The following is a 132,468-nucleotide window of genomic DNA, read 5'->3' as shown; positions in this document are numbered from 1 at the left end:
TTAGAATACAAGCAACAAGTTACAGTCATACAGTCTTAAGTGGGAGGAAAAGGATGACAGGAATGATGAGAAAAACTAGTGGAATAGAAGTGCAGATTTAGTAAAAAGCCTGACAGTGTTGAAGGAATTATTTGTTTAGTAGAGTGATGGCGTTCGGGAAAAAACTTCTTGTGTCTAGTTGTCTTGGTGTGCAGTGTTCTGTAGCGATGTTTTGAGGGTAGGAGTTGAAACAGTTTATGTCCAGGATGCGAGGGGTCAGTAAATATTTTCCCCACCCTCTTTTTGACTCATGCAGTATACAGGTCCTCAATGGAAGGCAGGTTGGCAGCAATTGTTTTTTCTATTCCCTAGTATTTTTTATTTTATTTTATTTTATTTTAATTATTATTATTATTATTATTATTATTATTTAGATTTGTATGCCGCCCCTCTCCGCAGACTCGGGGCGGCTCACAGCAATAATAAAACAATGTAAGACAAATCTAATAATTAAAAAGTCAGTTAAAAAAAACCCCTTATTAAAAAGCAAAAACATACATACAAACATACCAGACATAAACTCTGTATTTGCATTTTTAATGTGAGAACAACTCAAATAGTGCAGGATCTGAAGATGTGGAGAGACATGGTCAATAGAATTCCCAAGAGTCAGAAAGGTTTGGATGAATCATTTCCTCCTCTATATTGTCTAAGTCAGGGGTCAGCAACCCACGGCTCTGGAGCCGCATGTGGCTTTTTCATCCCTATGCCCTGTCGCCGCCACAATTTTGAGAGGAGCTTCCGGTTGGGAAAAGCGCAGGGGGAGACACTGGAAAAAGATGGGTTTTCTGGTCTGCTCCACAACTGATAAGGTTAGGACAGATAGATACTCCTGCTGGAGTATCCATCATTTGTGTGCAACCCTATGAAAACATGCATTAGTTTGACTTTTGTCCTTCTGCCATACGTGTAATTTCTCTCCTCACCCCCTCCTGTCCCCCACCCCCCGGGAAGTCTGATCAGTCGAAAGAGATGGACTGGTGCAGAGAGACTCATGGCTGAGGAAGGACTGCAGTGTGGGTCTACCAATTTCAAACTCGGCACTTTTAAACTCCTGCTCTAAATTATGCCAGGTGATGGAACGGAAACGGAAGTGTGGCCCCTTCAGGATAGGCACCCCTATTCCCACAACACTGATCCTGTAGATTCCGTCTGCACAATTGATTGATTGATTGATTGATTGATTGATTGGATTTGTATGCCGCCCCTCTCCGCAGACTCTGGGTGGCTAACAACAGTAATAAAAAACAGCATGTTACAATCCAATACTAAACAACTAAAAAAACCCCTTATTATAAAACCAAACATACATACAAACATACCATGCGTAAATTGTAAGGCCTAGGGGGAAAGAATATCTCAGTTCCCCCATGCCTGACGGCAGAGGTGGGTTTTAAGAAGCTTACGAAAGGCAAGGAGGGTGGGGGCAATTCTAATCTCTGGGGGGAGTTGGTTCCAAAGGGCGGGGGCCGCCACAGAGAGTATATCGGAGTCAGAAAAGCGAGGATCACTGGGGGGTGGGAGACAAACGTGGAGGAAGTAATGCAATCACTGGAACACACACACACACACACACACACACACACACACACACACACACACGTATTTAGAACCGGAAACGTCAGGCTGTGTCCTTGGAGGGTGGGGGTGGTTCTTCCATTGATGTTGCATTGCTATGGCAGTGCGTTGGCTGGACAATTCAGAAACGGGAAATGGCTGTCATCTTTGGCAGCTGTGAAAAGATAACATGCTGTGCTCCCTTTTATCAACCTTGATTGTTCCTTAATTGCAGGACATGCTGTTTGATCACCATTTGATAAAGTCCCTCGGGGTGGTTTTAAATCAGGCTTCCCTCTGCCTGTGTTTCTCTGACTTCACTAATCTATATTCCCCATCTGAACCCCCAGTGACACTCTAACAATGATGGTAAACCTTTTTTGGCTTGAGTGCCGAAAGAGTGCGTGCACACATGATAGCATACATGATAGAGCCGGGGTGGCGCAGCAGGTAGAGTGCTATACTGCGGACCATTGAAGCTGACTGTGGATCTGTAGGTCAGCGGTTCAAATCTCATCACTGGCTCAAGGTTGACTCAGCCTTCCACCCTTCCGAAGTGGGTAAAATGAGGACCCGGATTGTGGGGGCAATAGGCTGGCTCTGTTTAAAAAGTGCTATTGCTAACGTGTTGTAAGCCGCCCTAAGTCTAAGGAGAAGGACGGCATAAAAATCAAATAAATAAATAAATAAATAAATACGCTTGGCCACACCCATAATGCAATGTCCTCCCCTGCGCATGTGCACCACCCCTGCACTCCTCCCCGCTCATGTGGCCAGGCCTCACTGAAGCCTCCGGACTTCCAGTAGGCCTGTTGTTCACTCTCAGTATTTAGGAAAGCCTCTTGAAGTCTCAGGATGGTGGAAAATGGGCCAACCAGAAGTTTCTGGATTTCTGGTAAACCTGTTGGGCTGTTTTTCGCTCTCCCCAGGCTTCAGGAGAGTGAAAAACGGCTGAAAAGAAAGCTGAAAATCAGTTGGCCAGTGCATATATGGGCATTGGAGCTGACATAGGGCAATGCCTCGTGTGCCCTCAGATAGGTCAGCGGTTCAAATCTCATCACCGGCTCAAGGTTGACTCAGCCTTCCATCCTTCCGAGGTGGGTAAAGTGAGGTCCCGGATTGTGGGGGCAATATGCTGGCTCTGTTAAAAGGGCTATTGCTAACATGTTGTTAGCCGCCCTGAGTCTAAGGAGAAGGCGGCATAAAAATTTAATAAGTAAGTTAAGTAAGTAAGTTAAGTAAGTAAGTAAGTTAAGTAAGTAAGTTAAGTAAGTAAGTAAGTAAGTAAGTAAGTAAGTAAGTAAGTAAGTAAGTAAGTAAATAAGTAAATAAATAAATAAATAAATATGGCTCCACTGCCACTTGTGACACTTGTGCCATAGGCTCGCCAATCACAGAGGTCATCTTTGTGATTCAGGCTGTCCTCAAGTTACGATTGCAATTGAGTCCAAAATTTGTGTTGCGAAATGAGAAATTTTAAGTGGGTTTTGCCCCGTTTTATGACTTTTCTTGCCCCATTTGTTAAGTGAATCGCCGCGGTTGCTAGTAACCTGGTTGTTAAGCGAATCCGGCTTCCCCATTGACTTTGTCAGAAGGTTGCATGAGGAGATCAATAGGGCCCCTGCCACCATAATAAATATTGAGTCAGTTGTCAAGCATCCGAATCACAGGATCACAGGGATGTGATGAGGCAATGGTCATAAGTGTGAAAAATTGTCATAAGTCACGATCAATTCAAAAGGCCACTAAATGAACTGTTGTAAGTCAAGGACTGCTTGTCCTTTCAGACTCTCCTGCCTTTGTCCACAATCTTTGTGATGAGTGTTCTCGATCATATTACCTCACTCGTCCTATTTACAAAATAAGCTTTTGGTGGGACGGGTGGTCTATTGGTAGCCCGCCAAAGAGTGCTATATTCATGTTACATTCAGATCAGGTGTGGGTTCCACTTATCTTCGCCATCGTTTTGCATTGCGATGTTTCGGGCACACCCCCTCGTGCGATTTCACTTCCGCACATGCTCAGAAGGTGGATTCAGCCTAAAAGAAAGCTGAGGGGCTACTCAGCTGTGCTTCGGGCAAAGAAATAAAGGTCAATATTAACCCAGGGGTGGATAGGAGGGCTTTTTTTCCGAAACAGGACGAGGAGAAGCCATCATAAAAATTAGCTGAAAATTTTTTTGGGGGGGAAAGATGGCGCCCAGAGACCAGCACCACCCGAACCGCATTGTCACGTCACCAGCTGGTCGCTAAGAGTTCGGGTGATCTGATCCAAACCGAGAAGAACCCATCCCTGATTGAGATGATTCGAAACTATTGTGTTTGCTGCTACAGTTCCCTTCTGGGTTTTGTGTGTGAAGGAAGCCCTTAGTTCCACAAGGGGGCAGTGTTGAACTAAATTTAAGCTTTTCAGTAATCTTGGAGTAGCAGAAGAAACTGAATAGTCCTATGCCTATAAGGTACATTTTATTTTTGTATTATACTGTACATTTAGCATTTTTTTAAAAAAAGGCTAGTTCTCCAAGCATATTTGTTGGATATTGTTTCTGATTCCTTCTGCCTCTCTTGCCCATTCTTGTTCACCTCTCTTCCTGAAAATTCAACTTACAGTGAACAATTCATACTACTCAGAACTTGTGACTCTTTGCATATGTATTCTTCCTTGCATAAATATAGCTTTGTTCTGATGCTTTATGGATTTTCAGAGCCTCTCCAAATTTGAACGCTACCTAACCCTGACGCTGATGGCTAAATGGAAGATAGCCACATCCTATTTACTGGAATGATAAATGGCAGAGAATGAGTGAAGCAATCTTTGTATTACAGGAACTGATTTTTCTGTACTGATTTAACAGTATTTGCAAAAATGATGTTCCTGCCCTTCCATAAATGGCTGAAATTAATGTAAGTAGTGTCCGTTTTTTGATGGTGGGATGACAGCCAAAGAGGTGTAAAAGCAATTCCAGGCTTTTCATTGTTCTATTTTAGAATAGATTATTGTACGGTCAGCAAATGAAATGCACTTTTGTAGAAAGAGCGGAAAAATGCAAGTCAACCCTTTCTGAAAGAATGTAGATCTGAATGTAGAACTTTCCGTGAAGTTATGACAAGGAATATAAAATGTGAGCATTTAATCCTCTTTCTTTTAAAGCTGCAATCCCATCTCCCAGAGATGTTGGGAGACAACATCTCTGACTTAGGAGGATATATGCTGCTCAAAAAAAATAAAGGGAACACTCAAAGAACACATCCTAGATCTGAACGAATGAAATATTCTCATTGAATACTTCGTTCTATACAAAGTTGAATGTGTACAACAGTATGTGAAATTGCCAATCAGTGTTGCTTCCTAAGTGGACAGTTTGATTTCACAGAAGTTTGATTTACTTGGAGTTATATTGTGTTGTTTAAGTGTTCCCTTTATTTTTTTGAGCAGTGTATATATATATTAAATTAAATATTACATTCACTAAGGGCATTGCTCTGATCCATATTAGCATAACATTTACATGTGAATAACACCGAAAGAGTAAAGCATTCTGCACTATAAGATAATGCACATAGATCCCAGCATTATTTAGCCCCAAAGTGGTAACTAACATTAGATAAAGCAGTTCGTTCCAAAGTTGGCACCTGTCACTCACCGATAATGTAGCTGTCTGACAAATGCATAGTTCTGGAATGGGCTGACATGCCCCCTAAAGCATATCTAAATCACCCCATGCTGAAAGGGCTGAATAAATGGAATGTAGCTTTTGTTTCCCAACAAATCCTCTCCCGTGTAATCCCATTTATGCAATCGCACAATTGCCGCAAACTGGACAGGCCTTTCATTCTGCCAAGAGTCATTAGGGAGATGGGTTGCCCTCTAGATCACTTCTGATTTGCTGGCTAGTCCTGAAACAGCAGAAACTGACAAAGCAAGGATCGCTTTCTTCAAAAGAAAGGGGCTTTCGGTTGTCCTTTGTCCTCTGCAAAAACCAGGGAGGAAACCCAACAAAAGTGAGGCAAGCTGGCCGGGCTATCAACATCCAACCAGGTGGCCCACACGGCTTCTCCAAGCACCGTCCCTGAAATGTACTTTGAAGATGTGCTCAGATGCAAGTGGACATTAAGCAGCTAGTTTTAGTCCAACTGTGAATTTTACTTGGGACATTATCTCTGGTGGACTTCCACTGATCTTTTTCGTATTAAAAAGAATATTCTAATAGTCTTTTAAATATTAGATTTGTTTATTGTACACTGTTTATTATTGTGAGCTGCCCTGAGTCTGCAGAGAGGGGCGGCATACAAATCTAATAAATTATTATTATTATTATTATTATTATTATTATTATTATTATTATTATTATAAACATAGAAACATAGAAGACTGACGGCAGAAAAAGACCTCATGGTCCATTTAGTCTGCCCTTATGCTATTTCCTGTATTTTATCTTACAATGGCTATATGTTCATCCCAGGCATGTTTAAATTCAGTTACTGTGGATTTACCAACCACGTCTGCTGGAAGTTTGTTCCAAGGATCTACTACTCTTTCAGTAAAATTATATTTTTTCATGTTGCTTTTGATTTATCTACCACGTCTGCTGGAAGTTTGTTCCAAGGATTTACTACTCTTTCAGTAAAATAATATTTTCTCATGTTGCTTTTGATCTTTTCCCCCAAATAACTTCAGATTGTGTCCCCTTGTTCTTGTGTTCACTTTCCTATTAAAAACACTTCCCTCCTGAACCTTATTTAACCCTTTAACATATTTAAATGTTTCGATCATGTCCCCCCTTTTCCTTCTGTCCTCCAGACCAGAGGTCCCCAACCTTTTTTGCACCAGGGACCGGCTTTAAGCTAGACCAGTTTTCCATGGCCCGGTGGGGGGGGGGAGCTAGCTGTCAGCGGCGCCGTAAAAGGGGCGATCAAGAGAGGAATGGGTGAATGAATGGACGGAGGGTGGGAAGGAAGGAAGGAAGGAAGGAGGGAAGGGACAGGAACAGAAGAAGGGTGCAAAGGAAGCAAGGAAAGGTGTGAAAGGGGAGAGTAAGAGAGGAAGGAGTGAAAGAAGGGAATGAGGGAGGAAAGAAGGGAGGAAGGAAAAGGAAAGCAAGAAATGGAGGGAAGGAAGGAAAGAAAGAAAGAAGGGGGGAAGGGACAGGAACAGAGGAAGGAAGCAAGGAAACTTATGAAAGGGGAGAGTAAGGGAAGAAGGTAGGAAGGAGAAAGAAAAGAAGAAATAGAGGAAGGGAAGGTAAAAGAGAGAAAGAAAAAGAGCAAGAAAGAAAGCAAGAAAGAGAAAGAAAGAAAGAAAGAAAGAAAGAAAGAAAGGCAACTTCAAAGAAAGGCTCACTGAGCATCTCTCACTCTCTCTCTCTTTATATCCCTCTTTCTTTCTTTCTCTTCCTTTCTCTCTCTCTCTCCCTCTCTCTTTCTCTCCCCCCTCTCTCCCCTTTCCCTCTCTCTTTCTCTCTCTCCCTCTCTTGCTATCTCTCCCCCCTTTCCCTCTCTCTTTCTCTCTCCCTCTCTTGCTATCTCTCCCCCCTCTCCCTCTCTCTTTCTCCCTCTCCCTCTCTTTCTCTCTCTCTCCCCCTCTTTCTCTCTCTTCTTCTCACTTTCTCTCTCTTGTTTTCTTTCTGTCTCTTTTGCTTTCTCTCTCTCTCACTCTTTCTTGTTTTCTTTCTCACGCTCTTTCTCTTGTTCTCTCTCTTGCTATCTCTTTCTCCCCCTTTCTCTCACTCTCTCTTTCTCACTTTCTCTCTATCTTGCTGTCTGTTGCTATCACTCACTCTCGTTCTCCGTTCTTCTCAGCGGTGACGCGCGCACGCCCTGCCCGCCTCACCTTTGCGAGAGCACTTTCGCCCCGGGCTCTCAGCAAGGGGGTTTGCAGGAGAGGTGGGGCCGGCGAAGGTGATATTCAATGTCAGGGGCGCACAGGCGGTTGCACGCGCTCCCTATCTCCCTGCTAGCCCACTCGGAATATTCAAAATAAGAAAAGCCTTCGCCGGCAAAGGTTTTTCTTATTTTGAATACTCCGAGTGGGCTAGCAGGGAGATAGGGAGCGCGTGCAACCGCCCGTGCGCCCCCGACATTGAAGACCTCCGCTGAGAAAAGCCTTTGCCGGCATTTCCTCTCGGCGTCAAGGAGGCGCAGCGGCGGGCGGAGAGAGGGAAGGGGGGGGCAGCGGCGTCCCTCCTGGCCTTGGCGGGCCGCCCGACCCTCCCCACCTCCTGCAAACGCGGCGGGCGGCGGGGGGGAGAGCGAGGAGCCGGTTCTGGCGGGCGCGGGGCTTGGCTGGCTGGCGGGGTGAGCGCCGCTGGTGGTGCGGAAAGGCCGAGGGGGCCCTGGCGCCGCGGACCGGCTGAAAACCCCCAACGGCCCGGTGCCGGTCCACGGACCGGCGGTTGGGGACCTCTGCTCCAGACTATACAGATTGAGTTCATTAAGTCTTTCCTGATACGTTTTATGCTTAGGACCTTCCACCATTCTTGTAGCCTGTCTTTGGACCCATTCAATTTTGTCAATATCTTTTTGTAGGTGAGGTCTCCAGAACTGAACACAATATTCCAAATGTGGTCTCACCAGCGCTCTATATAAGGGGATCACAATCTCCCTCTTCCTGCTTACTATACTTCTAGCTATGCAGCCAAGCATCCTACTTGCTTTTCCTACTGCCCGACCATGCTGTTCACCCATTTTGAAACTGTCAGAAATCACTACCCCTAAATCCTTCTCTTCTGAAGTTTTTGCTAACAGAACTGCCAATACAATACTCAGATTGAGGATTCCTTTTCCCCAAGTGCATTATTTTACATTTGGAAACATTAAACTGCAGTTTCCATTGCTTTGATCATTTATCTAGTAAAGCTAAATCATTTACCATATTATTGTTGTTGTTGTTGTTGTTATTATTATTATTATTATTATTATTATTATTATTATTATTATTATTATTATAATAATATAGCTCAGTGATGGCGAATCTTTTTTTCCTCGGGTGCCAAAAGAGTGCATGGTGAGTGCCCACACCCATAATTCAATGCCTTGGAATGGTAAAAACAGTTTCCCCCACCCTCCCGTAGGCCCTCTGGAGGCCGAAAATGGCCTATTTCCCAACTCCTGATGAGCCCAGTAGGCAAATGCTTTCCTGGAGCTGGGGAGGGTAAAAATGTCCTCCTCATCCCCCTGGAGGCTCTCTGGAAGCCAAAAACGCCCTCCCAGAGCCTCTGTGTGAGCCAAAAATCAGCTGGCCAACACACACATGCACGTTGGAGCTGAGCTAGGGCAATGGCTTGCATGTCAGCAGATATGACTCCACGTGCCACCTGTGGCACCCGTGCCATAGGTTCGCCATCACTGTTATAGCTAATGATTTGATGTCATTCTTGCTTTAATAAGGGAGTTTCTTATTAAACATTTCCCCATGTTCAAGATTACCGTATTTTTCAGAGTATAAGACACTGTATAAGACAGAGTATAAGATGCACCTTAGTTTGGGGGAAAGAAAATGGAGAGTGGGGAATCTACCTGCCAGGTCTTTAATCCGGTCAGTTTCAGCACATCATTTTATCCCCTGGTTAGGGCTGAAAAAAATCTTTGTCGAAGGGAGTAGCAATGAAAATAAGCTTGCAAAGAATTAGGGCTGGGGAAAAAAAACCTTTGGAGTAGCAATGAAAACAAGCCTGCAAGCAGGGAAGATCGTTAGCACCTCATTAGGGCTAGGGGAAAAAAGCTTTGAAAAAGCTACATTTGGAGAATAAGATGCACCCAAATTTTCAGCCTCTTTTAGAGAGTGAAGATGCGTCTTATACTCCAAAATATACGGTACTTGGTGTTCTGTCGAGCTCTCTGGCAGAATCGTCCTGAAAAGTCAGATACAAATTTCAGACACACACAAGTTTGAAAATTCAAAACAATGTTCTTTATAACGAAAATTCACTTAAACTGGTAATTGGTGCAAGTCCGTTATCAGTTCTGAGATACTTAGCTTGCAGCTGTGAGGCAATTCACAGTCCTTCTTCTTTCACAAAGTGAAACACCCTTTGCTCTGCTTTAGTTTCAAGGGGGGAAAAGCAACACACCAAGGTCGAAGTCAGCAAAGCAGGCACGAAACACAATGATCAGATAATCCTCCACAATGGCCAAACCCACACACTGCTCTTTATAGCAGCCTCACTAATTACCACAGCCCCACCCAACCACAGGTAGCCTCATTTTCTTTGATAATAATCTCTCAGTTGTTGCTGCCTATGCATCGCTCTCCGCATGCGTGGCTGTATCATTAACTCTTGTTCTGAATCCAAGGAGGAGCTAGATAATTGATCTTCTGAGCTGTCTTCCACACTCTCCTCCTCCCTGTCACTCATGTCTTCTTGGTCAGAGGAGCCTTCATCAGCACATCCACAGTCCTTGGGGCAGGAGCTGGGCCAGAGCTAACCACAACACTTGGTTTCCTGTCTGACACTTGGAAAGGAAACTTGGTTTTCTGCCAGAGCAGGGGGGGATTGGACTAGAAGACCTCCAGGATCCCTTCCCAACTTTGTTGTTTTGTTACTCTGTTTTGCTACTCTGTTACACAGCTAGTTTTTGTTCCCCAGGTGCAGTAGCAGACTTCTTTAGTCACAAATAACATGATTACATCCACAGGCACTGCAGAACAGCTGTTACAACACATCTGGTGAGCGGGTCAGGTGTTATCGGTCTAGAATGCGTATATGCCAACGTGAAAAGCACAAGCTAGGAAATAAATAAGAAGTGGATGATTCACCGACTCATGATGGTTTGACCCAATTGTCTCAGCCACATGAAAGGAACTTGGTGTTAAGTGAACATTCGTTCTGGGCTTTTAGGTTTTGCAGATGTTGGACTTTGCAACATAGCCTTGAGGTACATTATATATCATAAGAACATAAGAGGAGCCATGCTGAATCAGGCTAAAGCCCAATGAATCCAGCATTCTGTGTCACACAGTGGCCCACCAATTGTCCTTATCTTGAGCAGAAAGAGAAGGCAAGACTCTCCCTTTCCCCTGACCCCCAACAAATGGTACTCAAGGGAACTCATATCAATTTATTTATTTTATTTATTTATTTATTAGATTTGTATGCCGCCCCTCTCCGTAGACTCTGGGTGGCTCACAACAACAATAAAACAATTCAAGACAAATCTAATAATTTAAAAACATTAAAAAAGCTGTTATTAAAGCAGACATACACACAAACATATCATACATGAATTGTATAGGCCCGGGGGAGATGTCTCAATTCCCCCATGCCTGACGGCAGAGGTGGGTTTTAAGGAGTTTACGAAAGGCAAGGAGGGTGGGGGCAATTCTAATATCAGGGGGGAGCTGGTTCCAGAGGGTCGGGGCCGCCACAGAGAAGGCTCTTCCCCTGGGTCCCGCCAAATGGCATTGTTTTGTCGACGGGATGTGGAGAAGGCCAACTCTGTGGGACCTAATCGGTTGCTGGGATTCATGCAGCAGCAGGCGGTCCCAGAGATATTCTGGTCCAATGCCATGTAGGGCTTTATAGGTCATAACCAGCACTTTGTGACCGGAAACTGATCGGCAACCAATGCAGACTGCGGAGTGTTGGTGTAACATGGGCATGATTGCTCTCGCAGCTGCATTCTGCACAGCTGCATTCTTATACTTGAATGTAGCTTTTTCAATGCTTTTTTCCCCAGCCCTAATGAGGTGCCAACGAGCTTCCCGGCTTGCAGGACTTTTTCATTACTACTCAGAAGTTTTTTCCCCAGCCCTAAATTTTTGCAGGCTTGTTTTTATTGCTACTCCCTCCAAAGATTTTTTCCAGCCCTAACCAGGGGATAAAATAATGTGCTGAAACTGACCAGACTAAAGACACTAGCCAGATGAATACCTGGTAGGTAGGTCCCCCCCCCCTATTTTCTAAGGTGCATCTTATACTCCAGTGTGTCTTATACTCTGAAAAATACAGTAGCTATTGTCTATTTGGGGTTTGCAATAGAAAAAGTTAAGCAGATTTTTCGCTAGTGATTTAAACTGATGCTGCTTTGAGCAATAGGAATATTTAAATTTTTGTCCTTGGACTACTGTGGCATATGCTGCTTGTTACAAATTTCTTTAAAAAAAGAAAAACAAACATAAAAATAACTGCTAAGAAAGCTAAAAGACGTCAGAGTTTGCAAGACAAGCTCACACTTCCAAATTAAATTTCACAACTGCAAATATTATTAGCTTCTGCAAATATATATATATATATACATGTTTTTTTTGCTGAATTTGAAAATTAAGGGAGACTAGGATAGATCTATTTCGGCCTTATTTTGGCCTCATCAGCTAGCCATACCCTCACTGGGACTTGAGCCTGCAACCTTTGCCTTGTAAGCCAGAGAATTAACCTCTAGGCTACAGTATCCAATCCCTTCAGCTATATATATATATATATACACACACACACATACACACATACATAAAATGTATGCTCCAAATAATTTGGAGCCTCTGGGATACAGATAATCCTCGAATTACAACCCTTTGTTCAGTGAAACTTTTACAGTTGCAATAGTACCCAGGGTCACCTGATCACTTTTTGCAACCTTCCAACCAGCAAAGTCAACACGGGGCAGATTTGCTTTACAACCATGTTACCAGTAATGGGCAGCCAAAATTTTTACTGCCACACTGTGGGTGTGGCTTATTTTGTGGGTGTGGCTTAATGGTCATGTGACTGGGTAGGGGTAGCTTGCTGGCCGTGTGAGCAGGTGGGAGTGGCTTGAACGATCATCATTCAAGTGAACTGTTAAGTCTTGACTTACAACCTTACCAGTGTTGCTCGCTGGGGTGACAATTTGCTTCGTGTTTCCCGCACTCTCCTTCCTGGGTCCCCCCTGACTCAGGCAGGGTAGCTAGGCAAATGGATGCTGCCAGAAGTATAAATGCTGCCAGCGATGCTTCTATCCACCCCTTCTGCTTGCACCTCAGGTGGGAGGTGGCCGCATGAGGCTGGAGGGGAGCCAGGTAGGAGAGAGGGAAGCTCATCGAAGGCCAGGAAGGAGGAAAGAGGAAAAAAGCAAGGAGCGCAGAAGCAGCAGGAGCAGCAGGGGGAAAAAAGGAGAGCTGAGCCCAGACAAGTAATCCAGGAAGTGACAGCCGCTGATCATCTGGAGCTGCACATGCATCTTCATTTCCGCCTGTGGAAATGTGTTCCACCCTGTCCTGTCTGCTGCCCACCCCTGCATGTTACTAACACAACAGTGCTGTACAGTGAATCAAGTGTGATAAGAAAGTTCATAAAATCACTTAACAAGTGTGAAAAATCCCTTAACACAGTGGTTCTGAACCTGGGAACCCTTTGGGGTCGAACAATTGTTTCACAGGAATTGCCTAATGTTGCGGTTTGTATGATGATTAAAGTCTGTTAGGACCTTAACCCCGCGGAGATGGATGGATAAAAGCCTTAGTCATTTGTTCAAACAGGATATATTTATTTTTAAAAACTGAAATAAACAAATAAAAGATTGTTTAGAGGGACAACATAAAATATACGTCTTACATCATGGAGGATTAGAAGAGAAGAGAAGTGGGGAGAGATGAAGAAGGAAGTGAGTTGGCAGGATATTACATCATAATAGGAGGATCTAATAAGGCACACATAGTTAACTCTTTCATTTCTAAATGTCTCTGAGGGGCTGTCAATATACAGCGTGACACCTAAGACCCTGGGAAAAGACAAATTTTCCATGGTGTTAGGAACTAAAGCTTCTATTCTGGCGTCTTGGAACATATTTTTACAATCCGACCAATCAGGCGTTTACAGTGGGTGTGTCCCTCTGACCTTTCTGCCAATCAGCTTAAAGCTCTATTGGGAGAATTGGCGGTAGACTTATGGTTGGGGGTCACCACAACATGAGGAATTGTATTAAGGGCATTAGAAAGGTTGAGAACCACTGGTCTTAACAAGTGTGATAAGGTTGTAAAAATCCTCATTTAACAACTGTCTCACTTAGCAATAGAAATTTTGGGCTCAATTGTGGTTATAGGTTGAGGACTATCCGTATTATCTAGTATAGGGAAGCATGTTGTAGGCCTTGGGAGAGATTTAAGGAAGTCCAAAACTGCAAAAGCAGGACTTTATTGAACTGTACAACTTTCAGCAAGCTGCAGAAAATGGCATTCTAACTCCTCCCTGTACTCACTTGGTCCTTCAAGAATCACGTCCCTGTCTACACCTGTTTGTAGAGCACAAAAGTTCCTGGCTACCTGCTTCGGTTCAGTAACAGGTTTGAGCTGAGGAGATTCTGTGGCCACCCTCCACCCCTTTGGAAGGCTTGGGGTAGGGTGCCTGTCACGAAATAAGCCTAATGGCAGCCGATGTTAAGGCCATCTTATGCTAATTATGCTATTTTTGTTTGTGGTCTTATGCTAATGAGTTATTTTTGTAGGGGCAGCAAGGACAATGACTGACTCACCAGAAGGGGGCGTAAAGTCCAACCCAACCAGTTGTTTACCTGGAACTACAGACCTTTGAAAATGAATAATATACCCCGTAAATCTAAATCTCTTACCTCTCTATCTCTCCTCCCTCCCTCCCCTCCCTCCCTCCCCTCCCTCCCTCCCCTCTCCCTCCCTCTGTCTTTCCTCCCGACACGCGCCGGCACGTCCCTCCTCTCTCTCTCCCCCCTCCCCTCCTCTCCTCTCCTCTCCCCTCCCTCTTCCCTCTTCTCTCTCTTCCTCCCTCCCTCACTGTCTCTCCTCCCTCCCTCCCCTCTCTCCCCCTCTCCCCCTCCCTCTTTCCCTCTTCTCTCTCCTCCCTCCCTCTCTGTCTCTCCTCCCTCTCTCCCCTCCCTCCCTGTTCTCTGTCTCTCCTCCCTCCCTCCCCTCTCCCCCTCCCCCTCTCTCCCCTCCCTCTTTCCCACTTCTCTCTCTCCTCCCTCCCTCCCCTCCCTCTCTGTTTCTCCTCCCTCTCCCCCTCCCTCCCTGTTCTCTGTCTCTCCTCCCTCCCTCTCCTCCCTCCCCCTCCCCTTCTCTCCCCCTTCCTCTTTCCTTCTTCTCTCTCTCCTCCCTCCCTCTCTGTCTCTCCTCCCTCCCTCCCCCCTCTCCCCCTCTCCCCCTCCCTCTTTCCCTCTTCTCTCCTCCCTCCCTCTCTGTCTCTCCTCCCTCTCTCCCCTCCCTCCGTTCTCTGTCTCTCCTCCCTCCCCTCTCTCCCCCTCCCCCTCTCTCCCCTCCCTCTTTCCCACTTCTCTCTCTCCTCCCTCCCTCCCCCTCCCTCCCTGTTCTCTGTCTCTCCTCCCTCCCTCCCCTCTCCCCCTCCCTGTTATGTCTCCCCTCCCTCCTCTCCCCCTCCCCTTTCCCCTCTTTTCTCTCTTCCTCCCTCCCCTCCTTCACTCTGTTTCTCCTCCCTCTCTCCCCCTCCCTCCCTGTTCTGTCTTCCTTCCCTCCCCTCTCTCCCCTCCCCCTCTCCCCTTCCCTTTTCCCCTCTTCTCTCTCTCCTTCCTACCTCCCTCCCCTCCCTCACTCTCTGTTTCTCCTCCCTCCCTCCCCTCTCCCCCCCTCTCTCCTTCTCTCTCTCTCTCTTGAGCATGAACTCATGGGATATTTCTGCACTGTCTTGATTTAGAGAGCACAATTCCGTTCTTTCTGCTAAGCGGCTTGTATCTAAAAATATCAAGGGCCAACTTGGCTACTGGTAATTGGTCCTCTGCAGATTTCAATCTTCTCTACGTTCTCTCCATCGTGAGCTGAAAGTGGAGGGCAGAATTGCACGCTACAAAAATTGCAGATGTCTCCGGCAAGAGCCAGCCACCTCACATCTCCCTCCCATTACCATTCTGTTTGAACTGAGACAAGGTAAAGAAAGAAAACAGCACCACCAAAGCCTTGTTTAAATCATTCTCTTTTGTTTTTTAAAAAAGTATTCATTTATTTATCGTACTTAAAAGGTTTTGACTTACACGGTGTGCCCGATGAGCAAAGGTTGCCAGGAATAGAGAGCAGGGGTGTGGAAAAACTACACGCAAACCACAATGATTATAATCTAGCATTTATAGCTGTACATTCAAGAAGATGATAATATATTTATATATCAAGCTTTTCCTTTACACTATACAACCCTGCTTCATTGTAAAAAATAGTAATTCTATCATAGTATTTTCACGCAATATCTAACAATAAACATACATAATAAAATCATTATCAGGGCATTTTGTTATTTTAAGATATTAACCGACAATGCATAGCTTCAAATAAATATTTTCCCTTCAATTAAATTCCCTTGGGCTTTAAGATTGTCATTTGCAATGTTTCATCACACCCCGTGAAGTGGTCTTTCCAGTGAAATCTACAGGGTATTTGTTTGGGAGAAATCTAATTTTAGGAGCAGAGATGCAATGCCTTAAACTATTTTCACAGTGATTAAAGATGACCCTTGCTGGTTCTAAAGTCAGCTTCAAAAAAAACCCTCCACATTTATTTGAAGCACTAGTCTGAATTCAAAAGTAAAATAGTTTAAATTCTCTATACTCAACACGAGAATTGATTGTACATACAGAGATCCAATAGCAATGATATTTTTCTCTGAGAACACAAATCATTATTCCAGCCCAAATTCTGGAATATATAATTATGTATGTGTGCATATGTGTGTGTGTGGATGAACGTAGGATTTCAACTGGGATGTAAGCAGTTTTATTCAAACTAAAAAAAATCAGTGATATTTGGAGATTGCCCATGGAAGCTTTTCATAAAATTTCTTTAAAAACTATATTATTAAAAAATTTAATTCAACAAGGCAGTTAAAACAACAACTGTCTATAGACTGTCTTGGCATCAAAATGTAACCAAACAACTTCTTAGTCTGATTTCTTAAATTAGTTAATATTAATCCTAGACTTTGGATGTTCGACATTGCAATTGATGCAAAGTAAACTCTTCTTTGCTTATTACATTATTGTAATGTAGCGATGCATGGGATTATGACCTAACACTGAGTTAATCATCAATAATAATCCATATATTCTGGAACATTAGAGCAGTGGGAACTGTTCAAACTCATTGTAGCATTTTCAAAAGGCCTCATTAACAATACCGCTGGTGGTCTTCATCCCCCGGCGCGTTTTGCGGGAGGGCCGGGGGACACGGCCATCGGCGTAGCCGCCATCTTGAAGAGGGGCCGAGATCTCGCGAGACTTCGCGAGATCTCGGCCAAATTCGGGTGGCTTGGGCCTACCCGATGACGAGTCCGGGGAGGAGCCTGCCAGCCCTATAAAAGGGCTGGCAGGCTCGAAATCCTCCTTTCGCTCCGGACTCGTCAGAAAGCGAACACCCACCCGCCCTCCCTATCTTGCAGTGTGCCACTGAGGGTCGCCCTAGGGGGCCGAATAGGAATTTTTGGCGGTCCTGGCATTTGTCACGATCGTTTTTTCGCCTATTCCACACTGTGGAGACGGATAAGCAGTTAGGGGGTGCTTCGTCCCTGTTTAGGCTAATTGGCTTACCTTTGGTCATTTGGGTAGGCAGGTTAGGGGCGGAAAACTGGGTGGTGGTTTAGCAACTGCATGTTCTCCGTTGGGCATCTTTGGGGATGATTGACAGGTTCTCTCCAAAGGCTTGTGGTGTGAGCGACCTGAGCAATTGGGGGGAACCTGTCTTTGGGTCCTGCCCATTTAATTCCCCTTGTAGGGGTTAGCCGGCGGGACCTCCCACATGCAAGTGCATGGCAATGTCTCAGGTGAGGGAGTGGTCCCTCACCTGGATCAGCATGGAGCTAGGCCCATAAGTTGCCCCGGAAGTTTTTCTGACGTCATTTTCCGCCCCGGAAGCAATTGTTTGACCCTGCGGGTCCTTGTTAGGGTTATAGTTAATTATGCTAATTATGCTAATTTATTTAAAATAAATCATGCAAATTTAATTAATAAAAATGAGCCAGTTTTAAATCCAGCTCTTGTGTCCGTGTCGTTACTCCGCCTCTCCTGCAAATGCTACACATACTTTCTAGGTGCAGAATATCTCATGTTCAGTTTCCATCATGCTATTTAAAGGATATCAGATCGTGTTTGCCCTCCCAGGTAAACTTGACAGGAAACACAGTTAGATGAAATAATTCTACTTTATTGTAAGCCTACATTAACAGAATCTTGCAAACCAGAGAATACAAGCATCTTGCTGCCACATTTAATGGCTCAATTTGTTAGGGTGGATCTTTCCTAAGTTTTCTTTCTCTGACCTTTAAGACACTGGGGGATTCTGCTGTAGTGAAATCCATTTTTTTTACTACCGGTTCTGTGGGCGTGGCTTGGTGGGTGTGATGTGGCTTGGGAGGCGTGGCTTGGTGGGCATGGCAGGGGAAGGATACTGCAAAATCCCCATTCCTTCTGTTCTGCTGGCGTGTTTCAACCGCCCATAATTACAGGGTAACTAGTCCAGGAAGACACAAATCACACGATAAAAGGAAAACCCAAAAGTTTTTATAAACAGAAAAACAGAAACAGCTCCCTTTTTAAACGTCAAAGGGATTTTCTGGTACACACAAGGCACAGGTTAAATGCAATCCAATTGCTCACCCAATAACTGGGAAATTGAGTCCAATTCTAAAGTCCAGAGAGTCCACACACAATTTTGAACAGCACAAAAACCACGATCCAACCACAGGTGGCCTCATTTTCTCTTGTAATAATCCTTCAGTTGTTGTCTCCTATGCATCACTCTACGCATGCGTGGATGTGTCATTAATTCTTGTTCAGAATCCAAGGATGATACAGATGATTGATCTCCTCCTGGGCTGTCTGCCAAACTCCCCTCTTCCCTGTCACTCACACTTCCTTGGTCAGAGGAGGCTTCGTCGGCAGATTCCATCGGGAGCAAAACAGCCCTGCGGCATGTGGATGTTTCCCCCACATCCACCTGTACATTCCTTGGGGCAGGAGCTGGGCCAGAGCTAACCACAACACCTCCCCACTCCAGGGGAAGGATACTGCAAAATCTCCATTCCCAGCCACTCTGGGGCCAGCTGGAGCTGGTATTTGCTGATATTCCGAACTACTCAAAATTTCCCCTACCAATTCTCCAAAACTTATCAGAACCTGTTGGCTTTCAGCCCTGGATTCCTGCCTTTCTTCTCTAATAGTTTCCTAGGCAGCTTTTCTTTCCCTTACCTTCCAAGGTCACCCATATAGGACATATCACAAATATCCTTCCTTAGGAATACGAGGTATGACTCAGTATCTCTCATGTAAATTATTGGTGGGAATATTAAATTACAGTTCTTCTTTCTTCTTAAAGTTTTTTAATGGCTTGAGGAAGAGTAAAGGATTCTAGGCATGTGGGAAAATTTATATGCTTTGAAGAATTTAACTGAATAACTCAAGCTAATTTCTAAGAGGGGGGAGCAACTGGTTGGAATTGCTAAAGGCACGTTGCATTCACCGTGTTTCTTTATTACCATTGGACACTGAGAGCTTTTGATCTGTTTTTGACAAATGCATGTTGGCTTTTGGTTATTACTTTATTTGCCTCTAGGTGTTTGCTGATTTGTTGCTTGATTATCTTTTCCATAATCTTCCCTGGTATTGAGGTCAGGCTGATAAGTCTGTAGTTTCCTAGATCTATTTTCCCCCTTTTTTGATGATGGGAACTATATCAACTCTTTTCCAGTCCTCTGGCAGTTTCCCAGTGCTCCAAGCTCTTTGAAAAATATAGTTAAGTGGTTCTGAGATCTCATCTGCCAGTTCCTCCAGAACCTTGGGGTGTAATCCATCCGCTCCTGGAGACTTGAATTCATCTAGGGTAGACAGGTGTTCGCTTACCATTTTCTTCCCTATTTTAACTTGTGTTCTTAATATGTTTTTTGTGGTGCTATTTTTGATACTTAGGACTGTTTATCCCCTTTGCGTAAAGACATATGCAAAAATATGAGTTAAGTAATTCTGCATTCATTCTGTTGTTTGTCACGCTTTTGATACTTTATCCCAGCAATGGACCAATTGTTTCCTTGACTTTTTTTCTTGTTTTTAACATGTTAGAAGAAGGGGTTTTTTTGGGTTATTTTTTACTTTTATCGCAGGTCTTTGTTCATTGTGAGCCTTAGCTTTCCTCACTTCATCTTTACAGGCTCGGTCTATTTGCTGATATTCTGCCTTAGTTATTTGCCCCTCTTTCCACTTGTCATTTTTTTTGTCTTTCAATTTGTCAGAGAATTCTTTATGCAGCCATGTTGGTTTCTTTTGAGAGCTGTTATTTTTCTTCTTCTTTGGTATTGTACTATACTGGGCTTTTATAATCTCACTTTTCAAAATTTCCCAAGCTTCCTGAGTTGTTTCCCCCTTGAAGATTCTCATCCATGGAATCCTTCCCAAGGTCTAATTTTATTGAAATTAGCTCTCTTAAAGTCCAAGATTCCAATTTTACTTTGTTCTATTACTTGTGTTTGCATAATATTTGTTGTGGTTCCGTCTGAGGCCCCTCCGGGAACGGCTGACCTTCTGTCGGTTTCCAGCTCAGAGGGAGAGGCTGAGGAACAGGAGGTGCAGACAGACGAGGAGGAGGAATCCCAGGCTGAAGAAGAGGGAGGACAGCCAGAGTCCCACCAGGGGGAGCTCTCCCCAGCAAGCAGCCTGGATTCCTTAGAGGAAAGTGCACAAGCCATAATTGATCTGCGACAACGAAGAGCTACTCAGAGACGGAATCAATTGGCTAAATACTTTCAGCATTAAAGTGGCAACAGCTGGGTTTGGGTGTGGTGCTCTTGGGAAAGGCTAAAAGGCAGACCCACCCTTCCTGGCTTGTGGAGTTTTATCTTTGAGAGTCGTGGGACCTGACTGTGAACTTTGGCGTCTTGGAATCCTGGTTTGTGCCTTTGACTATTGAAACCTTGGGGGGGGGGGGGTGCCAGCAAGAAGCTTGCTGTATTGTCTGGACATCAGGACCCTGCTGTACCATATTATATCCTGTCTGTTGGGAAGAACAGGTTTTCCTCTGTGCTTATTTTTTCCAGTTATAAAATACTTTTGGCTTTTACCAGAGTGTCTGGCTGTTTTTTCCAGTTGGTGTTGAGGTCTGGGGGAACCCAGACAGAACAATATTGAATTTCAATATTGCCTGATAACATGGCCCCAAGGTTCCTGTAACTTCAACACCTATCATTCTATCTCTGCAAGTGAGAATTAAGTCCAATATAGCGGATCCCCTTGTTCCCTTCTCTACTTTTTAGTAAACAAAGTTGTCTGCTAGGTTTGTTAGAAACCTGTTGGATCTTCCACTTGGTGCAGAGTTTTTCTCCCACTTGATGTCAGGGTAGTTAAAATCCCCCATTACTATTGTGATGTGCTTCCTACATACCTTAGTTAGCTGACGAGCAAAAAGTTCATCTATCTCCTCTGGTTGGGTGGCCTGTAGTATAGACCAGTGATGGCAAACCTATGGGTGCCACAGGTGTCACATAGAGCCATATCTGCTGGCATGCAAGCCATTGCCCCAGGTCAGCTCCAAGGTGCATGTGTGTGCTGACCAGCTGATTTTTGGCTCACACAGAGGCTCTGGGAGGGCGTTTTTGACTTCCAGAGAGGCTCCAGAGAGATGGGGGAGAGCATTTTTACCCTCCCCTGGCTTCAGGGAAGCCTTTGGGACCTGGGGAGGGCAAAACACGAACCTACTGGGCCCACCATAAGTTGGGAAACAGAGGGCCTGTGGGGGCTGTGGGAAGCTATTTTCATCCTCCCCAAGCATTGAATTATGGGTATGAGCACTCACGCATGCATGATAGCAATGTCATTCCCCCCTTTAATATAGACCCAAATGCATTCAAGATAATTTTCATCATTGTTGTAGAGATGGTTATTTCTTATATAGTATATAGTGCAACTCCACCTCCTCTTTTATTTGGTCTATTTCTCTTAAATAATTTAAATCCCTCTAGCTCAGTGTTTCCCAACCTTGGCAACTTGAAGATATTTGGACTTCAATTCCCAGAATTCCCCAGCCAGCGAATGCTGGCTGGGGAATTCTGGGAGTTGAAGTCCAGATATCTCCAAGTTGCCAAGGTTGGGAAACACTGCTCTAGCTGCATGTTCCATTTGTGGGTTTATTCCCCTATGGCAACAATATCATATCTGCCCTCATTTATTTGAATTTCTAATTCGCCTTGTTTATTCCTCATACTCTGTGCATTGGTGTATAGACATTTGAGTCCATTTTGATTGACCCTGTGCTTACTGTCTACTGTCTGTGCATTGGTGTATAGACATTTGAGTCCATTTTGATTGACCCTGTGCTTACTGTCTACTGTCTGTGCATTGGTGTATAGACATTTGAGTCCATTTTGATTGACCCTGTGCTTACTGTCTACTGTCTGTGCATTGGTGTATAGACATTTGAGTCCATTTTGATTGACCCTGTGCTTACTGTCTACATAACTTGTGTTGTGTCTGGCTGCCTGAGAGTTTGCATGCCTCTATTATCTCCGTAACCACTGTGTATCTGGGCAACAGACGTGCCAGTTTTAAGTCCTCACTCAACTGTTGGATTTCAGGACATTTAGTTCTTCAGGAAAGTGTCCCTGAAACAGCTAGGAATAGCAAAGCCATGGAAACTAAGCAATGGAAGGAAGAGCAGTTAATGAAGGACAGCTCTTCTACATGGAGACTCTAGCAATGTGTTGGAGCTGTTTGTTCCCGTAAAGGTTTTCTGCCTCTTCCAAATGCCAGTGTTCCTTTCGGTAGAACCACCCACCCCACAGCTTCCTGCACAGTTGTCTCCACAAATGGTGTTTTTGCAAAGCTCACTGATTTGCCAATGTTCCCTATTTCTCCAGCCTTCCTTTCTCTGACATACAGCCCACATTCTTAGTCATCACCATCTTCTTGCTTCTGAAGTTTCTCCTGGTTGTCTGTGGATTTTCACCCATAAGAAATTAAAGCCTTTGGCTTCTAGCCATGGACGTTACTACTACTACTACTACTACTACTACTACTACTACTACTACTACTACTACTTATTCTTCTTCTTCTTATTATTATTATTATTAATTAGATTTGTATGCCGCCCCTCTCCGTAGACTCTGGGCAGTTCACAACAGCAATAAAACAATTCATGACAAATCTAATAATTTAAAAACATTTTTAAAAAACCTGTTATTAAGCAGACATACACACAGACATACCATACATAAATTGTATAATTGTATAAAATTATATTTTGCACATCATGGTAGGCATAAATGTGCAACAAAATTCACCACAGCTATGGAATTTAAAAAAACAATACATGTGTATAGGTATGCCTACAGAAACAGTAATGTTATATTCAAAGTGTTGGTAATGAAATATAAAGCCCTTCATGGAGTCCGACCAGAATACCTTCGGAACTGTCTTCTGCCACACGAATCCCAGCGACTGATTAGGTCCCACAGAGTTGGCCTTCTCTGGGTCCTGTCGACAAATCAATGCCATCTGGTGGGCCCCAGGGGAAGAGCCTTCTCTGTGGTGGCCCCGACCCTCTGGAACCAACTCCCCCCAGAGATTAGAACTGCCCCCACCCTCCTTGCCTTTCGTAAGCTATTAAAGACCCACCTATGTCGTCAGGCATGGGCTGAGCCCCTGGGTTATATTATTTATGTATGGTAGGAGTGTGTTGTATGGTTTTTAAATAATGGGTTTTAGATTTCTTTTTAATGCATTAGATTTGTTACATTGTTGTTATTGTTGTGAGCCACCCCAAGTCTTCGGAGAGGGGCGGCATAGAAATCTAATAAATTATTATTAATTATTATATTCATTACTAAATGTAGTTCTTTCATCAGCAAAGGAGGCTCCTGAAAAGCTATTTTACTCCATTAGCCCTGTCTAGTTAAAAATTGGATTTAAAAAAAAAACTAGAGAGTAAATCAGAAGTCACTACTCACAAATCACTACTCACAGTCACTCATGCCCTCATCACCTCGAGGCTCTACTACTGTAACGCTCTCTACATGGGGCTACCTTTGAAAAGTGTTCGGAAACTTCAGATCGTGCAGAATGCAGCTGCAAGATCAATCATGGGCTTTCCCAAATATGCCCATGTTACTCCAACACTCTGCAGTCTGCATTGGTTGCTGATCAATTTCCGGTCACAATTCAAAGTGTTGGTTATGACCTATAAAGCCCTTCATGGCACCGGACCAGATTACCTCAGGGACCACCTTCTACTGCATGAATCCCAGCGACCAGTTAGATCCCACCGAGTGGTTCTTCTCCGGGTCCCGTCAACCAAACAATGTCGCTTGGCGGGACCCAGAGGAAGAGCCTTCTCTGTGGCGGCCCCGACCCTCTGGAACCAACTTCCCCCAGAGATTAGAATTGCCCCCACCCTCCTTGCCTTTCGTAAGCTGCTTAAAACCCATCTCTGCCGCCAGGCATGGGGGAACTGAGATACTCTTTCCCCCTAGGCCTTTACAATTTTATGCATGGTATGTTTGTATGTATGATTGGTTTTTATATAATGGGTTTTTAACTGTTTTTAGTATTGGATTTTGTTATATACTGTTTTACTGCTGTTGTTAGCCGCCCCGAGTCTGCGGAGAGGGGCGGCATACAAATCCAATAAACAAAGTGAGTTTTCTATGTTTGATGGGTCAGTATGATTAGACTGCTGCCAGCAATGCCTCTCGGAGAAAAATCTGTGAGTGTATTTCTAAGGTTTTCATACTGATGCATTGCCTTAAATCCCACATGAGAAAGTTATTTGAAAGTCTTGAGGATCTAAACGGGGCTGATCAAGTCATTTCAGGATTCAAGAAGTTGTTTAAAGATGTCCAAAACAGTTTTCATGGATAGCATGAGAAGCCTAACTGCGTGCTAGTTCCATTAGTTCTTTAAATCCTAGCCTAAATATTTATATACAGCATAATGATACTTCCTTTGTGCATTAAGACAGATGTTGAGAGAGAAAACGATCTAGGTAAATATTAAATATCCATGTGTGTGTGTGTAAATTAGCATGCCTATAAAGGTGCATTAAAATGCAATGCCAGTAAGAAGAAGGCACACAATTTCAGGTCACAGTTCTGGGGCTTATGATGAACAAATAGAGAATCCTTGTCTTTTATTAACCATGGCTGCCTTAGGCATCACATTAAGCAAATCAACATTTGCTTGAACATGGCTTAGGCTAGATTTGCACAAACACAAAAAGCTATAAACCACGCCTGATTTCACACATCACGGTAAGCCAAAAGCCAGATAAAATTCCTCATAACTCATCTCTGCCAGGCATTACAAGAATATTTGAGATGTACAGTTTCCCAATAGCTCTATTGAATATCTATGAGGTTGCTAGGGGGCTTATCCATTGGTTTGTCATCAGGCGTCTACAGAGCACTAGTGATTCAGTTGTACATCTCAAATCTCCAGATAACTATAGGTGCTGATCAGTGGTGGGTTGATCCTGGTTTGGACCGGTTCTGCAAAGCGGTAGCAATGGTGGTGGGAGGCTCCAGCTGTCTGCTTGGGACGCTTCTGCGCACGCAAACTGGTAAATGGGGTTTTGAACCCATTACTGGTGCTGATTATCACCTATTCCTTTATGGCAAAAGGATTGATTATTTGAGAGGGCCTTCTTCTTCTGTAGTGTATACCCGTCTTATACAATCAGACATCAATTAGATAGCATCATCTGAAAAGACACATAGTGTCTACCCCGTGGAACATGGTTCCCCCTAGAAATTTGTATGGCTCTTCTCTGACAGAAGAATTTAAACCTTGGTCTGTGCCCCAAGCTTTGAACTGGAGTGGTTGTGGAACCCTTTGAGGGACATTCATTCGGATGGTGCTAAAGTTCTAATTCTGGACATTTAATTGTTTCATGTAATAAGATACCCAAGGTTGGGATGTAGTTATCATATTCCATCCGTCCGTCCGTCCGTCCGTCCGTCCGTCAGTCAGTCAGTCAGTCAGTCAGTCAGTCAGTCAGCCAGCCAGCCAGCCAGCCAGCCAGCCAGCCAGCCAGCCAGCCAGCCAGCCAGCCAGCCAGCCAGCCAGCCAGCCAGCCAGCCAGCCAGCCAGCCAGCCAGCCAGCCAGCCAACCAACCAACCAACCAACCAACCAACCAACCAACCAACCAACCAACCAACCAACCAACCAACCAACCAATCAACAAATCAGTCAATCAGTTCAACCATTACACCCATCAAAGGAAGAGACAGCAGATTGTCACAATAATTATTGTGGTAACTTCCTTAATTATTTCAACATCCACAATTGTTTGGTTTTCTTAAAAAAAAATAGACATACTTGTTTCACGTACACTTGATTTTTCTAAGAAATACCTAGATGTCGCTATTCATATATTTATACAGATAATGAAAGGTTTTTAAAAAGTGCTGTAGAGACCGAAAGTGCAAGTACAAGACAAACAAAATAGCAAAAACATTGAAGCAATTTTCCAAAGATGTGAGTTGCCAAATTTCTATTATGCTTGGGTGGACCTAATACATGATGAGCACTGTTGATGGGTGGGTGACTCATAGGAATTGAACTACATTTTAACAAGATCAAGAATATAGCACAGACAACCGTTGCACATTTTTTGCAGGCAGTTGCTGTTTCAGCCATTCTAGTTAATGCAAGGTCATAGAAACACCAAACCTTAGTTGGCCTTTTATGATGCTGGAAGTGCTCCTCTTCCTGATGTTTCTAGAGGTGCAGAACAGAATTTTATTGGTTGAGCTAACAATCAGACCTTCATTCAACACTTTCCAGCAGTCTTGGAAAATTCTAATTTAAAGCTCAGCAGTTCCACTTTCCCACACATTTCCAAAGCTTTAGAGACAATAAAAATGGAACCGCAAAGCTTTTGCAAAGCAACAAAAGAAAACAAACCCACAGAATACATTCAGTTTCGCCTCTTCCACCCGTTTACCCAGCAGTTTTAAAATCCTATTTTCGAAGCTACATAGCTTCTTAGGGATGGCAAAGCAAACAGCATTTTAAATGATTTAGTACTATTTACAGTATTGCTGCACTTAATCGCTGTAGAAGAGCCATCGAAATCCTTAAATGAAAGTTTTCTCAGTCAGCTTCTCAGATGTCCTTCTAATACAATCAGGGAGAACAACAGTGGCCTTTCCAGCAAGCCCTAACCAGTCAGCAAATCTCTGTAGGGCTAAAGCTTACAGATGAAGGCAGGCAGGATCATCACTTGATTTTCTGATATCTCATGATATGCAACTTATTTTACAAACTGCTGAAAAGGATTGGACAGTTCCTTTTTCTTTTTCGTCCATACATACAGTTCCTTTTTCTCCTATACATACAGTCATATGTTACAGCAACACAATGTCGTCTGAAAATAGGTGAACGTATTTGAATTTTAATCCACTGGGGATGCTTTAATTGTAAATATGTCTCTTATCTTTGCGAACTGTTGAGGATTAGGTGATAGATAGATAGATAGATAGATAGATAGATAGATAGATAGATAGATAGATAGGTAGATATGTAGGTATACAGTATATGATAATAGTTGATAATAAATAAATTTCATCCTTGCAGTTTGTGAATAATGTTACCGGAGCCATCACAATAACCTTCTTGGTTACCATTTCTCAGATGCTGGAAAGCCAACTCAACTTGAACTCAGTTCTAAAATTCTTCGTGAGTCTCAAATGTATGATGTACAAACGGCATCTTTCCACAACTTTTTTTTGTTTGTCATATTGCTTCTGCTGCCGGTGCTGAATAAATCTTCTATCATCTTAAAATGAATATGTACAATCCTAAATAGGAATCGCTGTTTCCAAAGATAGATAATATTATTTCTATTTATAGATGCTGTTTCCAAAGATAGATAATATTCTTTCTATTTAAAAATGCAGCTCTCTCTTTTGATATACATATATCTGTTATATCTAAGAGCCCATGCAAGAAGCTAAGTGTACTCATAAACAACAGATGTACCATACCTCCAACAAATAAGCAGTGAAAGCTTCTTGGAGCATATTCAAAGCTGTGAGTTTTCACTCTGTGCATCATTTTTGTTCGGTGGCAGCTACTGCATCAGTTGCATTTGTCCATGTGTAATTTCAGTTCCTCTTTTTTTTATTGTTTTAAGTTGGACAGTTCTAAAGATACAGCTTGTTTTTATTCCCCCCCCCTCCCTTCCGTTGTTGTCTGTTTGACTGTTGTTCCCAGAGGTGTATTTCCTTCCTACTAGATGGACACAGGGCACACGATAATCCTGTCTTCCAGAAGGACGCTGACAATCAGGAATATAAAATAGAGCCCGAACATGGTGAAACCTAGGAATTTGTTCATGTTCCATTTGCAGAATGCAATAGAGAGGATCACAAAGAGAAGCATGATGAAGAGAAGAACAATAGCACAGAATAACCCATTGCTGCTCACTTCCACCGGGGAGAAGTTGTTAATTAGGGTATAGATAAACCACGGCAGAGGAAGGCTGTTGAAGGAGAGAGAAAAAAGCAGGATAAACTAGAAGGATAATTGCAATATGTTTGCATCAGATGGGTTAAAATGGTATTTCTACAGTACCTCTAGAAAAGCATTGAAATGATCAACTTTTTTATTCTTAAGGATTATCCTCGAAGCTAAATAGCTGTTGAGTACTGGGATGTAGAAGCATATTTCAAAGCAATTTCCATTATGGTGATTAAGCAATACAATAAGGTCATCCTTGTCTGAAGGATTGGTAGAAAAAAATGCAGCCTTTCAGATAAAGCAAATTATAATTTCCAGCAGGTTCATGGTTTATGTGAGTCCCCCAATTATTTATTTATTAAATTTCTGGGCTGCTTGTAAATATGGTAATGTTCTTAGTTTAAAATAATGTTAAAAAGTGCACCCTCATTTTGGTGGAAGGGTCTGAATGAACGATGTTGGGTAGTGAGAAAATTCATCACTGTGCACGCATCCCATCTTTTATGTAGTGTGTATCTGTTATTATTAAAAATTAATAAAATTTATTTTAAAAAAATAAAATTCTGGGCTGCCCATCCTGCCAAGCTGATTCCAGTTGGAGTCACCCTAATGGAAAGGAACAAAATGTATAAAGAAGGGGGGGGTCTGTGTAATTCATTAATAACCCCCCCTCTCCTTCTCCCTTCCTCCCCCTTCATAACAAGAAGAAAGACTAAAAATATGGGACAGCTCTTTCAGAATTTGAGAACACTATTCGTTTGACGTAGATGAGGCATTAATGTTTTACTATGACTTGATTAATATTTAAATACATTTCTAAGAGACAAATGGAATAGCCCTAGTCTGTTATAGCTCTTTCTTTAACAGCAGTGATGGTCAGGTACACAGTACCGGTAGCAAAATTTGGAGCTCCGCCCAAGGGCACTCAATTTGCACTGAAAGATGTAAGCCACACTCACAGTGTGGTAGTAAAAATTTTGGAAGCCCATCACTGTTTAACAACTACTTTGGGGGCCTATAGCTGGTCCTGAATGAAGTCCTGGGGAGATGTCACTCATCTAAAACATCTATTGTGCTGGTTATCATCTGTCCTTGGATATTGGGTGGGATTGCTTGTCTCCAGTTAATTCTTCTATTTAGTAAGAACCAGTAGGGTTGGCATGCTTTGGATCCCATCTATTAAACAGTGTCAATTTGCAAATGGGCCTTCTCTGTTGCTGAACTTGAATGACACTCTCACAGGGTCTGCGAAGACCTGATCCTGACTATGTTCAAAAAAGTCTTTACCCGACTATTGAAAAAAGAGACTGTCTTCCCACAATTGAAATTAGATTGTTTTGTGTGTAACTTGTCGGTTGGCGGGCCCCAGGGAAGAGCCTTCTCTGTGGCGGCCCCGACTCTCTGGAACCAGCTCCTCCCAGAGATTAGAACTGCCCCTACCCTCCTTGCCTTTCGTAAACTCCTCAAAACCCACCTTTGTCGTCAGGCATGGGGGAACTGAGATATACAATTTATGTATGGTATGTTTGTATGTATGTCTGCTTAATAATGAGGTTTTTTAAATATTTTAAATAGTAAATTATTAGATTTGTTATGAACTGTTTTATTGTGTTGTGAGCCGCCCTGATTCTACGGAGAGGGGTGGCATACAAATCTAATTAATAATAATAATAATAATAATAATAATAATAATAATAATAATAATAAATTGTGTTGCTTTCTTCTAATGATAGCCATTTGCTGCGAAAAGCAAATAGAATGCAATGACTAAAATTCAACCACAGAGAAGAATACTTATAGGAGCAAGCAGTCTGAAGAGAGATGGAAATCATCTTTGAAATCCAATAAGAATTGGAGGATAGCAACCAGAGGTAAGAAAAGGTACCTGCTGTACAACAAGCCATGCTTGATTTGGCAACCTAACCTTCAATGAAAGAACAGTTGAATTAACGCAAGATGGAATACAACTAACAGCGAATAAAAGGCAAGGCTACTGTCAGATCTCGAGTTGGCATGCTTCCATCAACATCTGCTGAGCACTCATTTCTTCCCCAACTTTGTGCATTAACACTTTTGTAGCTGAGCAAGAGTGAGTTTATATTTCTCAGTGTGTAAAACTCAAGCAGCTGTAACTACTAAAGTTCATGTAGGTTAGCAGAGATTCTCAATATGCTGTGCATTGTGTATTTCCTTATTTCTATGACTGTAACTTGTTGCTTGTATCCTTACGATTTATATTGTTTCCTGATTGCTTATTTGTACCCTATGACAATTATTAAGTGTTGCACCTCATGATTCTTGACAAATGTTTCTTTTCTTTTATGTACACTGACTTCCTATGCACCAAAGATAAATTATTTGTGTGTCCAGTCACACTTGGCTAATAAATAATTCTATTCTATTCTATTCTATTCTACTCTACTCTGTTGACCAATGCAATGTGCCACAAAGCACACTGATCTTAGGTACCTGAGAGTAAAAGTAAAGAAACAAAATATATAAGATGATATTGCAATAATACTTACCCCACAGTGATGTCAAAGATGTTGCTTCCTACAGAACTGGAGACTGCCATGTCCCCTAGTCCTTTTCGTGCCACAATGACACTGGTGATTAGGTCAGGGATGGAAGTACCAGCAGCCAAGATTGTTAAGCCCATGATTTCTTCACTGATCCCAATGGTCTCTCCAACCTAAACAGAGAAAGAACCACTGAAATCATTTGCAAAACAGAGGTAGTCCTCGACTTAGACCTCAACCATGTCCAAGATTTCTGTTGCTAAGTGATATGTTTGTTAGCTGAATTTTTGCCCCACGTTATGACCTTTCTTGCCACATTTCTTAAGTGAATCACAGCAGTTGTTAAGTTAGTAGCATGATTGTTAGTGAATCTGGCTCCCCCGTTGACTTTGCTTGTGAGAAGGTTGCAAAAGGTGATCACATGACCCTGGGGGCACTGCAGTCATCATAAATATGAGCCAGGTGCCAAATGTCTGAGTTTTGATCATGTGACCATGGGGAGGCTGCAACGCATATGAAAAATGATCATAAGTCACTTTTTTCAGTGCTGTTGTAACTTTGAACAGTCATTAAATGAACCGTTGTAAGTCAAGAAATATCTGTATAGAAAGAAAGAGACTGACTAGGGATCCACTGTGTAAAAGTACATAATATTGCTATATTTGCTGTTTCAAAATCTACTCACTTTAGTCAGTCTCTAATAGTGGCTAACAATTGCTTTACTGAGCCTGCCACTCTTTGTTGCTGATATTTCTTTTGTGCTTTTAAAATGTATATGATTTTTTTTTTTAAAAAAAATAGCGTTGCTTTAATGTTATTTTGTTAAAATAAACCTATTTTAATCTAGGCTACTTCTAACTTCTTCGGTGCAGAAAATCAACATAAATGTTAATATAAAAATAGAATGTGACTTGCACGTATTTTGAAAATAAAGATAATAGTGATATATTAACTCAGATTGCATCACGATATACCCAGTGATTGCATAAAGGGACAAAACATTATGAAGAGCATTACAGTCTTGATCCAGAAAAAAAATCCTTCATAAATTGAAACATTTCCCTGAGAGAACCAACTGAATGCCTTGTTCATGTAATAAGCGAGCCAAACCTACCACATTGGGCAATTCTGTTTGGATACTACAAAAAGCTTCTGTAAAGAAAAAAAGGTTTCTAATACTGCATCATTCCATTCTGAAGTGCTTTTCTACATTAATTTCATTTATTTTGAAAAGCTAATGGTCCTGAGTATGTCAGGACTTGGTTGTTGGAAGGGCTGCTTTCTCTCCAAAGGGGCTGTTTCAAGTTCATTTTAAAAGCCCTTTTCTGACTGTCCCAACTTTAGAGAAAAGTCCCAACTCTTTTTTTAAAAAAAATACTTTATTAGGTTATATAAAAAAGAAAAAAGAAAACGGGAAAGGTGGATGGGAATACAAAAAAGAGAAGTGGGAGGGGGTTGGGGTAAACAGTATTTTTATACAGCGACTTATATATATTATTGTATATGCATTCCAAATATTTGTCTATATGTAAATATTTTGTATTCAATTTTCTTATTTGGATAATCTTATAGCTGTAGTATTTAATAGTCCAAGAATAACGTGGAAAGAAGGGATGGTTGGAGGTGGGATAGAAAAGGAAAGAGGATGGAAAGAAAAGAAGAAAGAAAGAAGAAGGAAAAAAAAGAGGAGGGGTGGTACCTGCAAACTAGCAGGCATTTGAATTGTGACGACTTAGTTTGATTATATTTGTTATTTTTGTTAGTGAGAAGTGATTGTAGGTTGCGATATTAGTAAATTTCAAAAGTCCCAACTCTTTAAGATAATAAGGAAAAAATACTTCTGATACTCGTGTTCTGTCTTTGACAGCACATTTGGTCTTAACCTGGATTCTTCTTCTTATCCTGACTTGTGACTCTGCGGCTGCTCTGACTCTTTGGAGCCAGCTACCTGCTGAGATCTGGATTACCCTCACCCTACTGGCCTTCCGGAAAGCTGTAAAGCTGTAATTGTTGCATCATATGTTTATTCTTTGGTTGTGAGCCATCCAGGCCCGACTAAATCCGACTAAAATATAATTTATGAAATTTGGAGCCCTACCCAACTCCAAGCGACTCCGGGCAACTTACATTAAAAAATATTGTTCAATTAATTATTATTATTTTTATTATTATTGATTGGATTTGTATGCCGCCCCTCTCCGCATTGATTATTGAATCAATCAATGCAATTAGTTAAATATAAGCATCAAATAGCTTACCTGATGTGCCCACCAGACCATTAGATAAGAAAATACAGCTATCCAACTGATGGCTCCAAAAAATGTGAAAGGGAAAAACTTTTTGGATGGCTGAAAGAGAATAATAATAATTTAAAAAATGGTAAGTATACTCATTCTGTAATATAAGCCTTTCCACTTGAACATAGCAGATATAATACAATGTGGTTAGGTTTATCAGTTCAAAAGCAAAGTTCATTGAATTAACATGGTTCCAACCATAAAAAGTACTATATTACTTGGGAGTAATATTAGATAAAATTCAGATAGATACTTAGTAGCTACTTACAATTGGTATGCTATAATTACATTCAGTAACTATAGGCATTAGCAAGATCCTTTCATTCAGTTTTGAAATATTTTGTCAGAAAATGAGAAATCATATAATAGTGTAGGAGTTACACTATTATTTATATTTATATTTCTTATTTAGCTTTTTTGTTTTAAAACACTGGTTTCTCATTAAAAAAACAGTTCTGGCAACTGGAACTCTTCCACTGTTGATAAAATGTAGGCAATTTAAATCCTTTTCGTAATGATTCACAATATGGAATTCACATTTTTCCCTGCTGCTGTCAAGAATAATTTGCTGTGATCATGTACCTCTTGTTTCTTCTATTACCAAATCACTTACAAATAGGGAGATTTGCCAAGTTTTGTGACTACTTGTGCCAAACTTGATTTCTTTATTTCTTTTTACCTATTGAATCAAATTCATGTTCAACTGAAATCTTTATTACTGTATAATCACAAAGCCAACAATTAGTTAGATGGAAACTGAAAGGAAAAATGGAAGCTTAAAATAAGAACAATTAATATAATGTTTTTCATGCTGGAGGAAAAATGATTGCTGCATATAGAGGCACAAAATAGGGCAACCAAGGAAGATATATCTGAACACACACATCAAAAGATGCCACATATTATTGAGATTGGGATCAAACTTCATTTGGTCTCAGTGATTTGAAGAGCACTATCCCAAATAGACTGCTTAAGTACAAATATTATTGAATTAATACATAAGTTTAATACTGCCAACTGCAGAGAGGTTCCCCCTGGGTAAATGATGTGTTGGAGTGGAAAAGCTACATGAGAAGAGGTAAGTTTTATCTACTAAAAATACATTTAGTTTTTCTCACAGCTTCGCCCTCCTGAATTAAATCAAAGATTAATTTGAAATTGACCAGGGCTTTGAACAGAAAGTCTCTGAGTTGGGAATTTTCCTCTGCCAAATGGCAAAGAACTAGATAGTGACCAAGAGTTGACTAGTCACTTCTGAAAACTGCTTTTTCTTCAACTAAGATGTTTCAGTTTCAGTTTCAGTTTAATCAGATTTGTATGCCGCCCCTCTCCGCAGACTCGGGGCGGCTCACAGCAACAGCAATACAAGACAAATCCAATATTAAATTAATTTTAAGAACACCACAAGTTAAAAACCAGTCATACACACTAGCATACCATACATAAATTTTATAAGCCTAGGGGGAAGGAACATGTCAATTCCCCCATGCCTGACAACAGAGGTGGGTTTTAAGGAGCTTACGAAAGGCTAGGAGGGTGGGGGCAACTCTGATATCTGGGGGGAGTTGATTCCAAAGGGTCGGGGCCGCCACAGAGAAGGCTCTTCCCCTGGGTCCCGCCAAACGACATTGTTTAGTTGACGGGACCCGGAGAAGGCCAACTCTGTGGGACTTAACTGGTCGCTGGGATTCGTGCGGCAGAAGGCGGTCCCGGAGATATTCTGGTCCGGTGCCATGAAGGGCTTTATAGGTCATAACCAACACTTTGGATTGTGACCGGAAACTGATCGGCAACCAATGCAGACTGCGGAGTGTTGGTGTGACATGGGCAAATTTAGGAAAGCCCATGATATCTCTCGCAGCTGCATTCTGCACGATCTGAAGTTTCCGAACACTTTTCAAAGGTAGCCCCATGTAGAGAGCGTTACAGTAGTCGAGCCTCGAGGTGATGAGGGCATGAGTGACTGTGAGCAGTGACTCCCGGTCCAAATAGGGCCGCAACTGGTGCACCAGGCGAACCTGGGCAAACGCCCCCCTCGCCACAGCTGAGAGATGTTTCTCTAATGTGAGCTGTGGATCGAGGAGGACGCCCAAGTTGCGGACCCTCTCTGAGGGGGTTAGTGACTGCCCCCCCCAGGGTGATGGATGGACAGATGGAATTGTCCTTGGGAGGCAAAACCCACAGCCACTCCGTCTTATCCAGGTTGAGTTTGAGTCTTTGGCTCAATAGTTTTAAATAAAGGTATTATTGGTTGTTTCTATTAAGCAAGTTGATAGATCTACCATTGGTAGATGCTAATGTATTTCTTTTGATCTTATAAAACAGGGTAACAATGGAGTAGCTCTAAACAAAAAGAAAATATACTGTGTGTTAATATGAGTAGCCAGGACTGATGTCCATCATTTCTAGTCTTCCTTTAATAATTCTGGGGGATAATTTCTCATCTTCAAGTTTGGGTCGGGAAATAAAGGTATTTGATTTGAAATGTGAACACAGGAAGAGAGAGAGAGAGTAAGTCAGAGGGAAATAGTAAGTCACAGCTGGGTTGTCCAATTACTCTATGGTAAAAATATTTTGAAAGTCGTTTTCTCAAGATTCTTTGGATATTTCAAGTCGCTCTGTGAGTGAGATGCTGATCTCCTAATTTAATATATAAATATAGGTGAGGATATTACATTTAATAGCTAGAACAGTAAAGTGTACAATGGGCCAGAATGCACAATTTTAGTTGATTGATTGATTGAAAAGGTCTGACTCCTGCATGAGGCAATCTACACTATGATTGGTTGCTGTGAGTGGGGAGGGGGAGTTTCCCTTTTTCCCGCCTTTTGTGTGTGTTCTCTATGCTGTTTGATCTGCCACATGATGTTCCTGATTATCTTGTCTGCTGCACATATAAATGTTAAATATATTTATTTATATACATCTACAAGTTTGTGTATGTCTCTGATTTCATTTCAACGCTTGTTGAGCAATTCCCTGACAGGTTATGGACCCCTAAGCGCCCTGAAGCATCTCTAGTAAAATTCTCTGAGGTGAAAGATTTTTCTTGAACCCAAGAAAAGTTGAGGACGTTTAGCCCGTGTAGCTCATCTTAATAAGATGAATTATCTCTTACAGAGCCTAAAAAATGGCAATGTTTCTGTGGAGAGAAGATTTGTGGACAGTTCTAAGCAATCTTCAAGCAGATTTTACTGAGATGGTGGTCTTCGAATTTAATATATGTATATACATAAATGCATTTGCAGATTGGACCCAAACCTCTAACCTCTAACTATTAATTAAATGCCAGAATCAGGAAACAGATGCAATTCATGTATTCTACTCCTCCCTTGCAGCTCTCCTTCTTTTTGAGTTTTAGAAGGGCTTTGTGTCATTTCTTTACAAATGAATATAGAGGGCTGTTAAATTGAAAAGCATGGAGGACCTTTCTTGCTCTGTCAGGGTTTGAAACTAAGAAAGTTGTGACAATTAGAAGAATTAAGATAAGAGATGGAGGTTAGCAAATCCTTCATGGCTTGTGATTGGGCTATCTGAGGGACCGCCTCTACCTGCTTAAATCTACCATTAGATTTGGCAGAGAAGACATGCTGTGGGTACCATCAGCTATGTTTGGTATGTTCCAGGGGACATGTTTTCTCTGCCATGGTGCTCACCTTATGGGACAGTCTCTCCCCCCCACCCCAAATTAGATTATCTCTATCCCTTTTGCTATTCTGGAAGGTCCCTCAAGACCTGGTTATGTTATCAAATTTGAGGTTCTCAGGGAACCAAAGAACAAGCTTCAATGGTTCTATTGATAGGGTGACCATTTTTCTCCTCCTTTTGCTTAGAGCTTGTACATTTGTTTCTATAATATTTATCTTACGCTGTGCATGTTTATGTCTTTATATTTGTTGTTTTTAATATTGTTTGCTGTAGGCTGCCCAGTTTCCTTTTTGCGAGATGGACAGCTATAAAAAAAATTGATGAATAAAATAAAACCCAATTTTGCTCTGGGTGATCTGAGAGGGAAGCTGAAGAAGGGAATCTCAGTTCAAAGGGTCCTTTGCCCACTCTGGAAGATCATTTATTCCAAGCTTGCCTTTTGAAAACAATGACTCTGAAAGGAGCTTAGGCTGCGAATGGATTTTGTTGGGATTTAAAGTAATGTTAAATTATAGCAGGAGCTGTTGCTGTTGATGGAAAAAATGTTGGGTGTCTGCATAGTCCAAGGGGAACATTTCTTCTGCATATCAAGTCTAATAGATCTAAAGAAGCCGGCATGCCGACCAACATAAAAGAACTATTAATACAATATTTCATAAGTTGCTATTAAATATTTATACAGGTAAATGGCAATGTATTCACTGTTATTGTCTGCCAGGCAAGGTCTCCAAAAGCTCAAGCCAAATGTCATTTATCATGACATTTTTCATCAAGTGTTTTCTCTCCCAAGCAATCTAAAGGAAGCTGAAAATGAACTTCTTTATGCATGCTCAAGAATAGTATCAAGGCTAGCTATGTCCTTTATAAACATATTTTGCATATCGATTCATGTATAAAAGTTAAAACAGTAATTCTCACTGGATTTCTAACATCAGGTAGAGTCGCCCATAATGGAAAAACGATAGGCAAAATAACCAGATATGTAAGCTGTTTCCGGGGCGTATCAGGCCAGGCCAGGCTGAGGGGCTGATTATCCTCATCATCTTCCTGTTGTGGGGAGGAAAAAAAAGACAACATTAATTTACATGGAAAAATGTATCTTTTCAATTTAAAAGAAGTTTACAACAAGCTGCCTTCAATTGCTAATTGGAAAAAAAAAATAAACTGAAGAAAACAATATCCAGCAATGCCATAAAATGTGAACCAGATTTTGAAGGAGAATTTTGCTTATTGAGGTATTTGTGTATATTCTATCTGCGTTCATCAATGTAAGTGGGGAGGGAAATATCATCTCCCCTGCAACATAGACCAAGTCTAGAAATAAAACACCACAGAAAATACTGGCACAATATTGTTATAAGATGTTACAACAGAATCTTGAATCAAGTCTTGGCAATCTCACACTACTCACAAGAGCCTACAAAACTTTTGCCAGACCCATCCTTGAATACAGCTCATCTGTCTGGAACCCATCAACACCCTTGAAAACGTCCAAAGATATTTCACCAGAAGAGCCCTTCACTCCTCCACTCGAAACAGAATACCCTATGAAAATAGACTAACAATCCTGGGTCTAGAAAGCTTAGAACTACAGCGCCTAAAACACGATTTAAGTATTGCCCACAAGATCATATGCTGCAACGTCCTACCGGTCAATGACTACTTCAGCTTCAACCGCAACAACACAAGAGCATGCAACAGATTCAAACTTAATATTAACCGCTCCAAACTTGACTGTAAAAAATGTGACTTTAACAATCGAGTTGTCAAAGCGTGGAACTCATTACCAGACTCAATAGTGTCAACCCCTAACCCCCAACATTTCTCCCTTAGACTATCCACGATTGACCTCTCCAGGTTCCTAAGAGGTCAGTAAGGGGCATACATGAGTGCACTAGTGTGCCTTTCATCCCCTGTCCAATTGTCTTTCCTTTATCTCATATATCATATATATTTTCTTCCTTTCATATATCTTCTCCTCTATTTTCACATATTATCTTTATATATATTACTTCATGTCTATTCTCTTCCATATGTATTGTGTATTGGACAAATGAATGAATGAATAAATAAATCTTCATTCCCCCTACCCTTCCTGTATAATCTGACTAAGCTGATTTTTTTTACATAATGGTTGTTGAATTCAATCTTCAACGACATCTCCATAAGTTGGACTAAATTATTAATGAAGTTCTCCCAGACTTGTTCTAGGATTCTATGTAAGCCAGATGCTCTTGTCCTATTGCACGAATCCCTGCCGCACGAATCCCAGCGACCGATTAGGTCCCACAGAGTTGGCCTCCTCCAGGTCCTGTCGACTAAACAATGTCGTTTGGCGGATCCCAGGGGAAGAGCCCTCTCTGTGGTGGCCCCGACCCTCTGGAACCAGCTCCCCCCCTGAGATTAGAACTGCCCCCACCCTCCTTGCCTTTTGTAAACTCCTTAAAACCCACCTGTCGTCAGGCATGGGGGAACTGATATAACTTCCCCAGGCCTATATTGTTTATGCATGGTATGTTGTGTGCATGTTTTTTAAAATTATGGGTTTTTAGTTTTAATTATTAGATTTGTATTCTACGTTGTTTTTTTCTATTACTGTTGTGAGCTGCCCCGAGTCTACGGAGAGGGGCGGCATACAAATTTAATAAATAAATAAAAATAAATAAAATAAATTGTTGGTTTTCCAAAGTACTTTTTACTGTTATGGAAATGATGGAATAAAAAGTTATGGTACATCTTACATTGTTATGTTCAATATTCTCTAAAGTATTTATTTTGCATAAATAAAGATGAGCATCTATCATTATGTACTTATTCCAAACACAGAATCCATTTGTCTATACGCTTAGTAAACTACTCAAATTGAACTTTATACTATACATTAGATTTAACAATTATTTTCCTACTCAGACTTTCTCATGAAATAGCAACAGTAATGAAATGAATGAGTCAATGCTTCAACATTATCTAACTTTACTACTAAATTTATCCTTTTAGCTATGAAAACGATACATCCTACTCATTTTAAATATGTTTGCAACATTTTTAATGGAGAGAAAATTGTTGTGTTTCTGCCCACAATATGCTTTTCTCAAAGTCACATGTACATACATGTATTTAGTATGCTAAATTCACCATGGTGAATAATATTTGAAAGCAGTTTACTTTGATAAAACATAAGATAAAAGGGAAAAAATGTGTATAAATTTTGCAGATTATATTTTCTATTTGGGCTTCACGTGATTCACAAGAGGCACTATGCAGTCATAACTTTCATACCAACTTATTAGAACAGATAAACCTAACTTCCTGGACTACAGAGTACGCATGATGATGTATTATTTACATGGATAATGTGGTAGAGATGTGTAAACATTATAGAGATGGTTTGATGTCCAGATTTGTAACTCCAGAAATAATTTTATTTACTCTGGGATCCTCTGAGGTATATTTTGATCCAGTGTGTTCCCAGTCCAGAAGTAGATTCAGAAAAATAGACTCTTCCCACCCAATATATGACTTAATAATAATATTCATTCCTAAATACAGCAAAGCTGATGGTCAGGTCTTTGAACGGGTCCAAATAATAGTGGAAGGTCTTAAGCATAAAACGTATCAGGAAAGACTTCATGAACTCAATCTGTATAGTCTGGAGGACAGAAGGAAAAGGGGGGACATGATCGAAACATTTAAATATGTTAAAGGGTTAAATAAGGTCCAGGAGGGAAGTGTTTTTAATAGGAAAGTGAACACAAGAACAAGGGGACACAATCTGAAGTTAGTTGGGGGAAAGATCAAAAGCAACATGAGAAAATATTATTTTACTGAAAGAGTAGTAGATCCTTGGAACAAACTTCCAGCAGACATGGTAGATAAATCCACAGTAACTGAATTTAAGCATGCCTGGGATAAACATATATCCATCCTAAGATAAAATACAGAAAATAGTATAAGGGCAGACTAGATGGACCATGAGGTCTTTTTCTGCCGTCAGACTTCTATGTTTCTATGTTTCTATGTCAGAACTTGAGAGCAGGGAGAAATCAAACTTTAATTCACTGGTATTTTCCACAAAATAAAACTTTCTTCTGTGTAGATAAGTCCATGGCTGTATTGCAAGATATTCTATTTTTCTGTCCTGAAGGAGAAACTGATTTATTTTTTGGAACACCTGTGAGATATTAATTGGCTGAGATAATATACATAACTCTTTAATTGCAGTTATTTCAGTTTTGAGTGACAGATTCACTGTGCACACAATGGAAAAGGAGTTGAAGAACAGAATCCAACCTATTAACTCTATTAAAAACTAAGGCGGAAAACTGATTTCCTCTTCATTGTAACTAATTATAGTCTGGCGTTAAGTACAGATTGAAATAAATTACATAAGCACAGTTTGCTCTTCCGTTTGTCCTTTTAAACCCCAAAAAAAAATGGCTCTTAGAAATTCAATACCAGTGTGACAGGCCTTTTAATACTCCAGATTACTAAAACTAACGATTTCTGAACTTCAGTCATTTAAATGTATATTTTCTACTCCAACACCCCTTCAAAAGCTTTTTTTTTTAAATGGAGCATCTCACTATATTGTATACACGGAATCACACAAATACAACTGCATAGACTAAATTTGATAAAATTTAGGCACTTTGGTAAAAGAGGTCATATATGAATGTAGAGATACTGCCTACAAGAACTTTTACGGATATAAACTAATCAACACTCTGGTGTGCCAGGGACCTACTGAATAACAGTTGTTCAATAACATACTTAATGATCATAAAGCACATCATAAAAGCCTTGCTTCCTTGTTAGAACTAGGCTGCCTGTTTCTTTTACTTAACATTATCTTTGTGATGTGAGGCACACATATTTTTCTTTCCTTGCTAGTTTCCATAGAAACTGATAAAAAAAGAACAGGCCTGAGTATGAGGAGATGAGAATATGAAGTTGATTATTTTTAGGGAACTCAGAAGCAAAAATAATTCAGCTTACTTTGAATCTCACCTTCTCTTAAAGTCAACAAATTGTTTCTTCTTTCACCACTTATTTATAAATAAATATCTAAACTTTGTTTGTCATTTCAGTCCTGATTAGTAAAACTTCTCCATTAAGGGTTACCAGAGATAACATATATTTTAAACAGATGAAATAAACCAACTTTAGATTCCTTCATTTTACCTCTAACAATCCTATTTCTTAATCCCTTCAAATAACATCCTAGGACAGTGATGGCAAACCTTTTTTGGTTCATGTATCAAAAGGGGGAGGAGTGTGGGTGCCTGAGGAGGGCAAAAATGGCCCTTGGAGGCCTTCTGGAGGCAGAAAATGGCCCCTGTGCCAAGTTCTGGTTGAACCAGAAGGCCTTTTTTTTTGCTCTCCCCCAGCTTCAGAGCCTTTCTAGGAGCCTAGGGAGGCCGAAAATGGCCTTCCCCACTCTCCTGGAGGTGGGCCATTTCTGGCTCCAGAGGACCTCCAGGGGGTGGAAAAGACTGTTTTCACCTTCCCCAGGCTCCTAGAGAGGCTCTGAAGCCTGGGGAGAGTGAAAAACAGATGTACCATTGCGTGCCGAGAGCGGGGGTGTCACATGTGCATGCATGGGGGGGTGGTACATGGCATTATGGGTGTGGGCAAGCACATGTCCCCTCTCCACCCTGCTTCTTCAAATTGGGAAATAGGCTTTCCCCACCCATCCCAGAGGTGGGCCATTTCTACTTCTGGAGGACCTTCGGAGGGCATTTTTGCCTTCCCCAGGCTCCTAGAAAGGCTGCGAAGCTTGGGGAGAGCAAAAAATGGGCCTTCCCCACCCCCTACTGAGGCTGAAAACAGACTGTTTCTAAACTCCCAGTGGGCGCAGAAGGCCTGAAAATCAGCTGCTCCAGACCTGAGTCACTTGCCCACCAATATTGCTCTGCATGTCACTTTCGTGCCATAGGTTCACCATCAAGGTCCTAGAACTTCTTTTTTTGTCATTTTTTTCTTTATCCCACAAAATTCTTCAAAGCTCTAACAAATCTGTTTTGTAAGTCCAATCTGGAAACGTATCCAAGTCATCCTCTTGGTTGGTTGTTTGTATGCCATTTTTAATTTAAATATCAATTTTTTGTAGGTCCAGTGTCGCCTGACATTTTAAAATCTACTTTCAGATCAACCACAGTCTTGTCTGGAAAAAACTCTTGTATACTATCATTTAAACACAGTCTATCTATAGAGACCTCAGTGCATTCCTAAAAGGTCTGTAAAGGGTTTGCATAAGTGCACCATTGTGCCTACCATCGCTGTCTTACTGTCCTATTGTCCAAATTTACCTGTACCTACTTTGCTTTTGTTTATGTTTACACCAATACCCCCAGTTAGTTGGGGGAAAGATCAAACGCAACATGAGAAAATATTATTTTACTGAAAGAGTAGTAGATCCTTGGAACAAACTTCCAGCAGACGTGGTAGATAAATCCACAGTAACTGAATTTAAACATGCCTGGGATAAACATATATCCATCTTAAGATAAAATACAGAAAATAGTATAAGGGCAGACTAGATGGACCATGAGATCTTTTTCTGCCGTCAGACTTCTATGTTTCTATGTTTCTACTATCCTGTACATGTTTTGACAAATAAATAAATAAAAAATAACAACAATAATAAATAGAGACAAACACTCCTAAAATTAACTTCTGGGTCCATTGTTCCAATATATTCTTATTATGTCCAATCAACCTTAAAATATTTTGCTCCATTTTAAATCAAAGTTAAGTGTAAATCAAAGTTAAGTGTTCTTCTTTTTAATTGTAACATTTAGTACCTTCTAGTTCTCTCTAGAAGCTTCAAAAGTTCAGTGTCCAACCTTCAAAGTTGTATTGTATCATCTTGTTTAATTTAAAGAACTAATAGCATTTTCCCATGGAATTTTTTTCTGATTTCTGGATCTTGACCATTTGTAACTTTACAAAATCACATATTTGTTTACTCCTTTTTTAAAAAATTAAAGATCCCATTGTAGATATAAAACTAATGCCAACTTTGAAAGATAAATGAGTTCAAAGGAAAAAAACTTCCTTCTTTATCCCAGCAAGCATAAATAACTTTACATCTCTTAAATGTTGTTTAACATCTCTTATCACCACTCTTAAAATACAACAATCTCTTCATCCTGTATCTCACCTCATTCTCTATAAACAAATCTTTAAAGCCTTATCATCCATCTTAATCAGAAAAGTCTATTAAGAGTTACCAGAAATAACCACATATCTATTATAAACAAGATCTTAAAGGAAACCCAAACACTTGAAACCTTCTGTTTTATATTATTCTCATTTTAAAAAAAATTTAAACAAATCCCCCAAACCTCACTATTTAAATCTAATCAGTAAAAATGTAATAAATATGTCAAAGGTAGCAATGTAATTGTTTTCACCAATTAGATAAACTTAAAATGCAGCAAACCACTTTCCCATATAGCAATAGCACTTAGACCTAATATACTGTACTTCTTCACAGCGTTGTATAGCCATTTACATATATAGCGATTTACAGAATTGGCATATTGCTCCCAACAATTTGGCACCTCATTTTACCAACCTCGAAAGGATGAAAGGCTGAGTCAAATTTGAGCACCCCAGGATCAAACTCCTGGCAGCTGGCAGAATTAATTTGCAATACTGCATTCTAACCTCTGCACCATCACGGCTCTTATAACTCTTATCTATAATCAAGCCCTTAAAACATTGTTGCCTAGTTTAAAAATATTATTAAATATTAGCCACAGTCAATGTTCCCTCTAATTTTTTTTCGGTGTGGGCGGAAAAGTATAGTGTCTGAGCGGCAGTCCCCTTGGGACTGGGCGGCATAGATAGATAAATAAATAATAAAATAACAAATAAATAAATAAATAAATAAATAAATAAATAAATAAAATTTTAAAAATCCCTTCTTTTTTATTAAAAGAAATTAATAATTAAAAAAACCCAAAATCCATTACTATTAAAACTAAAACAACCAGCAAAACCAAAAACATAACTATTAATAAAAACAGGTGAGGGCTGGGTTTTTTTTCTCTGTTATTATTTAAGTGCTTTTACCATATGCTTTAAATCAGGAGTTACTTCTCTCTCTGTTTCTCTCTCTTTCCTGTCATTCTCTGCCTCACTCATTTTCTCATTTCTCTTTTTTTCTCCCCCTTTTTCTATCATTTCTCTCTCTCTTCCTTCCACTCTTCTCTCTCTTGCTTTCTGTCTCTCTCTCTCTCTTGCTTGCTTCCTCTCTCTCACTCTCTGCCTTCCTCTCTCATCTCTCTCTCTCTCTTTCTTTCTTGCTCTCTCTCTCTCTTCCTTCCTCTCTCTCTCTCTCTTGCTTTCTTTCTCTCCCTTTCTCTCTCTCTCCCCCTCTTGCTCTCTCTCTTTTTCTCACTTTCTCTCTCTTGTTTTCTTTCTCTCTCTCTCACTCTTTCTCTCTCTTGTTCTCTCTCTCTCTTGCTATCTCTCTTTCTCTCCCCCCTCTTTCTCTCTCTCTCTCTTTCTCACTTTCTCTCTATCTTGCTCTGTCGCTCTCACTCTCTCTCGTTCTCTCTCCGTTCTTCTCACAGTGGAGACCGGTGAAGGTGATTTTCAATGTTGGGTGCGTGGGCGCGCGTGCTCCCCATCCCCCTGCCAGCTCGCCCAGAACATTCAAAATAAGAAAAACCTCTTTCAGAAAACAGAATTTTTTTTCTGTTTTGGAATCAAATTCTTTCCAAGTGGCCATTTCTTTTTAATGTAATCTGGCTCTTTTGTACAGCTATAACAACAGTACTTGGTAACAAAGCTACATTCCAACCAGTAGTCACTATTTTTAGATCTCCATAGATACTCCAATTGTACTTGCTGTAGTAGATGTGCTGCAACAACAGTTGCATGTATGCTTTTTTCATGCATGCAGCAAATCTAATAGGTACCAAAGGATGAACACTGCCATTGTGTAAAATCAAGTTCTATAAAACAATATGTGATTGTTTAAACTATAGGTTATTTTAATGATTAACAGCCATTTGTAAGAAACATCGAAAGTGTTAAGGAAGTAAAATCTTTGATGTCCAGTGTTTCTAGAAAAAAAACACAATTAGTTAAATTGGATTTACACTTACAACTTTGTGATTACCTTACAATCACATGACTCAATTTCGCACCATGGTGACTTGACTTACAGCCATAATACTGTATATATATAATTATTGCTCTGCCTGACTGGGCTCAGACAATGCGTAACAGTCCAAAGAAAAGAAATCAAACACACACGTGCTCTGCTAATCAGCAAACTTGTATTAGATAAACAAAAAAAAGGTTACTCAAAAACAGTTCTTAGTGTCCAAAAACAATGAGAGTGCAAGGCTTACTTCAGCCGCATACAAAAATACAGGAAAAAACAAACAAAGACAACCTGGAATGAGAAAAGACGTTTCAGGAGTCCTTTTGAATCTTTGGAGCAAACAGCAAGTCCCAGAGTTTTCACCTCCCACTTGTCTGAAAAAGCTGGGTTGAAAACTCCAACGGCATGGAACAGAAACTTCAGAGCAGGAACCACAAAACAATACAGATAAACAGCCACAGTTTGCCTTGGCCTTTGTTCCCCTTTATCCCTTTATCCCTCATTAAGGGAACCACACCCAGCCCTCAGTATAAGAACCACACCCAGCCCAGGTGCTTCTATAATGACTTGTAATACTCCTTAAAGCGATCCCTTCTTTGCATAGCTCTTCGGCTATGCAGATCAATATATTGATCTGCAGAAGAACCCAGGGACGAAAGACTGTCTGAGGGACTGCATGCCAAATCCCCTGGGCTGTCTGCTAAATCCTGCGTCCCAGTGGCCTCGTCCTCCTGGCTGTCTGCCACATCTTCCTGGCTGTCTGCCACATCTTCCTGGCTGTCAGCCAGGCTTTCACATTCACTTTGTGCCGCGTCTCTCCCATCTGTGGGAGCAATGGCTGGCCCAGGCCCAAACACAACAATTATAAAACTGGATTTTGTCATATGATGGTTCAATTTATTGCCTCAATGACTTATGACAAAAACTCTAGTCCCAATTGTGAACATATATTGAGGATTAACTGTAATTGAAAGCCAAGACTGGTTATGAGGAAATCAATTATTTTCAGGCCAGATAAATCATTATGTAAATATCAACGAGGTGAGGGAAATAGGCCAAGAATCTTTGGAGGGAGAAAACTAAGATAAAAGGGGTTGCATTGATTTCTATGTTGCGCAGTAGGAACATTTTGTCTGGGTTTGTGGGTGGTGTGTGTATGTCCACTCATATCTGTATGTTTGTATGTAGTGTGACATTTCTTGTTTACATTAGAACAATGTATCTGACTAATTTGAACCTCTGACGTTTCTGCTGCTACTAAATATAGATCAATTTATAAAGGAGGATATTTGTAAATCAGATTTGAAATAAGGGGAACTTCATGCTCTCTCTGAGCTTGGATGTTTTATTGTAGCTGTTTCATTACATCAACCAGGTAATATAATCAGTGCTCAAAGTACTGAGATGCAAGAAAACAAACAAGCTCAGAGAGCATCGGGGACCCCACAGATTGACTTTCTGGAAAATAAATATCAATAGCCATGTGAAAACCGATATTGTGGTGCTCTTGAACATCTACTCTTGATCAAAGTTAATGTATACATAGGGATTATGTCAAGGATCTCACATTCTCAGATTAGTTCTAATTTTAGTTGTGTGCAACTATAGGCAGCAGGCTTCGCTTTGTCATGTTGAGGACTGGTAACCCAGCAACAGGGCAAGTCATCAATAAAGAACTTTCTATTTGTCTGTAGGGACATTTATAGTGGAATGTCTCAAGGAGAACATCTTGCTCCTAGCATTCCACAGTTAATGGCATAACTGACACATTATCTTGCTCACAGTGATGATGAGAACAATGCAGGAAAGAGGTGCTAACGTAGCTCTGGAACTTTAACACAAGTCTGTAGATTATGGATTAACATGTCTAGCGCAGTTCAGAACAGGATACTTGTTCTGTTAATAATTTGTAGGGGTCTGATTGGTGTTTTATTGGTGATTGATTGCTGGGTTGGGCTACCATATAAATTTTCTTAATTTAATAAATAAATAAATGTGAATGGTGAATGTTGTGGTTAGCTCTGGCACAGCTCCTGCCCCAAGGACTGTGGATGTGGGGGAGACATCCACATGCTGCAGGCCTGTTTTGCCCCCGGTGGAATCTGCTGATGAAGGCTCCTCTGACCAAGAAGACATGAGTGACAGGGAGGAGGAGAGTGTGGCAGACAGCTCAGAAGGAGATCAATTATCTAGCTCCTCCTTGGATTCAGAACAAGAGTTAATGATACATGCGGAGAGCGATGCATAGGCAACAACAACTGAAAGATTATTATCAAAGAAAATGAGGCCACCTGTGGTTGGGTGGGGCTGTGGTAATTAGTGAGGCTGCTATAAATAGCAGCCTGTGGGTTTGGCCATTGAGGAGGATTATCTGATCGTTGTGTTTCGTGACTGCTTTGCTGTGTTTGACCTTTTGTGTGCTGATTTTTCCCCACTTTGAAACTAAACCAGAGCAAAATGTGTTTCACTTTGTGAAAGAGGAAGGACTGAATTGCCTTACAGCTGCAAGCTAAGTATCACAGAACTGATAAAGGACTTGTACCAATTACCAGTTTGTTTGGAGATGAGTGCTCTTTGCTATACAAAAAGAGGGCTTAGTTTAAGTGAATTTTCATTATAAAGAACATTGTTTTGAATTTTCAAACGTGTGTGTGTCTGAAATTTGTACCTGTGAATTTTCGGGAGGAGTCTACCAGAGAGCCTGAAAGAACACTGAAAAGATAGGGTCAAAGATGAATGGCTCATTAATAAATGTAGATTGAATACAAAAAATAACTAGTCCAAAAGAATACTAAGATGGCTTTGGTCAAATGGACCAATAAATCTGAAGTTGCAAAACAATGATATGAAAAGTAAATGGATCAAGGGGAAAGAGCCAGTTTAGTCCAGTGGTTAAGGTACCAGGCTGGAATTAGGAGACTGAGAGTTCAAGTTCTGCATTAGGCATGAAAGTCAGCTGGGTGACTTTGGGTGCATTTCTCTCTTAGGCCACAACATCAGACTTGGGCAACAAGCTCAGTCAATTCCTGTTACAACCAATGGATCAACACTTAGTTGATTTAAAAAAGGAGCAGATTTTGCACTCATGGGAAACTACTTGAACAATAACAATAACAACAAAAAAAGAATGGTTTAAAAACTAGAGGAAGACTGAGAAAGTTTTGATTTAATGGAACTGATGATATCCTCAAAACAGAGTTAATGAGATTCTTGTAGTTGATAGGAATCTCAAAGAGAAAGTTGTAAAATGTTAAGGGCAATACACTGTATTTTTTGGGGTATAAGATGCACCCTAAAAGTGGGTGAAAATTTAGGTGCGTCTTATAGACTGAATATAAGCGGTTTTGGTCTCCCGAACCTTCCACTCTGCAGGCAAAAAACAGGCATGTTTTTGGCAGAGTGCTTCTGGGAGCCTGGGAGGGTGAAAACGTGACACCCAGAGGACCTATGAGGCCAAAAATGGGCCAAGTAAAATAAACAAAACAGACAAAAACAGGCCATGCAGAGCACTGCAGACTGCTTCTGGGGGCCTGGAAGGGCGAAAATCCGATATGCAGAGGCCAAAACCTATTTTTTTCTTCTTTTCATCCTGTAAGTTTAGATGTATCTTATAGTTCAAAAATATGGTGCTGATAAAGATGTGACCTAAATAAAGTTGGTTTGCAAAAACAGATAGGTATAGTTATAATGTAGGTGAAAACAGAATTTAATTGAATTTTACTTTTCTATAATTTTCTATCTTTAATTTATTTTACTTATTCCATAATCCCTCCCTAGTGCATAAGAATACTTATCCAGAAAAGATAATTGATAATTGTTAAGTATATACAGTATGTAGGTATGAATGTTTGCATCTCTTCCTGGATGTTAAAAGAAAATAGTTTCTCAAATAATTTGTGCCATCTCCTATTACCTAATTAAAAATAAATATTAAATTGACTTGGATTTACCACATCACATTAGGCTACATTGTCTATATCCAATATCTCATTTTACACCATTTAATATTATTTAGACAATAAATCTAGGAAAAGTAACAAAAATAATCCACAGAGCACTGCACAGCAAGACAACTAGACACAAGAACAGTTTTTTCCCGAATGCCATCACTCTACTAAACAAATAATTCCCTCAACACTGTCAGACTTTCTACTAAATCTGCACTTCTATTCTACTAGTTTTTCTCATCATTCCTATCACCCATTTCCTCCCATGTTGACTGTATGACTGTAACTTGTTGGGTATATCCTAAGATTTTTATTAATATTGCTTCTTCATTGCTTATTTGACCCCTATGACAATCATTAAGTGTTGTACCACATGATTCTTGACAAATGTATATTTTATTTTATGTACGTTGAGAGCATATGCACCAAGACAAATTCCTTGTGTGTCCAATCACACTTGGCCAATAAAATTCTATTCTATTCTATTCTTCTATTCTAGTTTATGTTCTATTTGAAATATACAGTGGTACCTCTACTTAAGAACTTAATTCGTTCCGTGACCAGGTTCTTAAGTAGAAGCAATTTTTCCTATAGGAATCAATGTAAAAGCAAATAATGCATGCAAACCCATTAGGAAAGAAATAAAAGCTCGGAATTTGGGTGGGAGGAGGAGGAGGAAGAAGAGAAGGAGGAGAGTCGCTGCTGAAGGAAGAAGGTGACGGGAGGGGAATAAAAAAATCCAAAACTTTAAGGCTTTAAAAAATAAAAGGGACTCTGAGATGGCGAGGAGGAGCATGTGCCTCCAATACACCCGGTGCGAGGCTGCCTCCCATACATGGCTGCTACTGCTGCTACCTGCTGCCTCTTTCTTCCCATGCTGAAGGGCTACCCTCTCCTCTCGCTCACTCACTTTGTAGTCGGTGCCTTTCCTTTGCTGTGGTGACTTCTCGGCTGCCCAGAGCCTTTTCTCTGGACGCTGGCCGAGGTTTATTCCCTGTACAAGCGCCCAGAGAAAGGAAATGCTTCATTCGCTCTGCACTGCCAAAGCCTCCTGAAGTGCCACTAAAATGCTCCTCTGGCAACCCAGATGGGCAGGATTAAAGGGGAATGGCCAGGCTGTCATGCCACTCTCAAATTTCCTGGGAGATTTTTCCCAACTCGGGTTCTTAAGTAGAAAATTGTTCTTAAGTAGAGGCAAAAATATCTTGAACACCCGGTTCTTATCTAGAAAAGTTCTTAAGTAGAGGCGTTCTTAAGTAGAGGTATTGTTATATATTTTTCCTACCTTTTCTAAACTACAAGATTAATCTTTCAGGTTATAGCATTATCAATTAAGATTTCCCCCCCAAAATAATATGAGGATCATTAAATATATGTCATCAGGAATGAAAAAGAAAAAGACTAAAATATTTTGATTCACATTCTTTCCTAGCCTTTAAATTTCTCAATTTGAATTTCTCTAAAGTGGTAGAGTGAATCAAACGACAGGCTTAGGAAAAAACATTTTATGCAGTACAACCACACATCACTTGCCATGCATAAGCAAAGCAATAGTTCAATAGATTTTAATGTCTATGAAGCTACTATTCATCTCCAAGCTACGTAGATATTTTCCTTCTTTGATAATAAGAGCATCTTCCCAATAACTTTAAGTAATTAATTTAATATGAAAGTAGCTTGCACAGAGCCCTGTATTATTAAATCATAGTTTTACTTAGCCTCATAATGCTGTTTGTACTAATGGTAAGTTTATAGCTTCCAATAAACTTGGTTTGTAAATATACTGTGTATTATCTCCATGTAGCTCTCAAGGGTATATTTCATTAAATTTGCATTTAAAGCACTGGTTTTCAATCCCCAAGTTGCAAATATTGTTGGATTACAATGCCCCTTTCCCCCAAGCATTCCCCATGCTATTTGTGAATGATGTAGCTGAACAGAATAACATGTGAGAACTAAGGGCATTGGATTTCATAAGGTAACTTTGCATTGTTTAGAATTGTAATGCCCAAAACTGATCTCAAATTCCAAAAATAAAATAATCTCTCTATGGTTCACAATACAAATAGGTTTCATTTTTCAGATTGTGATCATTCTAGGGCAGTGTTTTTCAACCAGTGTGCCGCGGCACACTAGTGTGCTGTGAGACATGGTCAGGTGTTCCGCGAAGCTCAGAGAAAGAAAGAAAGAGAGAGAGAGAGAGAGAGAAAGAAAGCAAGAGAAGAGAAAAAGAGAGAAAGAAAGAAAGAGAGGAGAAAGAGAGAGAGAGAGAAAGCAAGAGAAAAAGAGAACAAGAGAAAGAGAGCAAGAGAGAGAGAGAAAGAAAAAGAAAGAAAGAGAGAGGGAGGGATGGTGGGAGAGAGAAAGTCATAGAGGGAGGGAGGGAGGGAGGAAGAGAGCAAAAAAGAGAGAAAGAAAGAGGGATGGAGAGAGAGAAAAAAGAAGAAGGGAGAGAAAAAGGAAGAGAGATTTTTTTTTTGTCCAAACTTTTTTAGCTGCCCCCCCCCTCAATGTGCCCCAGGGTTTTGTAAATGTAAAAAATGTGCCATGGCTCAAAAAAGGTTGAAAATCACTGTTCTAGGGTAACACAGAATTAAACACAGGGAGAAAAGCAAGAATTTAAAAAAATGATACCTCTTCTGCACCAACAGCACTTCCATTTTGCACTGGTTCATCACTGGGTGGTGTCACTTCAACTTCAATTTTTTCTTAAGTATAAACAGAAGAACGAAATGTAAAACTGAAAACAAATCAGTCTTTTATTCAATTTATAAATCATCTAAATCCATTTTGACTTTGGGCTAATTTGGGCGTTGACTGAACAACTGAATGCAAGTATTTTATATTTTAAAGTTAGTTCCAGATAAAATTCAGAGAACTCAATACCCTATATTTGAAAGACAAACCGAAATGTTGACATGGGTTGAAATAGCTGTCTTATATTAAGTGTCATGACTCTGAAAAATTAGTTTAAATAACGTTATTGGGAAAGCCAGTTTAACATATAATTTGTCTTGTCTATTTAGTATTCCAGTTAACATTGAAAAAAACGATCACTCAAGCCTTTTTCGTCAGGAGTCAGTTATAACAATAATCTTGTTTTCTTTTTTTTATATAATATTTTTATTGTTTTTCTTTAAACAGACAAGACAAACATTTAACATTTAAAGGAGCTGCCATTGCTCCGCTCGTCATAGAAGTCTAATACAAAAAAACCCCCTAACTATATTCAGATCAATACAGAAATACAATTTATAATATTCTATGTTCTTACTAAATTTACCTCTATATTTCCATTTTTATGTTATAATTCATATAACTCAAGTCAGTTCTCATATCTATAAATTTTTTCAATTTATTTCTAAAAAAAAATTAATGTTGTTTTCAATGAGTAAAAATTAAATTGGATAAACAAGTTGAGGAACTGCAAATGAGACAACCTACTTGGCCATCCTATATGAGACATGGAGTAGTCTAAATTTAAAGATCATTAAAAATGAAAAAAAGATTCTGAAAAATTATGCCATTATTCAAATCTGCTTTCATTTGAAAAAATGCTTTTCATCCAAGTGACTTCGTGCGGTCAACAATCATAAAACAATTTAAACAATTTAAGTATAAGACAAAAATTAATATATACGGCAGCAAGAAAACTGTCAACATAGGCATCAATATAGCCAGGAAATGGGTTCCTATGCATATTCAGGGTCCCAGGACTGGGCACAAAATCAGGTCTTCACAGCCTTCAAAGAAGCTAGCTACTGCTTGGTTGATAGGACCTTGGTTGATAAACCTACCAATTTGCTAAACCTATGGAACCAAATTGGATGGGTAAAAACAACTATGAGAAGACAGTCCCTCGGGTAACCTGGTCCAAAGTCATGAAGATTTTTAAGGTGGCAACTAGCATCTTGAATGGCACCTGGAAACACTTTGACAACTGCAACTCATGTAGAAATAGTGTTATATGAGTTGAATATCTGACATCTATAAAGGTGCCTTTTACAACAATTAAAGCTTCCAAATACTTTTCAAGAGCAGCATAGTGGATGTTATAATATATAATAGCCTTATTATTGACCTAACATAAGTTTAGTTGCATTCAGATGTATAGCACAACAATACATATATATAAAACTTTGCAAAAACATCATCAAAAAAGCACAACAAATAATGTTCTTTCTGTGTCAGCTCAGGAAGCTCAAACTGCCCAAGGAGCTGCTGATACAGTTCTGCAGAGGAATCATTGAGTCTGTCATCTGCACCTCTATAACTGTCTGGTTTGGTTCTGCAACTCAACAGGACTGACACAGACTTCAGAGGATAATCAGAACTGCAGAAAAAACAATTGCTGCCAACCTGCCTTCCATTGAGGACCTGTATACTGCACGAGTCAAAAAGAGGGCGGGGAAAATATTTACTGACCTCTCGTATCCTGGACACAAACTGTTTCAACTCCTACCCTCAAAACGTCGCTACAGAGCACTGCACACCAAGACAACTAGACACAAGAACAGTTTTCCCCCGAACGTCATCACTCTACTAAACAAATAATTCCCTCAACACTGTCAGACTTTTAACTAAATCTGCACTTCTATTTCTACTAGTTTTTCTCATAATTCCTATCATCCTTTTCCTCCCACTTAGGACTGTATGACTGTAAGTGTAGCTTGTATCCTAAGATTTTTATTAATATTGATTGTTTCTTCATTGCTTATTTGACCCCTATGGCAATCATTAAGCATTGTACCGCATGATTCTTGACAAATGTATCTTTTTCTTTTATGTATGCTGAGAGCATATGCACCAAGACAAATTCCTTGCATGTCCAATCACACTTGGCCAATAAAATTCTATTCTATATTCTATTCAATATATTATAAAGGTTCCAGAGGAACTCTCCAATAAATTAACATATCAGAAAAGCATTTTAGGACAATAGTCATGTTAACCTATGGTAACAAAAGAAATATCTATTTTGAAGTAAACAATGCTGATCTCTTATACTTACCAGCATTTTTGGCTCTTCCGTTTCGTTGTTCGCCATCTGTTTCTGGGGACTTTTTGGCCATCTTATGAAGAATGGATGCCCTTTCTTTGAACTTTCCTACAAAATATACACATCTTTGTTAAAGCTTAGTTATTTCTCAGCTAATGCCTCACTTTTTATTCATTTAGTGGTAGCCTGTCACTCTGGCTTCTGCTAACTTGGTCTGCTCTCTACTCCAAACCTTTCCCAGAAGAAAGAATAAGTATTTCACTTGAACATATGAAATAGATTTAGGCTTTCCCATTATCTTAAACTAGATGTGTAGTTCAAACATAATTGTATGAGAATAAGCGTTGAAGAATAGCTATCAATCTTAATATTTGCAGGAGAAGGCAAAGAGAGACATTGTTTTGGTTCTCTTTTTTACATGCCTGGGTTACAGATTACTTACTTATTTCCTTCTTGATAAATCAAAATACCTGATTTATATATTAATCTACTAAAATTGTTGGTTTATTACATCAGAAGCAATAAAGCATCGAATAGGAAATGATAAGCCAGTGGTAGGTTGCTCCCAGTTCAGCCCAGTTCTATGAACTGGTAACAGCAGCAGTGGAAAGGCTTAGGATGCACATGCATGTGAGTACACAAACCTGTGTAACAGGTTTTAGAACCCACTACTGTGTTAAGCATACACCTGAAAGTTTAGATACAACTTCATTATGAAATAACAATATTTAAGAAGTGTAATAGTCACCAATACAATTGTTTTTTCCTTAGGTAGGACACTGGCACATACATATCCTTTCAAAAGAATTGCTATTATGATAGAGTTAACATTTCAGAATTATTTGTCAGAGTTATTTTTACACTGTTTTTCACAGAACAATATATTTTAGTTTAGCTAGCACAATTTGAAAATATCAGTATTTAAATAAAGGTAATGAAAAGATACACAATATTTCACAGAGTACATAAATATCATCCCTCAAGAAAAGAAAGGTTATTTAAATAGATATTTTAAAGAAAAAATCTGAAGACAGAAATAGGTAGTCTGGTCATTCCTTTCATTTAACATATACACGGAAAAGTCAAACCTAAACTAATAGCATCAAATTCTCAAATAACATACATTTGCATTTGAATAGAAAATCAGTAGTGAAGAATGCCGAAAGCAAAAATGTAAATATACTCTCCTGGAACTTGAGAAATCTCATTATGTGGTTTGCTGTACTGCTCCTACTATCATTAGAGCTGATGTATAGATTGTTGCTGAGTGATAGCGACAGACTGTCATTACGCTTACACTTCCAAAAATGATATGATATGACATGCAATTCCGTGTTAACCTTTCAGACATAGAAGTATAGAACCAGGCAAATATAAAATCAGATGGAGTTTATCTGAAATGAATAAGTTTATCTCTGGAACAATTGGTCAGGGAATGAAATATATTTCCTTTCTTCATGAGATTCAGTCATTGTTTATTCAAATAACTATTAGCTCAGTTAACATTAGAATACCATTAGAATTTATTTATTTATTTATTTATTTGATTTTTTAATGCCGCCCTTCTCCTTAGACTCAGGGCGGCTTACAACATGTTAGCAATAGCACTTTTTTAACAGAGCTAGGCTATTGCCCCCACAATTTTATTAAGAATAATTATTTGACAGAAATATTTACTCTTAGATTTATCAAATATAAGTGTTCTTTTTAAAAATAGAGGGGGGGAGAAGCAAAAGTTACTTTATGGTAAAGATGGGCAGCCAATGAATTTTATAAATAAATAAATAAAAGAGCAGCCTGCCGTTGGTTTCAATTATTCATACGCTTAATTTAACCATTGCACCTTAATTTTTTTCCTTTAAAATGCTTCACATAAAATAAATGTGATCATTTTGAAAGATGATATATTGCCAATGAGAAATAAATTCTAACCCCCCCCCAAACTCCCCGAGACATTTGAAGCAAACTGTAAGAATTCCAAAAATAGCAACATACAGATGGTGTCATCATGATGCAAATAAGACTGATGCAAATATGCAAGCTTGTGTGATGAAGTTAGAATGTGTGTTTGCTCCCTACTGCTCCTCCAGTGAAAAGGAACAGTTAAATAGAAATATTTCAGAAACAATGCTACATAATAGTTTCTTCGTTGAAGAAAATTCTGTAGCATTGTCACTCTCATTTCCTGTTTTAAATCTACGCGGGATGAAAGCACATTTCATTATATGAGATAAAAAGAGTACTTTTTTTTAGTTAAAATGATTACTGGTTCATTAAAAAAAGAGTTGAATTCCACACTACATTCATCAACAAACATTTTTAAAACACGCACTTATCTGGTTCATAGAGGAAAGATTTACATGATGTGAAAAGAAACCAGAGTTCTAACAAAGTCAGGGTAGTTTGAGAAGCTGAGACAAAAATAATACGGACAGTAAAGGGAAATTGGAAGGTGGGGAAAATTTATTAAATAATTTAATAAATTATTAAATTAAATAATTTTCTCTCTTTCTCTCCTGCTCAGATTCTTTTGTACTGGTATATCTACCATCTTCGTTGTACTTCCTTAAAATTGTAAAAATATATCCAGGATGGTGTAGACAGGAGAACAGCAGAACTGATCTCTCTTCAAAACCTTTTATATATCAGAAAAATATGATATTGCTTTTCAAGTACACTGAAAAGGTCCGAGACTCCTGGATAAGCAGTGATGCTACATAAACACCATCAAAGCCGAATGGCCCTTCCACAAAGAAATATAGCAGAATTAAAAATGGAGTCACTTCCTAGGTTTTAAAAGCTGCTTCTCCTCTTGTGCTGCCTGTGGAATTACAAAAGGGCTGGGCTTAGGAAAACAAAGTACTACATTAAATCAATCTGATGCTGCTCAGTTGCTCTCTGTTTCACATGATTTTGCAAAACTGTTGTCCTAAAGTACAGGTGTGTTATGGCAATAACATATGCGACTCAGATGTTGTCCTTTCATTCAATGAAGACTTTCTGCGTAACAAATGTCAGTTCAACATTTAATAATTATGCAATGTAAAATTATATAAAATAAAATAAAGGAAAAATATGCTTCCTGAAGTTCAAACTGAGCTTGATTTTCAGTACAGAAAGAACAGAGAATATTTCTGGTGTACTTTTTGTAATTTAGTCATGTAGGCTGTTAAATGGATGTTCACTTGTTTAAATATAGTAACACAATTCTACAGTTAGACTTGAACCTATTTCTACTTCAGTGACTTGCCTGCAATGCCTAGCACTAGTGAGTTTCAGTGCTTTTCATTTTCTAAAATGTCTTTGATGACCTTTATACACTAATTCTTCTGAAGTTCACTTCTTAAGCTTCTACTATCGAAAGCCAGAAAATGCAGCAGATCAACTCTCCTAAATATATGAAATTTAATAACATTTTCTAATATGTAGAAGGAATTTAATTAATTTATAGGAAATTTGGCAAAAACAGTAGTGTTGACAAATACAGTGGTACCTCATCATACGAACTTAATTGGTTCCAGGAGGAGGTTCGTAAGGTGAAAAGTTCGTAAGATGAAACAATGTTTCCCATAGGAATCAATGTAAAACCAAATAATGCATGCAAATCCTTCAGGAAAATCCCAAACTTTAGAAGGGAGGCGAACAGAGGGCAGGGAGGAGCAGCTAAAGGGGGTGGGTAGAAGAAGCAAGGCTAGGCTAAAGGGTGAGTGGGAAGGAAGAAAGGCAAGGGGGCGCCCCTCCCTTTTCTTTTTTCAAAAGACACAGTTTCAGTGCCTTTGCAAGCATGCAAAATCTTTACTCCTCCAAGCTGCCCTTCCCTTTTCTTTCTTAAAAAGACACAATTTCAGTGCTTTTGCAAGCATGCAAAATCTTTACTCCTCCAAGCTGCCCCTCCCTTTTCTTTCCTCAAAAAAGGGGAAAAAAAGAAACCCCTTCATCCCAGCAGCAGCTGCTTGGGTTCGTAAAGTGAAAATAGTTCGGAAGAAGAGGCAATAAAATCTTAAACACCGGGTTCGTATCTTGAAAAGTTCGTTAGAAGAGGCGTTCGTAAGATGAGGTACCACTGTATCTCTTTGTGGAACTAAAAAGGTCAATTTCTAACTCTTTAATATAAACAACAATAACCATGATGAACAATCATATCGGAAATGTTAATAAAAGTAAATACACTTATTTGAAGATTGCAGGATTTCAAATATGTACAGTATTTATCTACAGAACATTTATCAATATTATATAATGGCTCTTAATAACATTATGTTGATCGTATACGCTGCATAAAAATAAAAAAAATGCAAGTTAGTAAAAAACATTAAAGTTTAAAAAGGTTTAAATGGTAATGCATCACATTAGGACACTGATGTCATGCAGAGAGGAACTGAAAGGAAAAAAAACTCCATGATAGTTATAAAAACAAATAAAAAGGCTGACACAAAAAATCTAAAATATTTCTTACCTTCTTCAGTCATTGTGTCATAATATTTTAGCTTTCCATATGATCCAAGCTCTACAACATTATAGTAAAAGACAACAGAGATAAGGAACTCTCAGACATTCAAGGTAATTGACAAGCTTTCATACATTCTTAATCAATTCCATAGCAGTAGCTTTTCAATAGATTTCAAGTTGTTGAAATCCAAAATTAATTGTTTTTTCCACAATTTGAAAAAAATAATTAAATATTATTCTATAATAAGCATGTTGTGCAAAGTGCCTTAAATACAACTGAACATGCAAGCAGAATATTTTTTTCTTTCTCAGTCCTACAATCTGCAATTTGTATTTTCTTATTATGAAGTATAATGAAAAAGTGTTAGATTTTTGTCTCTGTAAGATGGCCCCATCTGTTCTGGATAATTTAGATGTAGATGAGTGAAATTGCGTATTAAGGTTCTGGATCAAAAACCTGTCTTTTCCAAGACACGTGAAGCCACAGAAATAGCGTTTATTTTACTGAATTAATGTATAAACAGCAATAGCAATAGTACTGAGACTTATATACCACTTCACAGTGCTTTAGCTCACTCTAAATGGTTTACAGAATCAGCATATAGCCCCCCAAACAATCTGGGTCCTCATTTTACCAACCTCGGAAGGATGGAAGGCTGAGTCAACCTAGAGCCAGTGAGAATCAAACTGCCGAACTCTGGCAGTTGGCAATCAGCAAAAGTAGCCTATAGTACTGTATTCTAACCACTGCGCCATCATGGCTCATATAAATATATATTCTAGGATTGTTAAACAGTTTTGCATACTTCTATAATTAACATTACTGCAGGTAAAATCCTCAAGATCTTCAACTGAGCACTGATGAAACTTGTATTCATTAGAATTTCACTTAAGAAATGAAAATGTAAACAGTTCTCTATTTTTTTTGAAATTAATTAAACTGTATGATTTTTTAAAATAAGGGTAAACAATTAGGTTTCATGGTTTTTTAAACTGTAATGATTTATGACAGAATGATTGAAGATCAATTAAGACATTAAATAACCAGAAAAAAAGAACAAACAGAATAGGATAAATAAAATAAGGCTATACATAAAGCACATTTAATTAACATAATATCATTAACTCATATACTACGTTTTATTACATAACAGAATTCTTATAAAGACTGTCTAAATAGCTGGACAATAATAAAACATGTTTCAATACCGTAATTCAGATGCTCATAAAGAAAAGGATTCTGTTCATAAAGAAATGTAGGATTGTGCTATTTAACTTCCCTATGACCATTGAGGACTGAATCTGTGGTCCCCCCTCTGAGCAATGTAATTGCTTATCCTTGGATCTTGGGGAAATATATGTTGCGGGTTTCTGTGCTTATCCTCTTTGTAAGACATACAGTGTTATTTGTGTGGGATGTGTGACTACTGTATATGGATCATGAGGTCTTTTTCTGCCGTCAATCTTCTATGTTTCTATGCAACATATTCATAAAAAGTTAAATACATAAAAATAAAATAAGACCTCTAGAAGATAAGATTTAGAAAAAAAATAGCACATAAATAGTAACTTAATTTAGGAACATAGCCTTTGTCCAACTCAATGAGCTATCGTCTATATACTGCTACCCTCATTATCCTCTTTGTGCCTCATTATACATGTTCAATTCATTTAAGGTTAAATATTCAATAAATTGTTCCACTGTATTGGAATAGGTGTACAGTATATTGTAATTTTCAGAAGTCTATATAACAGGGTTGTAACCCTGCCCCTCTTTAGGTTGGCCTGTGCTGCCTGCAATACCATAATAAATAACTTGTACTTCAATGAAAGACTGTACATCTGATTACCAATATTTAAAAAGTCTATGGAAAAATTTCCTTTTCTAATCACCTGTGATTTTCTGCAATAATAATTTGGTATCAATAGCTGATTCAATTACTTATTCAACCACACTCTCAATAATTCTATTTACTTTTGTTTCCTTTGATTATTTTAAAAATACCATAGTAATAATAGGCAAAATTTCATAATTGAGATTACATTTTAAAGAATTAGCTTAATTTCTGAGGCATTGCTTGCCTAGATTACATATTAATAAATCGGATGCTAGTTTTATACTTCAGCAGATATTCCATTTGATCCATGTGTTATTAAATTATATTCAGTGCTTGTAACTATTTCTCAGTTGTAAATATGCCCATTTCTGAATGTGTATATTCTAGGAACACCTGAAGGAAATATACGTTCCTTTTTTATATAACTAGCTTCGAGTTCAAACTGATTAATCTTTCAGCTCTCTTGCTTTACTTTTTGGCTGTCTCCTGCCTCATTATGGCTATGAAGGGACTTCTTCCTCACTTTATGTATTCAATACTGAGAATCCTTGAAGGAAATCTTTTCCTCTTTATCTCTTTCTACATACTGCATTTTATTCCTTCTGTCTTTTTCATAGCCTGTAGATGGGAATAAGAGATATCAGACAATGTGTTCTGATAAACTTTTGACAGGCAAACAACTACTTGAAAAATGAAGTTTCATCTGTGCTTCTGCTTGCCTGGTGATAAGGAACTATAGCAGTGGTGGGCTTCAAAAAGTGGTGGGTTACTACTGGTTCTGTGGGCGTGGTTGGTGGATGTCATTTGGCTTGGTGGGTGTGGCTTGGTGGGCGTGGCAGGGAAGGATACTGTAAAATCTTCATTCCCTCCCACTCCAGGGAAAAGTTACTACACAATCCCCATTTCCTCCCGATCACCTGAGATTCAGGAGGCAAAGACTATAAGGTGGCAGGGCCAGTCCGAAATGCTATTTACCGATATTCTGAACTACTCAAAATTTCCTCTGCCGGTTCTCCAGAACTGGTCAGAATCTGCTGAAACCCACCTATGAACTATAGATGAACTTATTAAAGGGGTAAATTGGCTCCACTGTAAATCCTGATAGCAATAGCTATAGCACTTATATACTTTAGTGGTTTAGAGAGTCAGCATATTACCCAATCTTAGTTCTCATTCTATCGACATTGGAAGGATGGAAGGCTGTGTCAACCTTGAGATGGTGAGACTTGAACTGCCTAACTGCAGGCAGCGGGTAGTCAGCAGGAGTAGCCTGCAGTACTGAATTCTAACCACTTCACCACTAAGGCTCTTAAGCTAAAAGATGTCCTACATTTGAGCAGGCTCATCTTTCTTCTTCATTTTCTGTATCACTTCAAATAACATGTTTTCTTTTTTCACTAAAATGACTGAATCAGTTAACCCACAAAGTAAAATCTTGTCCTAACTTCTTAGCAACTAATCTTAGTATTAACTAGAAGCTAGCGCCGTTTAATTAACTAGAAGGGGCACCGTTAAAATAATGCATAAATGCCAATAAATGAATAATTTGAATTGTTGGTCAGGTTTTTATTACAATCTATGACACAACTCAAAAATATTATGTCGGGGTACACTACTTATTATAATGTAGTAACATATTTGTTAATGACATCAGCATAGTGTTTATAACAGAAATAGAATCCGGAACATCTGCAAAATCCATTTCAATATCTCTTCTCATTTCCTGCTCAGTTGAATTGACAGTAACCTGAGATAAAGTTGCAATCTTAATTCTGGAAAGATAGCTTGGTTTAAATTCTTATCCAGGATGTAAAAAAAAAACCCTTGGTAAATGGGGAAAATATCCAATTTAGGATGGCTAAAAATAAATGTCTGTGAAACAGAATCTTGCAATTATTAAAATAACTACTACAAACTAAACATTTACAGGAATATAAAAGCTACCTGGAAAGACTAAAATACATATAATAAACAAAATAATACAATAATTGAAATCCAAGATGATTCTAAAAAGAAAAAGAATTATATGCCCAAAACATTTAGGGGAAAGTATGTTAGATAATTAGCATTATTTTGTAAACATTTTATTCCATTAATAGTAGAGAACACGAATAAAATTCTAACATAGAATTCATTATAACAAACAAAAAAGAGTGGATAATTAAGCATTAAACATTGCTTTTTCAGTACATTATCAGTACTGCTAATAAGTCTAATGATGTAGAACCCATGCTACTAATTGAAGACTAAAATCATTATACTATTGTGAAATATTCTACCGTATTTCATTTACAATTCTGATACCACAGATAAATATCCACTTTTCAAACGGTGCAAAAACAGTTACTGGATTGGATTCAAATCTGCTAGTTTCCCTGTGAATAGAAAATGTCAGAATTCCTAGAGAGACAGTTCATTAGACAATGTTATTAGGATGATGTTACTATCAATTCCTTCTTCCCTTCCTGGTACCCAATCTCCACTCTCCCTTTACAACATCTTTCATGGCTAGTGTGTGAAGGAAAAAATTGGTAAAAATGTCATATCACTCTATCAAACATCATTAAGCAATGCCCATGATTCATCCCACTGTAATTAAATTCTATGTAAGCAGAATGGAATAAGCAGGTTTGTAACTTGATAAATATTTCTAATGCACAAATAAAACACATTCAATCTTTTTCTCAGTGGAGTATTGCTACACTGCATTATTCACAATATAGATTTCAAACATAAATGTAGAAGATGACTGGACAGAACCCAAAAGTGGGGTCAAATGTTTCATCAGTTTGGAATACTTATGCAGCCACAAGAGGACCAAGTCCCCTGTGAATTCCACTGACTCTTATCTCATTTGCCTTGACCGTTAGTATATCAAATTCTTGTGTATAGGTAACATGTAATAAATCTTGAGTGCTTTGAATTCAACTTCTGTTCTTTGCTTACTTGTGCCCAACAATAAAATTTCATTCAAATTATCTTATAATAATAATGGTAAGTACATGGTAGTTAACATAAACTTTCTTCCTGATATGCCCCATTGAAATTTATGAATTATTAAAAAGCAAATTCATAGGATTTTTCTTTTTTTTAAAAGTCTCAGGATATTTCAATATTTATACCTTTCCTTAAAGTAGTGGTTTTTACCAAATATCATTCCACATTCATGGCATTCATATTAGTTCTTCATGCAATGAACATTCATTAACAAGTACGATTTTCAAAGGTAGATGAAATGAGAGACTAATCAGAAATATAAAAATGGTTCACATTATGAAATGTAAAAAGATGTTAGTTTCCTAGAATTATTTTCTTAGCATAGAAAGATGCAAGCAAGGATCCAACTTATAGAATAGAATGCACACAGATTGAGGTATTGGTCAAAATATAATTTATTAATATTATAGGATCTTGTAAAAAATGGCAACACATTGCTGTGCAAATGAGAATGTGCACTAATAACACAATGAATTTAATCCAAACCACAATAAATGCATCAGGCACAGAATAATCTCCCATGAGCACTGATTTATTTCCTCCTTTCTCTCTAATTAATCAAAGAATTAGAAATCTGCTGCTGACATGACTTGGCAAAAGAAATATGTCAGACAATAAGAACTTGTTCTCCTTTTGTTCTCGATAAAAAAGATCCTTCTTTTACATAGCATTATAGGAGATTATTATTTCCACTTTAAGCAAAAGTAAATTTGAAGTCTTTATGGATTACACTGAATCATTGGAAAGCTAACATTAGATCTCAGTTTATTTCCTGCATATTCCTGATTCAATTGATATACTGTACTACATTTATCTATATATCTATATCTGTCTCCCTCCCTCTTTCCCTCCCTCCCTCTCTCTCTCTCTCTTGCCCTAAGGTGAAGATTGGATATTCTGAAATCCTGTTTCTCCCAAAATAAGACATCCCCTGATAATAAGCCCAATCAGGCTTTTGAGTGTATGTCAATAAGGCCGAATGCGTATTTCAGGGTTCAAAAAAAAAAGTCAGGTTCTTATTTTAGGGGAAACATGGTAAAAATGGATGAATAAAAGATAAGGGAGTAACTTTTGAAAATATGTCTTAAAGAAGCAGTTACTTTACTTTTGGGAGGTAGATTTAAATTAGTTAGTGACTCCATAAATCATTTTTCACATGGCTCAGCTAGAACTTTAAAGGCAATATCTGATGCTTACAGTTAGGGAAAGCAGCTCCTTTTGCAGAAAATTTATTTTTCTCACTCTTACCCTTCCTCCTGATTAGTTCTATCGATTTTTAAAAAAATCTTTTGTTAATGGCAAAATAAACAATGAATGAAATAACAATGGAATACTAATTTTTGTAAAGCTATCAGTTACAAATTGTCTCTTATTCTCAAGAAGTGTATATCACTAGTATTATAAGATCAATTAACTGTATCTATGCATCAGAAAAATGTTTTTTTTTTTTGGAAAGTATAATAAATCAATGTGCATCTATGATACTATAAAGACTACCATATTTTTTGGAGTATAAGACGCGCCTTTTTGCCCCTCGCCCAAGAGGATGGAAATGTTGGTGTGTCTTATACACCAAATACAGCCATTTTTAGTCTCCCAAAGCCCTGCCCCCATGTCCAATTTTTGTGAAAAATGGGCCTGTTTTTTGCTAAAAATTGGCTGCACGGTGGGTTTGGGACACTTGAAGAGTACTCTTTGGAGGGTCAGGGAGGCAAAAACATCCCCAGTTTTGCAAAAAATGGGTAGAAAATGGGGCATTTTTGCTTCCCGGACCCCACCCCCAGGAGTGCTCTGCAGGCTTTTCAAGCCTTCTACATGCCCTGGTTTTGCAAAAACCGGGTGAAAATGGGCCTTTTTTTTTTTTTTTTTGCAAAAATGGAGGCATTTTTACCTTTTAATTATCCCATCTAACAGAGGATGAATTTGACAAAGCTGTCAGAGTTGAAGTTTATAAAAAGTGTACATGGTTGTAAAAAGTGTACATGGTTGTAAAAAGTATTTTTAGATCTTTTTAACATTTATATTTTATTGAGTTCTACTAACCAATCTAGTTAAAATTTTAATTTATATTGCTAGTGCATGTATGACATGCCGTACACTAAATAAATAAATAATAACATTTCCTTCAAGGTTGCCCCATTTTTAAAAAAATGCATGCATTCTGCCCTTTGTGTCTGATTTACCATAGATACAGCAGATCAGATACTTCAAAAGGGGGGGGGGAGAACATACCAGTGGCAATTATAAACCTTGTAGATTTTTTAAAAAAATATTGTAAATATGATCCAACCATTCCCATTTCCACTTTTAAATTTTTAAAAAACCCAAAATTCAGAGAGACTAATATTAGCATGGTAAAAACCAATTTTCATCAAAGTTCATTTTAGAACAATGAAATAAGTGTAATGGTTATAAAATACACCCCAATCATTTAAATCCTTGCAGACTGAGAACTACAGAAGAATGGAAAATTAGCACCTTTTATGTTATATTAATGTGAACATGTAAAATGAAATTGATGGATCTCCATTGGAGAGAGTCTTAAAAGAGGAAATATTCAGGCCTTGCAAATGCAAGCATTTTTTTCAGAAAACACCTTGAAATGCTGAAAATAAAAATCACAATAGAACATGCACGTGTATGCAAATATATGCACCAGACCATGACCATGTTATGTATTAATTTAATTTAAGGTAGAGTAGGTAGAGAAATAATCTCAGCACGTCTTCTATCTTAAAGCAGGCATTTAGAAATATTCAATCATAATAGGATTATCCTTTACTGAGATAATCAGACAGACATATTCAAGAGCTGTGCCCATAGACTAGTGATGGCGAACCTTCTTTCGCTCAGGTGCCAAAAGGGTACTCACGCATGCGAGTGTGAGCATGTGTGCCCACACTCATAATGCAATGCCCTTCCCCTGCACATGCGCACAACCCACTGCACTGCCCCCCCTCCCTGGGCATGCCCACAGGCGTTACTAAAGCCTCCGGATTTCTGGTAGGCCCACAGGACCATTTTTCGCCATCCACGGGGTTTAGGAGACTTTCCTGAAGCCTGGAGTGCAAAAATGGCTGAAAAAAAGCCCAAAAATCAGTTGGCTAGCACACTGGACATAAAGCAGTGCCTCGCATGCCCTCAGATATGGTTCCGCGTGCCACCTGTGACACCCGTGCCATAGGTTCGCCATCACTGCCATAGACGATAATAGAGAAATATGTGCTTATGAAGATAGTTTTAGTAAACATTGACTTCAGAGTGAGTGAATAACATAAAATCAGTAATAATAGATACCTTCAGTCAGAACGACATAAAATCAGTATTAATAAAGTGATACCTTCAGCCAGTGGATCAAGTGTGTGAATCATAAGTTGGAAAATGCTGTTCCTCATTAGACTATTGTGCAGAGATGCTGAACTTCCACCTCTTTGGAGACATGGTTTAATCTAAAGAAAGAGGGGGGGGGAGGAAGATTTCTGAGCATAGAATATGGGAAAAATGCTCCTAAATAGAACATATTAAATGGCAGAAAGAAGGAGACAAGAGACATTTCTTTCCAACACATACTGCAGTAGATTCTGTTTCTATACCTCACTTGCAACCTTAATTGGAAAAATAGGATTTCCTTTTCATGAAGTCAATTAAAATGTGGACAGGTAATGAACAACAGTACCACAGTATTAGAACGGCTACATATCATCTAATAAATGTTGTGATGAATATTAGTTAAATGCTGTGATGTACTTCATCATTGATATACAGTAATACCCATGGATGTAGTATAAATGCAATAGCTGTCTACATCATAATTGTATTTCTATAATTATGTCTCTAGAAAATAAAATACATTCTGGGAGTCTATTTCCCATTCACTTATTCAAACAATTTTTCAGAGATTGGGCAAATACCTATAGTTTTCTTTCCTATAGTTTTTCAGAAGTGGTTCGCCATTGCTTCCTTCTTCCACGCCTCAGGCTTTCATCACAGTGATGAACTACCAAAATTTTTACTACCACACTGTGGGCGTGGCTTATGCATTTTCTTTCAACATCTTTCAGTGCAAATTGTGTACTCTGGGGGTGGAGCTCCAAATTTTGCTATCGGAACTGCGTTCCTGACCGTTCCTGTAGGAGCCCATCACTGCATACACACAAACATTGCCGCTTTAAAGATTGTCCATTTTACTTCAAGGCTAAAGGAAGGTTGACAATATCAAAGGAATGCAAAGGAAGCTGGGGCTTGCCTTCAGAGTTAGCTTTAAATTGGGAATGAGTAGAAAAAACATCCAAAGCAAATCCTAAAATCAAATCATGGATGTCCATCTCTCTAGAAGTTCAAGCTTTCTCTCACACACATCAAATGCCAGAGGTCAGCCATTGTTTCGAACCAAAAGAGCACTGCTTTTAAATAAGACCACAGCCAGTTGCTTCTAATAAATACACCCTTGCTTGGTGAGGATCCTAACAGACCTTCCTTAGTCTGCATTTGTCTATTCAACATTGAATGGGGCTGCAAGAAGGCAGTAGGTAATCTTCATTTGACTTCTCCAACTGCTCAGGTGGGTGTCTGTGTTTGATCAGCTCCATGTGATTCCTGGTCTTATGTCTCCTAAGCAGGGGTGAGCTTCAAAATTTTTAGCAAGAGGTTCTCTGCCCGGTTGCTGGGTGGGTGTGGTCATGGTGGGTGTGGACTAGTCAGCCTCCTGATCCATGGCGGGGGGAGCGTTTTTGCTTTCCCCGAGTTATGGAGACTTTCTTCGAGCTTCCAGGAGGGCAAAAACAGCCCCCTCAGGTGCCGGAAGCTCTTCCTGAACTTATGGTAGGGCCATTTTTTGCCCTCCTTGAGCCTCTGTACATGCCCTGCACTTACCTGCATCCAAAACAGATCCGTGGGGCAATGGTGGGTTCCTACCAGTACGGTCCAGAGCGCCGCACTTGTAGGAATCTACTAATGATACAATTTTTGGCAATTTTTTTCTGGTGTCTCTGTGTCAGAAGCCCACCGCCTACCCACGTCTTAATGCAAATCTTTATTCTTCATCTGAAGCACAGCTGAGAAGCTCCTTCTCAGGAGATGCCAGAAAAAAATCATCGAAAATTGTGTCATCAATGGGGTCTTACCGGTGCAGTGCTCTGAACCACACCGGTAGGAACCCACCACTGGCGTGGGGATTCCGGAGTAGGGTGGGCTGAGCCAGCCAGGAATGGGATTTCTTGGGGGGGGGGTCTCTAAACTGCACAAAATTTTAGCTAGAGGTTCTCCCGAACCCCTGCGAACCCCTGCAGCGGCGCACCCCTGCTCCTAAGGTTGAGGCACAGCTGGAGCAATTTCCTCTGAATCTGAGTTCTAAGCCTGGGCTATGACACTTTCTTAGGCTGAGAGAATGTGTCTACCCCAAGGTCACCCAGCTGGCTTTGTAGCTAAGGCAGGGGTAAAACACACAGTCACCCAGTTTATAGCCTGATGCAGCAGAAAACCAGTGTATTTGCACACAGTCTTTATTTTTTCCCAATCTCATTTTGTATGGACCAAGGTTATCTGGACCTTAAATTTCCCTTGGTTGTTTTGCTTTCAAAACATTATCTGCATCTTTTGTAAAAGAATTTGAAGCAAATTGTGTTTCCTGAGTTCCAGACTTTAAGGAGCCAGGATTAAATAACTATTAAGCCACAATTCACTTTAAATATATATATGTATAAATCAGCAGAATAGCAGCCAAAGATTCATTTATTTAGCCAACTAAAATTGAGGGGGAAGTTTGCTGGTTTTGACTCAGAACTCAGAAGACTGATGAATAACGGAAGGTTTATCTAGTGTGAAAATGAAAATGTTGAAAATATTGAAAATCCTGTTGCTAAGTACTGTATTTCTGATCGGTTCCCTGCCCCCCCCCCCCCGATTTCAGCAACTGAGTAGTTAATGCATGAACTCACTTCCTGACTCTGTAGTATCATCACCAATCCCACAAAACTTTACCCTTGCTTAGACTATCCATTGTTGACTTCACCTGATTCCTAAGAGGGGCATGCATAAGTACACCATGTGCCTACCGTCCCTGTCCTAATGTTTCTCTATTATAAGTATCAATATAATGTATATAAACATTGTTATATCTTTGTATACTTACCAATACGCACTTGACAAAATATAATAAGCAAACAAACAAACAAAGAAGTAAAACTTAATATTTCCCAAGAATATGAGGCTACCAGATTTGGTCTGCAAACCTCTCACAATACTAGACACAGTATCAACAGTACACACCTTCAAAATTCTAGGTTCTATCATATCTCAAGACCTAAAATGGTCACCTAACATCAAAAACATCATCAAAAATCTACAACAAAGAATGTTCTTTCTGCGCCAACTCAGGAAGCTCAAACTGCCCAAGGAGCTGCTGATACAGTTCTACAGAGGAATCATTGAGTCTGTCATCTGCACCTCTATAACTGTCTGGTTTGGTTCTGCAACCCAACAAGAGTGACACAGACTTCAGAGGATAATCAGAACTGTAGAAAAAACAATAGCTGCCAATCTGCCTTCCATTGCGGATCTGTATACTGCACAAGTCAAAAAGAGGTCTGTGAAAATATTTACTGACCCCTCATATCCTGGACATAAACTGTTTCAACTCCTACCTCAAAATGTCACTACAGAGCATTGCACATCAAGACAACTAGACACAAGAACAGTTTTCCCCCGAACGCCATCACTCTACTAAACAAATAAATCATTCAACACTGTCAAACTTTTTACTAAATCTGCACTTCTATTCCACTTGTTTTTCTCATCATTCCTATCATCCTTTTCCTCCCACTTAGGACAGTATGACTGTAACTTGTTGCTTGTATCCTAAGATTTTTATTAACATCGATTGTTTCTTCATTGCTTATTTGATCTCTATGACAATCATTAAATGATTTTTGACAAATCTATATTTTCTTTTATGTGCACTGAGAGCATATGCACTAAGACAAATTCCTTGTGTGTCCAATCACACTTGGCCAATAAAGAATTCTATTCTATTCTATTCTATTCCATTCCATTCTATTCCATTCCAAATATATATGCCAAACCTCAATTACTACTTTTTAAATGTAAAAGTCTTATTTCTATACAACATTCATTCTTTCATAAAAATTTCAAATGCAGTAAACCCAACCCTCCTCTTTCTTTTACATCTATTTAACACTTGAGTGATTTCCCCTTGCCATATAAATGCAGGTATGTCTTTTTGTCACTGTTTAAATTGTACATCTGTTGACAAAATTGATTAAACTTTTTTATCACAGAAATTTCCCCCAATAGTTGCAAGTTAATTTCCCCCTTCTTAACGTCGATTTCAGTCCATGTTGTATCATATTTTTTAATCACATATAATACACATCTATCATAGTAATAGCCAATAATTTTACTTATTTGATCTTGTAAGATTTTTAAAAATATCTTTGTTGTCTGGTAAATCTTGAAATCTGCTAATGTAACATTAATTTTTCCATTAATGCTATGACTAATCATATCATCCACAAATGCTGTTATGTTTGTTTTTTAACCTTAACACCCATAATTCTCTAATCTTGTCATGTCTCTATTCAATATCTCAAGAACCAAAATAAACAGAAGTAGAAACAGTGGATATTCTTGTTTTATCTCTTTTTGAATCTCCTAAGATTTTGTTAGTTCTCCATTAACAATTATTTGTGCCTTCTGAGAAGCGTAAGTCAACATTATCCATTTAATAAAATTATGTCCAAGATTCATGTGTTCCAGAACTAAAAAGAAACAAATTCAAATTGTGAAAGCCTTTTTCTACATCCAAGAATATAAATGCAGCTTGCTTTTCATTATGTTGCTCCAAGTATTTCAGAATATTCAAAACATTTCTTTTATTACCTCAGAATTTCTTTTTTAAATAAAAACTTGCTTTGAACTTCTTGAATAAAATGCAGTAAAATTATTTTAAAACTTTTGTCCAAAATCATAGAAAACAATTTCTATAATTATTCAATAAAGACACTGGTAGTTTCTTATTTAAATCAAATCTTGTCCCTCTTTCGATATAGGTTATATTAGTCTCTTTTAACTATCAGATATCTTTTTATTCTGCAAAATAATATTAGTCATTTGTTATAATGCTCATCTTCAGAGATGATAATTCATCAAATTAAGCTTTTAAAGTGGCACAGAGAGCTGGAAATAAAAGAAAGAAAATTTGAATTTCCAAATAAACTGGAGAAGTGTTTGGTATACAAGTTGTAAAAATTTTAAAAAAGAAAGTGATATTAATCTTAATAAAAGGGAATACTGTAATAACAGATAATGTTAATATATGCGAAAAGTGTTTCATCAGTATTATACTACTTTATAAAAAGGTCAAGAGGATCACACAACTGATCTCTAAAGGAGATGAGAGATACTGTCTTCTTTGCACATTTCTGCTTGAAATAGCAAAAATTATTTCTATTCAGCACTTGACCTGCAATACTTCAGAGGACAAATGCTCTTCTATTTCAATGTTTCCAAAGAAGAGTATTTCTTCAGAAGCTGAGCTGGTTCTTGACAAGTATATGTAAAATGTTCTACCTCCAACACAGGATTTTTCAAGTGGCTGAGCTCTATGAGGACAGGGACTACCGGTAGTAATCATCTTAGTATATAAACGTTTTGTGGGGTCTTTAGTGCTTCTGAGATTGTTCATTTGCTTGCAGACATATCATTATCCAACCAAGTAACATAATCAACGCAAGTAAGTTCTGCAAGAGTAATGGCCTGCAATGCAGCACAATTGGAAAGTGGTAGGAGAATTGCTATTGTTAAAGACAAGTTGGAAGGCACCTTGGAAGTAGTTAGTCAAACCATGTGCTCAAGCAGGAGATCATATGCCATTTCAGACAAGTGGCTGTCCAGTCTCTTCTTAAAAGCCTCTAGTGATGGAGTACCCACAACTTCTAAAGGCGAGCTGTTCCATTGATTAAATGTTCTCACTGTTAGGAAGTTTCTCCTTAATTCCAGATTGCTTCTCTCCTTGATTACTTTCCATCCATTGTTTCTTGTCTTCTACACTGGTGTTTTGGAAAATAGGTTGACTCCTTCTTTGTGGCAGCCCCTCAAATTTGAAACACTGCTATCATGACATTCCTAGTCCTTCTTTTCATTAAACTAGAGACACCCAATCCTTATAACTGTATATTTTAGCCAGAGGACTAGCTTCTTCCTTGATAATTGATTAGGATATTAATTTCTGCTTGTTTGTCTAGTATTAAAATCTCTGCTTATCTGGGTGTTGGTCTTTTGTAGTTTTTTATTGTCTCTTTTGAATGTGTAAATATGGATGTGTAAATATGGTTGACCTATTGATGGCTCATTTGTCTGAAAACAAGTTTCCAGAAATTCGGTAGCTTTTTTAAAAAGCTTGATCCAGGGTGCTTACAGTTTCTCAGCTGACATTATAGTTGAGTCTGTCCATGAGTTGTGAGATTTAGAAGTTTACATTGTGTCTTATGACTGCTAGTAGATGTCCATGGATGCCCATCTGTCTGTCCTAAGTAGTGGCTACATTCCTTACACTGCATGCTATAGGTGACTCCTGTTTTTTCTCATGGGATCAACACTCTCAGGATTCATAGTAAAAACTGTAATGCAACATCTAGACACTATAGTAATCCCACACATACAATCAAAAATTGAGAACTACCAAGGGAAAAAACTACTCCCCATCAACACTAGTAGGGCAAGCTACTGTATATAAACAGGGAACAAACCCCACACTCATAGTTTCTGTTCTGTCTGGGCCCGGCAATGGTCAGAAATAAACAACCACAATATGCTGTTCAAAAGCTGATCTTAGACAAAATATATTGGTAAAACGAAACATGCAATTCACTAGTTAATTTCTAAGGATTTTCAGGCTGGCTGCCTTCTCTCTAATTAACTGGAGATAAGAACTCCCAAGCTGCGAGGCAGAGGGCTATAAAACATAGTTCATGTAGTATTTCTGTCAGCTTGGACAACTCACAGTTTCAATAAAACTCTGCAAAGCATAACACAGGCATGAAGAAAGAGAATTGGAGTTCAGAAAGTCCTCTCAAGTCCGATTCTCTGCTGTCCATGATGGGAGCGTTGTTTGCCACGCCCCCTTCCCCTTAGAAAAACCCTTATATATTGGCAAGGCGTGGCCAAGTGTCCCATAGATCTATTAATGCCAAGAAACCCTCTTTTTAAGATATTCCTGTCTAGACCACATTCTCCTGATTCTTGCATCTAACAGGGGATCCTCGTCCTCTAATCTCCCCTCATCCTCTGACTCACTAAGTCCCATAACTGGGGGTGCTACAGTCTCTGATGGTTCCCCAGTCTCTAACTCCCCTTCACTCTCACTCTTGGACTTAGATAGCAAGAACACTGGCCTGTGATGCCAGTACTCATCTGTCTCTTGATCCTCAAAATCCGAGACCAGCTGAACCGGACGTGGACCACTCACAACAGTTACCTAGTCAGATAATGAGAAGTCTGCAAGCAAACAACCAAGTTCAGAGATCACCAAGAAGTCCACAGTTCAGCTCTGAGCTACATAGTATATATTCTCTTCTGGTTTCCCTGTAAAGTGGCAGAATAGGACAAGATACAGGAAGAGGGGATCTAGTCTTAGTTTAGAATGGGAAAGCAATTACAAAACAAATTGTACTTCAACAGAAGATGGCAGTAAAGGGAACCTTTGGGTAAAAACTTATGTTCTGCAAAAGCTTGTCCCATCGTATTAAGTAGCCTGCCAGGTTTTAGATGAAGACAGTTTGACTTGGAGCCTATGTGCTCCACTCTAATCTTTAGTAATAACAAGAAACCCTAAGCAAATAAATTTTTTATTGAGTTTAATTACAAAGAAGTAAATAATTTACTATCTCTACTGAAGAAGCAGTAAATAACAAACATGGTCATTAAAGTAATAAAATATAAACCCATTTCACTTTAAAGCAACACTTGCACAAACAAGACATTTCTGTATTATTTTCCATTATTTTAACACATGCATTCAAATTTTCACATATGTCATCAAATAGCACTTTGGTAAAATAGCAGTTCACTGTAAAAGACTGTATTTTGGATAAATTAAATACCCTCTGCTTTTTAACACAAATTAAATATCTGGAAGCCATTATCTAATTAATAACTATGATAATCAGGCTGAGGACAGGACAAATATTTAAGAGCATTAAGTCTCAACAAATCATGCCAAATTTTCTTTCATATTAACAAAGCAGGAGCTTAACATATTATCCTGTAACAAGTCTTCTGCAAAAAGTCACAGTATGTCAGAAAGATTATGTGCCTGTTTACCAGTTGAACTGAAGTTATAAGTTAATTGAATTCTAGGTTTGCTGGAGCTACAAGTTTGCTTTAAGAATTAATACTCTTGTCTCTGAAATCTCCATTAAAAAAAATTATAGGACAGGTTGGGGAGCCCAAATTATTGGGCTGAGAAACTTAACAAAAATTAAGTAGAGGCGTTTTTAGGTAGAGGTACCACTGTATTTGTAGAAAACTCTTTCTAATCTCATTTAAGGAGCTGAGGGCACATTTGTAAAAAATCATTTCTTAGAATTACAGCTTTTTCAGTGGGCAGTGATACAGCACAAGGATTTATCTAGAATAACTTAAATAGCAAACTTGCATGTATAGTTGAGTGAAACAAAAGGCTGAAAATATTCTCAAAATCAAAACCATTACAATAAACTTTAATAACTGATATCACAAAAATCCTCAGGAGACTATACAATGAAGTAGTAACAAAGTAAACAACAAACAGGGGAAAAAAGTCCAGCATTAAAATGATAAAACATCTTTGGCTGTTAAATTTATGGATTTTGATATATTTTAAAATTGTAGGAAAGTAAACTAAATAAATTATTAAAGGTCCTACACTTTTGTGGAAGAACACATTTCCATAATCAGATACTGAAATTGAAAATCCAAGTCCCACTATTCAATCTAAAAAGTTAACAAATGATGGGTGATTATTTTTGACTTTCAAAATCTTTTCCAAAACCATGTCTGGAGCATTAACAATGTTTTTGCAAGGTGGCTTAAATAATACTAGTCTTGGAGCATCTGAAGGCATTGGATCTGGAAACATCCAAAAATAAGATGTTCACATTGGCTTCTCCAGCCAGATTTATTTAAAAGGAAAGTGACTAGGTTATAGAATTCTTGACAACGGAATGTTTCACTTTTAGGATTCAATTTATATCTTACTTTGCTAGGGCAAAATTTTCTTCATTCTCTTGATAATAACATTTCGATGAATAGGAAACTTAGTTATCCATTTCATAGAAAAAATGTCCAGATATTCTGAATTTCAAAAATTTTCAAAATCACTCTTACCCTACATTTTTGGTTTTCATGGGTGTTACTTAAATTAGGCAACGAAATTTTTCAATGATAATTTGTCATAATATACATTCTATACCCATGTCTATGCTTACTTCTATCAGTTCTATTCCCTTCTCAAAAAACGGACATTTGAGGAAGATGGCCTCTCAGATAAATGCAGAGTTCTCCATCCAACATATGCTTACTGGGAATATCCACGGTCAATGGACCTGTTCAAGATTAGTTTTAGTGATCACATCAGCAAGAAACGAAATAATTGCAAAATATGTATTAGTTAAGCAAAGCAGCTTCCCTATAATGGGAATCAATAAGCGTTGAACTCTTTTTTCTGTTCCCTCTTTCAATACAAAGTTTAGAAAAGTGGATCAGATTTTAAAATTACCATTATTTTGGCATATTAGATATTCATGACTTCTGAGGTTTCCTACATTAGGCACAGTCTTTCCTTTCCAGTTTTCAATGGTTCAAAATATCATATTTTTAGCAAATTGAGTTTGTCTCAGGCCCTGTATCCAACTAATTATTTGCTCTTTCTCCTTGCCAATTAGTGTGGGTTTGTAAACTATTTGCTTCTCATTTTTTATGGAAAAAAATTAATTGAGGGCCTAGATAATCAGCTTCTTCCAAGGACCGATGGAGCTGGAGCATCACCACCTTCTCAACAACCTTCCCCATATAGGGAAGGTTGGAGACTGGATGATAGTTATTAAGTACGGCTGGGTCCAGGGAAGGCTTCTTGAGGAGGGGGCGCACAAGTGCCTCATTGTAGGGGGCCGGAAAGGACCTCCTCCCCAAAGAAGCGTTGACAATCTCCTGGAACCCAGCTCCATGTCACCTCCTTGCTGGCCGAAACCAGCCAGGAGGGACATGGATCCAGTAAGCAGGTGGCGGAACTCACAGCTCCAATGGCCTTGTCCACTTCATCAGGTTATAATTGAATGCAAGGTTGAGATTCTAAGTATCCCCACTTGGAAGTAATCTCACTGAAAGAGACTGATGAGTAAATGATAAACTCAACAATACAAATTAATAATTAAGAGGCATGACAACAAATTAAAGACTTGAAAGTAAATCAAGAAACAAGGCAAATGATACTGGAGAGACTACAAACTAACTTGCTGAATGCAGTGTTTGGCAATGATTAATGTCTCCTTGTGACAGTCATTCAAACAGACAACTTTCCTTCACACTGCCATTAACACGGGAATGCAGTTTGTTTGCCCATTAATCAGAACAAAGCAACACAAACTCTGAACAGCAAGTTCTTCATTATAGATAAAATGTTTCACGCCTACTAGGGAATGCAGTAGTGCCTCAACTAGTTATTCTTGGCACTTTCATCGATTAGACTGTGCTTCCAAACAGAAAACAAAAATACATAGTTTCTTTATACCCTTTTCTTTGATAATAAAACATTCCAAGTGAATTGGACCATGCCGATTTCTGAGTCTTTTACACAAAAGTTCACTACAGATAAAAAGTGCATGCATTGTTATGCTACAGATAAAATTTTTGTAGGAGTAAAATAAAGCATATTCTATATTTATTAGGGATGAGTAAATCCTTTGAAAGATACCTTTTGCACTGTGTAAGAATATTTATAAACAACTTTCTTTGAATAATTAAAGCAGCATGTCCCACACTATTTCATGAATTGCTCTGTTTGTAACCAAATACGGTATATAGCTATTTTTTTCACAATAAGATAAACTGCATGCACATGGGGGAAAAAGATGTAGCTACTTTCATTATTTCATTTCCATATGTGAAAGAAATATATATTCTTCATTTTTTAAAAAATAATTTGTTTAAGAAGACCACTTCTAAAATTAGGTCTCGTAAGAATGAAAATGCTACTGTTATTTTATTTTCTCTCCTCTGCTCTATTGCTTGTGTGCAGGCAGTTTCATCTACTTTCAGTACTAATGACGTTTAGATTGATTATGCCAAATTTAGAGACTTATTCCCCCCCCTTCATTTTCTTTGGATTTGGTCAGGATATTTCATAAACAGAATATATCTGCAAAATACAAATAAGTCATGCTACCCTGTTTCCCCGATAGTGAGACACCCCCGATTGTAAGACGTATTGGGGGTTTCAGGGGCGTCGGCTAATATAAGCCATACCCCAAAAGTAAGACATATGTCTTACTTTCGGGGAAACACAGAGGTATTGCCAGGGGGGAGCCCGATGACGTCGCTTCCAAGCTCCCCACGCACCCCTCGCCTTCGCCTCGCTGCGACGCCACCGCCTCTTCCCCGGCTTGGCAAAGCAAAGGACGGCGCTGGTCCGAAGCGAGACGAGCGGGCGGCGGCTTGCAGCGAAGGCGCTCGTCCCAGCAACTGAGTCCTGCCGAGGCTCGGCTGCAAGCGGCCAGCGAGGCCGACCGGCTCTGAGGCGAGCGGCTGGAGCTGCGCCCTCCTTCGCCCGCTTCCTTTCCGGCAGGCAGGTGGGGCTGCCCAACTGCGCAGAGCGGCTCCTCCCCTCCAGACACACGCTTCCCCGACACGCGTCTGCGGCTCCACGCGTGCATGCCGCTTGGAGCCCTGAGGTTGAACTTGGAAAAGGGCTCACGAGGCTCCTGTCCCGCGGCTGCCCTTCTGGACTCTGGGGAGATGCCTTCGGGAACGCGACCCTTTCAATTTTTTTCCAATCTAAGACATACCCCGAAAGTAAGACGTAGTGGGGCTTTTGGGGGTAAAAAGAAAGTAAGACACTGTCTTACTTTCGGGGAAACACGGTATGTATGTATGTATGTATGTACGTACGTAGGTACGTACGTACGTACGTATGTGTGTGCGCAAAGTACTGAATAACAAGTTAAAATTCCACATCTAAACATTTCTGTCTAAAATACTAAGGAGCAAAATTCTACCAAATTATGGAAATAGTAGCTACAGAACATCTAGCTATAATTACCCCTTATAATGTGTCAGAATAGCCTTCCTTATGCTGGTCTAAGAGTCTGATTTTAATATCCAATTTTGTCGGATATTAAATATAAATATAGATATGCCTGAAACTGGAAGAAAGATAAGTGCACCAGGGTGCCTACCGTCCCTGTTCTATTGTTTCCCTCTTACAGTATTAGTACCCATATCATGTTTATAAATAGTGTTATATCTTTGTACACTACCAATACATACTTGACAAATAAAATAAATAAATAAAATAAATAAAGATAGCCAGTGAACTCTGGGATAGTGTGAGAAACTGAACACTTTGCACAATTTTACAAACACATGCATCTTTTGATATATTCCATCATATCTCTCTGTGTAAATAACCAAGTTTTTGAAAGAGAAATTTTGCATGGAACCATCAGTAAATTTCATATGTATGTAAAATCTTAATTAGGCTGTTTAACTCACTCTGGCTTAAGGGCTTCAGAGTCAGTTAAATCAACTGTTTCTCCCACTGAAAATGAAAAAGATAAGTAGGCATTTGGCATGAGATCAAACTAATCTCACACATCTCTATCTTAATCTGCAGCACATCTGGAACATATCTTCCCCTAACCAAATTCAGAGGTGATCAACTGTGAGCAGTTTCTATGCTGAACTGATCTCTAGTTTTATTTTTATAAAAAGAGTATTTGACCGATTTCTTCCCATTAGTGTTTAACTAACATAACTATAAAACTTCTTGTAAAAAAGACTAAAATAAATGAGAAAATCAATATGAATCCAACATTATTTCTGTATAGAGAGGTATGACCCATATACTGTACTGTATTTATTTTTGGTAGCAGCTCTCCATGGTCCTGAAGTAATTGCATTTAACTTTCAATTAGAGATTTGTTTTAAAATGGTTTTTCTAACATTTAATGAACATTTAGCACTGATTTTGAAATTGTGCAGCTGTATTAGGAGGAAATATTTATTTATTTATTTATTTATTTATTTATTTATTTGTTTGTTTGTTTGTTTGTTTGTTTAGACTTCTATGCTGCCCGATCCCATTGGGAAATGTAAATGTGCTCTTATCAAGAGTTTTACTTCCATTTCTTTTCACCAATGACACCATCAAAAGTGAACAGATTCCTAAATTTCCTTTACTTAATTTAATGTGGTTAGGTTCATATAACATGTTTAATCAGGTCAGTTAAAGATCACATGGGTGCATTTGAACAACTTTGTTTAACTTTGGTTAGTTTTTTTATTTGTTTGTTTGTTTGTTTGTTTGTGTGCCTTATCATGTTTACCTACTTTATGGTTCACTTAGATATATTGTGCAAATTCAGTCTTATTTCCTCTAGTTCATTTATGAGTTCGAACTACAAAGGATGCAGCTTAGGCATTTAGCCTACAATTGTATAGCCACCACCTTCATGAAGATGTTCTCCCAAAAGGAACATTAGACAGTACTAGCAATTGGATTATAGTTTTGAAAAGGAAAGTGTGGATTTCTTGAAAAACAAACACAAAAGTATCATTTTTAAGGTGTCTGACACCCATCTCTTTCACAAAGATGTATTTATTACATTCTGGATCTGTCTGGTTAATCTCCCTGGCTGGATCAAATCAGTCATGACAGACTGGGTCATAAGTGCACGTGGCTGAATATGTAGCTTTAAGTATTATCACAAGCTGAAAATGATTCCACAAATCCAGACCAGATGGGGCAATGGATCTCTAATTTGAACTTGCCTCAACTATGGCATCCAGGTCAGCATTAAGGCAAGTGATTTTTATCCACAATATAGTTGAATAGTTGAAAGCCCCTGAATCATATAAGATATTTCCATGGGAGCGTTATTCTAAGACACAGAGGATTTATTCAGCGGTGGGTTGCTCCCAGCTCAGCCTGGCTCTGCGAACTGGTAGTGGTGGCAGTGGGAGGCTCCATCTATCCACCTAGCACATGCACAGAGCATCACGTGCGAACCAGTAGCAACTGATTTTAGAACCCACTACTGGATTTATTGCTATACAACAGGCATGAAACTCTAACCAATTTTCATTCTGTTTCTTGCTGAAATTTTTACTACATGTACTTTAGCTGCAGAGATGATACCAGATTTTTGGGATGTGCATGCAGATGCATATCCCTGAGGCGCACACATGCACCCCCGTGCAAGATTTGGCTTCTGTGTATGCGCAGCAAGTGACATTCCCCCAGCTGTTCCATTTTATATATGGCTTGTTTGGATTGTATGACTGTTTTTTTATAAGGGTTTTTATAATTGTTTTTAATGTTGGATTTGTATTACTTGTTGTGAGCTGCTCCGAGTCTTCAGAGAGGCACGGCATACAACAACAACAACAACAACAACAATAATAATAATAATAGTGAAATACGAAGATCTAAAAATCGAGCTGCAACGACTCTGGCATAAGCCAGTGAAAGTGGTCCCAGTGGTACTTGGCACGCTGGGTGCAGTACCAAAGGATCTCAGCGGACATTTGAAAACCATTGGAATTGACAAAGTCTCCATCTGTCAATTGCAAAAGGCTGCTTTACTGGGATCGGCAAACATAATTCGCTGCTACATCATGCAGTCCTAGGTGCTTGGGAAGCGCCTGACTGGTGATGAAATATGAAATCCAGCATAGTGATCTCGTTTGCTGTGTTGTATTGACATGAGTGAGATTTGGTGATTTCTGAGCATGCACAGAAGCAAAAATATCAACGAAAATTGCTGAAATCTCGCTCACACCGTGCATGCCCAGAAGTCAAATCTCTGCCGACAGGCGCACAGCCCTGTAGGGCACACCGGCAGCACCCAAAGTGGCAGGCCTTCACTGTTTAGCTGCCTCTCAATCTATTTCACTGCCTGGAAATCCTTCAGTGGTAGGACACTGAAAGAGTGTTATTGGATCAACAATGATATCTCATGTGATGATCTCTCTATCTCTCTCCTTCTCCCTCCCTCCCTCTCCTCCATGCATCTATCTACATCTCTCTCTCTCTCCCTACCTATCTCCCTACCTACCTCTATCTGTCTGTCTGTCTGTCTGTCTATCTATCTCTATCATCTACCTACCTACCTACCTATCTATCTATCATCTACCTACCTACCTACTATGGTGGTGAAGACAACTATGATTGGACTTGAACATCTGAGGCTTCCTGGGGTCTGGCAAACATCCACAGAGCTGCATAGACATGGGGAGGGGGAGATAAGCAGGTGGAGCAGTTGCAGTTTGACCCTTACCTTACTGAGGCTCAGGGACATGAAGAGTCAAGCCCAAAATGGCTTGGATTGAGGTGGCTACTCAGCTAATGATTGGTAAAATTTGCTTAACAATGGCAATGTGGAAAGCCAGGATTGTGGCTGGTAAGAGAGGCAGTCACCTGTCATCTCTTATTATGACTGCCTTGCTTAGCAACTGAAAATCCCATCCCAACTTTGGTTGCAAGTCGAGGACTATATGTGGGAATGGCTCTTGAATGTGGTACACCTGGATTATATTTAAGCAGGTATTTAGTTAAAGTGATGTTGCTGTACTTTCTGGTTCAATTGATATCTTATATCATAATTTTTAAGTTTTCCAAATATTATTTTAAGACATTTTTACAGAGTCACTCATGTTCCAATTGTTTTGAATTTTTAATTGCCTCCTTCTTTGGGATCTGTTTCTTTAAAATTGAAAAGGGGGTTAAAGATTTAACAAGCATATAAACGTCCTTTTCCTCTTTAATCATTTTTTAATTTTTAAATGGAGTTTTATCCAACTGAAGTAGATTTAAATCTCCACTCAATCACAACATTTTATAGCTTTGAACAATTCTTAAAATCTTGCAAGTTGCAAATATAACTGAAATAAAAAGAACCATTTACTGGGAAGTACTAAAACAAGAATACAATGCTGGTATCTTCAATTTACAATCATGTGCTTAGCAACTGGTTACAGCACTGAAAAAAGTGAGTTATCATTGGTCCTTGCACTCGGGATCACTGCGGTATCCCCACAGTTAACATTCTCAAAATTGGGGTGCTTGGCAACTGGCATATATTTATATGGAAGTCATGTAATTGTCAATTGCAGCCTTCCCAATCATTTTCTGACAAGCAACGTAAATACAAGAAGCCAGATTTGCTTAATGACTATATGATTCACTTAACAACTAGAGAAAACGACTTCACTTAGCAACTGCCTGTAATCTTATCTTGTTTAGCATATTATTTGCATAATATAATGTGTATTGAGAGTGACACTACTAAGGCTAAGGGTTAGAGAGGTGGAATCACCAATTTAGCTCCATTAAAAACAGATTATTAAATTATGTCCCTTTAAAAAAAAAAATATTTTGACATGTTCCACTTATTTTGTCAGAAACAATTCACTCAATGTTTTCCATTTCTCAAATGAATAAAATAATAAAGATGCATTTATACCATAGCTGAATATGTAATTCAAATTCAGTTTTTACTTAGTGACAAACAGATACTGTAGGTTCTAATTAATAATTTACTTGCATAGTGATTTTATAGTAATGGCTGAATTCCCATAGGTTCAATTTGGATTGAGACAGAAACTAAAAGCAAAATGTATAATGTTGTGGAAAGTTTTTGTCATTAATCTACAGAAAGCTGCAAATAATATCTCTAGTGCTCCTGACCATGAACTTCAAATATGTATGTGTAACTTTTTTTAAAATTTCTCCATAACATTCATTTTTCTGAACACTGTTGTTCCATCTCCATTTACTATTTTCCTCGTATTTATATATCCTCTTTTAATTTCAAAGCAGTTTAAAGAGCAAATGATACAAGCAGCATGCAATTGCTACTACTTTCAGCAAAAATGTACCTTTCATAGATTCTCAATTGAATTTTTAAAACTAATAATACTGGGAATAATGGAAAGTGCACAAAATCCTTCTACTAGGATAAATTGACTTCTTCTATATAATCTATATAATCTGGAATTTGCTGCTGTGACAGTTGCTCCATTCAAACACAATGGCAACATTATAAAATTGGAATTATAATCTGCATTTTCCAATCTTTTCTTTGTTGATGTCCATTCTCGTGATTAAAATTATAAATTATTTTATGAAATAAAATAAATCTGGCAGAACTGCTATCAAATGAAGCCATTCCATGCCTGTTAATATGGCAGTTACTTAAACTCTGACAAAATTACAGTTCAGCAGTCTAATTTCAAATGTAATCAGGTTTTAATCTATAATTATCTCACAGAGTTCTAAGTATCACTGTTTGTCTTGACAATAATACTAGTTCATCCACCATATATTGCTAGTCCCTGGATTAATTTTTTTCATTCATTAAAAGATTCTTCTATTAATATTTTTTTATTTGAAGTTCTTACAACATTATTGAGATTTTAAATACCAATTTAAAAATAATGACTTTAAATATATCTGCTACTAGAAATACACGAGAAAACTTAAAAAACCAAATTAAATCCACATGAATGGAGAATGGAGTATGAAAATTCAGCTGTTTTGTCAGATAAATACATTCAAACTGGTATCTAGATTTAGTTTGTAATATACACTTATTGTTAAAATTGAACTTTCAATTGTTATAAAGATAAGAAACAGAAAGAAAAATAAAATGATCCACATTTTTTCTATATACAATTTTATTCATTCTCTTTTCAGGTTTCTCTAATAATCATCCTAATAAGCAATTCTTTACTCTTTAGTCAGATTATAAATTTGGTAAAAGACAAATTCTTTCTATATTTAAGTCTGATTCTAAACCAAGATTTAAGAGTAGAAAAGACAAATGTATTAACCAAAAAAGGTTAAATTATTAAAGCTTTGGCATACAGTATATGGAGCCAAATAAGAAAAAAGTTTCAATCTTTATTAGCATTTCATATAAAATGAATTTTATATATTACAAAGTAAGAAGATTATCAAAAGGTAAGGTAAGGACCATGAGCTAGAGTGCTATTTAAGCTTCTGAGGGTTCAAACTTCTTTCCAGAGAAATTTAAAAGAAATAAAGTAGGAACTACGATCTATGTAGAAAATTCTAACACAAGGTTGATATATTTCTGCCAAGATTGGCTATCAGTTCTGTACCAATTTTTTTCACCAATTCTTGGTTTCCTACAGTCTCAGAAAATTGGTAACTGATATCCTCTTGTAAAAAATTATGGAATCCACAAAAAAACCCAAACATAGTTTTGAGCCAAAACAATGCCAAAATGTTAAATTGGTTTTCTACTATTTCATTCCATCAAACCTATTTTGGTTGTATCCAACACATTTCTTTGGTTTGGCTATGTTGCTTTTAGTTTAGTTTAGTTTTATTGAATTTATATGCGCCGCTCTCTGAGGACTCAGAGTGGTTTACAACATATAAAAAGACAATATACATCGAGATCCAATTAATTAAAATGAAAAATTATATCTAAAAACTAAAGAACCAATTAAAATACACACATATCCATTCAATCAACAAACCCACTATACATTCATCGGCCAGGGGGGTGAATCTAATGACCCCAAGCTTGGCGACATAGGTGAATCTTTAGACTCTTATGAAAGGCAAGGCGGGTGGGGGCAATACGAATCTCTGGGGGAAGCTGATTCCATAGGGCTGGGGCCCCCACAGAGAAGGCTCTTCCCTTAGGCCCCTTCAAGTGACATTCAAAGAAACTTCAAAGAGGCATGTGCGCATGCACAGGGGCAGTGCAGGGGAGGGTTGCGTCTATGCATTGCATTATGTGTGTGGGCATCCACACATATTGCTATTGCACGTGCGCCCCCCCTTTTGGCACCCGAGCCAAAAAAGGTTAGCCATAACTGATATACTGTAGAGTGATTACAAGAGTCGTTTGGAAGTTGGGCATCATACAAGTCCAAATAGACAGACAGATAGAAAGATAGATAGACAGAGAGATAGATAGATAGAAAGAAAGATAGCTAGAAAGAAAGAAAGAGAGAAAGAAAGAAAGAAAGAAAGAAAGAAAGAAAGAAAGAAAGAAAGAAAGCCTGGAAAAAAAGCTTCTTCTATTCAATATGAAGTAGCTACTTTTGCAATGAGATCTGAAGAAAATGCTCAAAATGTTTCCCATACCCTTCTGTGCTTCTGCAACTAATGCCTCACTGGGAAACGCTATGTAATCCAAATACAAAAACTAAGCAGTATTAAGATGCTGAGTATCTATATTTTATTGATTCTCTTGCCTTCATTAATCATTAAAACCATTGCTTTTAAGCCATTGTTTCAGCAAACTCTAGAATATGCCTTTCTGACTGTACAACTGGATTAAATTAAGGTAAAATATTTCACATGCACGTTCAATACTCAAAAACGGGCAATTTCTTACACTACATTGAATTAGCTTTCCAGCAAAAATTAAAAGCCAGGAAAGTTTGCTTTGTTTTAATGTTCCTTTTTCCTCCACAATTTAAAATGCAAAAAAATGTATTGAAAATTTTCAAGCATGATTTTCTTTTAATATAAACAGCATGTATACAGTTATATTCTAGAATTGTACCATCAAATTAATGCTTTCTTGATGTTTAACTAGGTATTACATTTAATTAGGTATTATGTTTGAGAATTATCAGTAGATTTGGATATGACAATCCCTGAGAACACAACTGAGTTACAGTGGAAGGTTAAATGCATATAAAGTAGCAAAATTCAAACTTTCCTCAAAGTTTATCACCTTTTAAGTTGGAACAGTATCAATATTTCATTCTCTCAAGTTATTTCCTAATGTATAAAATTTAAAATGAAGTTTAATACTACAGTATTTATATAAATAAATTTAAATAATTAAGATTTAAAAAATAAAGTGAATGATTTTGCTTAATGAAAGACAATAATTAGCTTTATAATATGAAGAAGTAAGATACATTTGATGATTCATATTGTATTGCCATGTTCTTAATTCCTTTGATGTAAGTTCAAGAACTATGAAGTTGATCTGCTATGTCATTCTTTGACTAAGCCAATACATAAAATATCAGGAACAAATGGTCTCCAATTCTTCCTTATCAATATTATTTTTAGGTAAATCCCTAGTTTTAATCTTATATCAGATTATATATTCAGGATCTTCTAAAAATAACTACTATATGCTAAATGATTCCAGGGACATTTTTGGTTAATGTAAGAAATGCTTCATTGAACTAAATAAACTTTACTAAAATCAGTATTTTTGCAAAAAATACTGAAGTCTGAAGTTTTCAGTACAACTTTGCCACAACTTCTACTAGTTCTTGATTAAAGAAACCTGAAAAGCTAAATCCAATGTATAAATTTTAGAATATTTCATAACTTATTTAGGAATAACAAAATATAACCCATCAAGTTTAAAGAAGTGAATGTGATATTTATTCATTATGCCATTTATTTTTATTTATTTTGATAGTAATAAGCATTACTGCAATATTCTGAGTATAATTTGTAATCAGTTTTAAATCCATTACTGTAGTTTCAACTTTTTCCAGAAATATAACTACACTACATTTCAAACAATGTAAAACTGTTTGGATAAACATGTCTTTCTTTCCTAATTGCAAAAGAAAATTCTCAATATTTGTAAAAATATTTGTTTAGTTAAAAAAAATTATCTGAGAATTTCTTTCTCTCTTCCACTATTCTTTTGCAGGGGTGGTCTTTTATAGACTATTAAAGCCACATGCTATGCCATTGAAGTCTCTTTAGATATCTCAATTTGTGAAAAATCAAAAATTTCTAAATTTGCCATCCTTTGAAGATCTCTATAAAAGGTCCAAAAATACAATTCCAGTTGTAACTGCAATCAATCTAGATCTGAATGATAATTTTAAATTGCTTTGGAATCAATGTAACATTGACCTTAACACCATTCTAGGTTCAAAGACCATCAAAAGTGTAATAATTTTCAGGAATGCTAATTGGGGTTTTAATAGTAGCTTGCAATAAAGAACAACATGTCTCACGATTTACGGTATCTAATAGGTCAAAGATCAGAAATGAGGAAATATGATTACCGTATTTACCTTAAAAGTCAGTTCCACTGAACCTAATACTTAGGAATAGGCTAGCATAGGACTTTGGGGTAAAGTGATTTTTTAAACTTATAGTTCATTCCTTTATACCTGTACAACTAATTGGAACTAAGTCCCAATTTTCTCTTAGGAAAATGTGTACATTAATATATTTGTATGGAAGGGGACTGGTAACATTTAGTCTATTGAACAATTCTAGAACACTTGAGAGGTGCATATGGTTTTATATAATTTGATTGGTCCTGATAAAGTCAACAGATATTTTGGATTCTCCCGCCCCCCATGAGCAACAAATAATAATACTTAATTTCAGCAGATACCAAAATGAAACACTACTAATTTTATTCAATAATCTCTACCTGCTGATGGAAATGCATCTGCCAGCGGAATGGATTCCTACACACCAAATCTACTTGAGAGGATTATGAGAAAAGGAGGAGGGGAGCAAGGGCAAGTCTTGTTATGCAAGTAGAAGCCTGCTCATATAAAAGTTGATGTCAACTTTTACTCATTATAAAAACAGTCAATATTTAAATTTAAATATTTCATTACATCCAGCAAATTTATTTATTTATTTATTAGATTTGTATGCCGCCCCTCTCCGTAGACTTGGGGCGGCTAACAACAATAATAAAAACAGCATATAACAAATCTAATATTTAAATTACTAAATTTAACCTTTCTGGTGAAAATTAAGTTGCTAACTGAAAGAGAATCACTTATCCTAATATGACAAACTGTTTCTGTTTTACATTTCCTTTGCTTTAAGAACTTTCCCAAAGTTACAACTTCAGATATTTATGTGTATGTACTATATGTATGTAATCATTTATATAATTTTAAAAATTTATGTGCCCAGCATAATATTTTTATTCTGTAATTCTTGCAGATGCATGTTTCTGAAAGCAATGCAGCAAACTAAAAGTGGTTTTTAAAACCAATCTAGTCAGGAGAATTTAAAATTTAAAAACATTGAAATAATGAGAAAATCTTTCGGAATTACTTTTTGGGTATAGCTTGGGCAAATTACGTTAAAATTGTGTATTTTTGTAGACAATCAAACCTATAGTATCTATTGAAGCTATCAGTTTCCTAGGGTTTTGTGGGAACAGTCAATTTTGAAACAAATATTCTATGAAGAGACATATTTAAAACATTATTGGGAATGTTACATTTAAATACATTTAAAATTATTTAATGTAAGAAAAAATTAAAGAGAATTTAAACATAATTCAAAGAGAAAGAGCAGTATAAGAAATGCTAACACTAACTCCAATGGAGAGCCTTATATTTTGCCATTTCTTTGATGATTGTTGGTAAAGAATTGTTGGTACCTTTGTTCTTTATGAAGAACAAAGAAAAAGCAATATGGATAGACAGACATTTCTCCTATCTGTTTTCCTTGTGAATTTTTTATTTAAGATCCCTATGAAACATAATTTTTCAATTTTCTCTATGTATTTTTATAGTTTGATTATACTGAATGAGAAGCAGTTTTGCAAATAACGGTGCCACATGCAGTAACCATTATCCTTTTGTAACAATCTATCCTCGCATTTTGCATTTTATCAAGTCTTATACTGTAACCATATTCCCAACTTCCTGATTCCACCCCTTGTAGAGTATCTTTAAACTGTGTATTAAAGCTGCTTCCTTTCCTGGCACTAGAAGTTTAACCCAGAACTCTCCAATTTAACTACACCTCTGGTCAGTTTATACAATATGCTAATATCTTCTATTTACCAAAGCTTTGTAAACAAAATGAAGGCAACTTTTCACAGCCATGATAAACAAGAATCACATTTTTTCTCAGTTGCACATTTACCGTAAGAAACTGCCTTTGCTGTTATAAAACTGATTATACAAAACATTTTAGAGCTGTTGGAAAAAACATGATTAATTTAAGCTTCTATCTCATATAAATTTATGAGGGTTTTAAAAAATGAACTCTAAATGGTTTCATACTAGATAATACATAGGTCTGAAGTGTTATGATTTCATGCAAGTTAGATTTCACCAAATATTAAAGCTAACTAGCATACTTATAATGTTTAAATTCTTCCTCAGCTTTTGTTTTTAGATCTTTTCTTAGAGTATCTATTGCACCAGCAGTTTTGTACAGAATATCTTCAGCTTATTTCTTTTCTTTTCTTTAATTGGGATTGTGTACATTTTGTTGGGGCTGCAGATTTGTTGCTAGGATTACCCTTTAGCCTTTTGGTTCTTTAATTAGGTATCTTAGAACTCTCTTGACCTTCTCCCAGGTTACTGTATAGTCTTAAAAGATAAATACCAGGGACAACAATTTTCTTTGGCTAACACCTTTTTGAGATTTGCAAACACTACAGTGCATTTTGGCTACCTGTACGTCCAAAATAAAGAATAAATTTAGCTAGCGTGTTCCCCATACTTTAAATAACTAGAAGGACTGCCAGATAAATGTATTTTTATTTTCTTATGATGGGCTGCTGCTTCTTTTTAAAAATTAAAGACTCTGTAGACTAGAACACAGAAATACTTAGCAATCGAAACAAATTCTTCTTGATTCTTCACCACAATATTGCCTTACAATTGTCCTTGACTACTGTAGTGTCCTTGAAATACAGGATAAAATCTGCAGTAAATAACAGATGTTATCTGCCCTGCAAAAACTACCACTTCAATAATTGCTTTAGAAGCCAGTGTCCAAATTCCGATGTAATGCTTGCTCAAGAAGACAGAATTATCATGTTACAAGCTTTACAAATTCTACCTGCATTATATAATAAGACCAAATTCCCAAAATATTTTCAAGAACCTAAGGCACTAAAACACTTCTCTGGAAATAATTCCATTGAATCTCAGAGAGCTTGTTTCTGAGTAAACCTATATATCAGAACACTCTCAATTGAAACAAACAGCTTCAGTTCTTCCATTTTTAACATGCAAGCTAGTATCTTAAATAAGGTGGCTGACCCATTCTAAACATTTATTTACTTTAATTTTATTTATTTATTTATTTATTTATTTATTTATTTATTTATTTATTTGATTTTGTCAAGTATGTATTGGTGGTATACAGAGATATAATAATATTTATATACATGATACTAGTAAAAGAGCAACATTAGGACAGGGGACAGAAGGCACTCTAGTTTATGCACGCTCCTTACTGACCTCTTGGGAACCGGGAGAGGTCAACACTGGATAGTCACTGTTACTAAGCGAGACAGTTTCTATTTTTCGTATCAATGTTGTACTGGAGTAATTCCTGCAAATCCCTGCTGGAGATGGCCAGTTTGCCATGCTTGATACACCCATTAAGCAGGACATAGAGGCTAACATTAAGGTTGTAGCCTCAATGTCTTCAGCACTGGTCAGTGCAGCCATTTTACACCAGACATCTCTCCAGACAGAGCCTCCCCAGATTTGATCCTTATTACACAAGTAGGGTCACTACCGCTATCCCTTGCCATCAGGGGATAACCTGCAGTGACATGGTAGCAGAAGCAACCCTTGAGGCACCACTTTGTTTGTGGAAGCCATCCTAACCATGCCTTCCTAACCACGCGCCCCCTACTGGCTGTCAGATCGGTGGTTACACCTGTCGGTGTTGGATGCCAGCTGCCACAAGACCTTAATGACCCACTGGCTGTCCAGTTTGCATCTAACGCCAGGTTATAGTAGGCCTGTTTTCCTTGTACAAGGGTCATGGAGTTCACAGCGGTCACGTGCAATTTGATCTGAAGCTGTCTTAGCCTGGTTTCAGGAGAGAGCAAGCAAAGAAGACAACTTTGGCAGATGATCTACTGAAGACTGTAATGGCCAGCAGTGTTCCCTCTAATTTTTTTTTGGGGTGGGCGGAAAAGTATAGTGTCTGAGCGGCAGTCCCTTTGGGACTGGGCGGCACAGAAATAATAAATAAATAAACAAACAAACAAACAAACAAACAAACAAACAAATAAATAACCCACCCTGTTTTGCCTCAGAGAATTTCAAAATAAAATACTGTACTGTATGTCTATAACAGTGAGCTCATAATAGGGCAACTCTATCAATATCAAAATGCCACTTAAATAGTTGAGCTAGTTTCAAACTAGATTTTGATTTTCTTTCTCTCTTCCTTACTCCCATTCTTTTTCTTTCTCTTTTCCTTCCTCTCTTTTTTCTATCTGTTTCTCTCTCTTCCTCTCTTCCTCTCTCTCTCCTTCCCTCTCACTCTTTCCCTCTCGGCTTCTGGGCAGGTTTGGAAAACTCTGAGTTGATGATGATTTTTAAGTGAGCGATTGCTCACTGCTCAGCTTAGAGGGAACTATGACGGCCAGTACTCTGCCAGTACTCCTGGACCTCTCAGAAGCTTTTCATACTACTGATCACTAACCCCTTTGGAGCACTAGAGAGTTGGAGATCAGAGATTATCATGGTGCTGTTCCTATCTTGATGGCAGCTTCTGGAGTGCAATATCAGGGGATTAAAGTTGCTAGGGAACTGCAGGGTTCTGGTCCATCTCCTATATTCTTCAATATTTATATGAAACCTCTGGATATGATTGACAGGAGGTATAAAGATTGATTTAGACAGCTTTCTGTTTTCTTTTTTATATTTTCCCATGGTGCACTAGTCCTTGTAATTAACTCCTCCTTGAATCAGACTCTGGTACTGATGAACCAGTGGGTTTGATCTAGTGGGTTTAGTTGTTGCTGATAACTCTAGTACAGTACTGGGATGTTAACCCTGCTGTTCTGTTCAAAAAAACTTCCTAATGTTATGTTCGGGTCACATACGACCCGGACCAAAAACTCTTCATTTGAAGTGCTTATGTTTGGTCAATTTGAAAACTTTTTTCACTTGGAAAGTAGTCTGAACATTTCTGCACACAATGATATGAAAATTGAAATGAAAAAAGTAAATCTTATTGGTTTATTTTGCGGATATATTGCATGCCCCCCCGTTTTTGTGAATTTTTTCAAGTTATGGATAGTTTTGCTTGCAAAATCCATTCTATTTTATTAAAGTTGGTGTGGGATTGGTAGCTTGAACATTTCTGAACATAATGATATGAAAATTGAACTGGAAAAATTGAAAAAAATTCACAAAAACGGGGGGGGCATGCATTATATCCACGAAATAAACCAATAAGATTTACTTTTTTCATTTCAATTTTCATATCATTGTGTGCAGAAATGTTCAAACCTGTTTCCAGGTGAAAAAAGCTTTCAAAAAGACCAAATATAAGTACCTAAAATGATCAATTTGCAGTCCGGGTCAAATAGACCCGGGAACAGTTTTCGGAGAGGGGCGGCATACAAATCCAAATAATAAATAAATAAATTAGGGAGGTTTTTTTTTTCAGCAAGAAAGAAACCCCCCACCCCCCAAAAAAAATTCTCATAGAGAGAACCCCTGAAATGATGAAAACTCATGGAATTTCAAGTTTCAGATATGCAGGGAAAATGTTTTACAGGGACTCAAACTTGGTTTCGGGTCACATACGACCCGAACAGAACAGCAGGGTTAAACTCAAGGCCCGGAGGGCAGGATCCTCCCCATGGGGTGCTTAGATCACATGGAGTTCCAGCTGAGAAACATTATAAAATGACTATTTAATGCAAAGGGTGGGTTTTAAAAGCCCAAATACTCGTTAAATACATAAAAAAAATCTTTCCTCTACTTCATGGAAATTCATTTTTCACAGGTGGTCTTGGAACGCATCCCCCGCGAAAAACGAGGGATCACTGTAAACCCAGAATGCAGAAACGTCTGTCTGATGTTTCCCTTTGGGAACGTGACACCAGTTTTGGCTTAATTCCTCTTGCTTTCTGAGCTCAATTTGAAGTGTTTAACATATGGCATGTTATGGCATGGGCCATATGAGTAGGCTTTCCAAGCATCCTATTTGGTATATTATGAGTGTCATCAAGAAAGGAGACCTAAGTTAAGAAAAAGTAGATCCAGGGCTTGAGGGTAGATTAAAATCATTGGTTGATTTTAATAGAAACCTAAATATTTTTTCTATAAATAAGCATTTATATCCCAATAGTGCACATTTATAACTTGATCCTATGTCAGATATGGATAACATGTGTTTTTATTGGTAGTCTGTTAATATTTTAACTAGAATTCATTGTTTTTTTGTCAATACTGGTTGAACTGATGTAACACGTTCTTCCTTCATAATGTTTATTGTTGTATTGTGAACAAGCAATACAACACCATACATATAAATTTAAAAATGAATTAACAATGTCAATTGTAAAGATCTTTCAATACAAAGTATTACTTGATCAACCACAGTAAATGATAAACCGTAAGTTTGTAGGCCATTATAGGAGCTAGTGAAGCATCAAAATATACATTATGGTGAATTCAACCACTCAACAGTACTTAGACTTATATACTGCTTCATAGTGCTTTACAACCCTCTCTAAGCAGTTTATAAAGTCAGCATACTGCCCCCAACAATCTGGGTCCTCATTTTACTGAACTTGGAAAGATGAAAGGCTGAGACAAACTTAAGCCTGATGAGATTCAAACTGCTGAACTGATGGCAATCTGCAGTCAGCAAAAATTGCCTTGCAATACAGTACTGCATTCTAACCACTGCACCACCATCTCAAGCTTAAAAAAAGGTCCCTGTACTACTCAGCAGTATTAAAATGGAATGAGTGACATCCTCACGCTTATATCAAATCTCCATATCAGTAGCCAGTTTGACTATTAAGCTCTTGAATGAAAATCAGAATATAAATCAAACAAAGAATAAAATATTTTATCAACCCCAAGTACTCTCATAGATTAGGCTCATGGTGCAAATGTAACTTCATAGAAGGAAAACTGTATTTTGCATTATCCCGGTGTCCAAAACCATAACATTCAGTACTTAATAAAGTTGAAAACTTGTCATTGTGCAAGGTTTATTTTTGTGCTTGCTATAGTAAACCCACAAAAATCAAGAATATAAAATATTGTTATCTTATATAATTCCTTATCAATCAAAATCTTTCTCTACATTATTTTAACAACCTTGCAACTATGTGTTTATTCTAAAGAATTTTAATGAAGAGTATTCATCTAGCAATAAACATTTTTTGAAACGATTTACTTAGTGGAGTTAAGTTACGGTATATGTTCCAATATAGCAACTCTCTTATCCAGAATAATTCTAAGCTCTTCATTCTGTATTCATTATAGTTTCCCCATATCAGAATTTCTCACATTGTAAAAAATGCCAAATTTAGTTCCTTAACCAGGGTATGAACTGATTAAAGAAATATTCCTAGGGAGGTGTAAGTTCCCTATCTTTGATATCCTTTATTGCAATAATTAAGCAGTAAACTAGGGTTGGAGATACTTAACTGTTCTAAAACATTATTAAAAGATATTTATCTTGAATTACTTAAACATGAAGTAATATCAAATTACATCATCTCCAGTGGGAAATCTATCTTTTGTCACAAATACACCTGCAATCAAACTAAGCCATAACAATGGAAATAATTTCTAATCTCTTTGAAATGAATGCTGTTGTCATCTGAAGATAAAGGAATGTAGTCTTTCTATGGAACACAAAACCTCAGATACAAAACTGTGGAATGATCAGATCCATTCTATTACATCCATTCATCAGTTACATTTCCAAAATTATCTAACAAATAATTGAATGAGGCCAATGTTAAGAAACTGAGGCATGAATCACACACATAAGTAACCTAGATATGAAAACTCCCAGAACAGCCAAAGGGTTTTTTTTGTCATGAAATCTTCACATTTGCAGCAAATGTCTAACATGTATCTCTGACATACAGGGGAAATATTAGGCCACATCTTGTCAGTAGTCAACTTTTTCCTCCATACAATATTTGTGATTTGTGCCACAGAAGAAATAAAAAACTAACTAGTAAGACTTTGTTTATCGACTAATTATTGATTATTGTTTTTGTAATTGGGCAATCTAATCAGCTGCATAGAATACTGAATTGGAAAGGCTTGGATTGCAAATACACCTAGCAAGCACTCCATCGCCAACAGTCAAAATGAATGAAATCTCTATTAAAGACCAACATAATTTCAACTCATGCTGCTTCATCTGTCTAGATCCCATCGAGGAAACCATGAGTTCTATAAAGTGCTCCCTATGTGGCTTGTATGCTCACCACAAATGCATGAAATTAACCAAAGCCATGGTCCAATTCACACAAGAGGCCTCATTCCCATCCTCCCATTTCGTACTCCCACTTCTCTGGCCATCTTGCAAACCAAAACTAGACAATGTCAATGTACTGCAAGGAAGGGTAAACTCTACTGAATCTTGTTTAGCATCTCTCAACACCAATGAAGCACAATTAGTCCCTTATCACCATTGTAGCATCCTTTAAAAAAATGATATAAAGCAGAAAAGTGAAGACCCATCATCTCAAAAATCTACCCCATCTCAACAACCTCAGCCTCAACCAAAACTTCATGGAACCAGCTACACTACTACTGACATCTCAATCCTCATCGAAGATACACCTGGACGTGAAAAGAAGCATCCAAATGCCATCTTATTTGGACTTAAGTACAACAATGAAATAGATGACATCACTATGATTCGCAGCAGCAGCAGCAACATTCTGGCATTGACCCTCTCTCCTGAGGAAATTATTAACGTCTCCAATGAGAGCCCAGAATACAAAAACAATAACCACACGATGGCTTCCCACTTCTGTAGAGTCATTTGCAATCATGAGGCCAGTAAACGCAAATTTATGCATTCAATAAACAGACTTGCTAGAAACCACACTAACCATAATAAACTACATTCGTGACAAGGCCTATCCATATTACAACATGCAAGAGAAGGATTTAGGGGTAGTGATTTCTGACAGTCTCAAAATGGGTGAGCAGTGTGGTCGGGCAGTAGGAAAAGCAAGTAGGATGCTTGGCTGCATAGCTAGAGGTATAACAAGCAGGAAGAGGGAGATTGTGATCCCCTTATATAGAGCGCTGGTGAGACCACATTTGGAGTACTGTGTTCAGTTCTGGAGACCTCACCTACAAAAAGATATTGACAAAATTGAACGGGTCCAAAGACGGGCTACAAGAATGGTGGAAGGTCTTAAGCATAAAACGTATCAGGAAAGACTTAATGAACTCAATCTGTATAGTCTGGAGGACAGATGGAAAAGGGGGGACATGATCGAAACATTTAAATATGTTAAAGGGTTAAATAAGGTTCAGGAGGGAAGTGTTTTCAATAGGAAAGTGAACACAAGAACAAGGGGACACAATCTGAAGTTATTTGGGAGAAAGATCAAAAGCAATGTGAGAAAATATTATTTCACTGAAAGAGTAGTAGATCCTTGGAACAAACTTCCAGCAGACGTAGTTGGTAAATCCACAGTAAATGAATTTAAACATGCCTGGGATAAACATATATCCACTGTAAGATAAAACACAGGAAATAGTATGAGGGCAGACTAGATGGACCATGAGGTCTTTTTCTGCCGTCAGTCTTCTATGTTTCTATGTTTCTATGCACGCTCCCTTGAGCTCTGAGGAGAGCTCAAAAGACACCTGGATTGGGGAGAGACTGACCTATACATCGACTATATGCCATCTGTATCAAACCCATGATCAACGGTTCATGTCTTTACAACCACAACCCAATAATCAACAACCAACAATCACAACAACCCAACATCACAACAACCAATAATCAACAGCCCCAACACCCCAATATCCAATACTAGGTATGCAGGCCACCAAGATCACCTAGCTTCACTTAAATGCAAACTACTCAATGCAAGAAACCTTGCAAAGAAAATGCCGGAGTTTCTTCTTCTATTAAATACGGCTCAATTAGACCTAATATTTGTCTGTGAAGCATGGTTAAACAAATCCTTTCCTGACTTCATTATAACTACAAGTGATTGCCATGTCCACCGATCTGACCGTGAAATCCGAAGAGTTGGTGGTGTTGCTATCTTCTACAAAAAGTCCCTAGATCTGGAAAATATTCAAGTAATACAAGAGTTTGTCTACAGTGGACCTTACATGTTTCTTAAGAGGTCCCTAAGGGGGCATGCATAAGTACACCAGTGCGCCTACTGTCCCTGTCCTACTGTACCCATTTGTATGTACTCATTTTATGTGTTTATGGCTATGTTGTGCTTCTTTATATCCATTTATTTGTGCCATTTTTTCATGTGTCCTGTTTCCTTGCACATGTTGACAAATACAATGAATAAATTAAATAAATAAAAACAGAATTGCAAACTGTAAAGATTGCTTATCAGATTGGCATAAACTATAAAACGGACAACATAACACATCCACAATACATTATGCATTGATTTGGAAGCAGGATAGCTAATTATACTGTCTATTCTTCTTTGATGTAAATCCTAGTCTAATTATTTCCTAAGGTGAAGCAAACAGTGATTGTATTCAGATAATGTTATATGGGCTTGTCTGATATTTTGCTTGCATTTAGAAACTGTCCTATTATTATTTCAATGTGGTTTTGATACACATTTAACTGAATGTTCCTTGTGCCTTTATATATCATTTCTTAGTTACACATGCTTTATCTTTGAGATTTAGTTTCTGATCATTTTTATAGCAGTATTAAACACTTGGTGATGGTAAGTTTTTGGTATGTAAGTATGGCTACAGATCGCTTTCCTTTAGACAATTCACCATAAAGGAGCTGCTTAGGAATGCGATGGTCTAGCATCCTGGCAACATGGCAACATGGCCTGCCCAGCATGTCTGGGCTTTCATTGATTCAAATTTGTAGACACAAAACTCACATGAAAAGCATTAAAATAACCTGCTTCTGGCATACAAAATTAGGGCAATAGAACGATGGTATGTTTTTGGTATGTAAGTATGGCTACAGAAAGATTTCATTTATAACTTCAATATTTTTTCTTTGCAATAACTAACCTTTCCATCAGGTTCTGGTGATACCTTATCCACTTTGTTGCTGCCAATTTTACTTTTCACCAATTCTTCTACTTGCACGTTGAATTTCATGAAAGTCACATAGCACAAATATGCACTCAGTAATATTAAACTTTCCCACCACATAATGAAATTATCCAAAAAGAAGATGATTAGCAGTATCAAGTCTAGGATGTAAAAGGATACATCCCGAAAGAGTGGCCACCAAGTAAGGTGCAAAATCTGTTTAGAAAACAATGCACACATCCCAATAACAAACAGGATGTTGAATACTGCAGATCCAACTATGGTTCCAATGCCAACATTGCTGTGAGATATAAAGATCCCTATTAAAGAAGTAAAGAGTTCAGGGGCTGAGCCACCAGCGGCCATAAATGTTGCCCCAGCAACATCATCAGAAATTTCCAGTTTTTCTGTGATGACTGTCAGGGAAGGAACAAAGAACTCATCACAGACAATAGCTAAGGCTACAAACATGTAAATCATTCCAATGATATGAAGGATCACAGCACCCCGTCGTCTTTCCTCAAGAGAAAAAAGATCTGTTGGGTAGTCCCCCTGAGAATGTTCTGTGTGATTATCATCTGTAAATTTCAAAGAAGTAGGTGAATCTGGAGTGTCGTTTTGATTCCGTTCTTGATAGTCCAACAGAGTTCTTTGACGCACTGATTTGGACTTTCCACTGTCCGGATTGCTGATTGTCTCCGTGCTATAAGGTTCCAACTGAAAAAAGGCACTGACTGAAAGTGAGAATGTGCTCATGGCCATAATACCCAGGAAAAGTCCTGTTATCCGAATCAGTCTCTGTTTTTTCCTTATGTGCTGATATTTCTTAAAGCCAAGCAAGGGCTCCTGAAGATACCATTCTTCAAGAAAATGAGCAGCAATATTTTTGTACTGAACCATTTTTGAAGTAAGTTTGTTTGTGGTCCAAGAATTCAGAGTGCAATAGGTTTTTTTTTCATACTTCCTTTATTCTTCAGTTAAATGGTACTTTGATGTTTTCTCGGAACCAAGGGTTTAGGAAGCTCATGCCTTTGCTGTGATTAAAGAGATAAATATTTTCATCAGTTTAGAGGTTGATATCAGATGCATCTAAACACATTGCCCTGTACATACATCTTAAAGTTTTAATGTGCTATATAACATGCAATAAGTTTACAATAGAAACAAATTTACCCAGTATTTCTTAATATTATGCATGATAGGAAACATGGACCTAGATCAAAAGCTAATCATTCATTGCAAATTTGAACCTTACATCCTTTGATTCTATTTATTTAATTCCTTTAAAAGAATCAGAATCTTTTCTTTTCATAATTCCAGAACAACAATTTCATAATAGCTTCTTTCTACGTATTACTTTTCTTGGCATGCTTGTCAAATTTATTGACACTGATTTTATATATATTAATTAACCAGCACTAATTCATCATTATATTAAGAGCTTAAGAATGAACCTTAAATTTTGTCAGGGAAACAAAATCGAAAGAAGTTCTGCCTCATTTCTATATCCACCTAAAAACACGAGACTATTTTAGTTTTTGGTTAGAGGGTCTAACCAAAGTCTAAATAAACCGGCACCTAGATATTTTAAAAGTATCTAAGTAGGACTCACTCTTCAAATTAACATATTTAGTTAGAATATGACATTTGTTATGTTTTCAAATAAAACGAAAATGTAAACATCTTCCACATTTCCTTGTATCTTTCTCTAACTATCCATCACAGGTCTGTTGGTAAATATACAAGATAAGAATTAAATTAAATCTCTTTTTCTAGAAAACACTATTCCTTTAAACATATCTAGAATTAAGGAGTTAATTATCTTATTTTTTAATAAAAAAAATTCTCTTTCAAGTCTTATTCCTGTGCACTTTTGGTAACAGACTTATTACAGTTGAAGTGCAGAAACAGGACTTATTTGTATCACTTCTTCTAAGGAACTATTCCCCAAAACGATATCATTGAAATCCTATATATATATCCCCAATTCCAACCCCAAATTTCCAATTCAGCTCTGGGAATCCATCAAGAAAAACCACCTTCTCTCTCACCCTCTGAAGGATTAAAAAGCCCGAGTCAATAGCCACTCTAAAAAAAGAAGTAATTAAAATTACGTAATTATGCTGTGGGCGCAGGGCCCGCACTGACCTACGAAGTAACCGTCCCCTTCGCTCTCGCTTCTTACTCCCGAGTAACACAAACCGCTGCGCTGGAGCTCCCCCCAAAAAAGGTTTAAAAGGACCTCCAAATGGCGCGCCTCCTTTTTACGAGGGCCCGTAAGCGCGGAGCCTCTTTTTGCGAGAACTTTTCATCCCCACCCTGGCGTGGGAAGTTCACGCAAGCCATTTTCGCCCCGAAAATAAAGGCGGCGGAGGGCAATCACCTGGTCCCCGCCGAAGTCGCCCGGGGTTGCAAGAAACACGAGTGGATCAGACGGAGGGGATCGCGGGATCGCCTTTCTCTTTTCCGCTCCCTTCCTCGGACTTTTCTCCAGCCTCCGCGGGGGACGATGCCGCAAACGCTGCAGCCCTCTCACCGCTCCCCCACCCTCCCTCCCTCGCCCGACCTCACCCCCGGCCCAGAAGCCACGAACGAACACGGGGAAGGTCGAGTCGCCGGCTGCCGCTTGCAGCCGCTGCTTCTTACCGGGCCACGTGAGAAGACGAGCGCCGGCTCAACCCTGGTCTCGTTCCCGCGAAGGCGAGCGCACACATACACGCGCGCACCAGGCTCTGCCGGCGGCTCTTGTCGCCGGCCGGCTTCAACCACGGGAGCCACGCCCCACTCGCGGTCCCCCCCACACTCCCCACACCCGGCAAAGCGGCACGCGCCGGCCAAGCTCCCCCCACTACTTTCTCGTGCGCGCGCACGCGCGCTCCGGGACCCCGAGTCCTCAGGCCCTGAGGAGAAGGCGAGGCAGGGATGGGGGGTGGGGTGGGGTGGGGGAGGTCGGAGAGGGGCGTTTGGGCGGGCTTTTGTACCGCCCTCATCCGCCTCGCGGGGTTGTGGTGGTTATCTTTGCAGGTCCTTGCGCTCATGATTTCCCAATTGTATCTTGACAAGTGAAGTTAAAGAGAGTTTTTACCCTGTTGGACGACTTTTCTTGCCGTTGTTCAGGGAACAGGAAAGTTCCCCGAACAAGGGGGCACAATCTGAGATTAGTTGGGGAAAAGATCAGAAGCAACGTGAGAAAATATTATTTTACTGAAAGAGTAGTAGATCCTTGGAACAAACTTCCAGCAGACGTGGTTGGTAACTGAATTCAAACATGCCTGGGATAAACATATATCCATCCTAAGATAAAATACAGGAAATGGTATAAGGGCAGACTAGATGGACCATGAGGTCTTTTTCTGCTGTCAACCTATGTTTCTATGTTGTCGTTAAATGACTCCTTCCAATGACTAGTCAGATTCACTTGGAGACTAACATGGGTCTGTAAGTGAATCTGGCTTCCCCATTGACTTTGCTTGTCAGAAGGTTGGCAAAGGTCAAATGGCCCTAGGACACTATAGCCGTGATAAATACGAACCAGTTGCCAAGTGTGAATTTTGATCGCGCGATTGTGAGGATACTGCGACGATGGTTGCAAATGTGAAAATGGTCATAAGTCACATTTTTTTCAGTGCCTTTGTAACTATGAATAGCAATAGCATTTAGACTTATATACCACTTCACAGTGCTTTACAGCCCTCTCTAAGTGGTTTACAGAGAGTACGCAAATTCCCCAATAATCTGGGTCCTCATTTTACCTTGGAAGGATGGAAGGCTGAGTCAACCTTGAGCCTACTGAGATTTGATCTGCTCAATTGCTGGCAGTTGGTGATCAGCAGAAGTAGCTTGCAGTACTGCACTCTAACCACTGCGCCATCGAGGCTCTATGAAAGTCATTAAATGAACTTGTTAGTCAAGGACTACCTGTACTAGGGAATGTAAACACAAGCATGCCAAAATTAAACTAATAATTATGAAGGTTGTTATGCGCTAGAGGCATTTCCAAAGCTTCCCGCTCTCCTTGCCCACACATTGCCAACACAATCCTAGGGTGCATTAACAGAGGGATAGAATCAAGATCACCTGAAGTATTGATATCACTTTAAATTGCCTTGGTAAGACCGTACTTGAAATATTGCATCCAGTTTTGCTCACCAGGACATAAAAAAGATGCCGAGACTTTAGAAAGGGTGCAGAGAAGAGCAATAAAGATGGTTAAGGTAAGGGACTAGAGGCTAAATATATGTAGAACAGTTTCAGGAATTGGGTATGTCTAGCTTAATTAAAAGAAGGATTAAAACAGTGTTTCACTATCTCAGGGGCTGCCACAAAAAAGAGAGAGTCAAACTATTCTCCAAAGAACCAGAAGGGAGGACAAGAAGCAATGGATGAAAACTGATCAAGGAGAGAACCAATTCAAGGAAACAATTGGTCCATTGCTGGGAGAAAGTGGCAAGAAGGTGCCAAGCAATAGGGAGAATGCAGAACTACTTAGCTCATTTCTTGCATCTGTCTTTACACAAAGGAGGAAAACAGTCCAACTTATCAAAAACAGCACCACAAAAACATACAGTGATACCTCGTCTTACGAACTTAATTGGTTCCGGGACGAGGTTCTTAAGGTGAAAAGTTTGTAAGACGAAACAATGTTTCCCATAGGAATCAATGGAAAAACGATTAATGTGTGCAAGCCCAAAATTCACCCCTTTTGCTAGCTGAAGCGCCCGTTTTTGCGCTGCTGGGATTCCCCTGAGGCTCCCCTCCATGGGAAACCCCACCTCTGGACTTCTGTGTTTTTGCGATGCTGCAGGGGAATTCCAGCAGGAGAATCCCAGCATCGCAAAAACGAGCGCTTCGCTGGTAATGGAAGTCTGGAGGTGGGTTTCCCAGCGAAGGGAACCTCAGTGAAATCGCATCATCGCAAAAACACCGAAGTGCTCAAAACCCCACCTCCAGACCTCTGTGTTTTTGCGATGCTGCCATTTCACTGAGGCTCCCCTCGCTGGGAAACCCCACCTCCAGACAAAAACAGGTGCTTTGCTGGCAATGGAAGTCCAGAGGCGGGGCATGGCGGGTTTGTAAGGTGAAAATAGTTTGTAAGAAGAGGCAAAAAAAATCTTAAACCCCGGGTTTGTATCTCGAAAAGTTTGTATGACGAGGCGTTTGTAAGACGAGGTATCACTGTATTAGGAACACAAGTTAAAATAGGGAAGAACACGGTAAAGGAACACCTGTCTACCCTAGATGAATTCAAATTTCCAGGACTGGATGGATTACACCCCAAGGTTCTCAAGGAACTGATAGACGAGATCTCAGAACCACTGAACTATATCTTTCAAAATGCTTGGAGCACTGGGAAACTGCCAGAGGACTGGAAAAGAGCTGATATAGTTCCCATCTTCAAAAAAGGAAAAAAAAAAAAAAGATCCAGGAAACTATAGACTTATCAGCCTGAGCTCAATACTAAGGAAGATTCTGTAAAAGATAATCAAGCAACAAATCAGTGAACACTTAGAAGGAAATAAAGTAATAACCAAAAGCCGACATGCGTTTGTCAAAAACAGATCATGTCAAACTAATCTTTATTGCATTCGTTGACAAAGTAACAAAATTAGTGGACCAGAGTAATACTGTCAATCAGGGCCGCTGATAGACCGGTACTACTGGGAGTCCCGTCATGGGCCCGGCAAAATTGAAGAATTAGGGGGGGGGCGCAGTCAGCTCCTTGCACATGCGCAGACTGTCACCTCAGCAAAGTAAAAGGACGAGCCTTTTACTTTGCTGAGGTGAGGCAGCAGGCAGCCGGCAAAAGAGGGAGGGTACAGTCTGCGCATGTGCAAGGAGCTGCTAACTTGGCGCCAAGTTAGCAGCTCCTTGCACATGCGCAGACTGTACCCTCCTCTTTTGCCGGCACCTCAGCAAAGTAAAAGGCGAGGCAGAACTCGAGTCTCGTCCTGGTCCCGAAAAATAAAGCGTGGGTGGTGCTGTGCATGCGGTGAAGCAAGGTAGGAGCCCCTTCGGGGTGGCGAGAAACAAGGCTTTTGGGCAGCCGGGGCCCAGGCGCTCGTCTCATCCGGGCCCTGCTGGCCAGCACGCACGGCGTGAATTGGGCGTCCCTGAAACTTTCCACCCCCATGCGGGAAAGGGTTGAAAGAAATGAAAGAAAAATGCGATTCTGCTGATTGACTTCTTCCCCCCTCTCTCCCTCTCTCTTTCTCTCAGCAGTCGCAGCGGGTAGTAGCCGTGGGGCAGCGGCAGAGTGGTCAGCTGTGAGGCGGAGCTCTGGAACAGAGGCACTGACCGCGGCGGCTGGACAGCATTTACGGCGTCTAGCAACACGTCTAGCCACCGCCGTCAGTGCTCTGTTCTGGAGCTCCGCCTCACAGCTGACGACCTTGCCGCCGCCGAGAGAAAGAGAGAGGGAGAGAGGGGGGAGAGAGGGGGAGAAAAAAAGAAAGAGAGGGAGAGGGAGAAAGAGAGTGGGAGAGAGGAGGGAGAAAGAGATAGCAAGAGAGGGAGAGAGAGGGAGAGAAAGAGAGAAAGAGATAGCAAGAGAGGGAGAGAGAGAAAGAGAGAGGGAGAGAGGGGGGAGAGAGAGATAGCAAGAGAGGGAGAGAGAGAAAGAGAGAGGGAAAGAGGGGGGAGAGAAAGAGAGCAAGAGAGAAAGAGAGAGGGAGAGAGGGGGGAGAGAGAGATAGCGGGAGAGGGAGAAAGAGAGAGGGAAAGAGGGGGGAGAGAAAGAGACAGCAAGAGAGACAGAGAGAGAAAGACAGAGAAAGAGAGACATAGCAAGAGAGACAGAGAAAGAGAGAGAGAGAGTGAGAGAGAAAGAGACAGCAAGAGGCAGAGAGAGAGAGACATAACAAGAAAGACAGAGAGAGAGAAAGAGAGACATAGCAAGAGAGACAGAGAAAGAGACAGAGAAAGAGAGACATAGCAAGAGAGGCAGAGAGAGAGAGACATAGCAAGAGAGAGAGAAAGAGAGAAAGAGAGAGAGAGAAAGAAAGAGATAGCAAGAAAGACAGAGAAAGAGAGAGAAAGAGAGAGAATGAAAGAGAGATAGCAAGAGAGGCAGAGAGAGCAAGGGAGAGAGAAAGACATAGAGGGAGGGAAGGAGGGAGAGAGAAAAAGAGCAAAAAAGAGAGGAAGAAAGAAAGAAAGAGGGATGGAGAGAAAGAAGGGAAGGAAGGAAGAGAGAGAAGGAGGGAGGGAGAAATAGAGCGAAATGGAGGAAGAGATTTTTTTTTGTCCAAACTTTTCTTTAGCGCCCCCCCCCTTCAGTGTTCCCCAGGATTTTGAAAATATGAATAATGTGCAGCGGCTCAAAAAAGGTTGGGAAACACTGTACTAGGGCTTGTAAGTTGGCTCCAGGCTTCTCTCACTCCCCCTCCCTTTCTCTCCCCCCCCACATCTTTCACGCCCTCTCCTGTTAAGTTGCACAAAAGCTGGTCAAGGGGAAAAAATTCTAAAGAAAAATTGAAGTCCTCCTTGAGGAACTGCTCCTCCAGCTCCAGCTGGACAATGTTTGCTTGGAACTGAAGGCCCAAAGGGCATTTTTGGAATAAACATGCATTGTGGGTCCTGAATAAGTTGCTGTTTTCCTTTAGAAATCAGCTGCGCTGTAATGCACTCTCCCATGGCTCTATTAGTGCTACCACTACCAGCATGTAGCCGGCATGAAACCACAGCTTAAATATATTGTTTGCAGAGTGGAGCTGTTTGCATAGCCTCAGATTAAAAGGGCTGATCAAATGTTGGGGTATAGTTTTCTCCTGGTATGGAAGTTTTAGAGCACCATAGGATTTTTCTGTTGTGCAGTACTTCTTTCCCTCCTTCCATTTCTTTCATTCCCCCTCTCTCTTTTTATTTCTCTTTCATTCTCTTTCTTTCTTTCTTTCTTTCTCTTTCTTTCTCTTTTTCTTTCTCCTTCCTATCTTCTTCCCTCCCTCCCTTCATTCAGTCCTTCCTCTCTTACTCTCCCCTTTCATAAGTTTCCTTCCTTCCTTCCTCTGTTCCTGTCCCTTTCCCCTTTCTTTCTTTCTTTCTTTCTTTCTTTCCTTCCCTCCCTCCATTTCTTGCTTTCCTTCTCCTTCCTCCCTTCTTTCCTCCCTCACTCCCTTCTTTCACTCCTTCCTCTCTTACTCTCCTGTTTCACACCTTTCCTTGCTTACTTTGCACCCTTCCTCTGTTCCTGTCCCTTCCCTCTTTCCTTCCTTCCTTCACACCCTCCGTCCATTCATTCACCCATTCCTCTCTTGATCGCCCCTTTTACCATTCCTTCCTTCCTCCTTCCTTCCTTCATAGCTCGCCCTCGCCTTTCTTCCCTTCCTTCCAGATGGGAGTGCCCCTCAAGACACCTGCCCGACTGCTGGTACCCTGCTTTTTCTCTCCCTTCATCCTTTCCAGCTCCTCGCCAGTGGCTGCCAGGTGTGGGATCCCCCTCCCCTCTCCCCTCGCTAGAAAGCACATGGTTTTGTCAACAAGGCCTCTTCCAAGAAGGGAGAACTGCCAAGGAGCCGTAAATAAGCCATGCTCCGCCTGACCGATGCCAGGAGGCTCTTTCTTTCCCTCGCCGCTCCCGCTTCTTTCTTTCTCCTGGATGAGTCCACACAATCGGCTTAACCCAGTTCCTGAAATAGCCTATGGCAGTGTTTCCCAACCTTGACAACTTGAAGATATCTGGACTTCAACTCCCAGAATTCCCCAGCCAGCGTTCGCTGGCTGGGGAATTCTGGGAGTTGAAGTCCAGATATCTTCATGTTGCCAAGGTTGGGAAACACTGGCCTATGGGACCGCCTCGCTTGGCGTGAAGCGGGAAATGATCCCCGGGGGATGCAGTGGCTCGGCGACTTAAAATAGTTTTAAAATGGCGGGGGGGCCCAGACACTTAGGCTGTATGGGGCCCCAAAATTCCTGATGGTGGCCCTGCTGTCAATATAATTTACTTGGACTTCAGTAGGGCATTTGATATAGTACTTGATAAGTACTATATCAAGTACAGTATAACTTACTACTTGATAAAGTGGAAAAATGTGGGTTAGACAGCATCACCACCAGATGGATTTGTAACTGGCTGACCAACCGCACTCAACGTGTAGGGCTCAATGGAACGGCATCTACATGAAGGGAAGTATGCAGTGGGGTACCCTAAGGTTCTGTTTTAGGCCCAGTACTCTTCAACATCTTTATCAATTACTTGGACGATGGGATAGGTGGAGAACTCATCAAATTTGCATATGACACCAAGCTGGAAGGAATAGCCAACACTCCAGAAAATAGGCTTAAGATACAGAAGGAACTTGACAAACTTGAACATTGGGCGCTGTTCTGTCTGGGTGCCCCCAGACTTCAACACCAACTGAAAAAAGCAGCCAGACACGCTGGTAAAAGCAAAGGCACATTATAGTTGGAAAAACAAACACAGAGAAAAACCTGTTCTTCCCAACAGACAGGCTATGAGGCTTCACAGCAGAGTCATGACGGCCAGACAATACAACAGACTTCTTGCTGGCACACACACCACTGTAGAGAATAAGACCCACGTCTTTCCCCCCAAGGTTTCAGCCTTCAGGGCCACAAGCCAGAGTCAGAAACGCCAAAGATCACAGCCAGGTCCCAGGACTCCCAAAGATAATACTCCACAATACAGGAAGGGTGGGTCTGCCTTTTCAGCCTTTCTGGGGAGAACCACACCCAAACCCAGCTGTTGCCTATTTAGGGCTGGAAATACCTGGCTAATTGTCCCCTTCGTTGTGCTGCTCCCCTTTCATAAGTTTCCTTCCTTCCTTCCTCTGTTCCTGTCCCTTTCCCCTTTCTTTCTTTCTTTCTTTCTTTCTTTCTTTCCTTCCCTCCCTCCATTTCTTGCTTTCCTTCTCCTTCCTCCCTTCTTTCCTCCCTCACTCCCTTCTTTCACTCCTTCCTCTCTTACTCTCCTGTTTCACACCTTTCCTTGCTTCCTTTGCACCCTTCCTCTGTTCCTGTCCCTTCCCTCTTTCCTTCCTTCCTTCACACCCTCCGTCCATTCATTCACCCATTCCTCTCTTGATCGCCCCTTTTACCATTCCTTCCTTCCTCCTTCCTTCCTTCATAGCTCGCCCTCGCCTTTCTTCCCTTCCTTCCAGATGGGAGTGCCCCCTCAAGACACCTGCCCGACTGCTGGTACCCTGCTTTTTCTCTCCCTTCATCTTTTCCAGCTCCTCGCCAGTGGCTGCCAGGTGTGGGATCCCCCTCCCCTCTGAGATCCCCCTGCCTGAGATCGATGATGTGGGATCCCCCTGCCTGAGATCGATGATGGCTTGTGCATTTTCATCCAAGGACTCCAGGCTGCTTGCTGGGGAGAGCTCCACCCCGGGGGACTCAGGCTGTTCTCCCTCTCCCTCGGCCTGATATTCCTCCTCCCCGTCTGCCTGGGCCTCCTCCTCCTCCTCCTGTTCCTCATCCTCCCCCTCTGAGCATGGAGCCGGCAGAGGTTCAGCCGTTCCCTGAGGAGCCTCAGACGGAATCACAACAGGCGCTAGCTAACAAAATGAAATTCAATGGTGAAAATTAATTTAATATAATTTATTCAACTTCTATGCAGCCCAATCCTGTAGCAATCAGGGTGGCTTACAACAATACAAACAATACAGTAATAAAAAAGAAGTCAAATATGTATGCCGCCCCGAGTCTACGGAGAGGGGCGGCATACAAATCCAATAAATTATTATTATTATTATTATTATTATTATTATTATTAATAATAATAATAATAGTTATAAACCCCATTATGAACCCAAACAAAATAACCCCCTATTAAAACCCCAAATCCAATCTAACAACAATATACATACCAGTCGAACATAATTCAGGCATGCCAGATGTTAAGATTCATGGCCCCCAGGCTTGTCGGCAAAGCCAGTTCTTAACAGCTTTTCAAAAGATCAGTAGAGTGGGAGCAGTGTGAACATCGGTGGTGGTGAGGTTGATTCCACAGAGTTGGGGCAGCTACAGATAAGGCCCTCACCCGCAGTCCCACCAATCTATATTTTTTAACCGACAGGATCCGGAGAAGGTCGATTCTGGGCGATCTAATAGGTCTCTGGGAGGTATAGTTCCTGCTTGAGCAAGGGTTGGGCTAGAAAACCTCCAAGGTCCCTTCCAACTCTATTATTCTGTTTCTAATTATCCTTCAGGGAAGAACCATTTGGGAATTGGAAAAGCAGCAACGGAAGAAATAGGAGGACCAAAAATAGTAATAGCTGAATGCCCACATCTCCTTAAGCCTCTTGCTTTAATCGTTGTTTGTTGAACAAGCAACAGGCAACCACTTTATTCATTGGAACAAGTGACTCATGGCCCTACATTTCCTGCGCAAAACTGAAGCGTAATGCATAGTTTGCAAAGGACAATTGCTGGTGCCGAACGCAAACCAAAGAACCCACACAATAGCTTAGCATGAAAAGTAAGCCCAATTCTCCACAGCTTAAAGAGCTTTAAAAATGCCAATGAATGACTTTAGAATGAGGATTTAATTATGTCGCCGTTTTACTCCAGGTACTGTTTTCAGAATTTGTACTCATGAACAAAAAATAAGTAATAATCAGAATTATTCCAATGCTATTTGATAAAATTTTGCCAGGACTATTCTTGACAACAAAGTGAATAGGGTGGCCTACCGGTAATAGATGGCTAACCTGTCACACATCTTTTAAAAAACAGTAATGGTGAACAAATCCTGACTGTTTGGGATTTTGCATGTTTTTTTTTCTATGTCAGTTTCTTGAATGGCAAACGTTTAAAACATACTCTTTTCCTAAATATTGTAATGCATTGATGGGAAAAAGCTTCACTGGGTGGTTTTCCACCATTCTTGCAGCTGCGAAAAGCACAAAGACCTGCATTAGAATAAATAACAAACAATCCCACGAATCCCAGCGACCAGTTATGTCCCACAGAGTGGGCCTTCTCCGGGTCCCGTCAACTAAACAATGTCATTTAGCGGAACCCAGGGGAAGAGCCTTCTCTGTGGCAGCCCCGGCCCTTTGGAACCAACTCCCCCCAGAGATTAGAATTGCCCCTACCCTCCTTGCCTTTCATAAGCTTCTTAAAACCCACCTCTGCCGTCAGGCATGGGGGAACTGAGATATTCTTTCCCCCTAGGCCTTTACAATTTACGCATGGTATGTCTGTATGTATGGTTGGTTTTTATAATAAGGTTTTTTTTTAGTTATTTTAGTATTGGATTGGATTGTTACATGTTGTTTTTATCATTGTTGTTAGCCGCCCCGAGTCTACGGAGAGGGGTGGCATACAAATCCAATAAATAAATAAATAAATAAATCCTTAAATTGAGTCCAAAACTGTTTCCAGTGCTGAAATATTAGAAGCTGCCCTGTGTACACGTAGAATCCTTCATTTCAATAGTCAATAATCAATTCGGTAATAAATAATAAATCTCCCTCCTTCTCTTCTTCCTTCCCTCCATCCCTCCCTCCCTCTCTCTCTCTCTATGCCCTAGTGAAAAGGAAGAACACTCAAAACAACATGGGAAGGAAATGCACAGTCAGACATAAAAGGCTCAGATGTCTGTACACTAATACTCTTAAGTATGTGAAATAAACAGGGACATGTCCAGTATATGAAGGCAAATATGATATTGTTGCTGTTACTGAGTCTTGGGATGAAACCTACTGCTAGATGAATATAATTTATTCAAAAGAAACGGACCCAACAAAAGAGGAGTTGCATTGTAAGTAAAAAAGTATTTTATTTATTTATTTATTTATTTATTTATTTTGTCCAATACACAATGAGGATTTTAGTGGGTATATACACATAGTAAAATACATGATGAAGGTTATAGAGGAGATACTCATAGTAAAATATATCTAAGAAATAATAGAAAAGAAGATATAGGAATAGAACATATCAATGAAAGAATAGAAGAAGAGATATAGAAGAAAGGTATAGGAGATATAGGAGAGCAAAAGGACAGGGGATGGAAGGCACTCTAGTGCACTTGTACTTGACTTCTAGGAAATAGAATTAGAGAAAGAATAGAAGAGAGAGTATAGGATAAAATAATCAATGAGAGAATAGAAGAAAGATATAGGGATAGAAGAGAAGATATATGGGATATAGGAGAGACAATAGGACAAGGGTCGGAAGGCACTGTAGTGCACTTATGCTTTCAAAAACACACAATACCAAGGACGAAAGCAATCTCGAAAGTATTTGTGTGAATATTGCAAGAGAAAGAAATAACATTGCTCTAGGTGTGTTTTGCAGGCCAACCAAGCAAGCCAAGGAAACAGATGAACATTTTGCAAATGTTAGTTAGGTATACAGGAAACACACTATTGTAGGAATTGGGGACTTTACCCTGACATAAACTTAAGTGAGTGGAAGATCAAATGAACTCCTGACATGCCCAGATGACAACTTTGTCATCTAAAAGGTAGAAGAGGGAATCAGAGGGTCAGATATGCTAGACTTGCCAATAAGAATGAAACAGTTGAAAGAATGGAAGTTGTAAGAATTTGGGGGAAAGCGATCATGAATGCAGAGAAGAGTAATAAGCCGTAGGATATATGGCTAAGGGAATTAAGTATATTTAGCCTAACGAAAAGAAAGCTTAGAGGAGACATGGTGGCCATCTTCCAATACTTGAAGGGTTGTCACAGAGCAGAGGGTATTGAGTTATTCTCCATAGCACCTGAGAGCAGAACAAGAAGCAGTGGGTGGAAGTTGGTCAGAAAAAGATCCAATTTGGAAAAAGGAAGGACTTCCCAATAGTAACAATTAATCAATGGAACAGATTGCCTCCTAGAATTCTAAGGGCTCCATTGCTGGAAGTTTTCAAGAAAAAAATTGGACAACTTTTTGTCTGATATGGCATAAGGACTCCTTTATGGGCAGAGGGTTGGATTAGAAGACCTTCAAGTCCCTCCTAGCCCTATGATTCTATAAGTTGAAGTCCACACCATTGAAAGCCAGTTGAATTGGGTAAGTGTCTTGCTGAAGCACAATTATTCACTGATTCTTTTCTCCCAAAAGTTCTCACTAGTGTCAAGAAATATATTGCAGACTAGCAATTGACAGAGCAGTCATAAAGATCTTGGGGAAAAGATCCAAATGCTGTGATATACCATAGTTACAATCAAACAAACCATGGCATTCCCTGTGACATTCTATGGAAGTGAAAGTTGGACTTTGAAGAAGCAGAATAGGAAAAGTATTGATGCCTTTGAACCTTAGTGTTAAAGGAGATTTTTGAGAATACTGTGTAGAGCCAAGGAAATTAACCAAATAGATCATCAAGCAAATCAACCCAGGGTTCTTACTCAAGGCACAAATGATCAGGCTCTCTTTGGACACATTTTGTTCTCTGGAGAAAGTTCTAAAGCTGAGAAAAGTGAAAGGAAAGAAAAAGGGGAAGACCAGCAGCAAGATGGATGAATTCAATTACAGTGTGATGGGCACACACAATTAGAAGACCTAAAAGATCAGGTTAGGGATAAGTCATTGTGGAAAACATCTATTTATGTGGTTTGTAAGAATGGGCAATGGGTTAATATAACTAATCAGTATTGATTGTATTTTTTCCTTTGCAGTGTTCCCTCGATTTCCACGGGGGATGCGTTCCAAGACTGCCCGCGAAAGTCGAATTTCCGTGAAGTAGATATGCGGAAGTAAATACACCATTTTTGGCTATGGACAGTATCACAAGCCATCCCTTAACACTTTAAACCCCCCTAAATTACCATTTCCCATCCCCTTAACAACCATTTACTCACCATTATTACTGGTACTCACCATTGAATAAGACAATTAGTGATTCTGATATTTATAAACATACGTAATTATTTATTAACAATAATAATTATTTTTTGTTATTTATTTGCAAAAATCATTAGTTTGGTGATGATGTATGACATCATCAGGTGGGAAAAACCGTGGTATAGGAAAAAAACCGTGAAGTATTTTTTAATTAATATTTTTTGAAAAAACATGGTATAGGCTATTCGCGAAGTTCAAACCCGTGAAAATCGAGGGAACACTGTATTTAGATTTAAATGAACTGGTTACCGAAATCAAGGGTCCTTAACCCCAGGCTGCAGAAAATTGTGGACAAGCCTGCATGCAATTCCACTTGGGTGCGAGACAAAAAGGTGCGAGTACGCACACACACAGACAAACTCAATTTGTCATGTGCAGAACCATTCCTTTCTCCCCACCCCACCAGAAAGGTTGGAAATTGCTGACCTAGATTATACTTTTGAGTTGTATAAACATCTCTGCATGGAGAAAATTGGAAAAAAAAGAGGACCAAATGAGAACATCTAAATAGCAGCTAAAAGCAGTAAATGCTAAACTTGAAAATGCTGACGAGTGAGATTACCATGACTACAAAAGTGGTATTTTTAAATACAAATTGGGGTTAGGCTTTTAAATGCTAATTGCAATTGAGAAATAGAAGAGGATCGAAACTGCAATCATGTTCTATTACTTCTTAACTCGTGCTCTCTTTAAAGAACAGAGCTAGAGGAAGCAAAATGCAAATTGTATGACGTGAATAGAAAGAGAGATGAGTAATAATTTCACAGGTCAGACTAGAGAAAGCAAAGCACCCTCTAGTAATCCAGTGAAGTAAAATGCAAAAGTACATGCTATAAAGAAAGTTAAAATTGTCAAGAATCAAAAGTACATATAGGAAAAGATGCATCCGTGCAAAACTGTAAAATAAGTCGCATTTCAGGCTGATAAGATTAGAAAATAATAATGATTGTGACTAAAACCAGGGTAGGATATTTTTGTCTACTGAAAATATGCTGAGTATCTTGCACTGCATATATTCTCTAACAAATAATATAGGTGTAAAGCCAGTTAATTCCCATCTGCAGCTGCTTCCCCAAATCCTGTGCCTCACATGCCAATATTTACTAGGTCACATTGCCAGTGTAATACCCAAAAGATGCACAGTGTGCCATTTAAGATTTGCCTGGTAAACAGAGATAAATTACACAAGGTATTTTCTTGTCAAGTCAGCTTCACACCTAAACAAAACAAGTGAACAAGCAAAAAAAGTTTAATCCTGAAGGGTTTTGATTTAATGAAATGGGGAAAAATATATTTTTTGCATGCACAGCATGCACAGTTAGAGAAGAATGTGGATAAGTCCTACATTTTACATACTAGTAACTCCACTAATTTCATAGAGAAAATAATCTTATAGAAATAATCTGCTTTATGCTGATGCAGAAAGTATTGTGCAGTGGAATTCAAATAATATTCAAAGCCAGGCTGAATTCTTTGGACAAGATTCAATGTAGTCTTGCAAATAATCAAATATATGCTGAAGTCACAGGTCAATTTTGAGTTGCCCTCTATTTTCAAAGACATGTAAATGTGTATTGTGAGCATATAGTCTACATTCACAACACTGAATGTATAATCCGTAGAATGATGACTGTGCTAAGCACTATGAGATCCAGATTGCAAATATTTGTATAACCACTAGATGACAGCAAAGAGTTCATTTTTCTCTATGACTATGGTACCATCTAGTGTAGAGGTGTCAAAATCACAGCCCACAGGCTGGATGCATCACGTACTGGTCACGCCTATTTTAGCAAAGGGAGGGGAGTTGTGATACATCATGTAACGACGTGTCATCATGAGTTTGACACTCCTGATTTTGGATTTTGCAACTCAATTCCATAATTGTAACTATGCGATCAACAATATAAATTGACCCAGGTTTAGGTTCAATTTCAGCCATCGACATTTGGGCCATTGGTTCAACTTGCAACCAACACATTTGGTTTTGTGGGGGAAAAAAATGGAAGGAGGCTTCAATGATGCTGTATTGATTTTTTAACAAAATGCAAGATATAAGTAACAAATATATTTATACTGATGTAATTAATAATCATTCCACTTTGGCCAATTTAGCAAATATAAGCTTGGCTTAGTATTCCCATCATGTCACTTTGATTGTATCGATGGATCAATATCCTAGCATTAAAAACAGAAAATCTAAAACTGAATGCTTCAACAGACTCCATCTTTGAAATATTGTAAAGGTAAGTCCTCAAGTTATGACCCCAATTGAGCCCAAAGTTTATGTCGCTGAGATAGCTGTTAAATAAGTTTCAGCTCATTTTACTACTTTTCTTGCCACAGATGTTAAGTGAATCCTAGTTGTTAAGTTAGTCACACGGTTATTAATTGAGTCTGGTTTCCCCGCTGACTTTCCTTTCGGAAGACCCCAAAAGGGGATCATGTGATCCCTGGACACTGCAACCATCATAAATATGAGTCCATTGCCAAGCGTCTGAATTTTGATCACATGACCATGGGGAATGCTGCAATGATTGTAGGTGTAAAAATGGTCCTAAGTCACTTTTTTTCAGTGCTGTTTTAGCTTTGAACAGTCACTAAATGAATGGTTGTAAATCGAGGACTATGTGTGTCTTGGTTTTATCACTAAAAGAAACAAAAACAAATGCACAAGAACAACCAAATTAAGACCTTTGAGGAAGGTGCATCCACTTGTACATTTTATTATTTTAGCCAGACACCATATAATTGTCAGAGAATCACTGTTTTATATCATATGTGAAAGTGGCTATGTTTGCAGCCCAAGTACAATAATATTATGGCTGGAAAATATACACTGCTCAAAAAAATAAAGGGAACACTTAAACAACAGAATATAACTCCAAGTAAATCAAACTTCTGTGAAATCAAACTGTCCACTTAGGAAGTAACACTGATTGACAATCAATTTCACATGCTATTGTGCACATTCAACTTTGTACAAAACAAAGTATTCAATGAGAATATTTCATTCATTCAAATCTAGGATGTGTTATTTGAGTGTTCCCTTTTTTTTTTGAGCAGTATAGTATTCCAATATTTAGACCTGCTGTCTAAATGCCTCTGTTTGCATTTCTCTATGGTTCTTCAATTACTAATTCAAGCAAAAATAAGTATTTTTAAATACCCCAGTGTTCAATTTTAAAAAAAGATTCAAAATTCCTTCTATAAAGTCCAGGGAAACCAGAAATCTTTGGTTTGTTGTGCATTGTGGTTAGATATCATGTTTCTCCAAAAAGAAGACTGAGATTTATATTATTTTGACCACTGAAACAATGGCTAGATCTTCTTTTTGGAGGGTCTAATTATTGGCTTGTGGTGGTGGCATGGATAGCCTTGCTCAGCAGGAACCCTCTACTGGCCCACTTGTGTGGCCACTTGCTGCCACTTGCATGCATTGCCTCGGACTCCATTTTACCTTCAGATGCCTGCCGGAAGGCATCTGCAACTGATAATAGATCCAGAGCTCTGTTATTGGCTGAAGATGCCTTTCGGCAGGCATCTGAAGGCAAAATAGAGGACAGGGTGATGCGTGCGAGTGGCTGCAAGCAGGCATAGAAGAAGATGAGGCAGGTGCTGGAGCATGTGATGCCTGGTAAGTAGGGCAGCTCCACCACCAGCCATCTCCATCCTAGCTTATTTTTTATCTGTGTGCCTCGCCCCATCCTCTGCACTCTTGGGTGGGTGGGGTCTTAATTAGCACTAATTTTGTGGATGGGGCTTAATTTGATCACATGCGCTCAAAAAATGTGATAGGGCTTCTTTTCAAGGTCATCTTTTTGGAGAAACATGGTACATTAAAAATAAATGTTTGCTACCATAAATTTTTGATGCTCAAATCACACAACTTTGCTATTTTTGCTGCAGAAGACTAGCAGCTATCATCTGTAACCAGTTTCAGTGCTTACATTTGACCTTCTATTTTTCTCTACATTTTCCTACAGAACCTTGTCTCTTTCCCTGGATGTTCTGATAATTCTTCATCAAATGTGACTCATGAAGCACAATGGAAGCTTTTTCATGCATGGAATCCTTTTTCATGCATTCTCCTTTTGCAATTCTTTTAACTAAAAAATAAAATCATTTAGGTTGTATACTTTTATAATCATTCACTTTGCAAAAAGAACCAATAGTAATTTAGAAAAAATACAATATGGAAATTAAAGCTCACACGGCTAGCTGAATCTTGCTAATAATAGCCAATCCCAAATAAGAAAATTTCACCGCACTTCTTGAAGATGTAAAAAGGCTCTATCTAGTGCCACTGGACAGTCATTAAATATACTGTAACTCTGGGTGTGCTTTAGGCAGTCAGGCTTGTTACTGAAAGGCATTGATAAATTTCTGTGGCTGCCCAAAATGCCATGGAGCTTCCATAGGTCTTTGTAAAGTTGACTAACAGAAAGTGAAAGAACTGAGGGAGAGGGAGAGAAAAAGAGATGAGAGAGAGGGAGGAAGGGGGAGACGGAGAAAGAGATGGGGAAAGGGAGAGAGAGCCACACCCATCCAGGTTTTGCGGCTCCTGGTACTGTATTTTGTTTTCTGTGGGAAATGGGTCCAAATGGTGTTTAAGGTTGCTGACCCCTACTCTAGCTCTTAAAGGCAAGGGGTCATAGTGCTATGTTCTCTTCTTCCTGGTTGATCCAAAGGGCAGCTCCTTGGAATGATAGTCGGGCTTTCTTATTTCTTGTTGCAAGACAAATTTTGTTAAGGCAATGAAGAGGATATGACAGAAAACTGGCTATAGCACAGCATCATAAATTTGCAAGGAATTTTAGAAGTCATCTACTTCCTCTCCTCAGTGCAGGATCCAGAGGAACCCTTCTGATAAATGACCATCAATGGCCAGCTTGTTGCACTGGCCAATAATATTGTACATCTTGTTTTATGAATATTGAAGGAAAAATCCATTGAGTATAAAATAATTGAAGTTTTATTTTAAGAATATCAGTATTTGATGTCTGTAGCTTCTGTCCTTAACAAGATAAGGATTTCCTGTTTTTCCTTTAAGAATATCAGTATTTGATATCTATAGCTTCTGTCCTTAACAAGATAGGATTTCCTGTTTTTCCTTTAAGGATATCAGTACTTGCTGTCTGTAGCTTCTATCTTTAACAAGATAAGGATTTCCTGTTTTTCCTTATCTTGTGACTGTCATTTTAACAAGATACATGTTTGCTGTTTACCCAATAAACCATATAAGGTACTATTCATCTCCAGGAGAAAGAAACAGGATGTAGACCATATTTAGGCAAGGAATTCTTTCTATGTACCTTTGTGACTTGTAAAAACTATATAACCTGCTCTTTAGCTTCTGTACAAGTGTCTCTTCCCTTATGAAGAGTACCCACTTTGCAAACCGTCTTTGGTATACCCAGAGAGAATAAACATTTCTGTTCTCTTTGTCCAAACGTCTTGTGTGAACTTTTTCATAAAATTTCAACGCACAAATATAACAAGAACCTTACCAGCTCAGTCTAATACCCTTTGCCACTCAGTATCACTCAGACAAGCAAGACACCCAGACCGAACACCTTAGAACAGTGTTTCTGAACCTTGACAACTTTAAGATATATGGACTTACAACTCCCAGATTCCCCATCTAGCAGGGCAGAGAAACACCATCTAAGAGGAATAAAATTGCTGCTGGCTCTTCTGCTGCAGTTTCATCTAGGTCAGTGATGGCAAACCTTTTGTTCCTTGGGTGCCGAAAGAACATGAACGTGCACTATTGTGCATGCACGAGTGCCCACATCCAGGGGTGGGCTGCTGCCCGGCTGGTGAGGAACGCAGTGGGGTACCGAAAATGAAGCTCCACCCCAGAGCACCCAATTTGCACTGAAAAATGAAAGAAAATGCAGGGCATCCTGCATAAGCCACATCCTCAATGTGGTAGCAAAAATTTTGGTAGCCCTTCACTGCCCACACCCATAATTCAATGCCTGAGAAGGACAAAAATAGCTTCTCCCACCTCCGGAGACCCTCTAGAGGCTGGAAATGGCCTGTTTACCAACTTCTGGTGGGCCCAGTAGGCTCGTGTTTCACCCTCCCCAGGCGCCAAAGTCTTCCCTGGAGCTGAGGGAGGGTAAAAACAACCCCCCTGGAGGCTCTCTGGAAGCCAAAAACGGCCTCCCAGAGCCTCTGGTCAGCACACACATGCACATTGGAGCTGAGCTAAGGCAACAGCTCATGTGCCAACAGATATGGCTCCATGTGCCACCTGTGCCATAGATTCGCCATCACTGATCTAGGTCACTGAGTGGTCTGTTGTTCTTAGCATTAGTCTCACTTAGCTGCAGCATTCATTTGTTCTTAGGACAGAGTTTTAAAATGCAACAACAAGCTGCTCATCCCAAAAGTGCTTTCTCAAGAGGAAACCCGACTTTCTTGTTGTTGTTGTTTTTTAAGACATTTCACTCATGATCCAAGAAGCTTATTCATCTCTGACTGGATGCTGGAGAATGGAAAGATAAGTGCCAAAAAAGCTTCTTGGAGAAGGAGAAAAACACCTTCAAAGAAAAAAAACCCAAGTGTTCTGCCGGCGTGTTTCAACCACCCGTAATTACAGGGTAATTAGTCCAGGAAGACACACACCATACGATAAAAGGAAAACCCAAAAGTTTTTATAAACAGAAAAACAGAAACAGCTCCCTTTTTAAATGTCAAAGGGATTTTCTGGTACACACAAGGCACAGGTTAAATGCAATCCAATTGCTCACCCAATAACTGGGAAATTGATTCCAATTCTAAAGTCCAGAGAGTCCACACACAATCTTGAACAGCACAAAAACCACGATCTTGACAAAACAATGAATCAAATAACGGCCATGAGGCTAAAACACCAAGCTGCACTTTTATCTGTAGCACTAATTACAGCAGCCCCACCCAACCACAGGCCTCATCTTTTCTTGTAATAATCGTTCAGTTGTTGTCTCCTATGCATCACCCTACACATGCGTGGATGTGTCATTAATTCTTGTTCAGAATCCAGGGATGATACAGATGATTGATCTCCTCCTGAACTGCCTGGCAAATTCCTCTCTTCCCTGTCACTCACGCTTCTTTGGTCAGAGGAAGCTTCGTCGGCAGATTCCATCGGGAACAAAACAGGCCTGCGGCATGTGGATGTTTCCCCCACATCCACCTGCACATTCCTTGGGGCATGAGCTGGGCCAGAGCTAACCACAACACCAAGAAATCCAGTTGCCTCTTGAAAAAGCAAGTGAGACAACTATGACAACCAAGAGCCGGGGTAGTGCAGTGATTGGAGTGCAGCACTGCAGGCAAATTCAACAGTTCAAATCTCACCACCGGCTCAAGGTTGACTTAGCCTTCCATCCTTCCATGGTGAGAAAAATGAGGACTCAGATTGTTGGGGACAATATATGCTGCTTCTGTAAACCGCTTAGAGAGGGCTGTAAAAGCACTATGAAGCGGTATATAAGTCTAAATGCTATTGCTAAATGCTTTTGCTATGACCTGGATGACCAAGAATCTCCATAGACAACAAGGGGCTTAGTTTTTCAGTTAGCTTACTACAGAGCCTGATACTACATCGATACTATAAAATGACCCTAGTTTTATTTATTTATTTATTCAATTTTTAATGCCGCCCTTCTCCTTAGACTTACAACATGTTAGCAATAGCACTTTTTAACAGAGCCAGCATATTGCCCCCACAATCCGGATCCTCATTTTACCCACCTCGGAAGGATAGAAGGCTGAGTCAACCTTGAACCTGTGATGAGATTTGAACCACTGACCTAAAGATCTAGCAGTCAGCTTTAGTGGCCTGCAGTACTGCACTCTACCCACTGTGTCACCTCGACTCATAATAATTTAAAAAATTTTACAAGCTGGAATTATTTGTATCTGCCATTTTTTAAAAAGATACTTTGACAAATTCCTTTTCTTACCGAAGATCTGCTGGTGCAACTATTAACTCATTGGAATAATATAGATTTCTATTTAGGAGCAAGGTTTCCCACATATATTCCTTCCTAGAAACAGTATCCCCATATCTCAGAAAAAGTCCCAGTAGCCCTTAACAGAAAGTCAATCATGTTGGCTTTCATAGCCAGATGCTTTGTCATATTAGCCATATTAAATTCAAGACACATTAAAAAAAAACAACTTGAAGAGGGAAAAAAAAGTGTGTACTGTATAACCAATGCAAAAAGATTAGTAATGAAATTACTGCAGCAAGCTCTGGCTCCATTTTCTACCATTAAGAGTAGGTCACGAGCTAATCAATGCTCATTTAGGAGAATGTCAGTAAGGTATGAAATAAATGCAGCATAAAAGTAACAGCAGAAGTCTGAAATTCATTAATTCCCAGGAGCCTGCAAACTGCCCATCACAAAAGAATAATTACCCTATAAGGTAAAGGATAGTTAGCATTATCAATCTCAACCCTGAATGGCTGCATGATTGCCATCGAATGGAAGAAATGCAACAAATTCAGAGGGGGATCAAAGCTTCTTCTTTATGAAATGGAAAGAATAGTGTTGCATTTATGAAAAAAAATCCACCTTCTTGAGCCAGCCAGCCAGCCCTCCTCTCTCTTTCTCTCTCCCCACCTCCCTCTCTTCCTCCCTCTCCCTCTATCTCTTCTTTGAATAGGTAAGAAAAATACACAGGCTATTCATAGACAAAGCATGGTTTAACATTAATAATCACTGAAGCCATCACTTACTGAATATGCTTTACATAACAATCAATGAGGCTTGTCCATGACTTATCTTACTGAGCTAAGGAACCCTACAGAATGGGTAAAAATGAATTGTAGCAGTAGTACCTTCTTAATATAGATTGAGTGCTCACCAGGAAAATCCCAGCAGTGATGAGATCCTGAAGTTCCTGAAATATGCCTCCCCAGGTAAAAGAGCTTTGGTGGTGCAGTGGTTAGAGTGCAGTACTGCAAGCTACTTCTGTTGATCACCGGCTGCCCGCAGTTTGGCAGATTGAATCTCATGGTTTTCAGTAGGCTCAAGGTTGACTCAGCCTTTCATCCTTCCAAGGTTGGTAAAATGAGGACCCAGATTGTCGAGGGCAATGCTTATTCTCTGTAAACAAATTAGAGAGGGCTGTGAAGTGGTATATAAGTCTAAATGCTATAAATGGCTATGAGCCCAATTTCCCTGCATTTGAGAAGTTTGAAGTCAATTGAGAAAATGCTTACCCTCCCTTTCCTGCACAATAATCCTGTATCACTGATGATCAGTCCCAAATTCATAATTATTTTGCATGGGATTTTGAAAAGTTTATCAGTGGTGATGGGGATGGACAAAGATTTGAAACCATCAAGATGCAGGGTAACATTTAAAAGCTTCTTCAGCAAACCATGTAGGCCCACGAGTGTCGAACCTTGGCAACTTTAAGACTTATGGACTTCAACTCCCCGAATTTCCCAGCCAGCCAACTTCAAATTCTGGGAGCTGAAGTCCACAAGTTTTAAAGTTGCCAAGGTTGGAGACTCGCTAAACTTTCCCTAGCTTCATCTAAGTTTTTTAAATTATACAATGCTACTGTAAGTTGAAATGTAACTTTCCATGCTAAATTAAACTAATAAACAATCTAGACAAAATAACTTTGTAGATAATACAACAACATACAACTTGTATGTTGTAGCAGTACAACAACATACAACTTGTATGTTGTAGCAGCAAAGCTTCATTGAAATGAAATAATCTGCTGGGATATAAACTAAACCTATAACTCCTCCTTAAAAGATTTAATGATTACTTAACACTGTCATTGGTCTAAGGTGGGAAATTGTTAAGTCCACTTTGCATCTACATCCTCCATGCCAGGTCATTTTTCTGAGAACCCTAAAATTACTATTTATTATCCTGGGCTTGAATGACATGCCAAATCTTTGTCAAAATAAGTTTCCCTATCACCAGCTACCACAATTATGCGTATACGGTGGTTCTCTCTTTAATCAAAATTTGAACTATTTTTCATTTAGGTGACTCAATTATACACTTTGTATAATCAGACTAGGCAAATATACGTGCCTCAGGATGTATTCTGGTCAGAGAGAAGTTCCCTAAAGGTGGGTTAGAACCAGTGAAGGGCTGCAAAAGATTTTACTAGCACACTGTGAGTGTGGCTTGTTTTGTGGGTGTGGCTTGCTGACCATGTGACCCAGTGGGAGTGGCTTGAGGATCATGTGACTGGGAGTGGCTTAAAGCCAGTGATGGGCTCCTACAGGTACGGTCAGGAACGCAGTACTGGTAGCAAAATTTGGAGCTCCAACCCAGAACACCCAATTTGCACTGAAAGATGTTGAAACAAAATGCATAAGCCATGCCCACAGTGTAGTAGTAAAAATTTTGGTAGCCCATCACTGCTTAAAACTCATGTAATTGGCTTAAAGGTGGCCAACTTGATGTTACTCATGTCAAGGGTTTGAGTTAGGGTTAGGGTGCCTGGCCTCTCCTCGCCTCTAAGAGATACAATTTCCCTATTTTCTATTTAATTCTATGTAAATATGCCATATGTGTACATACATATTACACACAGGCACACAAAAATATATATTATCTCCTAGATAAAGTGTATGTACACATATGCACACACAGCTCTTCTAAAATTATACGCATTTAACTTCATTTACTGTGATAGGAAAAACATATCCAGAGTCCAGAACAGAAAAAAAAGAAAAAAATGCAATTTTTTTTCTACCGGTTCTGCATACCTGACTGTACCTGTAGGAACTTATCACTGGTAACAACACAAGTCCAAAAGTTTGCAAGACAAAACCTCTGATCCCAGTGACAGACCCAAATTGGATCATGCAATCAGATTGGGCTCCGACACCATGCACAAAGCATTATTTGCTGTCATCTTATTGGTTAGGGGTTTTGTATGTGGCCTCAGACATGGATTATGATTTGATGAGGACTTCTTTCATCCAGCCAATAGGGCTTTAGGCAATCAGTCTTGGAAACAGATATGTTGTATAAACATTTTGTGTATAACATTGCATGCAGAGTCTACCGAGAGAAAAAAAAAGGACAGCAGATCAAGAGCACAAAGCTGAAGCTCTAATTGTGTCATTAAGCACATCTAATCACTGGACTGATATGACCTCGGAGTCACATGACAACCCCATACACGAAGCAGCTGTTAGCAGTTAGTCCAGCCTTTTGCTTGTCATTTGTTTAGATTGCTGATTTCCTTTCTGCCCTGTCCCATTTCTGCAATTGTTTGAAGTGTTCAGGTGCCTTTGGGTAATCTATTCAAAGCTAAAAATAATTCTGATCGCATTTTCCAGGAATATCTGTGGGAGTCCATTTGGAGACACCCCTTTCATCTGCAGGGTACCAAAGAACATCCCATACATATAAAACCAAAGCCTGTGGTTGCTTTCAAGAAGTATATGGTAATATTTCTTCAGTGCAGTTTAATAGACAGGATGATTCCAGATAAAGTTTTTATTATGCTCAGCCTCAACCTAGAATTTTACAAGGCTCTTTGTACTCTTCCTATGTTTTCAACCCTGACTTAGATTTTTTTCCCTTTTATGCAAAAGAAAAAAAAAGATTGAAGAACAAAATATGGGACATCTCTGCTGTGCTTTGCACTTATATGTGTCAGCATTGTTGGATTTAAAGAAATACAGTGGTATCTCTACTTAAGAACTTAATTCGTTCCGTGACCAGGTTCTTAAGGAGAAAAGTTTGTAAGTAGAAGCAATTTTTCCCATAGGAATCAATGTAAAAGCAAATAATGTGTGCAAACCCATTAGGAAAGAAATAAAAGCTCGGAATTTGAGTGGGAGGAAGAGGAGGAGGAAGAGGATGAGGAGGACAGTCACTGCCAAAGGAAGAAGGTGAGGTGAGGGGAATCAAAAAAATCCAAAACTTTAAGGCTTTTTTTTTTTTTTTAAAGAGGGACTCTGAGGCGGTGAGGAGGAGCCCATGCCTCCCTCCATACACTCTGGGCTTCCAAAGCCTCCTTAAGCGCCACTGAAAGACTCCTCTGGCCACCCAGAAAAGCTTGATTAAAGGGGGAATGGCAGGAAACTGGTCGGGCCTTCCTGCCGCTCTCAAATTTCCTGGCAAATTTTTCCAGACTCGAGTTCTTAAGTAGAAAATGGTTCTTAAGGAGAGGCAAATTTTTGAACACTGGGTTCTTATGTTGAAAAGTTCTTAAGTAGAGGCGTTCCTAGAGTTACAGTTCTTTGTTAAAGGTTTCAGGTGATGGGATAGTCTTTTGTCACCACCTAGTGGTGAAAAACAAACCTATGATCGAAGAAAGTTCAGTCTTGCGTTGGACTTTTACTGCAAAGAAAACTTTAAATTAGAAAAGAAATCTGCCATTCGGCAGCACTTCCAAAGAATAATTCTAGAAGAAAGTGAGGGAAGTGATTTCAGAATAAGTCTGTCTAGGATTGTACATGTTTCATTTAAAACTTAAAAAAAACCCTCTGAGATGAATGCTAGCATTTCTATTATTTTATTATTTCAAGGTAGATCAGCTACCAAAAGGTTAGGACAGTGATGGCGAAACTATGACATGTGTACCACATGGCACATGGCACCATATCAGCTGGCACGTGATTCGTTGCCCTAGTTCAGCACCAATGTTGCCCTAGATCCAGTGTGCTAGATCAGCAACCAGCTTATTTTCAGCTCTCACAGAGGCTCTGGGAAGGCATTTTCTGCTTCCAGAGGGCCTCCAAGGGGAAGGGGGGGGCAAAAATGGGCCTAGTGGGCCCACTGGACATTGGAAAACGGGCCATTTCTGGCCTCCTGAGGGCCTTGGGGGGGGGGGTGAGAGGCAGTTTCAGCCCTCCCCAAGCATTGAATTATGGGTGTGGGCACTTGTACATGCGTGATAGCACGCTGGCACATGCTTTCGGCACCTGAGGAAAAAAAGGTTTGCCATCACTGGATTAGGAACTAGAATAAAATAGAATAGAATTCTTTATTGGCCAAGTGTGATCGGCCACACAAGGAATTTGTCTTGGTGCAAATGCTCTCAGTGTACATAGATGAAAATATAGATTTGTCAAGAATCATGTGGTACAACACTTAATGATTATCATAGGGGTCAAATAAGCAATGAAGAAACAATCAATATTAATAAAAAACTAAAAGAAAGAAGAAAATTTCTAAAATCATTACTGGTAAATAAGCCCTATGGAAAGTGTCCAGGAAGCGATTAACATTATATTAACATTCAGAAAGCCTTTGGAACATTAACATTCAGAAAGCCTTTGGAACTAGGTACAATGTTGTGGCATCCTGAAGTGTGTAGCAGAAGGTAAATACAGAGGCTCCTCAACTTACAACAGTTCACTAGTGATATTCAAAGTCACAGCGGCACGAAAAATGGACATAGGATCATGTGATCAAAATTAAAATTAATTAATTAATTTTAATTAATTAATTTTAATTAATTTTCACATTAATTAATTAATTTTGATCATGTGATCAAAATTAAGGGGCGAGTACAAGTGCACTAGAATGCCTTCCGTCCCCTATCCTATTGCTCTCCTATATCTCCTATACCTTTCTTCTATTCCTATTTCTCTTCTTCTATTCTTTCATTGATACGTTCTATTACTATATCTTCTTTTCTATTATTACTTAGATATATTTTACTATGAGTATCTCCTCTATAACCTTCATCATGTATTTTACTATGTGTATATAGACATATACCCACTAAAACCCTCATTGTGTATTGGACTGAATGAATGAATGAATGAATGAATGAATGCTTGGAAACTAATGGTTGCAGTGTCCCAGAGTCATACAATCCCATTTTGTGACCTTCTGACAAGCAAAGTCAGGGGAAACCAGATGCATTCAACAATTAAGCTAATTTAATATCTGCATTGATTCAGTTCATGATTGTGGTAAGGAAGGTTGTAAAATAGGATGAAATTCACTTAACAAATGTTTCACTTTAGCAACAGAGGTTCTGGACTCAGTTGTGGTCATACTCATAGGTTGAGAGGACTACCTGTCATTCCTTTTTTAAATTCTGTTTTTAAATAGCACTTAGACTTTACAGGACTTTACAGCCCTCTCTAAGTGGTTTACAGAACCAGCATATCGCCCCCAACAATCTGGGTCCTCATGTTACCCACCTTGGAAGGATGGAAGGCTGAGTCAACCTTGAGCCTAGTGAGATTTGAACTGGTGAACTATAGCCAGCAGTCAGCAGAAGCAGCCTGCAGTACTGCACTCTAACCACTGCACCACCAAGGCTTATCTTAAAAACCTTATCTTTTTATATAACAGCATGATTTTATTTATAAGCTGCCCCGAGTCATGCAGATGAGATGGGCAATGCAGAAATTTATTGACCGAATGAATAAAAAGAATGAATGAAATTTGGTAAACGAATGAATGAAAGAAAGAATGAATAAAGGGGGCAGAAAAAGATAAACACCACTTTTATTTATGTATTTATTTATTCATTCATTCATTCATTCATTTATTTATTAGATTTGTATGCTGCCCCTCTCTGTAGACTCTTTATTTATTTAACTACAGCTAGGCACAGAGGTTAACTGGAGCTGGGGGAAATAAAACCCTATTTGCCAATTGTCTATGGAGATTCTCTGCCATCCAGGTCATGCTTGTCCCAAAGGTGTATTTTCAAGAGGCCACTGGACTTTTCAAAGCTAAAGAAACTTCTTAGATGAGAAGTGAAAGATCTTCAAAGGAAAAAACCCCCCAGAAATTCCAGTTGCCTCTTGAAAAAAATACCTTTGGGACTAGTTGCCAATTGCAGAAAGAATGAAATTATGGGACCTTGAACTGTTGCATCGGGACAACAAAACTTTGTTTTAAGTGGAAAGTTTATTTCCAGAGATTAAAAAAAAGTACTGATTAAAGGAACTGCATCTTCTGTGATTTACCTAGATAACAGTACAGGGAATAACTTTTGCAGCTGGGAAGTCCCTCTCCTTTGGCAGCCTTCAAAGCGAACTTAAAGGAACTTTGGCATCTGAGGGGGAGAAGGAGTATTTTGGTTCACAGGCGACTCTGCTTATCATAAAGTAGATAAAGGGCAGTGGAAAGAGGAAGCATTTAACCCTCTGCAAGGGAAACTTTTGCCTCTGAAGGAGCAAAGCTCTTCTAGCCGATGTATAGAATTCAAAACAGCTGCCTTAGTGATAACCATGACCAAAATATATGGGGTGCAAGCCCTTGTGAACAGAGGAATAGCCCTTGTGAACAGAGGAATAGCACAACACTGGACGATAAGTAGCAAAACAATGTGCAGATCTCTGGGTATCCCTAAAAGTTTTAGAAGCACAGCAATTGAATGGGGCCATGAACCGAGTGGGCATTTGCATATAGAAGAAAACCTCAAAAAGATTGGACAATTTGGCAGACATCCTAAGAGGGAATGACCATGCACCACCTTTGAAATTATGAAACGGTTCAAAATATCTTATGAGATTCCATTTGCAAAAACACCCTTTGGGGCATACCACTAGAAGAGATCGGCTGGGCAAATATGGCATGTAAATGACATGGGTTTACTCTTGAGTACATATAACTCAATAGTAGTCACAGTGAGAGGGATCTTGGAATCCTAGTGGATAATCATTTAATTATTATACAGTGTTCAGTTCTGGAGACCTCACCTACAAAAAGATATTGACAAAATTGAACAGGTCCAAAGACGGGCTACAAGAATGGTGGAAGGTCTTAAGCATAAAACGTATCAGGAAAGACTTAATGAACTCAATCTGTATAGTCTGGAGGACAGAAGGAAAAGGGGGGACATGATCGAAACATTTAAATATGTTAAAGGGTTAAATAAGGTCCAGGAGGGAAGTGTTTTTAATAGGAAAGTGAACACAAGAACAAGGGGACACAATCTGAAGTTAGTTGGAGGAAAGATCAAAAGCAACATGAGAAAATATTATTTTACTGAAAGAGTAGTAGATCCTTGGAACAAACTTCCAGCAGACGTGGTAGATAAATCCATAGTAACTGAATTTAAACATGCCTGGGATAAACATATGTCCATCCTAAGATAAAATACAGAAAATAGTATAAGGGCAGACTAGATGGACCATGAGGTCTTTTTCTGCCGTCAGACTTCTATGTTTCTATGTTTCTATTAGCCAACAGGGTGCTGCAGTTGCCCAAATATGCCAACACAATCCTAGGCTGCATTCAGAGCAGTGTTGGGTTGCTGCCCCCACGAGGGGGGATGCAGTGGGGGGTAGTAAGTTTAATCATTTTAATTATTATCTAGAACTGAACTTTTATAGCAATTCAAGAAAATTGAACGACTTGCCTAATCTGTTATACTGAACCTTGTGGGTTCAGTACAAAACCTTAAAATGTTACTGTGCTCCTCAACAAATAATGCTGTCTATCATTTGTCCTTTTTGTGGCTGTTCAAGTAATGTGACTTAATCAACTGAAAAAGAGTCCAAGCACCTATTTGAAAACTCATCTGTAAGCTACTCCCACCCAGTCACATAACCTTTAAGCCACCACCCCCAGTCATATTATTGTCAAGCCACTCCTACCCAGTCACATGATCATTAAATCACACCCACACAATAAGCCACGCCCACGGTGTGGTATTAATTTTTTTTGCAACCCTTCACTGATTCAGAGGGATCGAATCAAGATCATGTGAAATATTAGCTTCACTTTGTAATGCCCTGACAATTAAAACAAGTGTTCAGACTCTAGAAAAAGTGCAGAGAAGAGCAACAAAGATGATTAGAGGACAGGAGGCTAAAACATATGAAGAATGGTTGCAGGAACTAGGTATTATTATTTTTATTATTACTTATTACAACAACAAAATACAATATCACAAATCCAATATGTTAAAAAACGCACATAATAAGAGGTGCTAGCCAATAAGATAAGTAAGGAAAAAAACTGGAGAGTATACCAAATTGGAAAATTAGAATTAAAATTAAATCTCTTTGCAGATGATGCTATTATATTAACTGAGACTCCGATCAAAATGATTAAAAAAATAATGATTATACTACAGGAATTTAAACAACAGTCAGGACTATCAGTTAATATGGAAAAATCAGAGATAATCTGTTTGAATACAGGTCCTAAAGAGCAAATTGAGATTAGAAAAGTATCAGGACTGAAATTAGGGTGTAAAAAAATGAAATACTTGGGAGTATAGTTATTAAAAAATCCAAAAAATGCACATTAAAAAACCATTATTAAAACCATACAACTCAGTCATACCCTGCACAAATCTACCATGTCTAGTTTAATGAAAAGAAGGATTAAGGGTGACAGGATAGCAGTGTTCCTATATGTAACGGTCTGCCACAAAGAAGAAGGAGTCAAACTATTCTCCTAAGAACCAGAAATGGACAAAAAGCAATGGATGGAAACGGATCAAGGAGAAAACCAACCTAAGAACTAAGGGGAAATTTTCTGAGGAGTTAGAACAATTAATCAATGGGACTGCTTGCCTCCAGAACTTGTGGGCGCTCCAACACTGGAGGTTTTTAAGAAGAGACTGGATATTAGAAACATAGAAACATAGAAGTCTGACGGTAGAAAAAGACCTCATGATCTATCTAGCCTGTCCTTATACTATTTTCTGTATTTTATCTTAGGATGGATATATGTTTATCCCAGGCATGTTTAAATTCAGTTACTGTGGATTTATCTACCACGTCTGCTGGAAGTTTGTTCCAAGGATCTACTACTCTTTCAGTAAAATAATATTTTCTCATGTTGCTTTTGATCTTTCCCCCAACTAACTTCAGATTGTGTCCCCTTGTTCTTGTGTTCACTTTCCTATTAAAAACACTTTCCTCCTGGACCTTGTTTAACCCTTTAACATATTTAAATGTTTCGATCATTTATTTGTCTGAAATGGTATAGGATCTCCTGCGTAAGCAGGGCGTTGGACTAGAAAACCTCCAAGGTTCTTTCCAACTTATTCTGTTAAAAAAAAAAGATGTTACATGTTGACCAATGTGGATACTTATTCCTAATTCAGACCTACCGTGCAGGGGAGACACTGAATGTACAATGAGCAGCTTCAAACAACTGAGCTGTGGACTTTTCACATGGCTAGTTATTCTCAAGCCACTGATTTAAATTTAATTAAAAAGCCAAAGGAAAGGGGAGGTAAGCACTGTAAAAGGTTTTCATGACTTTGAATTAGTGACCAGTAGGGGCCAGCATGGCATTTCATCAAATGCTCGCAGGTTCACCACAGTTGGCTCAATCGGGGAAAGATTGCAATCAACGGGATCTTGCTTACTAGAGCCTCCAGTGATAATGCTGGATAAAATCTTTACCTATGCATTTTCAAATAGAAATGGTTCTGGGTTCTAGTCCTCAATTTACAACAGGGATTTTTATCATTATTTTTTTCAAAATTACAAATAAAGCTTTTTTTAAAAAAAAACAGGCATTTTTAGGGGTGCATTTTTAGGCATTGCACCCCAGTTCTGCCCATTTTGGGGGAAAGTCAGTCTTTAACAGGCTGTTTCAAAGTTGTAGCAGCTTTCATTTTATGGGCACATATGTTTATTTTGGCATTGTTGCAATTCCAGTGGGTCGCACTAACAGTAAAAAAGACATAGAAGT

General features: G+C 39.0%; 1 protein-coding gene across 1 annotated transcript; it reads right to left on the bottom strand.

Annotated features, from left to right (window-relative positions):
* Positions 1-25,752: 25,752 nt before the first annotated feature.
* Positions 25,753-101,890, bottom strand: SLC24A2 (solute carrier family 24 member 2). Its single transcript, XM_070736257.1, has 10 exons — positions 101,684-101,890; positions 99,014-100,071; positions 67,125-67,233; positions 58,957-59,007; positions 54,513-54,608; positions 52,136-52,209; positions 37,352-37,480; positions 32,747-32,836; positions 30,495-30,661; positions 25,753-27,991 (listed from the first exon to the last, which is right to left on the bottom strand). Exons 2-10 carry the CDS (start codon positions 99,935-99,937, stop codon positions 27,742-27,744), a joined length of 1,890 nt encoding a protein of 629 aa, XP_070592358.1. The 5' UTR covers positions 99,938-100,071; positions 101,684-101,890; the 3' UTR covers positions 25,753-27,741.
* Positions 101,891-132,468: the final 30,578 nt, after the last annotated feature.

Source organism: Erythrolamprus reginae, chromosome 2 (genome assembly GCF_031021105.1).
Source record: "Erythrolamprus reginae isolate rEryReg1 chromosome 2, rEryReg1.hap1, whole genome shotgun sequence".
Classification (NCBI taxonomy): Eukaryota; Metazoa; Chordata; class Lepidosauria; order Squamata; family Dipsadidae; genus Erythrolamprus; species Erythrolamprus reginae.
Note: the sequence above shows the minus strand (reverse complement) of the source record. Positions and strands in the feature narration are given on the sequence as shown.

Bases quoted from the DNA above. Each gene is read 5' to 3' on its own strand.
- SLC24A2 (XM_070736257.1), bottom strand. From the start codon at position 99,937: ATGGTTCAGTACAAAAATATTGCTGCTCATTTTCTTGAAGAATGGTAT. The intron at 37,481-52,135 runs GTATCATTTTTT...TCCCCACAACAG, and splicing joins GTGCTGTTGGTGCAGAAGAG to GAAGATGATGAGGATAATCA. The intron at 27,992-30,494 runs GTAAGTATTATT...CTCCTTCAACAG, and splicing joins ATCTTTGACATCACTGTGGG to CCTTCCTCTGCCGTGGTTTA.